General features: G+C 42.7%; 4 protein-coding genes, 1 non-coding gene and 1 pseudogene across 13 annotated transcripts; all 6 read right to left on the bottom strand.

Moving 5' to 3' along the window:
* Positions 1-14,018: 14,018 nt before the first annotated feature.
* On the bottom strand, positions 14,019-31,125 carry LOC122692866 (annotated as a pseudogene).
* An 11,962-nt stretch (positions 31,126-43,087) lies between these two features.
* LOC122689465 (zinc finger protein 345-like) lies at positions 43,088-63,422 on the bottom strand. Of its 5 annotated transcripts, none has more exons than XM_043895904.1 (6): positions 63,320-63,422; positions 62,640-62,850; positions 59,434-59,520; positions 50,925-51,051; positions 50,333-50,425; positions 43,088-45,598 (listed from the first exon to the last, which is right to left on the bottom strand). In XM_043895904.1, the coding sequence occupies exons 2-6, from the start codon at positions 62,652-62,654 to the stop codon at positions 43,194-43,196; spliced, it is 2,727 nt and encodes a 908-aa protein (XP_043751839.1). In that variant the 5' UTR covers positions 62,655-62,850; positions 63,320-63,422; the 3' UTR covers positions 43,088-43,193. The 5 variants fall into 5 exon arrangements, with proteins under 5 accessions (XP_043751839.1, XP_043751845.1, XP_043751851.1 ...); XM_043895910.1 differs by having other exon boundaries at positions 63,225-63,361; XM_043895916.1 differs by lacking the exon at positions 59,434-59,520.
* A 16,580-nt stretch (positions 63,423-80,002) lies between these two features.
* Positions 80,003-80,432, bottom strand: LOC122690325 (40S ribosomal protein S26-like; the record flags this gene model as incomplete). Its single annotated transcript, XM_043897379.1, has 1 exon — positions 80,003-80,432. A coding segment is annotated over one exon (363 nt), but the record flags the coding sequence as incomplete, so codon positions are not given.
* LOC122690193 (putative protein ZNF720) lies at positions 80,003-102,693 on the bottom strand. 5 transcript variants are annotated; one of them, XM_043897223.1, is made up of 5 exons: positions 102,252-102,320; positions 101,931-102,144; positions 83,185-83,311; positions 82,299-82,394; positions 80,003-80,689 (listed from the first exon to the last, which is right to left on the bottom strand). In XM_043897223.1, the coding sequence occupies exons 3-5, from the start codon at positions 83,300-83,302 to the stop codon at positions 80,517-80,519; spliced, it is 387 nt and encodes a 128-aa protein (XP_043753158.1). In that variant the 5' UTR covers positions 83,303-83,311; positions 101,931-102,144; positions 102,252-102,320; the 3' UTR covers positions 80,003-80,516. The 5 variants fall into 5 exon arrangements, 1 of the variants encoding a protein (XP_043753158.1); XR_006340012.1 differs by lacking the exons at positions 80,003-80,689; positions 102,252-102,320 and adding exons at positions 81,123-82,079; positions 102,613-102,693; XR_006340009.1 differs by lacking the exons at positions 80,003-80,689; positions 82,299-82,394; positions 83,185-83,311; positions 102,252-102,320 and adding exons at positions 81,123-82,079; positions 97,357-97,452; positions 98,100-98,226; positions 102,613-102,693.
* A 1,689-nt stretch (positions 102,694-104,382) lies between these two features.
* LOC122692908 lies at positions 104,383-104,489 on the bottom strand. The gene has a single exon (XR_006340722.1). It is a non-coding gene; the product is annotated as a U6 spliceosomal RNA (small nuclear RNA).
* A 7,077-nt stretch (positions 104,490-111,566) lies between these two features.
* LOC122689299 (zinc finger protein 107-like) lies at positions 111,567-131,938 on the bottom strand. Its single transcript, XM_043895593.1, is given in 5 exon segments — positions 111,567-116,233; positions 119,561-119,659; positions 120,137-120,263; positions 130,992-131,068; positions 131,304-131,938. Coding segments are annotated over 4 exon segments (3,915 nt in total). The 5' UTR covers positions 131,007-131,068; positions 131,304-131,938; the 3' UTR covers positions 111,567-112,559.
* Positions 131,939-137,663: the final 5,725 nt, after the last annotated feature.

Consider the following 137,663-nt stretch of genomic DNA (forward strand, 5'->3'; position numbering starts at 1 on the left):
AAGCCCTTTGTGTGAATGTGTGAAGATGGGTGTCTCCTCAGTGACGAAAAGTAGAACGTAATCACGTCACTAGCAGCAGCAACAACAATTAACAGAGGCGTATGGATGTGAGAGTTGGACTATAAAGAAAGCTGAGCACTGAAGAGTTGATGCTTTTGAACTGTAGTGTTGGAGAAGACTCTTAAGAGTCCCTTGGACTGCAAGGAGATGCAAGCAGTCCATTCTAAAGGAAATCAGTCTTGGCTATTCATTGGAAGGACTGATGCTGAAGCTGAAACTCCAATACTCTGGCCACCTGATGCAAAGAGCTGACTCATTGGAATAGATCCTGATGCTGGGAAAGATTGGGGGCAGGAGAAGGGGACGACGGAGGATGTGATGGTTGGATGGCATCACCGACTCGTTGGACATCGGCTTGGGTGGACTCTGGGAGTTGGTGATGGACAGGGAGGTCTGGTGTGCTGCTGTTCATGGGGTCATGAAAAGTTGGACACGACTGAGCGACTGAACTGAACTCAATCTGTATGAACAGATTCTGGCAGGAGTAACGGTATGTCGTTTCTGGGGTTATGTTATAAACGACAATGTGGGTTCCTGTCTCCCTATTTCTTTCTGGACTCACTTCCTAAGAGAAAATCCAGCTGCCCTGTTGTAAGCAAGTCTCTCGTTACAATTACTGAGGTTTCCTCCCAATGTATCATCTGAGTGATTCAGTTCAGTTCAGTCACTCAGTCATGTCTGACTCTTTGGGACCCCATGAACTGCAGCACTCCACGCCACCCTGTCCATCACCAACTCCCAGAGTTTACTTAAACCCATCTCCATTGAGTCAGTGATGCCATCCAAAGATCGCATCCTCTGTTGTCCCCTTCTGCTCCTGTCTTCAACCTTTCCCAGTATCAGGGTCTTTTCCAAAGTCACTTCTTCACATCAGGTGGCCAACGTGTTGGAGTTTCAGCTTCAGCATCAGTCCTTCCAATGAATATTCAGGACTGATTTTCCTTTAGGATGGACTGGTTGGATCTCCTTGCTGTCCAAGGGACTCTCAGAATCTTCTCCAACACCACAGTTCAAAAGCATCAATTCTTCAGTGCTCAGATTTCATTATAGTCCAACTTTCACATCCATACATGACTACTGGAAAAACCATATCTTTGACTATACAGACCTTTGTTAGCAAAGTAATATCTCTGTGTTTTAATATGCTGTCTAGGTTGGTCATAACTTTTCTTCCAAGGAATAAATGTCTTAAAATTACATGGCTACTGTCACCATCTTCAGTGATTTTGGAACCCGAAAAAATAAAATCTGTCACTGTCTCCGTTGTTTCTCATCTATTTGCGGTGAAGTGTTGGGACCAGATGCCATGATCTTAGATTTCTGAATGTTCAGTTTTAAGCCAAAATTTTAACTCTCCTCTTTCAATTTCATCAAGAGGCTCTTTAGCTCTTCTTTGCATTCTGCCCTAAAGGTTGTGTCATCTGCATATCTGAGATTATTGATATTTCTCCCAGCAACCTTGATTCCAGCTTGTGCTTCATCCAGTCCAGCATTTCTTGTGATGTCCTCTACATATGAGTTAAATAAGCAGGGTGATGCATGCTTAAGGTGGGGCAAGAGCAGCGCCAATAATAGGATCACACAAGCACTTGCTGCAGCGTGAAAGGTGACTCACAGCACGCCCCGAAGTGAGCATGTTGAGAGGAGCAGTGCTCAGTGGCTTCTCTCCCAGTGGGGGTGCACCAGTCCCGCCAGCCTCACACCGCAGATAGAAGCACAGCTAAGAAACAGATCTGGGGCTCTAGTCCACCAACAAGGGAGCATGGACTCACCACAGAGAGGGCATTGAGAACCACAGAGCAATGGGGAAGTGCCCCTCAGTATCCAGGGCAGGCTCTGATCACAGTAACACAGTCAAAGCCCAGATCAAGGGAATAAGGTCACGAATCTCTGGACCAACCTCACCCACCAAGTTGCAGACACCAGAAAGAAGACTAACTAGGTTCTTGTAGCCTTCAAAACAGAGATCACAGACAGAAAACTGGACAAAATGAGATGGCAAAGAAATAGGTTATAGAGAGTGAAGCAACGTCAAACCCTGCATGAACCACTAAATAAAGAGTAGGTAGGCAATTTAATGATTACTTCTTGCTTTAATCATCTTAAGTGGAGACACCAGATGTTTTCACAAATCCTAGGTGCCTGATAATTCTTTAATCCACTTCTTTTCACACATGTTTCTGAGAATATTCTATTAGATGTTTGAATCTAAAATTCATAAATGATAGCAACAGAAAACTAATCAGAAACTGAGAACACATAAGACAGTGTCCGAGGAAGTGGATTACAAATGAGATAAACTTTATAAAGTGCTAGTTCTTAAGAAATTATATAAGAAGATAGCCTTTTAAAAATACAGTTAAAAAACAGGGAAGTTTACTCATAGCTCTGTGGAGACCAACCTGGGACAGATATCAATAGAATGGGGAAGACTGCAGATCTCTTCAAGAAAATTGATATACCAAGGGAACTTTTTATGCAAAGATGGGCACAATAAAGGACAGAAGTGGTATGGACCTAACAGAAGTGGAAAGTATTAAGAAAAAGGGCCAAGAGTACACAGAAGAGATATACAAAAATGATCTTAATGACCAATATAACTAGGATGGTGTAATCATTCACCTAGAGACAGACATCCTGCAGTCTGAAGTCAAGTGGGCCATGGGAAGGACCACTATGAATAAAGCTAGTGGAGGTGATAGAATACCAGTTGAGCTATTTCAAGTCCTAAAAGATGATGTTGCTAAAGTGCTGCACTCAACATGCCAGCTCATTTGGAAAACAGCATTGGCCACAGGACTGGAAAAGGTCAGTTTTCATTCCAATCCCAAAGAAAGGCAATGCCAAAGAATGACCAAACTACCACACAATTGCACTCATTTCACATACTGCGAAAGTAAGATTTAATATTCTCCAAGCGTGTCTTCAACAGTATGTGAACTGAGAACTTCCAGATGTTCAAACTGGATTTGGAAAGGCAGAGGAACCAGAGGTTAAATTGTCAACATCTATTGAATCATAGAAAAAGCAACAGAGGTCCAGAAAAACATCTACTTATGCTTTATTGACTACGCCACAGCCTTTGACGGTGTTGATCAAAACAAAGTGTGGCAAATTCTTAATGAGATGGGGATACCAGACCACCTTACCCACCTCCTGAGCAATCTGTATGGAAGTCAAGAAGAAACAGTACTGGACATGGAACAATGGACTAGTTCCAAATTGGGAAAGGAATATGTCAAAACTGCCTATTGTCACCCTGTTTATCTAACTTTTATGCAGAGTACATCATGCAGGAGACCTCAGTTTGATCCCTGGGCTGGGAAGATCCCCTGGAGAAGGGAATGGCTACCCACTCCAGTATTCTGGCCTAAAGAATTCCATGGATTGTATAGTTCATAGGATCACAAACAGTTGGTCAGAACGGAGTGGCTTTTACTTCCACTTTTCATCATGTGAAATGTTGGGCTTGAAGAAGCACAAACTGGAATCAAGACTGCAGGGAGAAGCATCAAAACCTCAGATATACAGATGAACCACGCTAATGGCAGAAAGCAAAGGGGAACTGAAGAGTCTGTTGATGAAACTGAAAGAGAGGAGTGAAAAAGTTGGCTTCAAACTCAACATTCAGAAAACTAAGATCACGGCATCCAGTCCCATCGGTTCATGGCAAATAGATGGGGAAACAATCGAAACAGTGAGACTTTACTTTCTTGGGCTCCAAAATCACTGCAGATGTTGACTTCAACCATGAGAGTAAAAAACGCTTGCTCCTTGGAAGGAAAGCTATGGGCAATGTCGACAGCATAATGAAAAATAGAGACATTACTTTGCAGACAAATGTCTGTCTAGTCAAAGGTATGGTTTTTCCAGCAGTCATGTATGGATGTGAGAGTTGACCATAAAGAAAGCTGAATATCGAAAAACTGATGCTTTTGAACTGTGCTGTTGGAGAAGACTCTTGAGAGTCTCTTAGACTGCAAAGAGATCACACCACTCCATCCTAAAGGGAATCAGTCCTGAATATTCGTTGGAAGGACTGATGCTGAAGCTGAAGCACCAATACTTTGACCATCTGATGCGAAGAACTGATGCATTAGGAAACATCTTGATGCTGGGTAAGACTGAGGACAGGAGGAGAAGGGAACAAGAGGATGAGATGTTTGGATGGCATCACTGACTCGATGGACATGAGTTTGAGCAGGCTCTGGGAGTTGGTGATGGACAGGGAAGCCTGGCATGCTGTAGTCCATGGAGTCCCAAAGAGTTGGACACGACTGAGTGACTGAAATGAGCTGACTGATAGGTGTAATTGATTCTCTTTGCAGTACAGTAGTACAAAATTGTAAAACAGCTAAATTCCAAATAGAACTTTTTAAATGGATATATTTATATAATCTAGAAATTGTTATAGCTTGAATCAATTATTAATAATATGGGGGAAAATGTGCTAAACATTTATGCCAGTTTATTTTAAAATTCTATGAGGTAATTGAATATATTAAATATTTTAGCATTTTACAATTGGGGCAAATACACTTAAGATATTTAGTATAAGATCATATAAGGAAAAGAGAAACTTTGAAGTCAACCTGAGATGTGCATTCTTTCATTTTGGGGAGGTTTTGCTTTCTGCAGTGACAAAAGTACTTGAGTTTGAAATTTGATTTAGAAGGTCCTATCTCTAGTTCTCAGTGGATACGAAGTTAAAAATCAGAAAACAAAAACCTGTCCCCAGCATTCCTAAAAATTAAGCAGTTTGTCTACCACTTCACTCACATATTTTTGTCTAGAGGTAGAAAGAAACTTTAAAAGGACTGGCATACAGTTACTCAAAATTGGCACAGTTTTTCTAGGACCCCCCAAGAAATGGAAGAGCAACCAATGAATGCAGTTTGTCACAAGCCAAGAGGAGACTTTTAGTTCACACTGTGATGAAGAAAAGTAATCGCTGGAGATGAATTCATGAATGATTTAAGAGACAGAATGGGGCAGGTGATACATTTTTCTGACAGCAGTGAACACAAAACCAGGTTTTCCCAGTTGATTTCCACTGAAGATGATCTTCCAAAACCACCTGGGGAAGGATGACTTCCTCACTGCTCCTTGGACCTCTCATCTGAGTCATCATCTCCATCCATTCATACCTACCTGGGTATATGGCTGATGTCTCCATTCTCCTTATATTCCTGTGATCATTCCAATTGCTCCAGAAAGGTGACCAGGTCCAGCTTAGAGATCACAAGACCTGTTCATCAGAGAAAGGAATATTTGTGTTGTCAGAGATTCATCAGTGTCCAATCCAATATGTATTCAGTTGAGATGAGAATGCATGGGAGATTGTTAATACTGCCCAGAAAATGATTTCCCCAAATTCTTTATTCAAGTCACCTATATAACACAAACAAACACATAACATCAGATCCTGAGATATTGGTCAAGTACTACGAAGGCAAAGTAAGTGTGTAACTGTGAAATTAAGAAAAGGTGTGACTATTTAATACTACAGAGCTTATACAATTACCACTAACCTAAAATAAAATGATAGCTTACAGTGAACGGTATCAGATTCATGATCTCCAAACAAGAAGATTTAACTTCAGGACCAGGGACCAGGCATCAGGCTTGATCACTCAAGAGCTTTTGTGTAGCAGAGTTGTATTAAAGTGAAAAAGGGACAGAGAAGCTTCCGACAGAGACATCAGAAGGTTGCGGAGAGTGCCCCTCCCCTTGCTAGTCTAAGCAAGGATGCTATATACTATTAAATCAGTAATTACAATAAATCAAAACAATGTCTCAAGGTTGTAAAAATTTTACCAGACCCACTCCTACAATTTATGTTTGAGGATAACAGGATTAGAACTTAACAATAGAAAGATCCTACCAGACCCAGACCCCTTTATTGACTATGCCAAAGCCGTTGACCATGTGGATAACAACAAACTGTGGAAAATTCTTCAGGAGATGGGAACACCAGACCACCTGACCTGCCTCCTGAGAAACCTGTATGCAGGTCAAGAAGCAATAGTTAGAACCAAACATGGGTCAACAGACTGGTTCCCAATCGGGAAAGGAGTACTCAAGGCTGTATACGTCACCCTGCTTATTTAACTTATATGCACAGCACATCATGAAAAATGCTGGGCTGGATGAAGCACAAGCTGGAGTCAAGATTGCCAGGGGAAATATCCATAACCTCAGATATGCAGATGAAATCACCCTTAAGGCAGAAAGCAAAGAAGATCTAAAGACCCTCTTGATGAAACTGAAAGAGAACACCACTACAATATTGTAAAGTAATTAGCTTCTGATTAAAATAAATAAATTAAAAAAAACTACTATGTATAAAATAGATAAGTCACAAGGATATATTGTACAGCATAGAAAATTATACCCTTTATCTTGTGATAACTTTTAATGGATTATAATCTTTAAAAATACTGAATCACTATGGTATATACCAGAAACTAATGTAATATTGTACATCAACTATACTTTAATTAAGAAAAGGATTCAGGACAAAAGAAATATAAAAGGGGCTCTTTTTTTTTTTTTTTTCTTGGAAGAAGAGATCCACTCAATGTAAATCAAGGTTCTTCTTTCTAGGAAAAAAAAAAGAAAGAAAGAAAGAAAGAAACTGAAAAAGGAGAGTGGAAAAGTTGGCTTAAAACTCAACATTCAGAAAACTAAGATCATGGCATCTGGTCACATCACTTCTTGGCAAATAGACGGGGAAACAATCTAAACAGTGATAGACTATTTTTGGGGGGCTCCAAAATCACTATAGATGGTTACTGCAACCATGAAATTAAAAGACGCTTGCTCCTTGGAAGAAAAGTTATGACCAACCTAGACAGCATATTAAAAGGCAGAGACATTACTTTGCCAACAAAGATCCATCTAGTCAAACCTATGGTTTCTCCAGTAGTCATGTGTGGATGTGAGAGTTGAACTACAAAGAAAGGTGAACACGGAAGAATTGATGCTTTTGAACTGTGGTGTTGGAGAAGACTTTTGGAAGTTCCTTGGACTGTAAGGAGATCCAACCAGTCCATCCTAAATGAAATCAGTTCTGAATATTCATTGGAAGGACTGATGCTGAAGCTGAATCTCCAATACTTTGGCCAGCTGGTGTGAAGAGCTGACTCATTTGAAAAGACCTTGATGGTGGGAAAGATTGAAGGCGGGAGGAGAAGGGGACGACAGAGGATGAGATGGTTGGATGGCATCACCAACTCAATGGACATGAGTTTGAGTAAACTCTGGGAGTTGGTGATGGACAGGCAGGCCTGGTGTGCTGCAGTCCATGGGGTCACAAATAGTCAGACATGACTGAGCGACTGAACTGAACTGAATCAGACCCAGTCCCGTAATATAAATTCTAACATATCAGGATTAGTCAGGAGGTTTTCAGGAAGGATAAACTGTCTTCAAGCAGGATACACTGTTGTTGTATAATCCCTAGTACAGAGTTTTAACCGAGTTGTTTGTTGTTTAATCTTCAGTTCTGGGCTTAAAGAAAAAGTCTTGTGTCTAAGACACATAACATAAAGAAGTCATTTTAAGTGTCTAATACCAAGGAATGTAGAGGGGAAAATGGTATTTGTCCTTTTCTCCGCCTTGAGAATTCCAGACCCCTATCTCCTATTCGAGACCCCCCTCTCCCCTATCTCCTCCCCTACCCCTACCCCTTCTCCTCAGGGACCCGACTTCTTATCAACCTGCCTAGGAATTGACTCTCACAGAAGGAGGCAGAGTACATCAAGGAAGAAAAAGTTTACCAGCATAATGAATTATCCTAAAGCCTTTCTTTCTAAGTTCATACATGCCCATTTTCCCTAGGTAGGTGAGATTTCAAACTATTCTGCGAATCAGAAAATTCTCAGAAACTTCTAGAAATGATGGAACCAAAAGTCAGTAGATAAGGGATTCTGGAGGGAAGTTGTCCTCACCCACGTGGGCCAGGTTCCTACAGTTCTCTAACATCACGTCCCTGTACAATGCCTGCTGAAAATTTTCTGAAAAACTCTGGACCACTGAGTTGAGTCACTGGGCTTCCCAGCTGGCACAGTGGTAAAGAATCTGCCTGCCAATGCTGGAGATGCGGCTTCAGTCTCGGGGTGGAAAAAACCCCGGGACGAGGAAATGGCAACCCACTACAGGAATACTTGCCTGGAAAATCCCATGGACAGAAGAGAGTTGGTTCTATGGATAATGGCATTTTCAAACTCGGTTTTAAATATCTAAATTGCATCCAGGTGCTAAGTCATCACTGCATTTCCCAACGTCCCTAAAATCCCAACACCAAACCACATCCCAATGGGAGTGAGGATAGGAGTGACTCCCCATGCTGATCTCTCACAAAAAGAATAGTTTCAACAGCTGAAAGCGCTGATTCATGATGAGAATTCATCATGCTCCATAGAAAGTGAGGATGCAGACAATGGAGAAAAGGCATGGGACACAAGGAAGTAGTGTAAAGGGCTGGTCTTCACTAATATAAGAGGAAATGGGAAAAGTAAGATGATAACAAATGCCCGGGAAGACAACTTAGGAGGAGAGAGCTAAAGGCTTGCATGTTCTCATTTGGGCATTTCTGGAGGAAAAGCAGACACAGCCCCAGACCCAGGACAGGATATTGACCTGAGCAGCTGCCATTTCCTCCTTTTCTTCCTCCTGCTCTGTCTTCTCTGGGGATATTATGCTGCAAACGCACTTCTGAGTTTTGAGAAACTACCTTGGAGGGCATCCACACAGCTCTTTAACCTGCAACCACCGCTCCTACAGAGAGAAGGGCCTTGGAAAGCTGAGAAGACCGACCTCTCCTGTCCTCTGTCTCAGGAGAGGTTCAGGAACAATCAATTCCTACCTGGAGACCAGCCTGTGAACTTATTTCTTGATTGTTCTCTCCCCATAAAGCACTCCTAACACTGCTCACACAAACAATGTGAGCTGACTGACTTCCCCGGTCCAAATCCAGCTAGACCAACCCTGCGGCCTCTCCTCAGACTGACTCCGGGGCTCAGCTCTCACAGATGGGCCAGGAGTGTCGTCCTTATCCCAGGTCTCTCCTTAGAATGCCCTGGAGGACTTCCTACACACCGCACTGACACTCCCAGAGAACCAACATGGAACTCTGTTGGGAGGACATCAGTGAGGTCATTTCCTGACACTGGTTATATGATCCTGGTGGGACACCAGATGGAAACCACTTGGCTAAAGATTCTTTCTGAACCATTTCAATGAATACAAATCGCTGGTGGTCAGGGCCCCACTGCAAGAAGTTAAGAATTTGCAGGTCAACAGTGCTGCCGTGAAAGGTGTCATCAGAAAATCCCATTTTTTTTCTGATGCTTCTTCCCCCAAACCAACATTCAGGAGTCCTGAGCTCAAAGCCTCACACTCTCCACACGAAGCCCTCCCTGTAGGGTAGGATTTAGGGCAGGAATTTCTGAGAGAGGTCAAAGCTGGAATCAGGCAGAGAAAACACCAGTACTTGTGGTTCAACCTTTAGAAGTTACCCTGGGTGAAGTGCCCTGGGCTCCCTAGGTGGAGTGTGGATTGCTGAATTCAAGCCAACACAAGGACTGTGGTGAGTACTGTGAGGGTGTTGAAAGGTTGCTGCTCAACCACAAGACACCTGGATTCTTAGTCTCTTGAGGAGAAGAATTCAATCTCGAGCCAGAGATGAGGCTTCACCATTCAGAGTTTTTGTGTAATAAAGTTTTATTAAAGTATAAAAGAGATAGAGAAAGCTTCTGACATAGACATCAGAAGGGGGCAGAAAGAGTGTCCCCTCACTAGTGTTAGCAAAGGACTTGTATACTTTTAATTAGTTATTACACTGAATCACAAGAATGTCTGGATGTTGTAAAGACCTCACTGGACACACTCCCATAATTTACATTTTAAGACAACAGGATTAGCCAGATAGTTTTTTTTTCCAGAGACTGCCTTCAAGCAGGATAATTTGTTACATAATCCTAAGGAATGGGGCGGTGGGGGGGGGGGGGGGGGACACGTTTGTTTTTTCTTCCTCCTTGAGAATTCCAGACCTCTCTCCTTGGCAACCCCTGGACTTATCAACCCGCCTAGAAATTGACTCTCTCAGTGTGATTGAACAGGGGCCTGTGAAAAGACCCTGGGGTTCAGCAAGACTGCTGATCTCAAGGAAGGGGGTCATCTAGTGCAGGCGCTCACAGGACTGGCTGGTGTGAGTTCAAGGACCTGCAGGCTGCCTGCTCCCCAGACAGATGCTGAGGCAGCAACAGCATGGAGCAGTTCAGGGAAGCTCTCAACAGGACTCTGTATACTGTTTCTTATTAGAACCATCACAGGGTCCAAGTAGTTACAACATGGGAGAGGAGATACAACATAGAAATGAGGGAATATATCTGAAATTATGAGAAATTTAAAGCCAGTGAGTAAACTAATTTCCACATATGCCATCTCTCTGTGCTGCCAAATAGTTCATCGTCATCTCTTCACTACCACCTTAAATAAGGTGGGCGAGATTGCTGTTGGTGGTGGGTTAACAATTCATTCATTACAATCAACTGAAACACTAAAAGCCATTCACTTTTATTAATAACCATGTGTTAATTTCACACATAGTGGAAATAAAACCTTTTACAATCCATGGTATGATCCACGATTAAATACGGATCAAAAGTACAGACAAAGATATTCATTTTTGGATATAAAGATGTGAGATTTGTGATTTTAACAGCTTACCCAACAAGGCCTAGGAAGCACTTAGCAAGCATGATATACACTAATTCCATGCCTTTTCCAGGAAGGGCTTCTAATACATTTCTAGGTTATCACAGAAGCTGTCTTTATTTCAACATTGTCAAGTAACAATCAGGACTTGTGTTGATATTATAGAGATACATCAATATTGCAGTGAACTGTCATTGTGTTCTTACAAATCAAGGATATTACTATTGAAACCTTACAACCAACTTCTGTTTTACTTCACAACATGGAAAGATTAAATGATCACTTACATCATGGCAACTTCCAGATATTTCACATCAATGACAAACACCTGCATTTAGATGGTCATTTTCCATTTAACATCATGGTATCCTTCATCTTTTAATGGAGAATAGATAGAAATGGTTACAACACAATATAAAAAGGCTAATCTTTAATAAACCATCAAAAACCTATGTTTGCAACCACTCTAGAAAGAAGGCATGGTATGGATTATTGAGTGCTGAATTACATTCACTTCAAATAATCTCAAATCACGTCATTATTAACATGCATACATACATTGCTATGAACTGTAACTTTCTAACCATCAACCTTCATCTCACAATTCATGTTAGTATACCCACTTTCTATGTGTTTTAACTATGGAGTACTCCCTACAGTCATTCTCCTTCAGAGAAACTTCTGAAAACAAAATTGATGAAATGCCTTCTAGTATGCAATCTCTGATATTTATTTCAATTTAACTTTTGATTAAATACTTTTCTACATATTCATTACATCACTTCTATAGACTTCTTGCATAAACTCTTGTGTTTTCTGATGCATGTTTAGGGCAAAACTCTTCCATCACTTGTTCCATTACTATGGTTTCTCTCCAGTGTGTCTTCTCAGATGCTTACTGAGATAGCTACTACAACAAAAGGCTTTGCCACATTCTGTACATTTGTAATGTTTCTCTCCAGTATGAATTCGCCAATGACGAGAAAGAGTTGAATTGTGAGTCAACGCTTTGCCGCATTCTGTACATTTATAAGGTTTCTCTCCACTGTGAATTCGCTGATGTTCAGTAAGATGTGAGCGACGTTTAAACTCTTTGCTACATTCTGTACATTGGAAATGTTTCCTTCCTGTATGAATTTTCCCATGTTTATTTAGATTGGATGGCTTACTAAAGACGTTCCCACATATCTTACACTTGTTTTCTTTCTGTGGAATCCGAACAGTGTGCTGTGGAAAAAGTTCCGAAGACTGATTAGAAACCTTACAATATTCAGTACAAGTCCTCTCTTCAGTACAAGTACTCTTATCGAGAGAAAAACCTGACATCTGATCAAAGGTATTTCCATATTTATTACTTTTAGATTCCTTGTTTGAAGATTCGGGTCCCTGATGTTTCTTAAGGTTGGAGTCTCCTTCAACCTTATACCCAGTTTCATTGCCTGAATACCTTCTCAGTCCACCAGAAATGCTCTTGTAATTATTGGAGCTGGAGCTCTTACTTAAGGTCTGACTCATTTTAATACACATGCAATGTTGTGTATTAACCACATCACAATATGTATTGAACAATGACGGTTGGATTACGTCTCTTCCATTATCATCAATATTATACATCTTGGAATGCAGAGAAAATATCTGTTGGGGGAAGAATAATGACCTCCTGGTCATGGATCTCTCAAATTGTTTAGATTGTGAGTTTTCCCACTCATTGTTAAATTGTAGGTGTTCAGACATGCTTGAATGTATGTTTAGTTGAAGCCTAAGTTCAGAATTGTCTGAATGAGTATTTGCAGTAGAGATTAGATCACCTTCCAGATTTTCCATATTTCCTTTCAGAGAACATGTATGTTTCACAAAAGGATGGAAATCTTTTCTTAAATACTTACACTTCTCTGCAGATGTTGAAGACTGAAGGCAGTGTTTTTCCCAGTTTGACTCATGTTGCTGATTTCTTTTTGCAGTAATGTTAGCATTATGTATAACTGTCTGCATTTCTTTATGTCCACTTAAACACACTCTCCATCTTTCATATACTCTCGTACATTCCCAGTCTTTCATTAAATTTAAGTTTCTGAGCTGAAATGTTTGATATATTCCTAGGTTTGCTTTTGGGAATACATCTTCTAATGCTGGATTCTTTGGCATCAAATCTTGGATGTCTTGTGGAGTCATAGCTGAAAGATTGCAAATAGCAAGTAATTTTACCTGCTATTCTCAGTGAATAACTTTAAAGATTTAGAGAAAATTGATGACCATTAGCTAGTTTAAGAATAAAATGGAGACAGAAGGATCAAGATACCAGTGGTTTAGGCAGACGTGGAGGTCATCTCTGCCCAAATGAATGAGAAATGGAACAATTCTCACAGAGCCCCGCTAAGCACTAGCAGAGGCCCCTCGAAATCTAAAAAAAAACAAGAAAGATTCCTGCTGCGCCAGGTAGGATAAAAGAAAGAAGAAGGAAAAGGAAGAGGAGAGGAAGTGTGTTGGGGCCTGCAATCCTGGGGGAGATGAAAGTCAGAAGAGGTCTCCATATCTGGGGAAGCCCCTCGTCGGGGACTCAGTTTGGACAGAAGGAGAGCCTCATTCTCTGTGGGAAGAGAACACGGCAACCAGCCTGTGGCAGTAGGACAGAGAGAGACCTGCACAGGGGGGCCTGACCCCTGCCCTGCCCACCCAGCCTGAGAGGGTGTCCACCGCTGCAGACAAGGGCTGGGTGCGGGAATGTGGGTTCTGGAGAGCAGACGCAGCAGAGGACTGCAGTTGGCTGTAAGGAAACATCCTGAAGGGATGGGGTGAGTGTGGACTCTACAAGTGGGATGCTTGAGTTGGAAGCCTGAGCCACCATAAAGCAGAGTGCCATTGGTGACTGATGCCCAAAGAAGAAGCCCATTGCACCCCTTGTCCTTTGTGCCAGCTTGTCCTTGCAAGGGACTATGAAGAACTCCACCCATGTAGTCTTTTGAGCCCCCAGGCACGGCCTCCCCCATCGACCTCCTCCACAATCAGCAGACTCCTGCGCTCTGGGGCAGCTCAGGAGCAGACACCTGTGAGTTGCCCACACGCGCAGATGGAGCTGAAAGCACAGCTGAGCCCCAGGGATGAAGAAGAAAAGCTGACACCTCTCCCTGCAGCAATAGAAGCCACGGTCTCACACCCACGACCGGCTGTGTAACCTCAGCCCCTCCAGAGCATCTGAATCACCTACCAGCGCTCTCTCAGTCAAGGCAGGGGCAGCTCTAGCTGCTGTAGACTCTGTGGGCTCCCACACCAGGGGGCTGGGCCAGGACAGAGCCTGAGCTGCCCCAGAGCACCAGAGGGTCCAGCTCCACGCTGAATGCAATCCCAGGACCTGACTTCACTGAATCTATGCCAGTGACCTTGTGAAAACAACATCTGCGAGACACCAGAGCCATGTGCCATCATGCCCGTGGTTAAGGTGGGGCCAAGAGCAGTGCCAACACTACATCACATGAGAGCCTGCAGAACACATGGGAGGGGAACCAGAGCACATCCTGAGTGAACATACCCAGAGGAGTAATACTCAGAGACTTTTCTCCACGTGCGGGTGCTCCAGTCCCACCTGCCTCGCACCACAGATCACAATCACAGCTAAGATTCAGGTCTGGGGGCTCTATTCCACCACGCAGGGAGCAGGCACCACCAGAGAGAGGGCAGTAACAACCACAGAACAATGGGGAAACAGCCCTGAATATCCACAGCAGGCTCTGGTCACGGTTAACAGCAAACAAAGCCCAGATCAAGAGAGGATAAGGGCACAAACCTCTGGATCAATCTCACCCACCAAGGTGCAGACACCAGAAGGAAGGCTAACTAGGTTCCTGTAGCCTTCAAAAGAGAGACCACAAACAGAATGCTGGACAAATGAGATGGCAAAGACATAGGTGATAGGGGAAGAAACAAGATAAAAACCTCCAAGCACCACTGAATTAAGAGGTGATAGGCAATCTAATGATTACTTCCTGATTTTAGTCATCTTAAGTGGAGACACTAAACACTTTCACAAATCCTGGGTGCCTAATAATTCTTAAATCCACTTCTTGCCACACAAGTTTCTGAGAATGGTCTATTAGATGTTTCAATCTAAAAGTCATAAATGATAGTGATAAAGAGTTAATCAGAAACTGAGGACACATAAGACATTGTCAACGAAGCTGAATACAAATAAGATAAACTTAATAAAGTACTAGTTTTAAGAAATTAAATAAGAGGGACTTTAAAACTATGACTGAAAGAGGGAACTCTACTCATTGCTCTGTGGAGACGTAAATAGGAAGGAAATCAATAGAACGGTAAAAACTAGAGATCTCTTTAAGAAAATTAGAGGTACCAGGAATATTTCAAACAAAGATGGGAACAATAAAGGACAGAAACGGGTTGGACCTAAAAGCAGCAGAAGATATTAAGAAAAGTTGGCAAGAATACATGGAAGAACTATGCAAAAAAGATCTTAATGACAGAGATAACCATGATGGTGTGATCACAAACCTAGTAACAGACATCCTGGCATCCAAAGTCAAGTAGGACTTAGAAGGCATGATGACCAACAAAGCTTGTGGAGGTGATGGAACTCCAGCTGGCCTATTTCAAGTCCTAAAAGATGATAATGCTAAAGTTCTGTACTAGATAAGCCAGCAAATGTTGAAAACTCAGCAGTGGACACAGGACTGGGAAAGGTCAGTTTACATGCCAATCACAAAGAAAGACAATGCCAAGGAAGGCTCAAACTACTATATAATTTCCCTCATTTAAAAACAATAATAAAGGCTCAAATATTTTCCTAGCAAGGCTTTAACAGTACGTGAACTGAGAGCTTCCAAATATTCAAACTGGATTTAGAAATGGCAGAAGAACCAGAGATCAATTTGCCAACATCCTTTGGATCATATAAAAAGCAAGAGAGTTCTGGAAAAACAACTACATCTTTTTTGGCTACCCCACAGTCTTTGAATGTGAGGATCACAAGAAACTGTGGAAAATTCTTCAAGAGATGGGAAAACCAGACTACCATACCTGCCTCCTGAGAAATCTGTATGCATGTCAAGAAGCAACAGTGAGAACTGGACATGTGACAATGGACTGATTCCAAATTGGGAAAGGAGTACGTCAAGGCTGTACATTGTCACCCTGCTTATTCAACTTATATGCACAGTATGTCATGCAACATATCAGGTTGGAAGAAGCACTAATTGGAATCAAGATTTCAGGGAGAAATATTCATAACCTCAGATGTACAGATGACACCACCCTTATAGCAGAAAGCGAAGAGGAACTGAGGAGTCTGTTGATGAAACTGAAAGAAGACGGTGAAAAAGCTGAAAAACTCAGCCTTCACAAAACGAAGATCATGGCACCAGTCAGATCGTTTCATGGCAATCGGCAGGAGAAACAGTGAAAGCACTGACTTTATTTTCTGGGTTCCAAAGTCACTGCAGATGATGACTACAGCCATGAAAGTAAAAGACGCTTACCCCTTGGAAGGAAAACTGTGACCAAAGCAGGCAGCGTATTAAAAGCAGAAACATTACTTTGCTGACAGAGGGTCGTCTAGTCAAAGCTATGGTTTTTCCAGTAGTCATGTGTGGATGTGAGAGTTGGACCATGAAGAACGCTGAGTGCTGAAGAATTAATGCTTTTGAACTGTGGTGTTGGAGAAGACTCTTGAGAGTCTCTTGGTGTGCAATAAGAACACACCACTCCATCCTAAAGGAAATAGGTTCTGAATATTCATTGGAAGGACTGATGCTGAAGCTCTGATGCTCTGGCCACCTGATGCAAAAAACTGACTCACTGAAAAAGATCCTGATGCTGGGAAAGATTGAAGATAGTAGATTTATTTTTCAGTGTTCTACTCGTGTGACATAGGATAAATTGTTTATCAAAGAAACATGAAAAAAATTTTTTTAAAGTGTGTCTGAGCCAAGAGTTCTGAAGTGGGGCCAAAGGGCCACATTTTTAGCAAGGTTATTTGAGTTAGCAATGTTGAAAATTCTGCTTGATGAATGACGATTTTGAACCTCAATGTAATAGAATAGTAAGGTAAGAATTCATACTTAAGAATGGAACTGTAACTGTTTTACAGATTTTAACAAGTCTAATAGGATAGTAACCCTTCTCTTGGTCTAGGCTCGGGTTGGAAAAGAAATTCCAGACATGAGACAAAATGAGAGGGAAGTCAAGTTTATTAGAATGGGGGACGCTGTTAGAACAGCAGGCCAGCTCAAATGAGAACGGATGTTGAACAGGGGTCCTCAGTCCACTTTCATAGCCAGGGTACAAGGAGTGGGATAGGGGTCTTGTGGATCATTTGCTGAATGGATGAGGCACATATACTAGGTGGGGGGCAGAGTAAGAAAAATAGATTCTCCCCCCCCCCCAAGAAAAAGAAAAAGAAAAATACATTTCCTTATGGGGTAGGAGAGGAGACAGTTTATGCTGCTCAGAAGGACCTGCAATCCATCAATAGTTACAGCATGGGGCAAGAAAGTTGCTAAGGGTCTTGTTTTTCCATTCCTGCATTCCAAGACCCTCCTTGGTTTTATCTACTCTTTAGTCCGTGGGTCACCACATACCTCCCTCACTTTATTTTTAAGGCCAATTCTTTGGCCCCTGTTAATACCTTGCACATGTCTAACTATCTACCCATTGCTCTTCTCACACATTAGGGATTCCAGTTTCAAGGAGAAAGGGGCGATGACCACTCTGGCTTCTTCAGGCTGAGCAGGGGTGCCATTGGAATCTGAGTTCCCTTTTCCTAGTCTGTTAGGGTGCATTGATGGAGGGCAATGAGAGCCCATGGAATGATAAGGTGACTTGTTTCAGCATTGTCTAGGTGTTGGTCAGGAAATATTCTTGCACGACCACTTTGAAATGTGTGGTATTTTAAAAGAAACAAACTTTACAAGAAAGTTAAAGGTACATGGCCCAAAGATGAAAAGAAGTAGAAAAGTTGCTCATGGGCTAGCCAGGAGAACCAGAACTGGACATTGGTTCGTCACGTTAGTGTTTCTCTAGGTACGAGAAGAAGCAAGAATTTGGGCTCATAAAATCTTTACCTGAAAGTATCTGACTATCAGAAGGCCAGTTCTTCTGGGTTTTTCTCGGAGCTCAGAGTGCCTTCTTTCTGATCTCTACTCTGAGCTCCTTTTGGGGGCTGTTGAAGGTCGGCAACTTGAAATGGTCATGATGTCCTCTTTGTAGAGACAGCTGGCAGAGTCCAGTCCGCAGGGTCCCTTTGTAGCCACTTATTTGACCATGCTTTGGGGGCACTTCTTGGCCATTGTGTCCCACGGCACTGGGAAAGCTCATTCCCAGTTCTAGGGAAGGTTCCATTGATAGGCCACTCAATGTGCTGTTTCTAGAGCAGGCCTTGTGAGAGGCAAAATCTCTGGACCATACCTGTCTTACTAGCCTCTTGGTCCAGGAAAACATTCCCTGTTCTTGCTTCTTCCCATATCTAGTGTTACATTATTACAATCATTGATCTCATCTGGAACTGTGTATCAGAATTTTATCACAGGCTCAGTCACATGTTGAGTAACATAAGAAACAATCTGAAACAAGCAATATAGAAAATAATATAGCTATAGCTGGCAGTTATTAGGAAGGTCATAAGTAAGAATGATAAGTCAAGAACTTTCATTAGGTAGAGCCCAGTATACCCCAGGTCATCTGACTTCATTTCTTAAATGACTAAAGCCTGGTGTTAATCTCCTGGTTGTACATCATGGAGCATCTCATCTTTATCTGAAGACTGCTTCCTGAGATTAGCTTTAGAAACAAACTTAGTGTCCTTTATAATAACTTAATTGAATCTTTTAGAAATATAACATAACAAGGAACTATCTCAGAAATGAGTCTTGGTAAACACTAGACCTTAATTAAGAAAACTAGAAACTTACTTTAACAATGAAAAACTTACTATTCAGTGAAACATATTTTTTTCATTTTGAGGGCATTAACCCTGTAGCCAGGGAAGGCTTTAACCCATCAAATAAAAATGAGGTTTGTCAGGGAGCTGGGAAAAGCCAGGCAGCCATCTTGGATTTCCCATAGCCCTGATTCTTTGATTTACAGCTATTGTTCACCCATTTTTAATTCCGCGATTCAGGAGCAGACTATGGCCATGTTTTAAGGACATCAGGATAGAAAGGTCTACTTATCAGGGGTTACTTTTGTAGAAGACGAATGAGCTTTGTCTGCATGTACCATAATCTTCACATCACACCTGGGCTTGGATGATCAATACACCTACCCCAAACACCCAGCATCCATAATCCACACAATGAGTGTTCATTCTCAGAAGCAAAGAGAAACCAAGATGGGGAAGTTTCTCCATTAACTATGAGCATTTCCACACATTCCTTATTCCTTTCTTCTACAATCTTCTTTAAAGAGAGAGGAAAGAAGTATGAATTTCATAGCCTCATGATGTCAAAGAGACGTCTCCAGAAACAGTGGTATCATTACATCATTACACCAGATATCATGGTGTAAATGGATCACATGAAAGATGCACTATCACTGCCTGGGCATTCTGGAATTAACAAGGAAATTATAACTTGAGTCTAACATTTTAAAATGCTAATTTTATGCAAATTTCATGTCACCTATACTTCCCCTGTTTAGTATCCTAATAATGCATTTAACTAGTAAGTCTTAGCAATGCAAAGGACAGTATCTCCTAGTTTTCTTTTTATTTCTGAACATTTTCTGAAAAACTCTGGACCACTGAGTCGAGTCACTGGGCTTCCCAGCTGGCTCAGTGGTAAAGAACCTGCCTGCTAATGCAGGAGATGCGGCTTTAGTCTCATGGTGGAGAGAATCCCCGGGACGAGAAAATGGCAACCCACTGCAGAATTCTTGCCTGGAAAATCCCATGGACAGAAGAGAATTTGTTCTATGGATAATGGCATTTTCAAACTCAGTTTTAGATATCTAAATTGCATCCAGGTGCTAAGTCATCACTGCATTTCCCAACGTCCCTAAAATCCAAACACCAAACCACATCCCAGTGGGAGTGAGGATAGGAGTGACTCCCCATGCTGATCTCTCACAAAAAGAATAGTTTCAACAGTTCAAAGTCGCTGATTCATGTTGAGAATTCATCATGCTCCATAGAAAGTGAGGATGCAGACAACGGAGAAAAGGCTCTGGGACACAAGGAAGTAGTCTAAAGTGCAGCTCTTCGCTATAATAAGAGGAAATGGGGAAAACTAAAATGATAACAAATGCCTGGGAAGAAAAATTAAGAGCAGAGAACTAAAGGCTTGCATATTCTCATTAGGGCATTTCAGGAGGAAAAGCAGACACAGCCGGAGACCCAGGATAGGACATTTACCTGAGAAGCTGTCGTTTCCTCTTCTTCCTTCTCCTATTCTGTCTTCTCTGGGGATGTTATGCTGCAAACGCACTTCTGAGTTTTGAGAAACTACCTTGGAGGGCATCAACAGAGCTCTTTAACCTGCAACCACCACTCCTACTGAAAGGTTGTTGCTGAATCACGCAAAGACGCCGGGGTTCTTGGCCTCCGGAGGAGAAGAATTCAACCCGGGGCCAGAGACGAGGCTTGATCGCTCAGAGCTTTTGTGTAATAAAGTTTTATTAAAGTATAAAGGAGATAGAGAAAGCTTCTGACATAGACATCAGAAGGGGGCAGAAAGAGTACCCGCTTGCTAGTGTTAGCCATGGAGTTACATACTCTCCAATGAATCCAAAGAATGTCTGGAGGTTGTAAAGACATCACCAGATCTATTCCCATAATTTACATTTTAAGATAACAGGATTAGCTAGAAGGTTTAATCCAGAGACTGTCCTCAGGCAGGATTCATTATTATTATATAATCCTAAGGAATGTAGAGGGAAAAAAGTAAAAAGTTTGTCCTTTCTTCCTCCTTGAGTATTCCAGACCTCTCTCTCCTTGGGGACCCCTGGACTTCTTTTCAACCTACCTAGGAAATGACTCTCTTATATCCCACCCCACTTTCTTTTAGAATTGTGTTGCCAAGGGAACGGGGCATCGTTTCTGTTCCATAACTACTTCTGCTGTTAAGGGGTGTGGTCCCTAAATGGTTGTTGAGGCAAACTATTCTCCTAACCCTCATATTGAGGGTCTCTGATTCAGGGGCCCCAAGTAATAGTTGGAGGAGGCTGTGTCTAGGCTCCTTCCTACGAGGAAGCTTAGACAACCATTTCTAAACTAAAAGCTTTTAGACGGTTAGAAAATCCCATTATACAGTTACAGGCAAAAGAGTCATTAAACCAAGTTAAAATCAAAATGAAAAGTCAGGTTATGTCTATAGGTACATTAGTCCAGCTTAAGGTTGTTAGATGTCATCAGTTTAAGATGAGGCATCACATGTGATTGTTATTGACGGTATTTGCAGACTTGGAGAGTCTTTTCCTTGAAGTGGAGATGTCCGCCACGGGAGGCCTTCCACTGATGAAGAGGGGAGCACTCCACAGACCCAGCAGTTAGACTGATTGTGGAATTCAGAGTAGGAATGAGCCCAGGACGGGAGGACATTGTCTTGAGGATCAAACGGCAGACTCAGGATTTTTAGAGTCAGCAGAAGTAGGCTCACATAGATTATCTGGTCCATCTTTTGGCTTGTCCAGACAATCCCATTACAGAAGCAGATTGGGAAAATAGTGGGCCAGGGGTTTCAGAACACAGAGTAAGTTGCCCCAGTATCTAAAAGGAAATCGACAGATTGGCCTCCCACAGTTATTAATACCTGGGGTTCCTCAGGTGTAATTAGGAGGGGAGCTTGTGTGGGGACCCCTGGGCACCTTCAGTCCTGATTGTCTTGAGAGTCCGACCCCTGAGACCTACGCCTCTGGGGGCAGTCTCTCTTCCAGTGTGGTCCTTTGCAGACTGGACATGGAACTGGGGGCAGCTTAGATGCCTGAGGGCAATCCTGCTTGAGGTGACCCTCCTTTCCACAGCAGTAGCAACTCCATCCCTTTTCACCTGGGTCCCTCTGGGCATCTTTCTCAGGCTGTTTAAGAAGGGTTTTCATAGCCATTGAGAAGGCTTCCACCTGTTCCTTTGTCTTTTTCTGTCTTTCTTTCTTTTCCTCATAATCCCTACCATAACAGACTGTCTGAGCCAGTTGGAACAGATTATCTAAAGACTGATTTGGTCCATATGCCCGTTTTTAATAGCTTATGGCTGGTATCTAGACTGAATGAGAAATCTATCCTTTAAGATCACTTTTCCCTCTTCACTTTTGGGATCAATCTCAGTGAATCTGCTTGTCTCCGTCTATCTAGGAATTTACCAGCAGCTTCCTTCTCCTGCTGTTTTATGTCTGCCAATTTGCCATAGTTTAAAGGCTTACTTTAATGTGCTTCCTGGTGGCTCAGATGGTAAAGCGTCTGTCTGCAATGCTGAAGACCCAGGTTCAATCCCGGGGTCAGGAAGATCCCCTGGAGAAGGAAATGTCAACCCAATGCAGGACTCTTCCCTGGAAAATCCCATGGACAGAGGAGCCTGGCAGGCTACATTCCATGGGGTCGCAAAGAGACGGACACGACTAAATGACTTTACCTTAAAGGCTTAGCACACCCCTGCCTGAGTCCTTCAAGAATATATCTGACAAAATGACTCTGATCCCATCTTTAGCTGTGTTGTAGTCCCAGTCTAGTTCTGTAATTGGGACAAGGATGAGTTAGATTAATTCTAGTTCCTAGTATTGTGAGTCATCACATTATGAGACCTTCGTGATCATAACTTTGCAAAAAGGAAGCTGAGTTACAGAGGCAGAAGGAGAAGGAGGCTATGAAAAAAATCTGTAGTTTTTCCTCTTCATTGCACCCTCTTGATGCTTCTATCACTCATTGTAGAAAGCATCATCTCATGTTTGATAGGACATTCAGAGCTCCCCGTCGTTTAGGGGACTATATTGAGCTGTTAACATTTGTAACTTTATAGATTCCACTCGAGAGGTGATGAACTGGGTAATAACTTTGATAATACAAGGGCCAAAAAAAGGGCCTGAAAGGACATGAAGAGAGTACTGGTTATTGGGAGAAGGCACAATTCCCAGCTCCAGGTACTGTTCCAATTACCCCAGGAATTTGCTAGTTCCTCTCTGCTTTTCATGATTCATTCCCTTAGCTGTTGGGCCATGTCTCTGACTATTCCTAATTGGTTTACACAAAAGCAGCGTTCTTCCTTCAAGAGAAAGAGGCAGAGTCCCGCCTTCTCAGCTGTCAGTAGGTGGAGCCCTCTCCCATTCTGTAAAAACACCTCAGCCAAGAAATCTAGCTGCTCCTGTAAGGCCACTAAAGATGTGGCTGCTCTCTCAATGTTGCCTGTGTGTTGTAGCCACGCGTTCTGGGAAACAAACTCACTCAGAAGGACAACGCAGATAGTGGAGTGCAGTTTATGACACTGGCGGAGCCAAGGCAGAGTCTCCTCTTAGCCAAGGACCCCAACCAGTTTTTGTGAAAGCCTTCTATACCCTAAGTGTATAACGTTCCCTGAAACTAGTCTGAACATTGGAAAAAGAATGATACAATCAAAGTTAACCAGCAATCATATGCCTGAAGCCTAGGTAGTTAAGCCTAGGTAGTTAAGACCAATAAGCCTGTGGTCATACCCAAAAAGCGTAATAGAATGTATGATTCTATTCGGTTACACAGATAATTAGGGTATTCTTTTAGGCAAAGGAGAGCCCTGGGGCTCTTCCGGGGGCCTAGTTTTCCAGTTGATATGTCGTTTCCTTAGATACTAGACATATAGCTCAAAGTCCACAGTCCTGCCCAAGATGGAGTCCTGCTTTCAAGATAGAGCCTGTTCTGTTTCCTCCTTCATGTGAAGTCCTTGGATGGTGTATGGTAGAAGGTGATTGATGAAGCAACTCCTCCTATTCCAATACTTACCCTAGCCAAAACTTCCAAACCAACCATTTGGTTTGGCTAACCTGGATGGCTCTTTTTGACCAGGTCTGTGCTGTCAGAGGTACAGTGAGAGTCTGGTTGTTAGGGCCAATATTCATCTGGGGATCGAGGAAAGCTAAGGTGCAGATACCCATCCATTGACTGGTAGACATAAGTAAACATCTGTCCCACAAACAAAGAAAAGGCCTTGATGGGGCGGCACCATATTGTGTCTGTGGCAAGATGAGTGGGCCATTCACCTTTTACAGTTTGATTACATTCGTCCCTGGCTAAATTGCCTACAACTTCAGTTCCTCCATCATTTGTAAAGCATTCTGGAGCTTTTTGAGTTAACTCAATTGCCCTTAAGACTGGCCCTTGTAAGGGTGGATCTGTCACAGTTCCCATGGCTGTTGCAATATTTAATGGTACTGGTGTAGCTAAATACCGTGGAGCTCCTAAGGATGAGCAAAGCCAGCAATCTCTGGCCAGCTGGGGTTGGTGTCATATAGAAGGTGAGGAGTTGCGTTGAGAATCTGGTACAGATGAAGGTTTAACGGGGAGTTAACTCTATAACCTGCGTCATACTACCAACAGGCAGAGCCTGATTTTGAAGGGCAAAGTTGGTCCGTGATTTCATTTGCATGATTGTCCCTGTCCAGTAGGTTTTCCCATTTATTTGGCAGACAGACAGCTGTTCTGGGTTGTAACATCTACATGGCATTTGGGCGTAGATGGAGGAACAGGGGCGTGATGGCAAGGCCATGGTGTCAGGGTCCCGCCCGGGGTTTGGATCCTCTGGTGGGGGAAAGGTAGCAGCAGTGGGGGACACAGCTGGGAACCATTTTTGGCACCCAGGACCCTGGATATACACCACATGGTTATGAAGGCAGAAGGTGATCGGCCTATAGGATAGGCTATCTATACATTGCTCTAGCTGATGGTTGAGTAAGGGATTTTTCCAAGGGTTGACTGTAATGTTGACAGGTGCATGATGGATAAGGAACGGCTCCATCTGTTACAGCAAGGGACACCAAAAGGCTCCAAAGCAGCTGCACATAACAGGTAACTGAGCACTAGCAAAAGGTTTTCTCCGCATCTCTGAGTTGTCACAGCTATAGCAACTGAGCCTATCGTGAAGTGGGGTCAGCTATCCTGTGAGCGATTTAGATAGGAGGGAGAACCGATCATAGAAACATCTAATTAGAATGAAGCTTCCCACTGCGGTGAGTTAACAGACAGCTAACCGCAACTTCTGATCCAGTCAGAAATCCCAGTACTGGGGCGCGACTGAAGCTAATCTTATAGCAAAGAGTACAACAATAATACCAATGAGGAATAGAGGCCAAAGTTGACAATAAAAATCCATTGATATCTTGACAGCCAGATCCTCAAGCTTCCGTGAGTTGACCAGCCAGCTGCCGGAGTGTGGCTTGAACAAGGCTAAAGAATCCCCAAGCTTCTGCCGTGCGTGAATGGCACGTGACTAGTCAGCTTCTGGAGCGGCTAGAGCAGGCGCAGCATTTTTGGTGGGTGAATGCCACTGTTTTTGGAACCAGACCTTGAGGGGATTTCTGGGGTTTTCCAGGTGTCCTCATCACAGGAAGCTGCTGCCTTGTTAACTCTGGTGTGGTGGATACAAGGGATGACGCCTGTAAGTTTAAGAGCAGTAGGGGTTGCCAGGACAACTGTGAGGGCTTGTCTCCTGGCTGACATGGTTCTTTTTGCCAACCTTCAACCCATACCTCAACTCCTGGATGATTGGGATGAACCCAATTGCGCAAAGGAATGGGTGTCCTTTTGAAGGTTTCTCGGGCGATATGGTGGAAGACTTTCCCCAGGTAATGGAGGTTTTGGGATATCTCCAGATCAGCTAGTTGTTAGGGGTTTCCGTTGAGTTTTCCTATCACTGGGGGTTTTCTCCCATGTAAGATCTCAAAGGGAGAATAGCCTCAGGTCTCAGGGTGCATTGGGCTCAGAGTAAGGTTGGGGGGTAACATGTCAATCCAAGATAACTGGTCTCCTGTCAGAGTTTAGCTAATGTAGTCCTGAGGTTACAATTCATGCGTTCAACTTTCCCTGAGCTCTGAGGCCTGTACGCGATGTGAAGCTTCCATTTGAGTCCCAGTGTCCAGGATGAAGTTTGGATTATCTGAGACACAAATGCTGGCCTGTTGTCAGACCCTATGGAGAGAGGAAGCTCATATCTCGGGATCATGTCTCTTCACAGGGCCTTGGCCACTTCTCATGCCCGTTCAGGGTATGTGGGGTAGGCTTCAGCCCATCCCGAAAAGGTGTTGAAATACTTATAGCCCCTATAGGGCTTGACTTCAGTAAAGCCCACTTCTAGATCTTCAAAGGGCAGTGTCCCAATGGTCAGCACCCCTGGGTTGGGTCTTGGTCCTTGGCTGGCATTGCTCTGACCACAAGTCACACAGGTAGCACTGATCTGCACACACAGGGCTAGGCGCTTAGGAACACACTAGAAGCGGCTCAGTAAGCTCTCCAGTGCAGGTTTACCTAAAAGAGTTTTTTCATGATGTTGTTTTACCAGCTGGATTTCTGTATTGCTGGAGACAAAGAGTCTTTGATCTGGCAGCTCCAGCAGCCCTCCTTTTATTCTCCCGTCATTTAGCGTCCATTGATCTTCTTCCTTGGTATACCTTGGGGATGGAGGAAATTCTTGACAGTTCAGTTCAGTTGCTGTCATGTCCGACTCTCTGTGACCCCATGAGTCGCAACACACCAGGCCTCCCTGTCCAGCACAACTCCCAGAGTCTACTCAAGCCCATGTCCATCGAGGTGGTGATGCCATCCAACCATCTTATCCTCTGTCGTCCCCTTCTCCTCCTGCCCCCAATCCCTCCCAGCATCAGGGTCTTTTCCTACGAGTCAACTCTTCGCATGAGGTGGCCAACTTATTAGAGTTTCAGCTTCAGCATCAGTCCTTCCAGTGAACACCCAGGACTGATCTCCTTTAGGATGGACTGGTTGGATCTCCTTGCAGTTCAAGGGACTCTCAAGAGTCTTCACCAACACCATACCTTGGAGATGGAGGCAATTCTGGTGCCAAGAGGACCTTAAAGATTGACTCGGGGCTCACTGTGGGGCTGGGTTGTGTCGCCACCTCCTTGGCTGCCTGGTCTCCAACCGATTCCCATTGCTGACTGGATCAGCTCCTCACTGATGGCCTTTACAATGGATGACTGCCACTTGGGAGGGCTTCCAGACTGCTTCTAACAGCTGAAGATTTCTTTTATGTTTTTAGTCTTCCCACCCGCCACGCCCCCCACTGTCAATAGTCCCCATTCCTTATAAGTGGCTCCATGTACATGTAAAGTAGCAAAGGCATACCTTGCCTCGGTATAGATGTTGACTCCTTTCCCTTTGGCGTGCCTTAGTGCCTGGGCGAGTGCCCATAGCTCAGCCCGCAGTGCTGACCACCCTTGTGGCAAGGCCTCGGCCTTCACTATCTTGTCAGTTGTTGTTATGGCAGAGCATGCTTTGCACTGCCCGTCTTAGATAAAAGTGCTTTTGTCAGTGAACAGTTCCAGTTCTGGGTTCTAGAAGGGAATGTCCATCAGGTGAGGCCTGCTCGAGTAAATCTCATCTATGAGCTCCTCACAGTTATGTCGGGGTTCCTGCTTCTGTAGGTAAAACTAGTGGGGTTCAGTGTCCGCCCAGTCTCGAGTTGGACCCGTGAGATTTTGCAAAGCAGTTGTTGATAGTGAACCGTCTTGGAGTTGGTCAGCCACTTGTGTTCCTTGTTCATCAGGGCAGGAACAGCATGGGGAACCTTTACATTTTGTCCTAGTGTAAGCTTATCTGCTTCTCTGGCCAGAATCACAGTGGCAGCTAATCCCCGAAGGCATGGTGGTCATCCTGTGACCACTGGATCCAGCGGTTTGGACTGCTATGTTACTGGGCACTCCCATGGCCCAACTGTCTGTGTGAGATCCCCAGGGCAGTGTGATTCTTCATGTACATAGAGGGTAAAGTCCTGTGTCTTATCTGGCAGCCTTAATACTGGAGCGCTGGTCAAGAGTCTCGTTCACATTCATTTTTCTCCACCTGGCCGCTCCCCTGAGGGAGATTTAAGATTCATCTTACTATTGGCAGGTCGGTACAAACTCCCTCACAGCCTCACAGGGAGGGATCGAATCCCCAAGAGGCTGGCGCTGCCTTCCAGCCTTATGAGGTCGTCACGGAACCCCAGGGTTTGGACGCTTTCAGTCTCTGAAGGCCGTGGGCTGTGAAGCTCACTTTCACTGCATTCAATCAGCAATCATGCATACACAGTCACTCAGAGGTTATGACAATACCTCCTTTTCCTGAGTCCCTAGGTCTCCCTATCTGATGCTCCCTTCCTGGGAGCTCCAAGAAGCTGATCAGTCTCCTCTTCTACACATTGGAGTAAGACCTCCTGACTTGGGACTGGCCCTGGGGCTTTACCTGATCCTGTGGCCATTCCTGGTGAATTGGCCTGTCCCTTCAATGAGTCCGGTCAGGGCTCGGTCATCCAGAGTTGGAACACCGGTCTGAAAGAGTACCCAGAATACCATCAGGTGTCACGCCTCCTTATTCATCTCGGGGTCCTCTGCTCTGACCTGGCTGAGCCACCAGTCCAGCGGCTCAAGGGGCCAGTGTGGCTGGAATCTCGCTGGGGCCTCCAGAAATGTTGCAGAAACCAGTACTTGAGAAACCAAACACCACACTCAGAGAGTTGGATAACTCAGGTTCATTACACCGGTGGGCCCAGAGGAGTTAACACTCCAAGCTCTGAGCCTTGAACAAAGGGGTTACAGAGTTTTCGTACATGGACAGGCATGATTAAGCGGGTTTGCAGGTTTACAGGGGCTAGGGCGATTCCAAAGAGCATCCTCACGAAGGTGAGATAAGCTCCAGTTCCTAGCATTGTGAGTTTATCTTTTCCTCTTGACCATCACAGCTTTCTCTGGAAATAAAGCAGGCAAAACAGTGAACATTGGGTTAAAAATGTGTGTGCTTAGACGCTCACTCATGTCTGAGTCTTTGCGACCCTTTGGACTCTAGCCCACCAGCTCCTCTGTCCATGCGATTTTGCAGGCAAGAATACTGGAGTGGAATGCCATTTCCTCCTCCAGGGATCCTCCTGAACCAGGGATCAAGCCCAGGTCTCTTAGGCCTCCTGCATTGGCACTTAGACTCTTTAGTCCTACTGCCACCTTGGACGTCCAAAAGTATGCATGGGAATGGAGAAGTATCTGTGAAAACGATGCCTTAAATGCATATCTGATGAACAACAAAGGAAATAATGATCTGTGTTAAGTAATAAGTGACATAACTATAGGCTGAAAATAAAAAAATACACGTGGCCTGAACAATGAGTTAGGTTTTATTTTGTGGGAATGTTAGGATTGAGCCCAGGAGACAGTGGGTCAGGTGACCCCAGACAGCTGAGGAAGCAAGGCAGGAGACACTATATACAAGTTTGCAGCAAGGGGCAGGTAATCTGAATATTAAAAGTGACAATTAATGTAAGGGAAAAACACTCTCACATGAGGAGATTTAGTGTTCTTCTATGTATGGGAAGGTGCAAGCATCTGGACTTATTGAAACCATTTCTTTCATATGCATCTAGCTATGTGGGACTGATCCTTCTTCCTTGATGTTCACATCCGAATTCCAAGGGGACGAGAGAGGACCAGAGGTTTAGATAGCATCGCCATCTCAATGGACATGACTTTGAGCAAAGTCCAGACGGTGAAGGAACAGGAAGCCTGGCATGTTGCAGTCCATGGGTCTCAAAAAGTTGGACAAGACTGAGTGACTGAACAAGAAACATAGAGACAGAAGCCCATCATACCCCGACTTCTGAGTGGATGAGGGAGGTCACTGATCACTAAGTCACACCCTCTATGAAACAGTCTATTCAAGAACCAAAGTCTGAAAAAACAATGGCGGATGGCAGCCTCTCATACCAACCGCCCCCCCCACCCCCACCACCTGCCCCAGCTCCTCAGCACTTACCAAGAGGGAAATAGCTGGTGGCTTCTGAATCGCTTTTCCTCCGCCTAGGCTCAGAGATCTGCTTTTAGAAAAGGCTTCTTAAGTGTTAGAGTCAAGATGGTGTGGATGAAGAGCAACAACCTCAGATATGCAGATGATTCCACACTACCGGCAGAAAGTGAAGAGAAACTAAAGAGCCTCTTGATGAGGGTGAATGAGGTGAGTGAAAAAGCTGGCTTAAAACTCATAATTAAGAAAACTATGATGATGACATCTGGTCTTATCACTTGATAGCAAATAGAGGGAAAAAGTGGAATGAGTGACAGATTTTCTCTTCCTGGGCTTTAAAATCACTGTGAACCGTGACTGCATCCATGAAATCAAAAGATGCTTGCCTCTTGAAAGGAAAGCTATGAAAAACTTTAGTGTATTAAAAAGCAAAGACACCAATTGCTAATAAAAGTCCATCTAGTCTAACCTATGATCTTTCCAATAGTCATTTGAGATTTGGACCACAGACAAGGCAGGGCACTGAAGAACTGATGCTTTCAAATTGTGGTGCTGAAGAAGACTCTTGAGAGTATTTTATCATTGAGGAACTAGGGTAAATACACTTAACATATTTAATGTTCAGTTCAGTTCAGTCGCTCAGTTGTGTCCGACTCTTTGCGACCCCATGAATCACAGCGCGCCAGGCCTCCCTGTCCATCACAAACTCCAGGAGTTTACTCAAACTCATGCCCATCGAATCGGTTATACCATCCAGCCATCTCATCCTTGTCGTCCCCTTCTCCTCCTGCCCCCAATCCCTCCAGCATCAGGGTCTTTTCCAATGAGTCAGTTTTTCACATCAGGTGGCCAAAGTATTGGAGTTTCAGCTTCAGCATCAGTTCTTCCAATGAACACTGAGGACTGATCTCCTTGCAGTCCAAGGGACTCTCAAGAGTCTTCTCCAACACCACAGTTCAAAAGCATCAATTTTTCAGCACTCAGCTTTCTTCACAGTCCAACTCTCACATCTATACATGACCACTGAAAAAACCATAGCCTTGACCAGACGGACCTTTGTTGGCAAAGTAATGTTTCTGCTTTTTAATATGCTATCTAGGTTGGTCATAACTTTCCTTTCAAGGAGTAAGCATCTTTTAATTTCATGGCTGCAGTCACCATCTGCAGTGATTTTGGAGCCCCCCAAAAGAAAGTCTGACACTGTTTCCACTGTCTCCCCATCTATTTCCCATGAGGTGATGGGACCAGATGCCATGATCTTAGTTTTCTGAATGTTAAGCTTCAAGCCAACATTTTCACTCTCCTCTTTCACTTTCATCAAGAGGCTTTTTAGTTCCTCTTCACTTTCTGCCATAAGGGTGGTGCCATCTGCATATCTGAGGCTTTCGAGATTTTTCGCGGCTTGATTCCAGCTTGTGCTTCCTCCAGCCCAGTGTTTCTCATAATGTACTCTGCATATAAGTTAAATAAGCAGGGTGACAATATACAGCCTTGATGTACTCCTTTTCCTATTTGCAACCAGTCTGTTGTTCCATGTCCAGTTCTAACTGTTGTTTTCTGACCTGCATACAGGTTTCTCAAGAGGCAGGTCAGGTGGTCTGGTATTCCCATCTCTTTCAGAATTTTCCAGTTTATTGTGATCCACACAGTTGAAGGTTTTGGCATACTCAGTAAAGCAGAAATAGATGTTTTTCTGGAACTCTCTTGCTTTTTCGATGATCCAGTGGATGTTGGCAATTTGATCTCTGGTTCCCCTGCCTTTTGTAAAACCAGCTTGAACATCTGGAAGTCCACGGTTCACGTATTGCTGAAGCCTGGCTAGGAGAATTTTGAGCATAACTTTGCTAGCCTGTGAGATGAGTGCAATTGTGTGGTAGTTTGAGCATTCTTTGGGATTGCCTTTCTTTGGGATTGGAATGAAAACCATGTTAGTTCATCTAATAAAAAGAGAAACTTTGAAGTAAAATTCAGGTTTGCAATTGCTCATTTAAAGGAGGTGTCTTAAGCAGTGAAGAAAGAATTTGAGGAGGAAATTTATCAGATCATATGTGTAGTTTCCAAGGATTCGAAATTATAAGGTAGAAAACAAATAGTATCTGTCCGCAGTAGTCCCAGAAGTGTGGCAGTTTGTTCACAACTCCACCCACACACTTCTAACTAGAGAAAGAATCAGAAGATTTAAAAGGGCTCAATATAGTTACTCAGAAATCCACACAGTTTTTCCTGAAACCTCTTCAATGACTCAATGGAGGAGCCATCAGGTCATGCCATTTGTCCCAGGCCAAGACAAGAATCCTTGTCCTCATTGTGAATGTGAAAATTAATCACTGGAGAGAAATACATAAATGATAAAAAGCATCAAGAATGGGTCAAGAGATGACCCTCTATGACAGTGACAGAAATAAACCAAGACTAACCCAAAATCATTCCTGTTGAAGCAGATCTTCACAAACCACATGACAAAGTATTGCTTCCTCCAGGACACGTGTCCTTCTCATGCGAGTCATCTGCTCCATCCACTGCCATGGACCTGGGTGCATTGCTGTTTTGTCCACTTTACTTACAGTCCAGGAATCCTTCGCTTGATCCTGAAAGGCAATAAGGTCCAGCTTAGAGAACACAAGACGTGTTCATCAGAAAAAGGAATGTGTTGTGGTGGTGATTCATCTGTTTCCAATCCAGTATGTGTTAAGGTAAGAAGAGAAAACAAGGTAGAAAGTTGAAAGAGCAAAAAAAAAAAAAAAAAAAAGACTTCCCCAAAGACTTTATTGAAAGCACCTTTAAAATACAAATGCATAAAAGTCAGATTCTGATATTGTACTCAGGCTCTACTGAGGATAAAGCAGGTAGAGGGAATCTGATTTTAAGAGGAGGTTGCCATTATTTTATGCCAGAGAATTTATAGAATCACCACTAGACCAGAATGAAGGATATGCAGGTCATGGAGCAACAGTTAGAACCAAAGACAGCCAAATGGACTGGTTTCAAACAGGGAAGGAGGACCTCAGAGCTGTATATTATCACCCTGCTTATTTAACATCCATGCAGAGTACATCATGCAAATGCCATGCTGGATGAAGTAGAACCTGGAATCAGGATTGCCAGGAGAAATATCAACGATCTCAGATATGCACATGATACCACACTAGTGGCAGAAAGTGAAAAGGAACTAAAGAGGCTCTTAATGGGGATGAAACGGAGAGTGAAAGAAGCTGGCAGAAAACTCAACATTCAGAAAACTAAGATCATGGCATTTAGCCCCATCACTTAATGCAAATAAATGCGGAAAACAGAACCAGTGACAGACTTTAGGAGGGCTCCAAAATCACTGCGGATGGTGATTTCAGCCATGAAACTCAAAGACAGTTACTCCTTGGAAGAAAAGCTATGACCAATCTAGACAGCGTAGTCAAAAGCAGGATATCACTTTGGACACAAACGTTGATATGGTCAAAGCTATGGTTTTTCTAGTAGTCACATATGGATGTGATAGTTGGACGATAAAGGAGGCTGAGCGCCAAAGAATTGAGAGCTCGAATGGTGGTGCAGGAGAAGGCTTCTTTTCTTTTTTTTTTTTTTTTTTTGAGAAGGCTCTTTAGAGTCCTTTGTACTCAAGAAGCTGAAACAAGTCAACCACAAGGAAATCAATCAAGAATATTCATAGTAAGGACTGATTCTGAGGCTGAAGCCGCAATACTTTGGTCTCTTTGTCTGCTGAACCAACTCATTGGCAAGATTCTGATGCTGAGAAAGATTGAAAACAAAAGGAGAAGGGAGTGACACAGGGTGAGATGGTTGAATATCTTTGCTGACTCAGTGGAGATGAACTTGAGCAAATTCCAGGCATTGACGAAGGATAGGGAAGCCTGGCTTGCTGCATTCCATGGGATCCAAGAGTTCCATACAACTTAGCCACGGAATAACAAACAAGAATGAAGGCAAAAGAAGTAGTGGTACATATACACAATGGAATATTACTCAGCCATAAAGAGGACCGTATTTGAGTCAGTTCTAACGAGGTGGATGAACCTAGAGCCTGCTATATAGAGTAAAGTAAGTCAGAAAGAGAAATAGAAATATCATATACTAATGCATATATACGGAATTCAGAAAAATGGTACTGAAGAATTTACTTGCAGAACAGCACTGGAGAAACATAGATAATAGACTTATGGAAATGGGGAGGGGAGGAGAGGGTGAGCTGTATGGAGAGAGTAACATGTAAACTCACATTACCATATGTAAAAATAGAAATCCAAAGGGAAATTGCTGTGTGTCAGGAAACTGAAACAGCACAAGGAGTGGGGGGGGGGGGGCAGGGAGGGAGATTCAAAAGGGAGGGGATACATGTATATACCTATGTCTGTTTCATGTTGAGGTGTGACAGAAAACAACAAAATTCTGTAAAGCAATTATCCTTCAATTAAGAAGTAAACAAACAAACAAAGAAGAATGAAGGCAACAGATTACATCAAGGAAGAAGTAGTTTAGAATCATAATGACTCATGAAAACTGTCTTTCAAATATCACAAATACCCATTTTCCCCTAGAAAGCAAGGACCTGAAATTATTGGAAGAAGAAAAAGTCCAGGCATTCACACTCCTCTCGAGTAAAATCTATGGCCACATCCCAGAATGTCAGCTGTCCCTGAAATACAAAGGACAGATGCCGTATGGCCGAGGGAAGACTTCCACATGTGACCCAAGATGAAAACAGCAAGTTCAGAGACCTGGTTGGGATTAGTGGTTTGGCTGATATTACAGAATAACATTTTTACACAGTAATATTTTCCACCACATTTATACCCCAAGAAAAGAAGATGAGATATGATCCAGAAAACATTACAGAAACTATTGTGATCTGGAAGAGAAATTATAAAATGATCGGATCAACACTGGCATATTAAGTTTTGAGTGTCGTAAGCCTGTGATACAGGATAAATTGTCTATCAAGAACACAGGAGACATTTTTTAAAAGCATACTCTGATTCAAGAGTTTTGGAGTGGTACCAGTGCTCCACATTTTAAACAAGCTTATTTTAACTAGTAATGTGAAGAAATCTGCTCCATAAATAGCCATTTTGAGCTACATGAGCTGAAAAGAAATAAATAGTAAAGATTAATACTTAAACAATGAACTTTCAGTATTCTGCAAATTTGAGAGGTCTGATAGAATAGTACCCAGGGTAGCTACAATCCTTTGAATTATTTTGTATATATTATCTCTTTCTAACAGCTTTTATTGTTGAATGCACCACATAAATAATATAAAATCAACACCATTGCAGTTCCACCTTTTTGCAAATATTTTATCAAATATTCATTGAATGGAAGAGCTTGAATTTTGCTTCAGTTTGTGTGACCTAGAATTGAACTAATAAAACACAAATACACAGAGACAACACTAATGAAAGTTAACAGAAGTTTTAGAGGAGCTTTTGTGGTGGTCCATTGTTGGGGTCCTTTAATGGACTGGAACCTGCTGGTCCAGAGTTGACCTTAAGAAAGTGAAAGAATGAAAGAGGCTAAAATTCCTGGGTTATGCATCAGGCCTCCGCACTCCAGAGAATCAGCCAGAAAGAGAGAGAGAGAGAGAAAGAAGGACATGGGGACCCAAGTCTCTGGTGGAACAAGGGTACTTTATTGAATTCTGTCTGAGTATATATACCATATCACAAGGTAGCTTCTTCAGATGAAGATCAAAAGACCAGACTTTACAAGTTACCAAGGAAACAAGAAGCAATAGGGGCCACAAGGCCAAAACGCAATCCACATCAAAAGAGGGTGGAAAAAATCCCTTTCACCAAATGGAAAAGCTAATGAAGGAAATCCTACGCAAGCATCCCATCTCTAGGATTTCAGTCCTGGGAGTGGCTTGGAACTGGCAGTCCTGACAGGAACTGATGAGGAACAGAGGGCTCAAGAGACACAGGAAGGGGCACACAGGAATCCTGCTGTGAAACATTCCCTGACAGCCCATGACTCAGACTCTCAGCTCCCAAGGCAGGGGGATGGGTTCAATACCTGCTTAGAGAAATGGATCCCACACCCCACAGCTAAAGGTTTCAAGTGTCAACAAAATCTCCCACATGGCTCTAAGATTCTGCCTGCTACAACTAAGACACAATTGAGCCAAACAAATAAATCCATGTATTTTTCAAAAGAACTTTATATAACTTGGGAGAATACCAAAAGAAGAAAAAAAAAAAAATCAATCAAATAATTAACATTTTTTCTGCACACAGGGATACATTAAAATGAGATTATACTTACTAAGAATATTAAAGCTATTCATGTCAATAAAATCAAGATTATTTTTAAAGGGTTAATATATATACATCTACTTGTGGATGATATTCTTTGTACATTTTAGGTACATTTAGGGTGGAAACATACACAGCAGTATAAGATAAATTAGGACTCCTGGTTCTGAAGCTTTTCTTTCTTGAAAAACTGTATCATTTGTGTTGAGCTTTATCTTTCAACACAGTGGAAAACAGATTAGCACCATTATGATTGTTGTAAACATTTTGAAAAACTACAAAATGTGGTAAAAATACTGTATCTGTGATTTGAGCATGGGGTGTTCTGGAAACATCACACCTGGGCTTGGATAATCAATACGGCTACCCCAAACACCCAGCATCCATAATCCACACAATGAGTGTTCATTCTCAGAAGCAAAGAGAAACCAAGATGGGGGAGTTTCTCCATTAACTATGAGCATTTCCACACATTCCTTATTCCTTTCTTCTACAATCTTCTTTAAAGAGAGAGGAAAGAAGTATGAACTTCATAGCCTCACGATGTCAGACAGATGTCGCCAGAACCAGTGGGCATCATTGCATCATTACACCAGATGTCATGGTGTAAATGGATCACATGAAAGATGCACTATCACTGCCTGGGCATTCTGGAATTAACAAGGAAATTATAACTTGAATCTAACATTTTAAAATGTTAATTTTATGCAAATTTCATTTCACCTATACTGCCCCTGTTTAGTATCCTAATAATGCATTTAACTAGTAAGTCTTAGCAATGCAAAGGACAGTATCTTCCAGTTTTCTTTTTATTTCTGAGCATTTTCTGAAAAAGTCTGGACCACTGAGTTGAGTCACTGGGCTTCCCAGCTGGCTCAGTGGTAAAGAATCTGCCTGCCAATGCAGGAGATGCGGCTTTAGTCTCATGGTGGAGAGAATCCCCGGGACGAGAAAATGGCAACCCACTGCAGAATTCTTGCCTGGAAAATCCCATGGACAGAAGAGAATTTGTTCTATGGATAATGGCATTTTCAAACTCGGTTTTAAATATCTAAATTGCATCCAGGTGCTAAGTCATCACTGCATTTCCCAACGTCCCTAAAATCCCAATACAAAACCACATCCGAGTGGGAGTGAGGATAGGAGTGACTCCCTATGCTGATTTCTCACAAAAAGAATATTTTGATTAAAAAAAATAAATAAATAAAGAATATTTTGAACAGTTCAAAGTCGTGACTCATGATGAGAATTCATCATGCTCCTTAGAAAGCGAGGATGCAGACAAAGGAGAAAAGGCTCTGGGACACAAGAAAGTAGTCTAAAGGGAAGGTATTCGCTATAATAAGAGGAAATGGGGAAAAATAAGATGATGATAAATAAATTAGGAGCAGAGAACTATAGGTTTCCATATTCTCATTTGGGCATTTCAGGAGGAAAATCAGACACAGCTGGAGACTCAGGATAGGACGTTTACCTGAGAAGCTGCCGTTTCTTCTTCTTCCTCCTGTTCTGTCTTCTCCGGGGATGTTATGCTGCAAACGCACTTCTGAGTTTTGAGAAAATACTTTGGAGGGCATCAACAGAGCTCTTTAACCTGCAACCACCGCTCCTACTGAAAGGTTGTTGCTGAATCATGCAAAGACGCCGGGGTTTCTAGCCTCCGGAGGAGAAGAAGTCAACGCGGGGCCAGAGACGAGGCTTGATCACTCAGAGCTTTTGTGTAATAAAGTTTTATTAAACTATAAAGGAGATAGAGAAAGCTTCTGACATAGACATCAGAAGGGGGCAGAAAGAGTACCTGCTTGCTAGTGTTAGCCATGGAGTTACATACTCTCCAATGAATCCAAAGAATGTCTGGAGGTTGAAAAGACCTCACCAGATCTACTCCCATAATTTACATTTTAAGATACCAGGATTAGCCAGAAGGTTTAATCCAGAGACTGTCCTCAGTCAGGATTCATTATTATTATATAATCCTAAGGAATGTAGAGGGAAAAAAGTAAAATGTTTGTCCTTTCTTCCTCCTTGAGTATTCCAGACCGCTCTCTCCTTGGGGACCCCTAGAATCCTTATCAACCTACCTAGGAATTGACTCTCTCATTCCCCCCTTTTCTTTTAGGAGAATTGTGTTGCAAAGGGAAAGGGGTGTCATTTTCATTCCATAAATACTTCTGTTGTTAAGGGGCATGGCCCCTAAATTGTTGAGGCAACCTATTCTCCTAACCCTCATATTGAGGGTCTCTGATTCAGGGGCCCCAAGTAATAGTTGGAGGAGGCTGTGGTACTCATAGGAGCTTAAACAACCATTTCTAAACTAAAAGCTTTTAGACGGTTAGAAAATCCCATTATACAGTTACAGGCAAAAGAGTCATTAAACCAAGTTAAAATCAAAATGAAAAGTCAGGTTATGTCTATAGTTACATCAGTCCATCTTAAGGTTGTTAGATGTCATCAGTTTAAGATGAGGCATCACATTTGATTGTTTTTGACAGAACTTGCAGACTTGGAGAGTCTCTTCCTTGAAGTGGAGATGTTCACCACAGGAGGCCTTCCACTGATGAAGAGGGGAGCACTCCAGACCCAGGAGTTAAACTTACTGTGGAATTCAGCGTAGGAATGGGCCCAGGACAGGAAGGCACTATCTTGAAGATCAAACGGCAGACTCAGGATTTTTAGAGTCAGCAGAAGTAGGCTCACATAGATTATCTGGTTCATCCTTTGGCTTGTCCAGACAGTCCCATTACAGAAGCGGATTGGGAAGATAGTGGGCCAGGGGCTTCAGAAAGCACAGAGAAAGTTGCCCCAGTATCTAAAAGGAAATCGACGGATTGGCCTCCCACAGTTATTAATACCTGGGGTTCCTCAGGTGTAATTAGGAGGGGAGCTTGTGTGGGGACCCCTGGGCACCTTCAGTCCTGATTGTCTTGAGAGTCCGACCCCTGAGACCTACGCCTCTGGGGGCAGTCTCTCTTCCAGTGTGGTCCTTTGCAGACTGGACATGCAGCTGGGGCAGCATAGATGCCTGAGGGCAATCCTGCTTGAGGTGACCTTCCTTTCCACAGCAGTAGCAACTCCATCCCTTTTCACCTGGGTCCCTCTGGGCATCTTTCTCAGGCTGTTTACAAGAAGGGTTTTCATAGCCATTGAGAAGGCTTCCACCTGTTCCTTCATCTTTTTCTGTCTTTCTTTCTTTTCCTCATAATCCCTACCATAACAGACTGTCTGAGCCAGTTGGAACAGATTATCTAAAGACTGATTTGGTCCATATGCCCGTTTTTAATAGCTTATGGCTGGTATCTAGACTGAATGAGAAATCTATCCTTTAAGATCACTTTTCCCTCTTCACTTTTGGGATCAATCTCAGTGAATCTGCTTGTCTCCGTCTATCTAGGAATTTACCAGCAGCTTCCTTCTCCTGCTGTTTTATGTCTGCCAATTTGCCATAGTTTAAAGGCTTACTTTAATGTGCTTCCTGGTGGCTCAGATGGTAAAGCGTCTGTCTGCAATGCTGAAGACCCAGGTTCAATCCCGGGGTCAGGAAGATCCCCTGGAGAAGGAAATGTCAACCCAATGCAGGACTCTTCCCTGGAAAATCCCATGGACAGAGGAGCCTGGCAGGCTACATTCCATGGGGTCGCAAAGAGACGGACACGACTAAATGACTTTACCTTAAAGGCTTAGCACACCCCTGCCTGAGTCCTTCAAGAATATATCTGACAAAATGACTCTGATCCCATCTTCCTTTAACTGTGTTGTAGTCCCAGTCTGGTTCTGTAATTAGGACCACCTGATTGCCAGTGGGGAGGGCGGTTATCTCCCTCTTCCCTACTGATTCATTACCAAGCCATTCATGTCCATAAGCAACCGCTTTTCCCAAAACTTTTTTGAGTCAGAAGTCAGCATTTGTCCCAAGATATATATCATATCCTTCCAAGTAAGGTCATAAAGCAGAGTAACACCTTTAAAAGCGCTCATGTATTTTTCTGAGTCCTCTAAATAGTCTCCCAGATCCTCCTTGATTTCTTGTATTTCTTGATAAGAAAAAGGCTTATGAATTCTCATACACTGATTATTTCTCCCAGTAGGTGCTTCATGAAGGCTGTTCCTCAGTGTCTCTGGCTGCTTTGCATATAAATCCCAGGAATAGATTGGAGAAACCTGCTTTTCTTTACCTCTTTGTCTCCTGTCCTCCATCTCATCTAGCAAAGTAGGAGGACAGGAGGGAGCTGAAGGTTTCACACCCAAATCTATACCCTTAGAACATAAGTCTGGCATATTTTGCAGAGAGGAAAAGAGCAACACATATGCTACTTCTACCCACTTCCCTTGTTTTCTACAGAACCAATCTAATTGTAAAACAGGTATTATACTTAAACCTCCAGTGGGTACCATGGCCATGCAGTATCACATAGGAAGACCAGGTGTGTATTCTTTAAGCTCTGGGGGTCAAATCTATCCCAGTTTTTCAGGATACATTTCAAAGGAGTGAGGCTGCAATTGTTAGCTCCCATCTGTAAGAGAGAAAAGAAGCGAACAGCGCCATCTTTCAACCGGAGGCGTCCCTCCCTGCTCTAGATGGGGGTGTAGACAGACTTTACACCACAGCTTCCCTTCCCTGGTCGGACTTAGTCTGTCCCTTACCGACCCAGGGGCCATACTTGTCCCTCCCGGTTCTACCACCAAGACGGGATGGAGATGCACCGGGCGTAGACTTGATGTCTTCCCTGACTGACGTCCAGGTCCTCACCATTAATGCCTTGCTTGCCTCTGATGCCATCGGGGGTGCAATCAGAATAAGCTTCCGGAACACCTTCCAGGCTAAACCGCTGGGGGAAACAGTGGTCACCTGAGTGTCTGTGCATGACCCTGAGTATACTCCTGACCACAATAAAACCGATATGAACATAAAACTGAGATGTTACTTCCAAGCATCACCTCACCAGTATAAGAGCCTCCTCTGGTCCACTAAGAGCCAGAGTTACCAAAGGAGAAAAAAAAAAACCCATTGCAGTTCCAATCTGAGTGACCTTTAACCTCAGAGATGCTCTCATAGCTAGAGCTCCATCTAACTTCCAATCTTTTGATTCATATCGCGGCTAAGTGCTTCCTGACTACCAATCCAAGTGTGAGATCAAAGTCACAGTAACAACACAGATCACAAGTCCCTTGAAAATCTATGATGTGACGGATTAGGTTAGTACTTCTAATTTCCAAGGAGTTATGAAATGGCCAACGAGACCAAAAGTTTGAGCGAGAAAGGAGAGTTCAGTCCACATGCTTAGCCCATCTCTGGTCAGTCCCCGAAGGAGACGCTGGGTGCCTCTAGGCATTGGCAGGTCGGTATAAATCCCGACAGGTTTCTGCCATCAGCCCTATGAGGTCACCACAGAACCGCAGAGCAGTTCACTTGCTTCATGCAGGGCATTTCATTCATTCACGCAAGCACACCAAAGAGTTAGTCAAGTACAGCAGAAAACGTGTTTGCTAGGAGAACTAGAGCTCCAAGCACCCTTACCTTGTCCTGAAGACTCCCAGATGAGCCCCCAAGATGAGAGGTTGTTGCTGAATCATGCAAAGAGGCTGGGGCTCTTGGTCTCTGGAGAATTCAATCGGGGGCCAGAGACAAGGCTTGATTGCTCAGAGCTTTTGTGTAGTAAAGTTTTATTAAAGTATAAAGGAGATAGAGAAAGCTTCTGACATAGACATCAGAAGTGGGCAGAAAGAGTATCTGCTTCCTAGTGTTAGCAATGGAGTTACATACTCTCCAATGAATCCAAAGAATGTCTGGAGGTTGTAAAGACCTCACCAGATCTACTCCTATAATTTACATTTTAAAATAACAGGATTAGCCAGAAGGTTTAATCCAGAGACTGTCCTCAGGCAGGATACATTATTTTTTTTTCAGGATACATTATTGTTATATAATCCTAAGGAATGTAGAGGAAAGAAAAAAAGTTTGTCCTTTCTTCTTTCTTGAGAATTCCAGGCCCCTCTTTCCTTGGGGACCCCCAAGCTTCTTCTCAACCTGTCTAGGAAATGACTCTCTCACTACAGACAGAAGGACCTTGAAAAGCTGAGAAGAACGACCTCTCCTGTCCTCTGTCTCAGGAGACATTCAGGAACAATCAATTCCTACCTGAAGACCAGCCTGTGAGCTAATTTCTTGATTGTTTTCTCCCCATAGATAGCTGCTAACACTCTGCTCACACAGACGGTGTGAGCTGACTGACTTCCCCGGTCCAAATCCAGCTAGACCAACCCTGCGGCCTCTCCTGGGGCTGAAGCTGGGCCTCAGCTCTCACAAATGGACCAGGAGCCAAGTCCTTATCCCGGGCCTCCCCTTAGAATCCCCTGGAGCACATACAACACACCACACTGATGCTCCCACAGGACCAAAATAGAACTCTGTTGGGAGGGCATCAGTGAGGTCATTTCCTGACACTGGTCACATGATCCTGATGGGAAACCAGATGGAAACCACTTGGTTAAAGATTCTTTCTGAACCATTTCAATGAATACAGATCCCTGGTGGCCAAGTCCCCACTCCAAGAAGTTATGAATCTGCAGGTCTACAGTGGGGCCATGAAAGGAGTCATCAGCAAATCCCATCTTGTTCTGATGTTTCTTCCCCAAAACCAATGTTCAGGAGTCCTGAGCTCAAAGCCTCACACTCACCACACCTAAGACCTCTCTGTAGGGGAGGATTTAGGGCAGGAGTTTCTGAGAGAGGTCAAAGCTGGAATCAGCCAGAGAAACCAGGAGTACTTGTAGCTCAGGTTTTATAAGTTACCCTGAGTAAAGTGCCTCAGACTCCCTAGGCTGAGTGTGGGTTCATCCATTCAAACCATGACAAGGAAGATTCTGGTGAGCACTGTATGGATTATTTGAGTGCTGAATTACATTCACTTGAAATAATCTCAAATCATGTCATTATTAACAAGCATACATACACTGTTAAGAATTGAAACTTTCTAACCATAAACCTTCCTCTCACGATTCATGCTAATATATGCATTTTCTATGTGTTTTAACTATGGAGTACTCCCTACAGTCATTCTCCTTCAGAGAAACTTCTGAAAACAAAACTGATGAAATGCCTTCTAGTATGCAATCTCTGATATTTACTTTAACTTTTGATTAACAACCTTTCTACGTATTTGTTACATCATTTCCATAGGTTTCTTATATAAACTCTTGTGTTTTCTGATGCATGTTCAGGGCAAACCTCTTCCATCACTTGTTCCATTACTAGGGTTTCTTTCCAGTGTGTGTTCTCAGATGTTTAGTGAGATTACTACTATGACTAAAGGCTTTGCCACATTCTGTACATTTATAAGGTTTCTCTCCAGTATGAACTCGCAAATGTGTAGTAAGAATTGAGCTCCGATTAAAGGTTTTGCCACATTCTGTACATTTATACGGTCTCTCCCCAGTATGGATTCGCTGATGTTTAGTAAGATTAGAACCCTTAATGAAGGCCTTGCCACATTCTGTACATTTATAACATCTATCCCCAGTATGAATTCGGTGATGTTGAGTAAGGGCCGAATTCGTAGTAAAGGCTTTGTCACATTCTTTACATTTATAAGGTCTCTCTCCAGTATGAATTTGCTGATGTTGGGTAAGATGTGAGCAACGCATAAAGGCTTTGTTACATTCTTTACATATATAAGGCTTCTCTCCAGTATGAATTCGCTCATGTTGAGTAAGTTGCGAGCACTGAATAAAGGCTTTGTCACATTCTTTACATTTATAAGGTCTCTCTGCAGTATGAATTTCCTGATGTCGGGTAAGATGTGAGCATTCAATAAAGGCTTTGTTACATTCTTTACATTTATAAGACTTCTCTCCAGTATGAATTCGCTGATGTCGAGTAAGATGCGAGTACTGAATAAAGGTTTTGTTACATTCTTGACATTTATAAGGTCTCTCCCCAGAATGAATTCTCTGATGTTGAGCAAGATGTGAGCACTGAATAAAGGCTTTGCTACATTCTTTACATTTATAAGGTCTCTCCCCAGAATGAATTCGCTGATGTCGAGTAAGAACTGAGCAATGATGAAAGGCTTTGTTACATTCTTTACATTTATAAGGCTTCTCTCCAGTATGAATTCGTTGATGCCGAGTAAGATTTGAGCACTGAATAAATGCTTTGTTACATTCTTTACATTTATAAGGTCTCTCCCCAGAATGAATTCGCTCATGTCCAGTAAGAAGTGAGAGACGATGAAAGGCTTTGTTACATTCTTTACATTTATAAGGCTTCTCTCCAGTATGAATTCGCTGATGATAGGTTAGCTGTGAGTAACAGATAAAGGCTTTGCTACATTCTGTACATTTATAAGGTCTCTCTCCAGTATGAATTTGCTGATGATAGGTTAGATGTGAGTAACAGATAAAGGCTTTGCCACATTCTGTACATTTATAAGGTTTCTCTCCAGTGTGAATTCGCCGGTGTTCAATAAGATGTGAGTTGTAAGTAAAGGCTTTGCCACATTCTGCACATTTATAAGGTTTCTCTCCAGTGTGAATTCGCTGATGTTTAGTAAGAAGTGAGAGATGCTTAAACACTTTGTTACATTGTGTACATTGGAACGGTTTCTTTCTTGTATGAATTTTCTTATGTCTGCTTAGATGGCATGATTTACTAAACAGTTTCCCACATATCTTACACTTGTTTTCTTTCTGCGGATTCTGAACAGTCTGCGGTTGAATAAGTTCTGAAGACTGATTAGAAACCATACCATATTCAGTACAACTCCCCTCTTCATTACAAGTACTCTTATCGAGAGAAAAACCTGACATTTGATCAAAGGCATTTCTACATGTATTACTTTTAGAATCCTTGTTTGTAGATTCAGGTCCCTGATGTTTCTTAAGGTTGGCGTCTCCTTCAACCATATACCCAGGCTCATTGCCTGAATACCTTCTCAGTCCACCAGAAATACTCTTGGAATTATTGGAGCTGGAGCTCTTCCTTAAGGTCTGACTCATTTTATTGCACACGGAAAGTTGTTTTGTTCTGACCATATCACAATACGTATTGAACAATGATGGTTGGATTCCATCTCTTCCAGTATCAACAACATTATACATCTTGGAATGGAGAGATAATATCTGTTGGGGGAAGAAAAAGCCCCTGCTCATGGATCCCTCAAATTGATTAGACTGTGAGTTTTCCCACTCACTGTTAAATTGTAGGTGTTCAGACATGCTTGAATGTATGTTGAGTCGAAGCCTATGTTCAGAATTGTTTGAATGAGTATTTGCAGTAGAGACAAGATTACCTCCCAGATATTTCACGTTTCCTTTTAGAGAACATGTATGTTTCAAAAAAGGATGGAAATCTTTTCTTAAACACTTACACATCTTGGCAAATGTTGAAGAATGAAGTGGGTGTTTTTCCCAACTTGACTTAGGTTGCTCAATTCTTTTTCCAGTAATATTAGCAATCTGTGTAACTGTCTCCATTTCTTTATGTCCATATAAACATCCTCTCTGTCTTTCATATACCCATGTACATTCCCAGTCTTTTCTTAAATTTAAGTTTTTGAGGTGAAATATTTGATATATTCCTAGTTTTGCTTTTGGGAATACATCTTCTAATGCTGGATTTTTCGGCATCAAATCCTGGGTGTCTTGTGCAGACAAGGCTGAAAGATATCAAATAACAAGTTAATTCCCCTGCTATTCTCAGTGAAAATCTTTAAACATTCAGAGAAAATTGATGACTACAGCTAGTTTAAAGCTAAAATAGAGATTAAAAAATAAGATAAAATGGAAATGGAAGCATCAAGATATCAGAGGATTAGGCAGATGTGGAGACCATCTCTCTGTCCACAAAGGAATGAGAAATGGAACAATTCTCACAGAGCCCAGCTGAACACTAGCAGAGACCCCTCGAAATCTAAAGAAAAAAGAAAGATTCCTGCTGAGCCAAGTAGGACAATAGAAAGAAGAAGGAAAAGGAAGATGAGAGGAAGTGGGATGGGGCCTGCAACTTGGGGGGACATGAAACTGAGGAGCGGTCTCCACATCCAGGGAAGCCCCTCTTCGGGGACTCAGTTTGGACAGAAGGAGAGCTTCATTCTACTTGGGAAGAGAACATGGCAACCAGCGTGTGGCAGCAGGACAGAGAGAGACCTGCACACGGGGTCCTGACCCCGGCCCTGCCCACCCAGCCTGAGAGGCACGACCACCACTGCGGACAAGGGCTGGGTGCTGAAATGTGGGGTTCAGAGAGCAGATCAAGGCAGAGGATTGAGGTGGGCTGTGAGGAAACATGCTGAAGGGATGGGACTGTGGGAGGAGCTCTGCAAACGGGATGCTTGTGGTGGAAGCCTGAACCACCAGCGAGCACAGTGGCATTGGTAAGTGATGCCCAAAGAAGAAGCCCATTGCACCCCTTGTCCCTTGTCCCAGACCCTCCTCACCAAGAACCATGAAGAACTCCACCCATGTAGGTCTCTTGAGCCCCCAGCCACGGCCTCCCCCATCGACCTCTTCCACAATCAGCAGACTCCTGTGCTCTGGGGCAGCCCAGTAGAAGACACCTGTGAGTTGCCCACACGCTCAGATGGAGCTGAAAGCACAGCTGAGCCCCAGGGATGAAGAAGAAAAGCTGACACCTCTCCCTGCAGCAACAGAAGCCACGGTCTCACACCCATGACCGGCTGTGTAACCTCAGCCCCTACAGAGCATCTGAATCACCTACCAGCGCTCTCTCAGTCAAGGCAGGGGCAGCTCTAGCTGCTGTAGACTCTGTGGGCTCCCACACAAGGGGGCTGGGCCAGGACAGAGCCTGAGCTGCCCTAGAGCACCACAGCAGGTCCAGCTCCACGCTGAATGCAATCCCAGGACCTGACTTCACTGAATCTATGCCGGTGACCTTGTGAAAACAACATCTGCGAGACACCAGGCCCATGTGCCATCATGCCCGTGGTTAAGATGAGGCCAAGAGCAGTGCCAACACTACATCACATGAGGGCCTGCAGAACACATGGGAGGGGAACCAGGGCACATCCTGAGTGAACATCCCCAGAGGAGTAATACTCAGCGACTTTTCTCCATGTGCGGGTGCTCCAGTCCACCTGCCTCGCACCACAGATCACAATCACAGCTAAGATTCAGGTCTGGGGGCTCTATTCCACCACACAGGAAGCAGGCACCACCAGAGAGAGGGCAGTAACAACCACAGAACAATGGGGAAACAGCCCTGAATATCCACAGCAGGCTCTGGGCATGGTTAACAGCAATCAAAGCCCAGATCAAGAGGATGAGGGCACAAACCTCGGGACCAACCTCACCCACCAAGGTGCAGACACCACAAGGAAGACTAACTAGGTTCCTGTAGTCTTCAAAAGAGAGACCACAAACAGAACGCTAGACAAAATGAGATGGCAAAGACATAGGTTATAGGGGAAGAAACAAGATAAAAACCTCCAGGCACCACTGAATTAAGAGGTGATAGGCAATCTAATGATTACTTCCTGCTTTTAGTCATCTTAAGTCGAGACAGCAAACACTTTCACAAATTCTATGTACCTAATAATTCTTAAATCCACTTCTTGCCACACAAGTTTCTGAGAATGGTCTATTAGATGTTTCAATCTAAAAATCATAAATGATAGTGATAGAGAACTAATCAGAAACTGAGGACACATAAGACAGTGTCCAAGGAAGCTGAATACAAATAAGATAAACTTAATAAAGTACTAGTTTTAAGAAATTAAATAAGAAGAGAGACTTTAAAACTATGACTGAAACAGGGAACTCTACTCATTGCTCTGTGGAGACCTAAATGGGAAGGAAATCAATAGAACGGTAAAGACCAGCGATCTCTTTAAGAAAATTAGAGGCACCAGGAATATTTCAAGCAAAGATGGGAACAGTAAAGGACAGAAACCGGATGGACCTAAAAGCAGCAGAAGATATTAAGAGAAGTTTGCAAGAATACATGGAAGAACTATACAAAAAAGATCTTAATGACTGAGATAACCACGATGGTGTGATCACTCACCTAGTAACAGACATCCTGGCGTCCAAAGTCAAGTCAGCCTTACAAGGCATGACTACCAACAAAGCCAGTGCAGGTGATGGAACTCCAGCTGAGTTATTTCAAATCCTAAAAGAGGATAGTGCTAAAGTTCTGCACTAGATAAGCCAGAAAATTTTGAAAACTCAGCAGTGGCCTCAGGATGGGAAAAGGTCAGTTTTCATTCCAATCACAAAGAAAGGCAATGCCAAAGAACGCTCCAACTGCTACACAATTTCTCTCATTTCAAACAATAGCAAAGGCTCAAAATTCTCCAAGCGAGCCTTTAACAGTATGTGAACCGAGAGCTTCCAGATGTTCAAGCTCGATTTAGAAACGGCAGAGGAACCAGAAATCAAATTGCCAACATCCCTTGGATCACATAAAAAGCAAGAGAGTTCTGGAAAAACAACCACATCCGCTGTATTGACTACACCACAGGCTTTGATTATGTGGCTCACAAGAAACTGTGGAAAATTCTTAAAGAGATGGGAACACCAGACTACCTTGCCTGCCTCCTGAGAAATCTGTATGCATGTCAAGAAGCAACAGTGAGAACTGGACATGTGACAACGGACGGATTCCAAATTGGGAAAGGAGTTCGTCAGGGCTGTATATTGTCACCCTGCTTATTTATCTTATATGTACAGCACATCATGCAACATACCAGGTTGGATGAAGCACAAATTGGAATCAAGATTTCAGGGAGAAATATCCATAATCTCAGATGTACAGATGACACCACCCTTATAGCAGAAAGTGAAGAGGAACTGAGGAGTCTCTTGATGAAACTGAAAGAAGAGAGTGCAAAAGCTGGCTTCAAACACAGCCTTCAAAAAACGAAGATCATGGTACCAGTCATACCCTTTCATGCAAACAGTGGGAGAAACAATGGAAACAGTGACAGACTTTATTTTTTTGGGTTCCAAAATCACTGCAGATTGTGACTACAGTCATGAAAGTAAAAGATGCTTGCTCCTTGGAAGAAAAGCTATGACCAACCTAGGGAGCATATTAAAAAGCAGAAACATTACTTTGCTGAAAAAGGTCCATGTTGTCAAAGCTATGGTTTTTCTAGTAGTCATGTATGGATGTGAGAGTTGGACCATGAAGAAATCTGAGTGCAGAAGAATTGATGCTGTTGAACTGTGTTGTTGGAGAAGACTCGTGAGAGTCCCTTGGATTGCAAGAAGATCACACCACTCCATCCTAAAGGAAATCAGTCCTGGATATTCATTGGAACGACATGGTGAAGCTGAAGCTCCGATACTTTGGCCACCTGATGCGAAGAACTGACCCACTGAGAAAGACCCTGATGCTGGGAAAGACTGAAGATGAGAGGAGAAGGGGACAATAGAGGATGATATAGTTGGAGGGCATCACTGACTCGATGGCCTGGAGTTTGAGCAGGCTCTGGGAGTTGGTGACGGACAGGGAAGCCTGGCTTGCTGCAGACCATGGATCGCAGACTCAGACTCGACTGAGTGACGGAACTGAACTAACTGATATGTATAATTGATTCTCTTTGCTGTATAGGACCACACAAGTGGAAAACAGCTATATTCCATTTAGAACTTTTAATAAAGATTTCTTTATATAACCTAAAAATTGTCATAGTTTGAATCAACCATTAATAGTATAGTGGAACATGTGCTAAGAGTTTATGTCAATTTATTTGAAAATTCTAGGAGGTAACAATATATAATAAAGTATTTTAGCAAGTTATAATTGGATCAAATACACTAAAGATATTTAATATGAGATCATAAAAGTAAAAGAGAAACTTTGAAGTCAACCTGAGATGTGCATTCTTTCATTTTCACGAGGTTTTGCTTTCTGCAGTGACAAATTACTTGAACTTGAAATTTACTTAGAAGGTCCTATGTGTCGCTCTCAGTGGATAGGAAATTATAAACCAGAGGACAAAAACCCATGCCCAGTATTCCTAGAAGTTTGGCAGTTTGTCTACCACTCCACTCACACATTTCTGTCTAGAGGTAGAGGAAAACTTGAAAAGGACTGTCATATAGTTACTCAGAAATGGGCAGAGTTTTCCTAGGGCCCCCAAGAAATTAAAGAGCAACGAATGAACGCAGTTTGTCACAAGCCAAGAGGAGACTTTTAGTTCACACTGTGATGGAGAAAAGTAATCACTGGAGATAAATTCATGAATGATTTAAGAGACAAAATGGGGCAGGTGATACATTTCTATGACAGTAGCAGACACAAACCCAGGTTTTCAAAAACCATTTCCATTGAAGCAAATCTCCCAAAGCCATGTGACGAAGGATGAGTTCCTCGTTGCTCCTTGGACCAGCCACCTGAGTCTTCATCTCCATCCATTCATACCTACCTGGGTAACTGGTTGTTGTCTCCATTCTCCTTATATTCCTGGGATCCTTCAATTGCTCCAGAAAGGTGACCAGGTCCAGCTTAGAGACAAGCCCTGTTGATTAGAGAAAGAAAAATTTGTGTTGTTAGAGATTCATCAGTATTGAATCCAATATGTATTCAGGTGAAACGAGAACGCATTTTGTTCTAGAAAACGATATCCGGAAATACTTTATTCAAAGCCGCCATACAATACTAACAAACACCTAACAATCAGATCCTGAGATTCCAGTCAAGTAGTACTAAGGCAAATGTAAGTAGTATCGATGTGAAATTAAGAGAGGGTGCAACTATTTAATGCCACAGAACTTACACAATTACCACTAACCTAGAATGAAGGAGGGAGAGTACCTCAAGGAAGAAAAACATCACCAGCATAACGAATCATCATGAATCATCACTTTTCTTCCTAAATTCACAAATACCCATTTTCCCCTAGAAAGCAGAGATCTGCAACTACTTTGGGAAGCAGAAAATGTCAGAAAACATTCTTGGAATGACAGAACAAAAACCCAGTGGGTGGATAAGGGATTCTGGAAGGCAGTTATCCTCACCCAAGGAGGCCAGGTTCCCGTAATTCTCTAACAACACGTCCCTGTACAATTCCCGCTGACCGAGGTCCAGGCATTCCCACTCCTCTTGAGTGAAGTCTATGGCCACATCCTGGAACGTCAGCTGTTCCTGAAATACAAAGTACAGATGCCATGTGGCCGTGGGAAGTCTTCCTAATGTGACCCAAGGTGAAAGCAGCAAGTTCAGAGACCTGGTCGTGAAGCAGTGGCTTGGCTGGTATTACAAAATATATTTTTTACACAGTAATCCTTTCTACCCAACTTCTAATGTGAAGAAGAGGATGAGTTATGATCCACAAGCCATTAGAGAAAGTATTCTCATCTAGAAGAGAAATTATAAAATCATCAGGGCAACATTAGCATATTTATTTTTCAGTGTTCTACTCGTGTGACATAGGATAAATTGTTTACCAAAGAAACAGGAAAAAAATTTTTTAAGTGTATTCTGAAACAGGAGTTCTGAAGTGGGGCCAAAGTGCCACATTTTTAGCAAGCTTATTTGAGTTAGTAATGTTGAAAATTCTGCTCGATGAATGATGATTTTGAACCTCAATGAAAGAATAGTAAGGCAAGAATTCATACTTAAGTTGGAACTTTAATTGTTTTACAGATTTTAGTAGCTCGAGTAGGATAGTAAATTAAAAAGATGCTTAGTCCTTGCAAGGAAAGTTATGACCAACTTAGATAACATATTAAAAAGCAGAGACATTACTTTGCCAACAAACGTCCATCTAGTCAAGGCTAGGGTTTTTCCAGTGGTCATGTATGGATGTGAGAGTTGGACTGTGAAGAAAGCTGAGCACTGAAGAATTATTGCATTGGAACTGTGGTGTTGGAGAAGAGTCTTGAGAGTCACTTGGACTGTAAGGAGATCCAACCAGTCCATCCTAAAGGAGATCAGTCCTGGGTGTTCATTGGAAGGACTGATGCTGAAGCTGAAACTGCAATACTGTGGCCACCTCATGCCAAGAGTTGACTCATTGGAAAAGACCCTGATGCTGGGAGGGACTAGGGGCAGGAGGAGAAGGGGATGACAGAGGATGAGATGGCTGGATGACATCACCGACTCAATGGACATGAGTTTGAGTAAGCTCCGGGAGTTGGTCATGGACAGGGAGGCCTGGGGTGCTGCGATCATGGGGTCACAGAGAGTCGGACACACCTGAGCGACTGGACTGAACTGAAATGAACTGAATAGGATAGTGACCTTTCTTGTGGTCTGGGCTCGGGTTGGAAAAGAATTTCCAGACATGAGACAAAATGAGAAGGAAATAAAGTTTATTAGAATGGGGGATGCTGTTAGAACAGCAGGCCAGCTCAAATGAGAACGGATACTGATCAGGGGTCCTCAGTCCACTTTCATAGCCAGGGTACAAGGAGTAGGATACGACGGGTCTTGTGGGTCATTTGCTGAATGGATGAGGCACATATACTAGGTGGGGGGCAGAATAAGAAAAATACATTCTCCATATGGGGTAGGAGGGGAGACCGTTTATGCTGCTCAGGAGCACCTGAAATCCATCAATAGCTACAACATGGGGGAGGGTAAATGGTAAGGGGTCTTGTTTTTCCATTCCTGCATTCCAAGACCCTCCTTGGTTTTATCTACTCTTTTGTCTCTGGGTCGCCACATACCTCCCTCTCTTTATTTTTAGGGCCAATTCTTTGGCCCTTGTTGATACCCTGTTCATGTCTAACTATCTACCCATTTCCCTTCTCACACATTTGGGATTACAGTTTCAAAGGAAAAGGGGCGATGACTGCTCGGGCTTTCTCAGGCTGAGCGGGGTGTCATGGGAATCTGAGTTCCCTTTGCCTACTCTGTCAGGGTGCATTTATGGAGGGCGATGAGAGTCCATGGAATGATAAGGTGACTTGTTTCCGCATTGCCTAGGTGTTGGTCTGGGAATATTCTTGCACGACCACCTGGACATTTGTGGTATTTTAGAAGAAACAAACTTTACAAGAAAGTTAAAGGTACATGACCCAAAGATGAGAAGAAGTAGAAAAGCTGCTCATGGGCAGCCAGGAGAACCAGGACTGGACATTGGTTCGTGACGTTAGTGTTTCTCTAGGTACAAGAAGAAGCAAGAATTTGGGCTCACAAAATCTTTACCTGAAAGTATCTATCAGAAGGCCAGTTCTTCTGGGTTTTTCAGGGAGCTCAGAGAGCCTTCTTTCTGATCTCTACTCTGAACTCCTTTTGGGGGCTGTTGAAAGTCAGGAGCTTGCAGTGGTCATGATGTCATCTTTGTCGAGACAGCTGGCAGAGTCCAGTCAGCAGGGTCCCTTTGTAGCCACATATTTGACCATGCTCTGGGGGCATTTCTTGGTCATTGTGTCCCGCGGCACTGGGAAGGCTCATTCCTAGGTCTAGGGAAGGTTCCATTGATAGGCCACTCAGTGTGCTGTTTCTAGAGCAGGCCTTGTGAGTAGCAAAAGTCTTTGGATCATACCTGTCTTACTAGCCTCTTGGTCCCAGAAAATACTCCCTTTTATTGCTTCTTCCCATATCTAGAGTTACATTATTACAACAATTAATAGCATATGGAACTGCATATCAACATTTTATCATAGGCTCAGTCACAGATTTAGTAACCTAAGAAACAATCTTCTGAAACAAGCAACATAGCAAATAATAGAGGTATAGCTATCAGTTAGTAGTCAGGTCATAAGTAAGAATGGTAAGTCAAGAACTTTCATTAGGTAGAGCAGTATACCCCAGGTCATCTGACTTCATTTCTTAAATGACTATAGCCAGGTGTTAATCTCCTGGTTGTATATCATGGAGCATCTAATCTTTATCTGAAGACTGCTTACTGAGATTAGCTTTATAAACAAACTTATAGTGTCCTTTTTAATCACTTAATCAAATCTTTTAGAAATATAACATAACAAGGATCTCAGAAGTGAGTCTTAGTAAACACTAGACTTTAATTAACAAAACTAGAAACTTAGTTGAACAATGAACAAAACTTAATATTCAGTGAAAAGTTTTTTCCTTATGAGGGCATTAACCCTGTAGCCAGGGAAGGCTTTAACCCATCAAATAAAAATGAGGTCTGTCAGGGAGCTGGGAAAAGCCAGGCAGCCATCTTGGATTTCCCACAGCACTGACTCTTTCATTTACATCTATTGTTCACCCATTTTTAATTCCCCAATTCAGGAGCAGACTATGGCCATGTTTTTCGGACATCAGGATGGCAAAAGTCTAACCATGAGGGGTTATTTTTTTACAAGAAAAATGAGCTTTGTCTACATGTACCATAATCTTAAGTAATGCTTATTTACTTTACCAAAGTAACAAAAGATTTTTAAAATGAATATAAATCACTTAAAGGCAAAGAAATTCATAATGTCTTCTTGAAAGCTGCATTCTAAGAAAACTCTGTTCTATTAGCATAGAGAGTAGACTAAATTCCAGTGTGGTACCAGCTTACCAGATAGCAAACAAAACTTGTTCATCGGTTAACCTTAGAAAAATCTTTTCCATAAATCATGAAGTAGCAGTATTCTTACAAAGGCATCAGAGTGAAACCACAGAAGGCATGTTTAAATCTGATTAAACTGCAATTGACAAGGTAGCTTGGTCATTGCTATGACTTGTAACACTTGTAACACAGGATAACTAGAATTATAGTTGACCACATTTTATTAGGGCATATCAGATCTATATGAACTCCACATAATTTTAGGATATCTATATTAGTAACATCCACCATATCGTATAATCTGAGAAGATTTATCACACCTTCAACAGTACTTCCCATGTAATTTACCATGTCCAATGAACCCAGGTAGTTTAATAACTCCCTTGGATGTCTCAGGGGCCCTCTGAAGCATTCCAAAGTCAGCAAGAAGTCAGGTTATTTAGGAAGTTTTGTTGACAAATATCAAAAGGGGTTATAACACTCAGTCAAATAAAATCATATAGATCACTCGGAAACATTATATTCACTTAGCCAAAGTAACAAAGAAGATTTCAAAGGTAAACACAGAACAGATCACTTCAGAGGTAAAGAAACTTAAAATCCATCATCAAAGGCAGCCCAACATCTCAAGAAAACTTGTATTTATGAACAAAACTCTTCCCTTGGGGTCCACTTTCCATGAAACCTTCTTATCACTTCTGTACCCATTACTTTGTTCTCCCACCCTGAAACAGCCACCTGTAAGTCAGACCTACTTCCTTGTCCCTTCATAAAATGTAATTTCATTCCTCATACTTTCTTTACTGAAAATATACATCCTACTTTCCCTAAGCAAGCAAGAACTTGAGCATTCTGTACACTGGTGAACATAAATACCAGTGATAATTTCTAAAAAAAAAAATTCTAGAGAACATCTCAGGATGACTCAAGCATTATTCATGAATAGTTCAAAATCTCTAGTTTCTCTGTAAGAGGAAGTTAGTCCTTAGTAATGAATGTTTCAGAATCTTCTTTTATTTGGAAATGACTTAGCTATTCAATAAATTTCCATCACTTAGTTTAGCACAGCCTTAGAAATTTAGGTTACCACAATCTAGAGAATGTTTTAGACAGACATTTCTAAAGTATAATTATTCTTAAGAGTTTCTCTGAAAGCTCATATCTCTTTTACATTTTCTTTGAAGTTTTTTTTTTTTCCTCTCCTAGAGGTACTTTACTGGTTGACAAACTTGTAACAGATATAAAAATATAACAACATTTAACTTATAATAAACCTAGGGACAATTAAAATACTGTGCTTAAGGAGTCTTAGACATATCTACATTAGATTAGCAAACAAACATTAATACTCCATATTTAATATTGAATATTTCCCAGTTCACGTGAATCTGAAATTCATTTAGGTTAATTTCTCTTGTAGTTAGAACTGTGTGATTTGTAAGCTCTTACTTAACTTTAGGCCAATTAAATTAGAACTCATTTACAACTAGGCAATATTATGAAAGAAAAAAAAAAAAAAAAGCGCACACTGAGACATACATAAATCCAGACAGACAGACAGACAGAGACCTCATAGTTTCCTGCCTGAGAGTTAAAGCATCTCTTTGACCCTTTTTTGTTTGTTTGTCTGTTTGGCCTGATGTTCTGATTTGTCCAAGGCTGAGTGAGGTCTCAGGCAAAGTGGGCAGTGTATTTCAAGGACTAGGAAAGGGTTAACTTCAAGCTTTTCCCTAGGCAGGCCTTTTAACAAGCTAACTGGTTTTAAATGCATATGCAAAAAGAAAGGGATTTGCAGTTTCCGAGGGAAAGAAAATTTCATTTTAACCCGTTTTCTCCAGAGTCTAAAGAATATCAGGGTCATCCTGTGTCAAAAAGCCATTATTTGTTTCTGTAGTCTTAGTTTTATAGCTAAAATATAGACCAAATAATGCTGAAATTGACTCTGATATCAGGGGCATTTCAGCTGATAAAAATTTTGGACTGTCCCTCTGGTGGGAACTGAGGTCTTTGTCCCATGTGGAGAATCTGAAGGGTTAAGGGAATTTGCAGGAGTGGGGGAAGCTTGGTCCTTCCCAGCCCTGAGAAACAAGAGTAGTCAGAAGGGAATTCTTTAGGATGTTCAGCAGTGGGGGAGGGGAAGCTTGGTTCCCTCTCCACCTGACAGATAAGCGTCCTTAGAAGGGGATTCTTTAGAATGATAGGACAGTTTTTGATCCTGCAGGCTTTTGAATATAGGAGAAAGACCTGGACCAAAGGGAACCTCAGAATCCTTTCCTAGAGATCATGTGGATATGAAGGATTGAGTAAGGGTCATCTAGGAAATCTGAGGGAGAGAGACAGAGGGGACAGGAGACAGGGAGGCAACAGAACGCAAGGAAATTCTGAGTCCTTTCCCTTCCTTTGGTAAAACCTGGTGTGCCATTCAGAGGCCATTTCTGGGGGGTCCCCCGTTTGTGTAGGAGCCAGGCCTTTTGGAGGGTCAACATTTCCCAGTTTCTGAGAATGGAGCCAAGGGTTGAGTATGAGAGAGCCTCCTGGGATGAGAGAGAACCCACTCTTAGCCAACCTACCACAGAATGGGCGAACTGAGTCACTGGCTGACAGTCTCTCCATGCGACTGACGCACAAAATGGCCGAGCGGCCCAGCAGTCGCATCCAACAGTGAGATGAGACCTGTGAGAACCCTGCAGCGAAGCCACCAGGTGACACGGGCAGAGAAAGACAGAGATTCCCGGGAGCAACCAGGTGACTCACCGTTTGGTGATTCCCTGAAACGTGGATGGCACTCTTGGGATGGCTCAGAGGCAACACCCAGGCTCCTGTAAACCAATCCAGACCAGAAGGGAAAGAAGTGAAAGTGACAGGGAAGAAGGCTGAGGAATCCGCCTTGCAATATATCCAGGAGGCGGTGGCCCGGGGACAATGGTCTCTGTTTTGCTTCAACCACTATGTGCCTGACATGGGAGACGGAAGTTGTCTTCCTGGGGGCGGATGCCCTTGTGGCCTGATCCGTTCTGTGTCCCCCCTATCCTCACATGGAGTCTTTCTGAGGCAGGCGCCCTGATGGCTTTTATGTGTCTGACCTGCGCCCACACAATATTGGTTCGCATAGTCCTCACTTGCAAAAAAGACAAAGGAGAGACCCTCACCCATTCAAGCGGCAGCCACTTTGGGTGCAGTGGGCAGTGAGGCCTTTACAACACACCAGAGGGTAACCCTGGCCAGAGTTCCTCAGTTGCTGCCACAGCACTTGCTGTTGGCAGCGGGTCCCTATGAGGAAGGAGAAGCGAGGAGGCGGGGAAGAGACTAAGTCCCCAAACAAGCCACCAAAAATGTCATGGTCTGGGTGCGAGTTGGAAAAGAATTTCCAGACATGAGACAATAAGGGTCTGGTTTTTTAGTTTCTGCATTCTAAGACCCTCCTTGGTTTTATCTGTTCTTCACTCGTTGGGTAATCACAACCTTGGCAGAAAGAATCATTTTAAATATTTAGTATATACTCTATATATCTTTCTGATGGTTTTTATCAGAGTCTTGAAAGGACAAGAGAAATAACTAAAAATCAGTAAAGTTGCTCTTGTACCTTTTGGCACATATTTTAACAAACAGCCACTAAGACCTTAAACTTTATTTCAGTTTATGAACTTTAGACTTTAGCTAATAAAACACTGACAGATTCACAGAGACAACACTAAGAAAAGTTGATAGAAGTTTCTGTAACTATAAAGAATACTGAAGACAGAAAAGGTTTAGTCACTCAGTCATGTCTCATTCTCTGTGACCCCATGGACTTTAACTGGCCAGATTCCTCTGTCCAAGAAATCCCTAAGCAGGAATACTGGAATGGGTAGTCATTCCCTTCCCCAAAAGTTCTTCAAAAAACAAAGCAAAAAGAAAAGAAGAAGAAGAAAAAATTGATCAAGTCATGTTAATGTTTTCATACATACAGTCCAGTTCAGTTGCTCAGTCGTATCCAACTCTTAGCGATCCCATGGCTCAGAGCACGCCAGGCCTCCCTGTCCATCACCCACTCTAGGAGCCTACTCAAACTCATCTCCACTGAGTACAGACATACACTCAAATGGGGCTATATGCTCATTAGGAGGAAGAGAGAAAATTTTTCATGTCACTAAACTCAGGTAATTTTGAATGGATTAAAATGTACATAATGTGAGAGGATGATATTCTTTATTTGCACTAAACTGTATTTTAATTTTAATACAGTTGAGCATAGATTAGGACTAATTAGGTTCTTGTAAACATTTTGGAAAATACAAAACTGTGATGAGACTCTCTGATGTGAGCATGGAGTGTACTGGAAAAGATCAGACCTGGGCTTGGGATGAAAACCCCCACTCCAAAAACCCAGCATCTCTGCTCAACACACCTGAGTGTTCATCTTCCAAAGCAGAAAGAAAGTAAGAAGACATGGAGTTATGCCATTAGTTGTGAGAGTTTAGGCACATCCCTCACTTATTCTTTCCAAGACACTTGTTCAAGTCAAATGGAAAAACAAATTCATAGCATGGGAATCTCACATAAATACCTAAAGCAGTGAATATGAGTCATGAGATAAGAAGTACATGGAGGAATGCATTATCACTTCATGGGTATTTTGGCACTATATGGAAACTGTGACCTGAATCTATCATTAAAAAATGTTAGTTCAGGAACTCTGTGATGATCCAGTGACTAAGACCCTGAGCTCCCAATGCACAGAGCTCTGGTTCTTTCCCTGATCAGCAAACTAGATCCCACATGCTGTAGCTAAGAGTTTACATGTCACAACCAAAGAAACCGAAAATTACAAGGATGACTGAAGATCCTACCTGCCACAAGACCCAGTGCAGCCAAATAAATATTTTAAAAATGTGTTGTAAGCAAATTTCACTTCATATATGACTTCCCTGATCTGTAGCCTAACGTTGCAGTCCTTTCATGGCCCAGAACCTGCTGGTCCGGAGTCGACAATAAGAAAGCAAAAGACAGAAAGAGGCTGATATTCCCTGGTTTACGCAGAGAACCTATAAAGCCCTTGACACAGGGCTTGTACCACTCACGAAGGCACAGGGCATCCTCTCGAGGAAGTCTTGAAAGCCCCGGTGAGAAAGTGAGCTCGGCAGGTTTCCACGTTCCAGAGAATTAGCCTGAGAGGGAGAGAGAGAGAGTGAGAGAGAGACAGAGAGCGAGAGAAAGAAAGAAAGACACAGGGACTCAAGTTCTGATGGAACCAAGGGTGCTTTAATGATCTTTGTGTGAGCATATATAGGCTGTTAAGGAATTTCTTTGACAATAATGAAGATCAGAAAACCAAACATATAGTAACCATTACCAAGGAAACAAGGAATTAACATTGGTCATAAGGTCAGGAGAAAACCCGTATCTCAAGAGGGATGGTCCTGACTAGGCAGATTTACTGAAGGGAAAGAGTTTACTGAAAGAAATCCATGCATGCGATTCATCTCATGATCTCAGTCCTGGGAACAGGACTGAACTGGTGTTAGAGTATAATATGACTTTAACACAGCAATATTTTCTATCGTAATCCTAAGCCAAAAAAAGGTGAGAAATGACCCACAAACCATTTCAGAAACTATTCTGATCTGGAAAAGAAATGATAAAATAATAAGCACAACATTGGCATATTTATTTTTGAGTGTTGTATCTGTATGACACAGGATGAACTGTCTGTCAAGGAAACAGGGAATATTTTTAAAAAGCATACTCTGACCCAAGAGTTCTTGAGTGGGACAAATGTGCCATTTCTTTTAGCAAGCTTAACTTTTTTCTTAGTATTGTTAACAAGCTTCTTTTTACTAGTGGTATTCAAAATTCTGCTCCATGAATGACCATTTTGAATAGTAACCAAATACAATAGTCAGGTAAGCATTCATGCTTACTTTTGAACTTCAAGTGCTTTACACATTTTACAGTTCAAATATGACAGCATCCTCAGTAGCAACAATCATTTTAACTATTTAGGATATACTGTATATCTTTCTGAGAGTTTTGACAGAGTCTTCCAATTATGTTGCTGTTCCACCTTTTTGCAAATATGTAGCAAACATTCCTTAAACAGCTTAAATTTACTTCACTTTATGTACTCTAAACTTTAATAATACACACACGAATACATAGGGACAACTCTAAAGAAAGTTCATAGAAGTTTCTCTAACTGTAAAGAATACAAGAAAAATAACTGATCAAATCATATGAACATTTCCATGCATACATATATAAAAATGGAACTATACATTCATTTCACTAAAATGAAACAATTGAAGGCCATGGAAAATATGTAAGAACAGTTTTCAAAGGTTAGAATCAATACAAATATTCATGAACTGATGATGGCTTTTAAATAAGCCCTAGGTTTCTGCCTGCACACACAGATGCACACATAAACACACTTAAGGTAAAAGCAACCTTCCATAAGTAACAGATCTTTTGGAAGAAACATTTTTAATCCACCTTTCTTAAAAAAAGAAAAAAAAAAACTCATGTATTTTAGAATTTATGGTAAAACAAGCATTTACAAATTCTGCATGAATGTGTGCTAAGTCACATGAATCACGTCTAACACTTTGCGACCCCATGGACTGTAGCCATCCAGACTCCTCTGTCCATGGGATTTCCCAGGCAAGAATACTGGAGGGGGTTGCCATTTCCTCCTCCAGGGGACCTTCCTAACCTGGGGATCAAACCCAGTTCTCCTGCATTGGCAGGCAGATTCTTTACCACTGAGTCACCTGGGTTCACTGAAAACAATTTTTTCTCTTTAGTAAGAATGATCAAAAACAAAATATGAGAAATAGCCTACATTTTATTAGCAAATATACCATGACACCTATGTAGAACACATTTCCAGACCTATGTGAAGAAACTGTAAACCTTTACTGAAGCACATAAAGTCTGAAAACCACAAGTTTTACTTGGAAGATGTGGTGACATAAAGACTTCAGTGACTCCAAATTCAGAACAATTCAAACTCAAAACAAACATGGATATTTCAAGTATAAGTCTCAGCTGTATCTAGGAGAGCCAACATAGTTTTGAATTTAAAAATGAAAAAAACATAAATAGAGGGAAATTACAGATTTCTGTAATTACAATCTGTAAATCTGTAATTCTGCCAAATTACAGATGAAGTTATAACTGTATAGACTAGTAAAACTTCAAAATAAATGAAGCAAAATTGTTACAATGTAGCCAAAGAAGCTCACCTAAAGAGAGACTTAGACATTATTTTGAACAATAAAATAGAAGGTAAACACAACAAAATATTTTTTAATATTCCAACAGGTGAGGTATTCCAAAGCAACAACAAAAATCAGAGGGGGAAAAAAAAGTCAAAGGGCATAAAGGAAAGATTTAGCTTTCAGCGTTGTGTAATAAAGAATTTAGGGGCTTGCTTGATGGTCCACTGGTGAGAACTCTCCCTGTCAATGCAGAGGACATGGGTCCCATCCCTGGTCAGGGAAGATCCCACAAGCCTCAGAGCAACTAAGCTAGTGTGCCACAACTGCTGAAGCCCACACCCTCCAGAGCCTGCCAGGGATTAATACAACGACTGAACCCGTGCCTTAGAGCCAGAGCTCCACAACAAGATAGTAGCCCCTCCTAATCACAACAGAGAAAGCCCAAGACCATCAGCAAAATCCCAGTATAGCCAAAACTAAATAAATACGAAAACGAAACAACAACAAAAAAAGAATTTGACAGGCTTTGGTCCCCAGGTTCTGGAAGTTTGTTAACTACTCTTGGAATTTAAGTTTTTTGTTTTGTTTTTTTTTTTCTCTCGGAATTTCCTTAGTGACTTAAGTAGCTTTATTACTCTCCGTGGGCCCTGATAATTTATGCTAACAACATGACCTACGGTCGGCCCCTAGTTTAATAATGAGATGACTCAGGTTGTGAGGCTGGGCATTTCACAAAGGCCAACGAAGTGACTAGAGGTCTGGGGCTTTGAGCCAAGTGGGCTGATTAGCCCAACCTCTAAGGAGGGGAGAAGGCTGGAGATGTTATCAATCCCACCTGTGTAGCTAAAGCCCAATAAAAACTCGGGACTTAAAAGCTTGAGTGAGCTTCTCTGCCCGGCAATACTGTCTTCTGTCACACCGATATGCCAGGAGGGCAATGGGTCCCTTGGGATGATGACTATAGGTAGGTTCAAACAAACCCGTTCAGAAGTCAAGGAGCTTATCAAGTCCAAAGAAACAGCATTTCAGGAAAGAGAGACAGAACAAACACGGACTGTGCCTCTTACCTGGGAACGAGTCATTTCTGACACTTTGCTTTCCTTCTCTGGTCTTCCTTCTCAGGTAAGATCAGTCTTGGGAAGTGACCCGAGTGTTGAAAATAGGCTGTTCAATACTTAGAAAACCACAGCGAGCTCCCTGTAACACAGCCCCACACAGAGGGAGGATCTCAACAGGTACAAATCACAATCCTCTACGGCCACTGGCACAGCAGGGATTCTGGAACACAGAAGCAAACGAGGTGTTTTTAGTTCTTTTTTTCAGAACTCGCGGCCCTTCCTGTGAAAATCACGCGTTGTAGGCTGACCCTCCCCTTCAAACCTTAGGCGAGACCCTGACCAAACGCCATACAGAATAGAGCCTCCTTCACCTCTTCGTGGATCAGGGACCTCGGGGTTGGGCAATGCAGGACTTTTAAGCAGCGGTCTCTGCAAGTTAGAAAGGCAGAACTGCCAGAGAAGGACATGGACCCTAGAACGATGTTAACAGGAAGCGGACGTGGGCCCCAGGGACCCGGCAGCTAAGCTAACGGACCTCAGACCTTCTCACCGCGATGCGAGGACACACTGGGGACGGGAAAATGGGGGCGGTACCTTGAACGTCCACAGAGACCCCCGAAACCCACGTGTGAAGGACAACAAGCCGTGGGACTACGACATCCGGGTTTTAAACTAACAAACAAACTCACCAGAACTCTCTGTCGCTCATTTAAACGCAACTCCGGGTCTGCAGGATACTGCGCACGCGCGGGCGGAAAATCCGGTACAGAGGAGGGTGAGTGCGCTACGCCGCGGCCAACTAGAGGCGACGTAAAGGGGGGTGGGAAGAGGCCGGAAGCGCAGGTACGTAGGGGCGGGGCCAGTGGGGGCGGAGTCTTGCCTCCCCTCACCCCCGCCCCAGTCCGTTTTGGGTCTGTTGGTCATTTCTGTCCAGCTATGCTTCTTTTCTCTGCCTTTTGATGCCTTTAAATCTCTTTGACTTCCTCTGGAGCAGAGCTGCTTCCTGCCTGTTCTAAGTTAGTGTTTCACACAACTTAAGGGAAAGAGAAGAATTTTGAGAGCTGCCTCTATGGGAAGCCGAGATGTTTTCAGCAAGTTGAAAAACGGGGAAAATTCAAGAGCCCTTTGTGTGAGTGTGTGAACATGGGTGTCTCCTCAGTGACGAAAAGTAGAATGTCATCACTCGGATGATCCTTTGGGAGAAAGCCTCACTAATTGTAACCAGAGACCTGCTTAAAACAGAGCAGCTGGCTTTTTTCTTAGGAAGTGATTCCGGAAAGAAAGAGGGAGACCGGAATCCACGTTGTCCTTTATGAGGTAACTACCGAAATGGCATACGGTTACTCCTGCCAGAATCTGTTGATACTCAGATTGCCTCTGTTAATTGTTGCTGCTGCTGCTGCTGAAGCAACCAATTGCCCTGCTTCTTCCAGGACTGAACCAGTTTCCAAGAAGCAGGACTTTTTGTGCTAAAACCGGGCACGAAACTAGGCAAATGGGGTCTCTGGATCACATCCACTGCTCTGCACTTAGCTTCCCAAACACCCTCCCCCACTGTTGGCTTTCTTTCCTAACCTCCTCCTCTTCACCCAGTCCTTGAAAGGATAATCTGGAGAAGAGCTAACACAAGACAGGAAAAACAGTAAGAGGCCCACAGACAATTGTATCCCAAGAGAGTGTACCTTTCTCTTTAAATGTGAGTTTAGCAACTTCCCTGGTAGTCCAGTGGTTAAGACGCTGTGCTTCCACTGCAGGTTATGTGGCTTCAATCTCTGGTGCGGGAGTTAAGATTTCAGAGTTGAAGATTTAATCATTTCTTACACAGAAAGCATTAATCATTACAATATAGAGGAAAATGTATGTCACGTTAATAAATTATTTATTTTAAAAAATGTGTTTAGGAGCTTCCCTGGCAGTCCAATGGTTAAGACCCCACCTTCCGATGCAGAATTGCTGTTCCTTCCCTAACCGGGGAACTAAGGTCCCACATGCTTTGGGTGTGAACAAAAACGAAAAGAAAATATGTTTCTTAAGTATCTGTGAATGGGGACAAATTCTAAGTAGAGGATATTGATACTGATTTTCATGATAAAAGTATCAGTAGGTCAAATTTCACAGTTCCCTGCTGGAACCTCTGGTTCTGAATATGACTTTGGTCACTAAGAGCTGGGAGAATATTCCCTAGGCAGTTGGCGCTAAGGTGTACCTACTATTGCAGACTACAGTGGAAATTATGCGGGAATTTCTATAAGACATTGAACCCTAACTGTATAAACAGAGGGTATTTGCTCAAGATACTTTGTGAGAAGTTCTATGACATTTCAGACAATGAAGTATGAAAATTTCACGTTTGTAAAATGACAGATGGAGAAATTCTTGAAAATCCCTCTCAGGTAAGTTGACTCCATTTCTCTACTCATAATCTAAATGGAGGCACAGTTCAGTGGTCTCAAGAATAGGAAATAACTCGGTTTTGGTAGAAACACTTCTCATGGATACAAACTATACAAGCAGACACATGAAATTCCCTTCCTTTGTTAGACCTCAGTATTTCCTACTGCTTCCATGTGAGTCCCTGTCTGTCTCCAGGGACCAAAGGGAATAGAGCCTTCTTCAAACGTTTCAATAGTCCCTTTGGAGGTGATTGGTACAAACTTCTAATTGTTGTTTTATCATTAGCAACTGAGCAATAAAGGTTTTCGCAAACAATTTGAGTTCCCCAAGCCTGTCTCACATGGCAGCTACAGGTGTAAAGATAATTGCAGTTCTGAGGGGACGTGAGGTACAGAATCACAAACCCATATCTAGGGGTCTGTCTGCCTCCCTCCCTGTCACAGGAGCAGCTTGCTGTGACCAGCACCCTGAACCCAGTATCCGGGCAATTCAAGGACATCAAGTGAGTGTTTTCTGTTTCAGCCTGAGGGCAAGAATTTGCAAGAAACAGGTGCTTCGGAGAGTCTGGGTGGGTGACAATACAGGAAAATGGAAGTCTTCTGGGTCAAAGTAATCCAGTGCCAAAGCAACACTGGGAAGATGAATAATTCAAAAATTAGATGGAGCTATTAAAGAGATTGGGTGCTACAAAATGTCAGTTCCCAATGCCTCCTACTGTATCTTAGTGTAATTCTTTTTGAAAAATATTTATTTGGCTGTCCTGGATCTTACTTGTGGCATATGGAATCTAGTTCCCTGACCAGGGATCAAACCTAGGCACCTTCCACGAATCCCCCCCGCCCCCCACCCCCCCACCGCCACCCTCACCCTCACCAAAGCTAGCATTGAGAGCGAGGTGTCTTAGTCACTGGACCACCAAGGAAATCACAGTGTAATTTTTGTGACAGTGATTGTTATTGTAGAATCGAAATGATATGAAACCTGATGTTTGATGTAACTAATGACTGGAGTTGCAGAGATATATGTGAAATCATGGAATACCTTACAGAAATCATACATTTTTAGGGTTACTATATGTGTGCCTACAGCACCTCCATGATTAATAAAAATAAATCTATAGGAATGATGTTTTATAGAAACAGTGTATACAGTTGACAATTGTGTGCTTAGTCCATCAGTCGTGCCTGACTCTTTGCAACGCCATGGACCATAGGCAGCCAGGCTCATCTATCCATGGAAATCTCCAGGGAAGAATAGTGGAGTGGGTAGCCATTTCCTTCTCCAGGGGATCTTTCCGACCAAGGGATCGAACCCTGGTCTCCTGCATTGTAGGCAGCTTCTCTACCATCTGAGCTACCAGGAAGCGGTAGAAATACCTTCTCTAACTCTGGAATTTGTAAAGTGCCTAACAAAGGCATTGTTTTCTACATCCATAGTTGGCTGATTTGGGTCAGACCATTTTCCAAAAGTAACTTCAGAAATGGGTTTCAGATGAAAGCTATCGGGCATAAAAGCATAGTGTGTCATAGTCTCTGATTTGAAAATATTCTCAAAATTTATAGCTGTATAACTTCATTTTACAAAATAAAAATCACTTTTTAAATGTCATTTTCTTTAAATGTGATATATTAATGTTTCAGAAATCTTGACTTCCACTAAATACTTTTAATGTCACATTAATTAACAGATCAGTTTTTTATTTGGAATTAGTCGTGTTTATTTTGTATGTCACACCAGTTTATCACACATTGTTGCTTCTAAGTATCATAGTTTAGGTTATAGTCTTCCATGACTGGTAGATGTTTTTTCAATTCCTGTCAAAAAAACAATTAGTATTTCTGTCACCAAGCAAGTAAAGAGCTTAGAGTGCATTTGAAAAACAATATTTGTCAAATTTTTTTTAATATTTTAAAATTTTATTTTTTAATTGAAGGATAATTAATTTACAGAATTTTATTCTGTCAAACCTCAACATGAATTAGCCATAGGTATACATATATCCCCTCCCTCTTGAACATTCCTCCCATCTCCCTCCCATTGCACCCCTGTAAGTTGATACAGAGCCCCTGTTTAAGTTTCCTGAGACATTCAGCAAATTCCCTTTGGCTACCTATTTTACCTGTGGTAATGTAAGTTTCCATGTTACTCTCTCCATACATCTCACCCTCTCCTCCCCCTCCCCATGTCCATAAGTCTATTCTCTATGTCTGTTTCTCCATTGCTGCCCTGCAAATAAATTCTTTCATACCATCTTCCTAGATTCCGTATATATGTGTTAATACATGGTATTTATATTTCTCTTTCTGACATACTTGACTCTGTATAATTTATATAGTTCTTAATTTGTATACAAATTATATATACTTATACATATGAATTTATATGTTTATTTAATTATATAGCTTTTAAGAAAAAATGAAATTTGTCATAGAAATGTGAAAGTGGCTCAGTCAAGTCTGACACTTTGCAACCCCATGGACGATACAGTCAATGGAATTCTCCAGGCCAGAATACTGAAGGCGGTACCCTTTCCCTTCTCCAACGGATTTTCCCAAGCCAGGAATCTAACTGGGGTCTCCTGCATTGCAGGCAGATTCTCCATCAACTGAGCTGTCACAGAAGCCCTGCCCTAGAGCAGGCCTCTAAATTAGACTACAACCGGGGCGTCCCTGGTGGTTCAGACAGTAAAGAATCTACCTGAGATGCAGGAGACCCATATTCACTCCCTGGCTCAGGAAGATCCCCTGGAGTAGGAAGTGGCAACCCACTTCAGTATTCTTGCCTGGAGAATTCCATGGACAGACGAACCTGGTGGGCTACAGTCCATGGAGTCACAAAGAGTTGGACATGACTGGACATGACTGAATATGACTGAATGGGCAATACTTTCTACTTCTTTCAGTTTATCTACATTTTATTAGATATGTAAAATTTATCCATACTCCCTATTGACATAATAGTAACTATTTGAAGATAAACAGAAACTTATTACCCAGATAATATGTTTAGAAATGCTATCAAACTTAAAATTAAATAAGAAGGCATGGAAACATATATGTATACACATATCTTTTATTTTAAAACATAACTACTTTTGTAAAATACATTAATATCATTGTGATTAAATACAATTATTTTATAAATCAAGTAAAGTTCACAATAAAGGACAGAAACGGTATGGACCTAACAGAAGCAGAAGATATTAAAAAGAGGTGGCAAGAATACACAGAGGAACTATACAAAAAGGATCTTAATGACCCAGATATCCATGATGGTGTGATCACTCACCTACAGCCAGACATCCTGGAGTGCAATGTCAAGTGAGTCTTACAAAGCATCACTTACAAAGCTAGAGGGAGGTGATGGAATTCTAGCTGAGCTATTTCAACTCCTAAAAGATAATGCTGCACTCAATGTGCCAGCAAATTTGGAAAACTCAGCCCTGGCCACAGGACTGGAAAAATACCAGTTTTTATTCCAATCTCAAAGAAAGGCAATGCCAAAGAATGCTCAAACTGAAGCACAGTTGTTGCACTCATCTCACAAGCTAGCAAAGTAGTGCTCATAATTCCCCTAGCCAGGCTTCAATAGTATGTGAACCAAGAACTTCCATGTGTTCAAGCTGGATTTAGAAAAGGCAAAGGAACCAAAGATCACATTGCCAACATCCCTTGGATCATAGAAAGCGAAAGTTCCAGAAAAACATCTACTTTTGCTTCATTGACTACGTTAAAGCATTTGTGTGGATCACAAGAAACTGTGGAAAATTCTTCAAGAGATGGGAAAGCCAGACCACCTTATCTGTCTCCTGAAAAATCAGTATGCAGGTCAAGAAGCAACAGTTAGAGCTGGAGATGGAACAACAGACTGGTTCCACATTTCAAAAGGAGCACATCAAAGCTGTATATTCTCACATTGCTTATTTAACTTAAATGTAGAGTACATCATGCAAAATGCTCGGCTGGATGAAGCAGAAACCGCAATCAAGATTGCTAGGAGAAATATCAGTAACCTCAAATATGCAAATGACACAACCCTAGGGCAGAAAGTGAAGAGGAATTAAAGAGTCTCTTGATGAAAATGAAAAAGGAGAGTGAAAAAGGTGGCTTCAAACTCAACATTCAATAAATGAACATCATGACTTCATGGTAAATAGATGGAGAAACAATGGAAACAGTGACAGACTTTACTTTCTTGGGCTCTAAAATCACTATAGATATTGACTGCAGTCATGAAATTAAAAGGTGCTTGTTCCTTGGAAGAAAAGCAATAACCAACCTAGAGAGCATATTAAAAATAGGAGTCATTACTTTACTAACAAAGGTGTGTACAGTCAGAGCTATGGTCTTTCCAGTAGTCATGTATGGATGTGAGTTAGATCATAAAGAAAACTGAGCACTGAAGAATTGATGCTTTTCAACTGTGGTGTTGGAGAAGACTCTCAAGAGTCTCTTGGACTGCAAGGAGGTCATAACAGTCAATCCTAAAGGAAATCAGTCCTGAATATTCATTGAAAAGACTGATACTGAAGCTGAAGCTCCAATACTTTTGGCCACCTGATGCAAAGAACTGACTTATTGGAAAAGACCCTGATGCTGGGAAAGATTGAAGGGAGGAGGGGAAGGGGACAAGAGAGGATGAGATAGTTGGATGGCATCACTGACTCTATGGATCTCGAGTTTGAGCAAACTCTGGGAGTTGGTGATGGACAGGGAATCCTGGCGTGCTGCAGTCCATGGGGTTGCAAAGAGTTGGTCACAACTGAGCAAGTGAGCTGAACTGAACTAAGTTCTAATTTCCACCTTTTTTTATATAAAAAGGCTTTGATTTTTTACAAATAAGTAACCTGTATTAGCCTCATTGTTACTTATGGTTCAATGAAAATACTCATCCTGGCAAGAATTTTGATGTATATAAAGGTATATTATAGGCATGACTTTTACTTTCATAATTTCATGTTATGTATGTTTTACCAAGATTGTTTAAAACTTTGATTCACTTGGTATATACAAGACTTGGTATGGGAAGACAGTCGTCATTATTCTAACTCATTTGTTGAAAAAAAAATCATCTTTTCATTGCTGCTGGTAAGTCACTTCAGTCGTGTCAGACTCTGTGCGACCCCATAGACAGCAGCCCACCAGGCTCTGCCGTCGCTGGGATTCTCCAGGCAAGAACACTGGAGTGGGTTGCCATTTCCTTCTCCAGTGCATGAAAGTGAAAAGTGAAAATGAAGTCACTCAGTCGTGTCCGACTCCTAGCAACCAGATGGACTGTAGCCTACCAGGCTCCTCTGTCCATGGGATTTTCCAGGCAAGAGTACTGGAGTGGGTTGCCATTGCCTTCTCCGCTGCTTTGTAATGCAGTATTTATCCTCCTTCCCACCATTATACCGAAATTATCAATTCACATCCACCTATTTCTACTTTATTATCAAACTTTCATTTATTGTAACTAAATGATATGCTTTAATATTGTTTCCAGAATTTTTCTACTCTTACCTTATCTTTACCCTGTGTGAACTTAAAAATCATCTTGTGCAGTTTAAAATATAATCATGGTATCTTTACTGATATTACACTCATTTGTTCCTTACCCAGGGATCGAACACTGATCTCCTGCTTGGCAGGTGGAATCTTTACCACTGAACCACCAGGGCATGCCTTTTAAATCCTCACTGATATTCCTTTAAGTTTCTTCACTGTTACACATTCAAATATCGGACACTTGTTTTACAGGAAGAAATATAAATAATTCTTTTTCAGTGGGATCTAAGGTAAATGAAGAATACTTAAGAGTATCAATTCCAGTTGATATGGTACAGAATTCTGCCTCATCTTCTCATGCAGGATTCTCTGGCTCAGAGGAAGATGATCAGTTCCTGGGATTTGACAGAATGGCCCCTGAGAATTTGGCAATAGGAGTGATCTTTTTATCACACACTATGGCAGGGATTATGGGGAGTTTCTGTCTTGTTTACCATTTTCTCTCCCTTTATTTCTCAGGAGGCAAATGTCGGTCCACAGATTGGATTCTCAAGCACGTGACTCTAGTCAACCTCTTAGTTGTTCATTTGAAAGGAATTCCTGAAACACTGGCAGCTTTGGGGTTGAAACATTTCATCCATGAAATTTGGATGCACACTTGCTTTCTATGTTCAAAGAGTCAGCAGAGATGTGTCCATTGGCACCATCTTCCTCTTGAGTGTCTTTCAGATGATCATCATTCCCAGTGATTCCAGGTGGGCAGAGCTTAACAGAAAAGCTCCCAGATATGTGGGCACCTTCAGTGTCCTCTGCTGGATCTTCAGCATGATTCTCAGTATGTTGGTTCCACTTTATATGACTGCCAAGTGGAACAACACAATTAACACAAAGAATACAGATCATGGCTACTGTTATTTGTGGCGTGCTACCCCAAGGTCCAACTCTAACATGGAGATCCAACCAGTCCATCCTAAAGGAGATCCAATCCTGGGTGTTCGTTGGAAGGACTGATGCTGAAGCTGAAACTCCAGTACTTTGGCCACCTCATACGAAGAGTTGACTCATTGGAAAAGACCCTGATGCTGGGAGGGGTTGAGGGCAGGAGGAGAAGGGGACGACAGAGGCTGAGATGGCTGGATGCCATCACCGACTCAATGGGTATGAGTTTGAGTAAACTCTGGGAGTTGGTGATGGACAGGGAGGCCTGGCGTGCTGTGGTTCATGGGGTCGCAAAGAGTTGGACACGACTGAGCGACTGAACTGACTGAACTGACCCCAAGGTCACAGATGCGAAACCTTGCACCAAGAACACAGAAGCAGAGCTCAGAATCATGGACACTTTCAAAGCTGACTGAGCCCCTTTGTAACCTTTTCAAAAGCCCACTGATAGTCACTACCAAGCTTGCTGACTCCCAGTTGGGCAAAGATGCCCACTCCAGTAAGCACCCTATAGTGCCCCAACCAATCACCTAACATCAACCATCCAGCAGGAATTTTGCTTTGAGGCTGTAAAAATTGGGTATTAACCCATGGAAACTGTCGACATCCCCTGGGCTGTCCAGATGTGGGCTCACTGCACTCATAGTGCCTGCTTTGCCTCTGCTCTTTGTTTTTAATAAACTCACTCCTTTCTGAAATGCCATGTCTGGAAATTCTTTTCCAACCTGCACTCAGACTGCCTCAACACCTATGGCTTATTGACAGTGTTGTACAGCAGAAACTAACACAGCACTCTAACAATCTAGAATGGTGGGATGGGGAGGGACATGGGAGGGAGGCTCAGAAAGGAGGGGACACGGGTGTACCTATGGCTGACTCCTGTTGGTGTCTGACAGAAAACAACAAAATTCTATAAAGCAATTATCCTTCAATTGAAAATTTTTAAAAAGATTAAAAACTCAAAAACAAAAAATATATACATTTCAAAAGAAAAAAAAAAATCTATTTTACAAAAAAACTGTAAAACAATTGCCCAGTGGATACGAATCTGCCAGCAAGTGCAGGGGACATGGGTTTGAACCCTGGCCCAGGAATATTCCACATGCTGCAGGGCAACTTAGCCTGTGAGCCACGACTACTGAGCCTGTGTGCTGCAACTACTGACACCTAGAGCCATGCTTCACAAAAAAAGCCCCTGCAGTGAGAAGCCCATGCACCACAACTAGAGGAAGCCTGCACACAGCAACAGACAAAAAATTTAAAATTTTTAAAAACATCAGAGACAAAAATAACTCAGTCAAAAATTGGGCCAAGACCTCATATCGCCAAAGAAAACATTTAGATGGGCAAGAGGCAAATGAAAGATACTCAGCATCACTAATTATCAAGAAATGGAAAACAAAACTACAATGAGGTATCACCTCATTCCAGTCAGAATAACCATTATCAAAATGCCCACTAATGATATAATAAAGGCTGAAGAGGCTATGGAAATCAGGGAACCTCCTACATGACTGAAGGGAAAGGAAGCTGATGCAGCCACTAGGGAGGACAGTGTGGAAGTTCCTTAACAAATGTAACCTCCTGACATGTAAGGAAATAAATTCCATGAAAAGTAGACAAAAACAGATTAGTTGACAAATCTGTAAATTCTTGGTAAATCATCTGCAATGCTGAAATTATCACTTTTGATCTATCATTCCCAAATTCTTTAAATAAATATGCACTAATACACCTATACTCGCACATTCTATGTTAGTTTTCTCACTGCTAATGTATGTACCTTCAGATATTTATATATTGCATTCAATGTATGTCAAAGGCCTGAGAAAACAGTTCCTTTAAGCCTAGGCAAGAGACATGTGCTGAGAATTTTACTTGGGTAAAATTTTATGAATCTTAGTTTAGAATTTTGCAATCATGTTTTTTAATTATTCTTCCTGTGACTTTGTTAAATTTACATTTGCTAAAATGATCCCATGGAAAGTCTTAGTTCAACAGAAGAAGAAAGGAAAATTGAAGCCAGTGAGTTTATGAGTGAATTCACAGCAAGCCTTGAGGGACCCTGTGGGAGGTCAAGGCTAGAACCAGGCCAGACAGTGCCAGTACATGGGGCTCAGGCTTATAAGTGACCCTGGGTGAAGTGCTCTGGGCTCCGCAGACTGCGGGTGAATTGGTCCCTTCAGACCAAGAGGAGTAGGATTGTGGTGAGCTCTGTGAGGGGGTCATTGAAGGGGGGCCTCTGAAGTAGAACCTGGGGTTGAGCAAGACTGCTGATCACAGTCTTAACACTTCATTCATTACAATCAATTGAAACACTAGAAACCATTCACTTTTATGAATAACCATGTATTAATTTCACACAAGGTTGAAATTAAACATTTTACAATCCACAGCATGATCCATGATTAAATCAGATTAAAAGTACAGAGAAAGATACTCATTTTTCTGATAAAAGGATGTGAGGATCATTATTTTCATGACTTACGAAACAAAGCCTAGGAAACACTTAGTAAACAAGAAATACACTAATTACATGCCTTTTCTGGAAAGGATTTCTAATACATTTCTAGGTTATCACAGAAGCTGTCTTTATTTCAACATTGTCAAGTAATATACATCACTTATGTTTATATTATAAATATACATCAATATTGTAGTGAACTGTGATTGTGTTTTTACAATTCAAATGATGTAACTATTGAAAATTTAGAACCAGCTTTTGAAGAAGTTCCCTGGTGGTCCAGCGGCTAAGACTCTGCATTCCCAATGCAGGGGGTCTGGATTCAATCCCTGGTCAGGGAACGAGAACCCACATGTTGCAAATAAGATCTGATGTAGCCAAATAAATAAATAAATATTTTAAAAAAAGAGCCAACTTCTGTCTTACTTTAATACATGGAAAGATTTCATCATCACTTACATTATGACAACCTCCCAGGATATTTCATATCAATGACAAACACCTCCATTTATAGGTTCGTTGTACATTTTACATTATGGTATTGATGAAAGAGGAGAGTAAAAAAGTTGTCTTAAAGCTCAACATTCAGAAAACTAAGATCATGGCATCTGGTCCCATCACTTCATGGGAAATAGATGGAGAAACAGTGGAAACAGTGTCAGACTTTATTTTGGGGGGCTCCCAAATCACTGCAGATAGTGACTGCAGCCATGAAATTAAAAGATGCTTACTCCTTGGAAGGAAAGTTATGACCAACCTAGATAGCATATTAAAAAGCAGAGACATTATTTTGCCAACAAAGGTCCATCTAGTCAAGGCTATGGGTTTTTTCAGTGATCATGTATGGATGTGAGAGTTGGACTGTAAAGAAAGCTGAATGCAGAAAAATTGATGCTTTGGAACTGCGGTGTTGGAGAAGACTCTTGAGAGTCCCTTGGACTGCAAGGAGATCCAACCAGTCCATCCTAAAGGAGATCCAATCCTGGGTGTTCATTGGAAGGACTGATGCTGAAGCTGAAACTCCAATACTTTGGCCACCTCATGTGAAGTGTTGACTCATTGGAAAAGACCCGGATGCTGGGAGGGATTGGGGGCAGGAGGAGAAGGGGACGACAGAGGATGAGATGGCTGGATGGCATCACCGACTCGATGGACATGAGTTTGGGTAAACTCCGGGAGTTGGTGATGGACAGGGAAGCCTGGCGTGCTGCGATTCATGGGGTCGCAAAGAGTTGGACACGACTGAGCGACTGAACTGAACTGAACTGATCCTTCATGTTCTAATGGAGAACAGATAGAAATGGTTGCAACACAACATAAAAAGGCTAATCTTTGAAGCATAAAGCGTCAAAAACTTGTTTTCATTCACACTAGAAACAAAACATAGTATGGATTATCTGAGCATTTAATTACGTTCATTTTGCTTTTCAACTAATCTCAAATCAAGTCATTGTAAACAAAGATACATTGCTAATAAGTGTAGCATTCTAACCTTCAACCTTCATCTCACGATGCTGGCTAATATATCCGTTTTCTATGTTTTTTAACTATGGATTGCTCTCTACAGTATTTCTCCTAGAGAAAATTTAGAAAAGAGGATTGATGAAATACTTTCTAGTATGCAGTCTCTGATATTTATTTCAATTTGATTTTTGATTAAATACTTTTCTATGTATTTGTTACAACATTTCCATAGGTTTCTTGTATAAACTCTTGTTTTCTGATGTATGTTCAGGGCAAAAGTCTTCCACCACTTGTTCCATCACTCTCCAGCGTGTGTTCTGAGATGTTTAGTGAGATGACCACTAAGACTAAAGGCTTTGCCACATTCTATACATTTATAAGGTTTCTCTCCAGTATGAACTCGCAAATGTGTAGTAAGAACTGAGTTCCGATTAAAGGCTTTGCCACATTCAGTGCATTTATACAGTCTCTCGCCAGTATGGATTTGCTGATGTTTAGTAAGACAATAACTGTTAATGAAGGCCTTGCTGCATTCTGTACATTTATAACGTCTGCCCCCCATAGGAATTCGGTGATGTTGAGTAAGATTTGAACTTTTAACAAAGGTTTTGCCACATTCTTTACATTTGTATGGTTTCTCCCCAGTATGGATTCGATGATGTGCAGCTAAAGTTGAACTCTGAATAAAGGTTTGGCCACATTCTGTACAATGATAAGGTCTCTCCCCAGTATGAATTCACTGATATCGAGTAAGATGTGAGCAACGGATAAAGGCTTTGTCACATTCTTTACATTTATAAGGTTCCTCTCCAGTATGCATTTGCTGATGTTGAGTAAGAGTTGAGTTCTGATGAAAGGCTTTGCCACATTCTGTACACTTATAAGGTCTCTCCCCAGTATGAATTTGCTCCTGTTGGGTAAGATGTGAGCAACAGATAAAGGCTTTGCCACATTCTGTACATGTATAAGGCTTCTCTCCAGTATGAATTCGCTGATGTTGAGTAAGATGTGAGCGACAGATAAATGCTTTGCTACATTCTGTACATTTGAGAGGTGTCCTTCCTGTATGAATTTTCCTATGTCTACTTAGATCAGATGAGTTGCTAAAGACTTTCCCACATATCTTAGAGTTGTTTTCTTTCTGTGAATTCTGAATAGTCTGCTGTTGAACAAATTCTGAAGACTGATTAGAAATTTTACCATCTTCACTACAATTGTAAGTCTTCTCTCCAGTATGAGTGCTCTTATATAAAGAGCTGACAGCTGATAAAAGATATTTCTACATTTATTACTTTTTGAATCCTTGTTTGAAGATTCAAGTCCCTGATGTTTCATAAGGTTTGAGTCTCCTTCAACCTTATACCCTCTCACTCCATCATAAATACTCTTGCAATGATTGGGGCTGAAGCTCTTACTTAAGGGTTGACTCATTTTATTACATATGGAAAGTTCTTCCACATCAACCATATCATGGGATGTATTGAACAATGATGGTTGGATTACATCTCTTCCATTATCATCATTATACATTTTGGCATGGGGAGAAAATATCTGTTGGTGGAAGAATTATGACCCCCTGCTCACGGATCCCTCAAATTGATTATATTGTGAGTTTTCCCCCTCATTTTTAAATTTCCCGTGTTCAGAGACGCTTGAATGTTTGTTTAATCTATGGCTATATTGAGTATTGTTTGAATGAGTGTTTGTAGTAGAGACTAGATTACCTTCCGGGCTTTCCACATTTCCTTTCAGAGAACACGTATGTTTCAAAAAATGCTGGAAATATTTTCTTAAAAACTTACAGTTGTCATCAGATGTTGAAGACTGAAGTAGGTGTTTTCCCCAATTTGACTTGCACTGCTCATTTCTTTTTGCAGTAATGTTTGCCTTAAGTGTAACTGTCTCAGTTTCTTTATGTCCATATAAACATCCTCTCTGTCTTTCATATGCCCTTGTATGTTCCTAGTCATTCGTTAAACGTAAATTTCTGAGGTGAAATCTTTCATATTTTCCTAGGTTTGCTTTTGGGAATACATCTTCTAAGCCTGGATTCTTTAGCATCAAATCCTGGGTATCTTGAGGAGACAAAGCTGAAAGATACCAAATAACAAGTTATTTTACCTAGTATTCTCAGTGAATATCCTTAAAGATTTAAAGAAAAGTGATGAATTCTTCGCTTATTTAAAAATTCAATAGAGACAGAAGGATCAAGATGCCAGAAGATCAGGCAGAGATAGTTCATCTCTCTCCACAAACACAATAAGAATACATCAGAAATGAAAGAATTTTCACAGAGCCCCGGGTGAACACAAGCAGAGGGCCTTGGACAATGAAAAGGTCAAGAAAGATTCCTGCTTTGACAGATAGGGCAAGAGAAAGAAGAAGGAAAAGGAACAGGACAGGAAGTGGAGCAGGACCTGGAACCTGGGGGGATCTGAAGAGAGGTCAGGTCTCCACATCCAGGCAAGGCCCTCACTGGGGGAGCCCAGCTGGGACAGAAGGGGAGCCTCATCCTCTGTGGGAAGAGAACACGGCAGCAGTCAGAGGCAGCAGGACAGAGGAGACCTGCACACGGGGTATGGCCCCAGCCCTGCCCACCCAGCCTGAGAGGGTGTCCACCACTGCAGACAAGGGCTGGGTGCTGGAATGGGGGGTCTGGAGAGCAGACCCAGGCAGAGGACTGCTCTGGGCTGTGAGGAGACATCCTGCAGGGAAGGCAGGGAGGGAGGAACTCTATAAATGGGGATGTTGTGGCGGAGGCCTGAACCACCATACAGCATAGCGCCATTGCTGAGTGATGACCAAAGAAGAACCCCACCGCAGCCTCTCTCCCCCTGTGCTGGCCCCTCCTCCCTGGCAGTAGGGAGGACCACCACCCGGTGGGCTCTATTGAGGCCCAGCCACGGCCTCCCCCATGCCCCTCCTCCACCGTCAGCAGACCCCTGTGCCCTGGGGCAGCCTCTGGAGCAGACACCTGTGGGTGGGCCACATGCTCAGATGGAGCTGAAAGCACAGCTGAGCCCCAGGGCTAAGGAAGAAAAGCTGAAGTCTCTCCTCACAGCTGCACAAACAATGCTTTTACAGTACAACCGGCTTTGTCAGCTCAGCCCCTGCAGAGCATCTGAAGGACAAGGGGGACGCCCCCAGTCACAGCAGGTGTGGCTTTAGCAACTGTAGACTTCGTGGGCTCGGACATGAGAGGAGAGGGCCAGGCCAGAGTCTGAGCTGCCCCCACAGCACCACAGCGGGTCCAGCTCCATGATAAATGCGATCCTGGGCCCTGATTTCAGTGGGTCTATGCTGGTGACCTGGTAAAAACAACATCTGAGAGACCCCAGGGCTGTGTGCCGGCAAACCCATGGTTAAGGGGGGGTCAAGATCAATGCCAACACAGGGTCACATGAGATTCACACAATGTGCAAAAGGTGATGCACAGAGCACTCCCCAAGGGGAACATCCCCAGAGCAGCAATCCTCAGGGGCTTCTCTCCCTGGGGGTGTGCTCCAATCCCACCTGCCTCCACCACAGATCAGAATCACAGCAAACAACCAGATCTGGGGGCTCTGTTCCACCAACCAGGGATCAGACCCCACCACAGACAGGGCAGTGATAGCCACAGAGCAAAGGCAAACTCCCCTCAGTATCCAGGGCAGGCTCAGGTCACAATAACAGCAATCACAGTACCTATCAAGGGGATAAGAACACAAGCCTGTGGATCAACCTCACATTACAGGGGACAGACACCAGAAGGAAAAACTAGGATTCTGCAGCTTTCATAACACAGAACACAAACATAGAAAACTGCACAAAATGATCATACAAAGAAATATGCTGTAGAGGAAAGAACAAGATAAAAGCCTACAGGAACCAATAAATGAAGAGGAGATATTAGTCAGTATAATGATTAACTTTCCCCTTCAATTCAGTTTAGTTGCTCAGTCATGTCCAACTCTTTGTGACCCCGTGGACTGCAGCACCCCAGACTTCCCTGTCCATCACCAACTCCCGGACCTTGCTCAAACTCATGTTCATTGAGTTGGTGATGCCATCCAGCCATATCATCCTCTGTCGTCCCCTTCTCCTCCTGCCTTCAGTCTCTCCCAGCATTAGGGATTTTTCCAATGAGTCACTTCTTTGCATCAGGTGACCAAAGTATTGGAGCTTCAGCTTAAGCATCAGTCCTTCCAATGAATATTCAGGACTGATGTCCTTTGGCATTGACTGGTTGGATCTCCTTGCAGTCCAAGGGACTCTCAAGAGTCTTCTCCAACAACACAATTTAAAAGCATCAATTCTTTGGTGCTCAGCTTTTTTTATGGCCCAACTCTTACATCCATACAGGACTACTGAAAAATAGTGTAGCTTAACTATATGGACATTTGTCAGTAATGTCTCTGCTTTTTAATACACTGTCTAGGTTTGTCAAAGTGTTCCTTCCAAGGAGCTAGCCTCTTTTAATTTCATGACTGCAGTCACCACTTGCAGTGATTCTGGAGCCCAGGGAAAGAAACTCTCTCACTGATTCCATTGTTTTGCCATCTGTTTGCCATGAAAAGATGTGATCAGAGGCCACGATCTTACTTTTTTGAATGGTGCGCTTTAAGCCAGCTTTTTTTTAATATATATATAATTTCCATTTTATTGTCTTTTCAGAGAAACCAATATTTCTTCAGTCTTTAAGGACTTGGATCCTTACACGGGCTTTGGTGGAGGACATGGGGCAGCACCCGCAGGTCTAAATCGGGGTGGAGGTGTTCGGTCCTTCCGGGCTTCCCGAGAGCGATTCCTAACTACCTTGCTGTGAATGGCACAACTCACACAGTAATGTAGTTTCACATACAGCTTGGGAAGCACATAGGCGTCGAAAACACTCGCTTCAGAAATGTCCCTGACGGCTGCGGCTTCTATGATGTTCCGAATGACGAACTTCTTAATGGCCTTATCCTTGGGCACGCATCGGGCACAGTTGGTGCAGCAAATAGGCTGCACGTGGCCGCGGCCCTTTTTGGCACGACCGTTGTTCCTTCTTTTCTTGGTCCTCTTCCCATTCTTCCACCGCGGTCCAGGCTTTCAACCCTCCCCGCAATCTCAGGATCGGCTCCTCTCAGTCTCCACCCGGCCCGTGCTATTCCCCACGCGTTAGCACTCACCATCTTGGAAGCGCGGAGACCTTAAGCCAGCTTTTTCACTCTCCTCTTTCACCTTCATTAACAGGCTCTTTAGTTCCTCTTCACTTTCTGCCATAATGGCGGTGTCATCTGCATATCTAAGCTTATTGATATTTTTCCTGGCAATCTTGATTTCAGCTTGTGCTGGCAACAAACATTTTGACAAACAGTAAGTGTCTAATATTCCTTTAATCCCCTTCTTCCCACCTCTGTTCTTATTTAAGCATATTCTATTGGATATTTGAATGTAAAAATCATAAATGATATTGACATACAATGAATCAAAAGGTGAGGACATATAGGATAAATTCAGGGAGGGTGATAACACACAAGATAACCTTAATAATGCAGTAGTGCTTAAGAAATGGGACTTTAAAAATATGATGAGAGGGACTTCCCTGGTGGCCCAGTGGCTAAGACTCCACACTGCCAATGCAGGGGGCCTGGATTCGATACCTGGTCAGGGAACAGGATCCCACATGCCACAACTAAAGATCCCACGTGCGGCAACCAAGACTCAGTGCAGCCAAATAAATAAAATAAATATTTAAAAAAAAAAAAATATGATGAGAAAAAAAAAAAATATGGTGAGAACCTAGGGAAGTCTATCAATGCTGTGTGGAGTCCTAACTGCAAGGAAATCTAAAAGAGAGTCACTATATATACATACGACTGATTCTCTTTGATGTACAGCAGGACAACATTGTAAAACAGTTATAGTCCAATGAGAACTTTTTAAAAAGATGTCTTCATATAATCTAAAAATCTTCAGAGTGAGAAACAACAATTAAAAATATGCTGGAGAATCTTCTAGGATCTCATGAGAATTTATTTAAAAACTCTTTGAGTTAATTGAATATATTAAAGTATTTTAGCATTGAAGAATTAGGACAAATGCACTTAAGATATTTAACATGAGTTCATATAAAGAAAAGTGAAACTTGGAAGTAACCCAGAGATTTGCATTGTCCCATTTTAGGGAAAAGAAAGTGAAAGTGTTAGTCCCTCAGTCACATCCAAATTTTTGTGACCTCATGGACTGCAGACTTCCAGACTCCTCTCTCCATGAAATTTCCCACGGAAGAATACTGGAGTGAGTTGCCATTCCCTTCTCCAGGGGATCTTCCCAGTGCAGGGGTTAAAGCCAGGTCTCCTGCAATTCAGGCAGATTCTTTATCTCTGAGCCACCAGGGAAGCCCATTTTAGAGAGGTTTTGCTTTATACGCCAAAGAAGTGACCTCAGTCTAAAATCTGTCAAGTTATATCTGTAGCTTCCAGTGTTATAGGAATTATAAATCATAAAAACAAAAATCTGTCCCCAGTACTCCTAGAACCTTTGCAGTTTGTGTATAACCACACACTTCTGTCTAGAGGTAGAAACAAACTTTAAAAGCAGCATCAAAAAAAATAAATAAATAAAAGGAGCATCATAGTTACTCAGAAATGTGCACAGTTTTATCAGGGCTCCCAAGAAATGAAACAGCAGCCAATTCATGCAAGTTGTCACAATCCAAGAACAGGATTTTAGCTCTCACTGTGAAAGAGAAAGGTAATCAACACAGAAAAATTCATGATGGTTTAAGAGAGAGAATGGGGCAGGTGACAGCTGTCTATGACATCAACAGAAATAAATCCCGACTTCTCCATGATTTCCAATGAAGCAGACCTTCCCAAACCACACGACAAAGAATGACCTCCTCACTGATACTTGGACCTCTCACCTGAGCCATCGGCTCCATCCATTCACACTTACCTGGGTATACGGCCACTGTCTTCATTCTCCTTATACTCCTGGGCTCCTTCATTTGCTCCAGAAAAGTGACAAGGTCCAGCTTAGAGCCCACAAGACCTGTTCATCACAGAAAGGAATATTGGTTTTGCCAGAGATTCATCACTTTCCAATCTAGTATGTATCTAGGTGAGGAGAGAATGCATGATAGAATGTTAAGATAGCCTAGAAAATGATTTCCTCAAATACTTTATTGAAAACACCTATAGAACACTAGGGAGGAGGAAATGGCAACCCACTCCAGTATTCTTGTCAGGAGAATCCCATGGACAGAGGAACCTGGTAGGCTAAAGTCCATGGGGTCGCGGAGAGTCGGACACGACTGAGCGACTTCACTTTCAATTTTCACTTTCATGCACTGGAGAAGGAAATGGCAACCCACTCCAGTGTTCTTTCCTGGAGAATCCCAGGGACGGGGGGGCCTGGTGGGCTGCTATCTACGGGGTCGCACAAAGTCAGTCACGCCTGAAACGACTTAGCAGCAGCAGCAGCATACAATACTCACTACATAAAAATCAAATTCTGAGATTCTGGTCATGTGCTACAAGACAAAAGTAAGTAGTGGAAATTTGATTTGAAGAGGAAAGTAGCACCATTTTATACCATGGAACGTACAGAATTAGCACAAACTTAGAGGAAGCAGGCAGATAACATCAAGGAAGAAAGAAATTAGAATCATAATAAATCATCATGAAGTCTTCTTTCTAAACTCACAAATTCCCATTTTCCCATTGAAATCAGGGATCTGAAATGCTATTATAAGAAGTAGAAGATTCCAAGAGACATTCTAGAAATGCAGGAAGCAAAACCCTGACAGTAGATAAAGGATTCTGAAAGAAGTGATCCTCACCCAAAGTGGCCAAGTTCCTATAGTTCTCTAACATCACATCCCTGTACAATGCCCTTTGACCGAGGTCCAGGCATTCCCACTCCTCTTCAGTGAAATCTATGGTCACATCCTGGAACATCAGCTATCCCTGAAATACAAAGCACATATGCCATGTGACTGTGAGAAGACTTCCTAATGTGCCCAAAGACGACAACAGCAAGTTCACACAGAACTGGTTTCGATACAGGAGAGGGTCTGGTGTTATACTATACTATGACTTTTACACAGTAATAATTTCACCATATTTCGAACCCAAGAAGAAATAAGCTATGGCCCACAAATTCAGAAACTATTCTGATCTGGAAGAAAAATCTTAAAATAATCAGATCAGCAAAGGCATATTTATTTTTGAGTGTTGTATTTGTATAACACAGAATGAATTGCCTATCACGGAAACAGGTAATATTTTTAAAAAGCATACTCTGATCCAAGAGTTCTTGAGTGGGACAAATGTGCCATTTATTTTAACAACCTTATTTTTTTTCCCTAGTATTTTTAACAAGCTTCTTTTAACTAGCAATCTTGAAAATTTTGCTTCATGAATGACCATTTTGAACAGTAAGGAAGTACAATACTAAGGTAAGCATTCATACTTACTTTTGAACTTCAAGTGTTTTAACAAATTTTACAGATCTAATAGGATAACATCCTCAGCAGCAATGATCATTTTAACTATTTAGGATATAATATATATCTTTCTGAGAGTTTTTACAGAGTCTTGGATGTGCAACAGAAATAATTTAAAAGCAATAATGTTGCCCCAACTTTCTGCAAATATTTAGCAAACATTCCTTAAATAGCTTAAATTTACTTCACTTTATGTATTCTAGACTTTAGTGAATAAAACACAAACAAATACACAGGGACAACTCTAATGAAAGTTCATAGAAGTTTCTCTAATTGTGAAGAATACAAAAAACAAGAAAAATAATCAAATCATATGAACATTTTCATGCATATATGTATGAAAATGGAACTATATATTCATTTCATAAAATGAGACAATCTAAGGCCATGGAAAATATGTAAGTACAATTTTCAATGGTTAGAATAAATAAAAATATTCATGAAATGATGATGTCTTTAATATGTACCCTAGGTTTTGCTTGTATACACACATGCACATAAACACACATAAGTTAAAAGCAGTCTTCTGTAAATAACACATCTTCTGGAAGAAACATTTTTAATCTACCTTTTTTTAAAATCATGTGTATTTTAGCATGTATGGTAAAACAACTATTTCGAATTGTGCATGAATGTGTTTTAAGGCACATCAATCATGTCCAACTCTTTTTGACCCCATGGGCTGTAGCCATCCAGGTTTCTCCATCCATGGGAGTTCCCAGGCAAGAATACTGGAGTGGGTTGCCATTTCCTTCTCCAGGGGACCTTCCCAAACCAGGGATCAAATCCAGGTCTCCTGCAATGACAGGCAGATTCTTTACTGCTGAGCCAACTGGGTACACTGAAAAGATTTTTTTCCTCTTTAGCAACAGGAATTAAAAACACAATATGAGAAACAGTCTACATTTTATTAGCAAATATACCATGACACCTATTTAGAACACATTTCCAGACCTACGTGAAGAAACTGTAAATCTTTACTGAGAAACATAAAGTCTGAAAATCACATGTTTTACTTGGAAAATGTAGTGACATAAAGACTTCACTGACTGCAAATTCAAAACAATTGAAACTCAAAACAAACATGGATATTTCAAATGTAAGTCTCAGCTGTATCTAGGAGAGCTAACATAATTTTGAATATAAAAACCTAAAAAGCCTAAATAGAAGGAGCCTGCCAAATTACAGATGAAGCTATCACTATATCGACTAGTTGAAATTTTAAGCTAAATGAAGCAAACTAGCTACAAGGTAGCCAAAGAAGCTCACCTAAAGAGAGATTTGGACATGATTTTGAACAATAAAAGAGTAGAATGAAACGCAACATAATATTTTGTAGTCATGCAACAGGTGAGGTATTCCAAAGGAACATCAAAAATCAGAGGCGGAGAAAATATCACAGGGCATAAAGGAAAGATTAAGGTTTCAGCGTTGTGTAATAAAGAATTTAGGGGCTTGCTTGATGGTCCAGTGGTGAGAAATCTGCCTGTCAATGCAGGGGACATGGGTTCCATCCCTGGTCAGGGAAGATCCCACAAGCCTCAGAGCAACTAAGCTAGTGTGTCACAACTGCTGAAGCCCACACCCTCCAGAGCCTGGCAGGGATTAATACAATGACTGAACCCATGCCTTAGAGCCAGAGCTCCACAACAAGATAGTGGTCCCTCCTAATCACAACAGAGAAAGCCCAAGACCATCAGCAACATCCCAGCATAGCCAAAACTAAATATTAAAATTTAAAAAGAAAAACAGAATTTAGCAGGCTTTGGTTCACAGGTTCTGGAAATTTGCTTTTACTCTTGGAATCTAAGTTTTTTCACTCTTGGAATTTCCTTAGTGACTGCAGTGACTTTATTACTCTGTAGGCCCTGATAATTTACGCTAACAAGATGACTTATGTGGGCCCCTAGTTTAATAATGGGATGACTCAGGTTGTGAGGCTGGGCATTTCACAAAGACCAACAAAGTGACTAGAGGTCTGGGGATTTGAGCCAAGTGGGCTGATTAGCCCAACCTCTAACCACGGCCAACGAGAGGTGTCCTAAGGTGGAGGGTCGGATGAGGCCAGAAGTGCAGGTACATAATGGTGGGGCCAGAATGGCTGCTATCCAAGAGTCTACAAGAAATAAATGCTGGAGAGGGTGTGGAGAAAAGGGAACCCTCTTACACTGTTGGTGGGAATGCAAACTAGTACAGCCGCTATGGAGAACAGTGTGGAGATTCCTTAAAAAAACTGGAAATAGAACTGCCATATGACCCAGCAATCCCATGGTTGGGCATACACACTGAGGAAACCAGATTGGAAAGAGACACGTGTACCCCCATGTTCATCGCAGCACTGTTTATAATAGCCAGGACACGGGAGCAACCTAGATGTCTATCAGCAGACGAATGGATAAGAAAGCTGTGGTACATATACACCATGGAATATTACTCAGCCATTAAAAAGAATTCATTTGAATCAACTCTAATGAGGTGGATGAAACTGGAACCTATTATACAGAGCGAAGTAAGCCAGAAGGAAAAACACCAATAGAGTATACTAATGCATATATATGGAATTTACAAAGATGGTAATGATAACCCTGTATGTGAGACACATATGTATAGAGACACATATGTATAGAACAAAAGAGACACAGATGTATAGAACAGTCTTTTGGACTCTGTGGGAGAGGGCGAGGGTGGGATGATTTGGGAGAATGACACTGAAACTTGTATATTATCATATGTGAAACGAATCGCCAGTCCAGGTTCGATGCAAGATACAGGGTGCTTGGGGCTGGTGCACTGGGATGACCCAAAGGGATGGAATGGGGAGGGAGGTAGGAGTGGGGTTCAGGATGGGGAACACATATACATCCATGGCTGATTCATATCAATGTATGGCAAAACCAATACAATATTGTAAAGTAATTAGCCTCCAATTAAAATAAATAAATTTAAAAAAATAGAGCTTTTGTGAGCAGAGTTTTATTAAAGTGAAAAAGGGACAGAGAAGTTTCTGACATAGACATCAGAAGGAGGGCAGAGAGTGTCCCTCTTGCTAGTCTAAGCAAGGGAGCTATATACTTTTTTAATCAGTCATTACAATAAATCAAAAGAATATCTCAAGGTTGTAAAAATTTTACCAGACCCACTCCCACAATTTACATTTGAGGATAACAGGATTAGAACTTAACCAGACCCAGACCCCTTTATTGACTATGCCAAAGCCTTTGACCATGTGGATCACAACAAACTGTGGAAAATTATTCAGGAGATGGGAACACCAGACCACCTGACCTGCCTCCTGAGAAACCTGTATGCAGGTCAAGAAGCAACATTTAGAACTAGACATGGGTCAACAGACTGGTTCCAAATCGGGAAAGGAGTACTCAAGGCTGTATACTGTCACCCTGCTTATTTAACTTATATACACAGTACATCATGAAAAATGCTGGGCTGGATGAAGCACAAGCTGGAGTCAAGATTGCCAGGAGAGATATCCATAACCTCAGATATGCAGATGACACCACCCTTATGGCAGAAAGTGAAGAAGAACTAAAGACCCTCTTGATGAAACTGAAAGAGGAAACCACTACAATATTGTAAAGTAATTAGATTTCAATTAAAATAAATAAATTTTTAAAAAAACTACTATGTATAAAATAGATAAGTAACAAGGATATATTGTATAGTGAAGGGAATTATACCCATTATCTTGTGATAATTTTAATGGAGTATAATCTGTAAAAATACTGAATCACTATGGTATATACCTGAAACTAATGTAATATTGTACATCAACTATACTTCAATTAAGAAAATAATGCAGAACAAAATAAATATAAGAGATGCTTTTTTTTTTTTTCCTTGGAAGAGCTCAACTCAATGTAAATAAAGGTTCTTCTTTCCAGAAAAAAGAAAGAAAGAAACTGAAAGAGTAGAGTGAAAAAGTTGGTTTAAAACTCAACATTCAGAAAACTAAGACCATGTCATCTGGTCCCATCACTTCTTGACAAACAGAAGGGGAAACAATCTAAACAGTTATAGGCTTTATTTTGGGGGGGGGGGGGCTCCAAAATCACTGCAGATGGCAATTGCAGCCATGAAATTAAAAGACGCTTACTCCTTGGAAGGAAAGTTATGACCAACCTACACAGCATATTAAAAAGCAGAGACATTACATTGCAAACAAAGGTCCATCTAGTCAAGACTATGGTTTTTCCAGTGGTCATGTATGGATGTGAGAGTTGGGCTATGAAGAAAGCTGAGCGCCGAAAAATTGATGTTTCTGACTGTGGTGTTGGAGAAGACTCTTGAGAGTCCCTTGGACTGCAAGATCCAACCAGTCCATCCTAAAGGAGATCAGTCCTGGGTGTTCATTGGAAGGACTGATGCTGAAGCTGAAACTCGAATATTTTGGCCACCTCATGTGAAGAGTTGACTCATTGGAAAAGACCCTGATGCTGGGAGGGATTGGGGGCAGGAGGAGAAGGGGACGACAGAGGATGAGATGATTGGATGGCATCACCGACTCAATGGACATGAGTTTGAGTAAACTCCAGGAGTTGGTGATGGACAGGAGGCCTGGCGTCCTGCGGTCCATGGGGTCACAAATAGTCAGACAGGACTGAGTGACTGAACAGAACCAGACCCACTCCCATAATATAAATTCAAAGATATAAGGATTAGTCAGAACGTTTCCAGGAAGGAGAAACTGTCCTCAAGCAAGATATATTGTTGTTATATAATCCCTAGTATAGAGTTTAAACCTGGTTGTTTGTTGTTTAATCATCAGTTCTGGGCTTAAAGAAAAAGTCATGTGTCTAAAACAGACACATAAGACCAAGGAATGTAGAGGAAAAAAAGTTGTTTATTCTTTCCTCCTCCTTGAGAATTCCAGACCCCTATCTCCTCTTCGAGGGTCCCAGACCCTCCCCTCCTCCTCGGGGACCCTAGAGGGGTCCTGACTAGGAATTGACTCTCACAGAGGGAGGCAGAGTACATCAAAGAAGGAAATGGTTACTAGCATCATCAACAATCCTGGAGCCTTTCTTTCTAAACTCATACATATCCATTTCCCCTAGAAAGGAAAGATTTCAAACTATTGTAGGAAGCAGAAAACTCCAAAAACATTCTAGAAATGATGGAACCAAAACCGAGTGGGTAGATAAGGGATTCTGGAATGAAGTTGTCCTCACCCAAGTAGGCCAGGTTCCTACAGTTCTCTAACATCACGTCCCTGTACAATGTCCGTTGAAAACTTTCTGAAAAACTCTGGACCACTGAGTCGAGTCACTGGGCTTCCCAGCTGGCACAGTGGTAAAGAATCTGCCTGCCAATGCCGTAGATGCAGCTTCAGTCTCGGGGTGGAGAGAATCCCCAGGACGAGGAAATGGCAACCCACTGCAGAATTCTTACCTGGAAAATTCCATGGACAGAAGAGAATTGGTTCTATTATAATGGCATTTTTAAACTCATTTTTAAATATCTAAATTGCATCCAGGTGCTAAGTTGTCACTGCATTTCCCAACGTCGCTAAAATCCCAACACCAAACCACATCCCAGTGGAAGTGAGAATAGGAGTGACTCTCCATGCTGATCTCTCACAAAAAGAATAGTTTCAACAGTTGAAAAGTCGCTGATTCATGTTGAGAATTCATCATGCTCCATAGAAAGCGAGGATGCAGACAATGGAGAAAAGGCTCTGGGACACAAGGAAGTAGTCTAAAGGGCAGGTCTTCGCTATTATAAGAGGAAATGGGGAAAATAAGATGATAACAAATGCCTGGGAAGACAAATTAGGAGCACAGAACTAAAGACTTGCATATTCTCATTCCTGGCATTTCAGGAAGAAAATCAGACACAGCCCAAGACCCAGGACAGGATATTGACCTGAGAAGCTGCCATTTCCTCCTCTTCTTCCTCCTGTTCTGTCTTCTCTGAGGATGTTACACGGCAAACACACTTCTGAGTTTTGAGAAAATACCTTGGAGGGCATCAACAGAGCTCTTTAACCTGCAACCACCGCTCCTACAGACAGAAGGGCCTTGGAAAGCTGAGAAGAACGACCTCTCCTGTCTGTCTCAGGAGAGGTTCAGGAACAATCATTTCCTACCTGGAGACCAGCCTGTGAACTAATTTCTTGATTGTTATCTCCACATAGAGAGCTCCTAACACTCTGCTCACACAGATGATGTAAGCTGACTGACTTCCCTGGTTGAAGTCCAACTAGACCAACCCTGAGGCCTCTCCTCAGACTGATGCCGGGCCTCAGCTCTCACAAACGGACCAGGAGCCACGTCCTTAACCCGGCCTCTTCTTAGAATCCCCTGGAGCACGTCCTACACATCACACTTATGCTCCCACAGGACCAAAATAGAACTCTGTTGGGAGGGCATCAGTGAGGTCATTTCCTGACACTGGTCACATGATCCTGATGGGAAACCAGATGGAAACCACTTGGCTAAAGATTCTTTCTGAACCATTTCAATGAATACAAATCCCTGGTGCCCAGGTCCCCACTCCAAGAAGTTATGAATCTGCAGGTCTACAGTGGGGCCATGAAAGGAGTCATCAGCAAATCACATTTTTTCTGATGTTTCTTCCCCCAAACCAACATTCAGGAGTCCTGAGCTCACACTCACCTCACCTAAGACCTCTCTGTAAGGGAGGATTTAGGGCAGGAATTTCTGAGAGAGATCATAGCTAGAATCAGGCAGAGAAAACAGGAGTATTTGCAGTTCAGCTTTTATAATTTACCCTGAGTGAAGTGCCTCAGGCTCCCTAGGCTGAGTGTGGATTAATCTATACAAACCAAGACAAAGGTTCTAGTGAGCACTGGTGTTGAATTGCTGCTGCTCAACCACAAGACGCCTGGATTCTTGGCCTTCTTAGAATTGAATCTGGGGCCAGAGATGAGGCTTGATCACTCAGAGCTTTTGTGTAATAAAGTTTTATTAAAGTATAAAAGAGATAGAGAAAGCTTCTGACATAGACCTCAGAAGGGGCAGAAAGAGTGCCCCCTCACTAGTGTTAGCAAAGGAGTTATATACTTTTAATTAGCTATTACAGTGAGTCAAAACAATGTCTGGAGGTTGTAAAGACCTCACTAGACCCACACCCATAATTTACATTTTAAGACAACAGGATTAGCCAGAAAGTCTTTTTCCAGAGTCTTTCCTCAAGCAGGATAATTTGTTACATAATCCTAAGTAATGTAGAGGGGAAAAAAAAAAAAAAAAAGTTTGTTCTTTCTTCCTCCTTGAGAATTCCAGATCCCTTCTCCTTGGGGAACCCTGGACTTTTGAACCTGCCTAGAAATTGAATTCCTCAGTGTGATTCAAGGGGGACCTGTGCAGTAGACCCTGGGGTTCAGCAAGACTGCTGGTCTCAAGGAAGGGGGTCATCTAGTGCAGGTGCTCACAGGGCTGGCTGGTGTGAGTTCAAGGACCTGCAGGGTGCCTGCTCCCCAAACAGATGCTTAGGAAGCAACAGCATCGAGCAGTTTAGGGAAACTGTCAACAATACTCTGCATAATCTTTATATTAGAACCATCACAGTGTCCAAGTAGTTACAAAATGGGAGAGGAGATACAACATAGAAATGATGGAATATATCTGAAGTTATGAGAAATTTAAAGCCAGTGAGTAAACTAACTTCCACATATACCATCTCTCTCTGCTACCAAATAGTTCACTGTGGTCTCTTCACTACAACCTTAAATAAGGTGGGCAAGGTTCCTGTTGGTGGTGGGTTAACAATTCATTCATTATAATCAACCAAAACACTAAAAGCCACTCACTTTTATTAATAACCATGTATTAATTTCACATAGTTTAAATAAAACCTTTTACAATCCACGATATGATCCATAAGTAAATATAGATCCAAAGTACAGAAAAAGATATTCATTTTTGGATATAATGATGTGAGATTTGTGATTTTTACAGCTTACCAAACAAAGCCTAGGAAGCACTTAGCAAGCATGGGATACACTAATTCCATGCCTTTTCCGGGAAGGGTTTCTAATACATTTCTAGGTTATCACTGTCTTTATGTCAAAATTGTCAATAATCATGACCAGTGTTGATATTATAAAGATACATCAATATTGCAGTGAACTATCATTGTGTTCTTCTTACAAATCAAGGATATACCTATTGAAAACTTACAACCAACTTCTGTCTTACTTTACAACATGGAAAGGTCATTGTCCATTTTACATTATGGTATCCTTCATCTTCTAATGAAGGATAGATAGAAATGGTTGCAACACAATATAAAAAGGCTAATCTTTAATAAACCGTCAAAAAACCTCAGTTTGCAAACACACTAGAAACAAAGCATAGTATGCATTACTTGAGTGCTGAGTCACATTCACTTCAAATACTCTCAGTTCACGTCATTACGAACAAGCATACATACATTGCTAAGAATTGGAACATTCTAACCATCAACGTTCATCTCACGATTCATGCTAATATATCCATTTTCTATGTGTTTAACTATGGAGTACTCCTTACAGCCATTCTCCTGCAGAGAAACTTCAGAAAAACGGATTGATGAAATGCCTTCTAGTATGCAATCCCTGACATTTATTTTGATTTAACTTTTGATTAAATACCTTTCTACATATTTGGTACATCATCTCCAAAGATTTCTCGTAGAAACTCTTGTGTTTTCTGATGCATGTTTAGGGCAAACCTCTTCCATCACTTATTCCATTACTAGGGTTTCTCTCCAGTGTCTTCTCAGATGTTTAGTGAGATGACCACTCTGACTAAAGGCTTTGCCACATTCTGTACATTTATAAGGTCTCTCTCCAGTATGAATTCGCTGATGTTTAGTAAACATTGCAACCAAAGGTTTTGCCACATTCAGTACATTTATAAGGTCTCTCGCCAGTATGCACTCGCTGATGTTGAATAAGAAGTGAGAGATGATGAAAGGCTTTGTTACAGTCTTTACATTTATGAGGTCTCTCTTCAGTATGGATTCGCCGATGTTGAGTAAGCATTGAGTTGTAAGCAAAGGCTTTGCCACATTCAGTACATGAATATGGTCTCTCTCCAGCATGCATTCGCTGATGTTCAGTAAGACTAGAACGCTTAATAAAAGCCTTGCCACATTCTGTACATTGATAGCATCTATCCCCAGTATGAATTCGGTGATGCTGAGAAAGGTCCGAACTCGTAATAAAGGCTTTGCCACATTCTTTATATTTGTATGGTTTCTCCCCAGTATGGATTTGATGATGTACAACTTTGAATGACAAATAAAGGTTTGGCTACACTCTGCACAATGATAATTTTTCTCTCCAGTATGAATTTGCTGATGTTGTGTAAAAAGTGAGCAACGCATAAAGGCTTTGCCACATTCTTTACATTTATAAGGCTTCTCTCCAGTATGAATTTGCTGATGTTGGGTAGGATGTGAGCAGTGGATAAAGGCTTTGTAACATTCTTTACATTTATAAGGTCTCTCCCCAGAATGAATCCGCTGATGTCCGGTAAGAAGTGAGCGATGATGAAAGGCTTTGTTACATTCTTTACATTTATAAGGCTGCTCTCCAGTATGAATTCGCTGATGTTCTGTTTGTTGTGAGTAACAGATAAAGGCTTTGCTATATTCTGTACATTTATAATGTTTCTCTCCAGTATGAATTTGTTGATGTTGAATAACACTTGAATTGTAAGTAAAGGCTTTGCCACATTCTGTACACTTATAAGGTTTCTCTCCAGTGTGACTTTGCTGATGTTGAGTAAGAACTGAGTGACAGTTAAATGCTTTGCTACATTCTGTACATTTGAAAGGTTTCCTTCCTATATGAATTTTCCTATGTTTACTTAGATTGGATGGCTTACTAAAGGCTTTCCCACATATCTTATACTTGTTTTCTTTCTGTGGATTCTGAACAGTTTGCTGTTGAAAAAGTTCTGAAGACTGATTAGAAACCTTACCATATTCAGTACAAGTCCTCTCTTCAGTGCAAGTACTCTTATCGAAAGAAAAACCTGACATTTGATAAATGGTATTTCCATATTTATTACTCTTAGATTCCTTTTTTGAAGATTCGGGTCCCTGATGTTTCATAAGGTTTGAGTCTCCTTCAACCGTATACCCAGGTTCATTGTCTGAATACCTTCTCAGTCCACCAGAAATACTTTTGTAATTATTGGAGCTGGAGCTCTTACTTAAGGTCTGACTCATTTTATTAGACATACAACGTTGTTGTGTATCAACCACATCACAATATGTATTGAACAATGACAGTTGCATTACATCTCTTCCATTATCATCAACATTATACATCTTGGAATGCAGAGAAAATATTTGTTGGGGGAAGAATAATGACCTCCTGGTCATGGATCCCTCAAATTGATTAGATTGTGAGTTTTCCCACTCATTGTTAAATTGTAGGTGTTCAGACATGATTGAATGTATGTTTAGTTGAAGCCTATGTTCAGAATTGTCTGAATGAGTATTTGCGGTAGAGACTAGATTACCTTTCAGATTTTCCACGTTTCCTTTCAGAGAACATGTATGTTTCAAAAAAGGATGGAAATCTCTTCTTAAACACTTATACGTCTCGGCAGATGTTGAAGACTGAAGTTGGTCTTTTTCCCAATTTGACTCACGTTGTTCATTTCTTCTTGCAGTAATGTTAGCATTATGTGTAACTGTCTCCATTTCTTTATAGCCATATAAACATCCTCTCTGTCTTTCATATACACCCGTATATTACCAGTCTTTCATTACATTTAAGTTTCTGAGGTGAAATGTTTGATATATTCCTAGGTTTCCTTTTGGGAATACATCTTCTAAAGCTGGATTCTTCGGTATTAAATCCTGGGTATCTTGTGGAGACATAGCTGAAAGATATCAAATAACAAGTAATTTTCTGTGCTATTCTCAGTAAATATCTTTAAAGTTTTAGAGAAAATTGATGATCATAGCTAGTTTAAAAATAAAATAGAGACAGAAGCATCAAGATGCCAGAGGATTAGGCAGATGTGGAGACCATCTCTCTCTCCACAAATGAATGAGAAATGGAACACTTCTCACAGAGCCCAGCTGAACACTAGCAGAGGCCCTTGGAAGTCTAAAAGGACAAGAAAGATTACTTCTGAGGCAGGTAGGACAAAAGAAAGAGGAAGGAAGAGGAAGAGGAGAGGAAGTGGGATGGGGCCTGCAACCCTGCAGGGAGATGAAAGTGAGAAGAGGTCTCCACATGTGGGGAAGCCCCTCGTTGGGCACTCAGTTTGGACAGGAGAGCCTCATTCTCTGTGGAAGAGAACATGGCAACCCGCGTGTGGCAGCAGGACAGAGAGAGACCTGCACACGGGGTCCTGACCCCTGCCCTGCCCACCCAGCCTGAGAGGCAGGTCCACCACTGCAGACAAGGGCTGGGTGCTGGAATGTGGGGTTCGGACAGCAGACCCGAGCAGAGGATTGAGGTTGGCTGTGAGGAAACATCCTGAAGGGCTGGGACTGTGGGAGGAGCTCTGAAAACGGGATGCTTGTGGTGGAAGCCTGAACCACTATAGAGACAGTGTCATTGTTGAGTGATGCCCAGAGAAGAAGCCCATTGCATCCCTTGTCCCTTGTGCCGGCCCCTCCTCACCAAGGACTATGAAGAACTCCACCCATGTAGTCTTTGAGCCCCCAGCCACAGCCTCGCCCATCAGCCTCCTCCACAATCAGCAGACTCCTGTGCTCTGGGGCAGCTCAGGAGCAGACACCTGTGAGTTGCCCACACGCGAAGATGGACCTGAAAGCACAGCTGAGCCCCAGGGATGAAGAAGAAAAGCTGACACCTCTCCCTGCAGCAACAGAAGCCACGGTCTCACACCCACGGCCGGCTGTGTAACCTCAGCCCCTACAGAGCATCTGAATCACCTACCAGCGCTCTCTCAGTCAAGGCAGGGGCAGCTCTAGCTGCTGTAGACTCTGTGGGCTCCCACACAAGGGGGCTGGGCCAGGACAGAGCCTGAGCTGCCCCAGAGCACCACAGCAGGTCCAGCTCCACGCTGAATGCAATCCCAGGACCTGACTTCACTGAATCTATGCCGGTGACCTTGTGAAAACAACATCTGTGAACATCTAGGGCCATGTGCCATCATGCCCGTGGTTAAGATGGGGCCAAGAGCAGTGCCTACACTACATCACATAAGAGCCTGCAGAACGCATGGGAGGGGAACCAGAGCACACCCTGAGTGAACATCCCCAGAGGAGTAATACTCAGCGACTTTTCTCCACGTGCGGGTGCTCCAGTCCCACCTGCCTCGCAACACAGATCAGAATCACAGCTAGAACTCAGATCGGGGGGCTCTATTCCACCACGCAGGGAGCAGGCACCACCAGAGAGAGGGCAGTAACAACCACGGAACAATGGGGAAACAGCCCTGAATATCCACAGCAGGCTCTGGTCATGGTTAACAGCAATCAAAGCCCAGATCAAGAGGATGAGGGCACAAACCTCTGGACCAACCTTACCCACCAAGGTGCAGACACAAGAAGGAAGACTGACTAGGTTCCTGTAGCCTTCAAAACAGAGACCACAGACAGAAAGCTAGGCAAAATGAGATGACAAACAAATAGGTTATAGAGGAACAAGCAAGAAAAAAATCTCCAAGGACCACTAAATGAAGAAAAGTTAGGCAATCTAATGTTTCTTGTTGCTTTTAGTCATCTGAAGTAGAGACACCAAATATTTTCATAAATCCTAGGTGCCTAATCGACTTCTTGCCACACACACTTCTGAGAATGTTCTATTAGATCTTTCAATCTAAAACTCATAAATGATAGTGACAGAGAACTAATCAGAAACTGAGGACACATAAGACAATGTCCAAGGAAGCTGAAACAAATAAGATAAACTTAATAAAGTACTAGTTTTAAGAAATTACGGGATGGACCTAAATGAAGCAGAAGATATTAAGAGAAGTTGGCAAGAATACATGGAAGAACTATACAAAAAAGATCTTAATGACTGAGATAACCACGATGGTCTGATCACTCACCTAGTAACAGATATCCTGGTTGCCAAAGTTAAGTCAGCCTTAGAAGGCATGACTACCAACAAAGCTAGTGGAGGTGCAAGCTAGTGGAGGTGATGGAACTCCAGCTGAGCTATTCCATGTCCTACCACACACCTCTGTCTAGAGGTAGAAACAAACTTTAAAAGGAGCATCATAGTTACTCTGAAATGTGCAGATTTATTAGGGCTCCCAAGAAATGAAATAGCAACCAATTCATGCAAGTTGTCACAATCCAAGAAGAGCATTTTAGTTCTCACTGTGAATGAGAAAGGTAATCAACAGAGAAAAATTCATGATTGTTTAACAGAGAGTATGGGGCAGGTGACAGCTGTCTATGACACCAACAGAAATAAATCCAGACTTCTCCAAAATGATTTCCAATGAAGCAGACCTTCTCAAACCACACGACAAAGAATGACCTCCTCACTGATACTTGGACCTCTCACCTGAGCCATCGGCTCCATCCACTCACACATACCTGGGTATACGGCCACTGTCTTCATTCTCCTTATACTCCTGGGCTCCTTCATTTGCTCCAGAAAAGCGACAAGGTCCAGCTTAGAGCCCACAAGACCTGTTCATCAGAGAAAGGAATATTTGTTTTGCCAGAGCTTCATTACTTTCCAATCTAGTATGTGTCCAGGTGAGGAGAGAATGAATGATAGAAAGTTAAGACAGCCTAGAAAATGATTTCCTCAAATACTTTTTGAAAGCACCTATAGAACACTAGGGAGGAGGAAATGGCAACCCACTCCAGTGTTCTTTCCTGGAGAATCCCAGGGACGGGGGAGCCTGGTGGGCTGCCATCTATGGGGTTGCACAGAGTCAGTCACGACTGAAGTGACTTAGCGGCAGCAGTAGCATACAACACTCACTACATAAAAATCAAATTCTGAGATTCTGATCACATACTACAAGGCAAAAGTAAGTAGTGGAAATTTGATTTGAAGAGGAAGGTAGCACCATTTTATACCACAGAACTTACAGAATTAACACTAACTTAGAGAAAGCAGGCAGATTATATCAAGGAACAAATAAATTAGAATCATAATAAATCATCATGAAGTCTTCCTTCTAAACTCACAAATTACCATTTTCCCTTAGAAATCAAGAAATCTGAAATGCTATTATAAGAAGTAGAAGATTCCAAGAAACATTCTAGAAATGCAGGAAGCAAATCCCTGACAGGAGATAAGGGATTCTGAAAGAAGTGATCCTCACCCAAAGTGGCCAAGTTCCTATAGTTCTCTAACATCACATCCCTGTACAATGCCCCTTGACGGAGGTCTAGGCATTCCCACTCCTCTTCAGTGAAACCTATGGTCACATCCTGGAACATCAGCTTTCCCTGAAATACAAAATACATATGACATGTGACTGTGAGAAGACTTCCTAATGTGTCCAAAGACAACAACAGCAAGTTCACACAGGACTGGTTTTGATACAGGAGAGGATCTGGTGTTATACTATACTATGACTTTTTTCTTTTTTTAAATAAAGTTTTATTTTTCAAAATGTACAGCTGGTGGGACCTGTTCATGCATCTTCACCAGCAGCTGGGGCATCTCCACCCTTGGTGTTTCTGGTGTAAATCACTTGAGCTCTGTGCTTTGAAACCAGTTTAATAAGTCCTTTACTAAGGAGTTTCTGAAGGGCTGTTGTGGCCAGGGAACCACGAATCTTCAGTCTCTCAGAGATGACAGCTGGAGTTATAAGCTTATAGTTGGGAACTTCTCTACAGAGTTTGTCATATGTTGCTTTGTCAAACAAGACTAGGTTATTGAGTTTGTCCCGAACTTTGCCTTTGGACCACTTCTTCTTTTTGGCCTTGCCCCCTGATTTGTTCACTGGATCTTTGTCTTTCTTGGCCGACTTTCCGGCATCTTTCTTCTTCTTGTCTTCCTTGGGCGGCATAGAGGAGGCCGGAGAGCAACTTTGACCACTGCCGCCTCGCTAAGATGTCGGACAAAAAAGTATACTATACTATGACTTTTACACAGTAATATTTTCACCATATTTCTAACCCAAGAAGAAATGACCTATGTCCCACAAATCATTTCAGAAACTATTCTGATCTGGAAGAGAAATCTTAAAATAATCAGATCAACAATGGCATATTTATTTCTGAGTGTTGTATTCGTATAACACAGGATGAATTGCCTATCAAGGAAACAGGTAATTTTTTTTTTTTTTTAAGGGTCATTTATTTATTTATTTTTGGTGGTTCTGGGTCTCTGTTGCTGTGAGCGGGCTTTCTCTAGTTGTGGCTGGGGGTGGGAGGGGGGCGACTCTCCAGCTGTGATGCTTGGCCTTCTCACTGCCGTGGTCTCTCCTGTCACAAAGCCTGGGCCCTCGGGCACATGGCCTTAGTAGTCGCGGCTCCCGGCTCCAGAGCACAGGCTCCGTAGTTATGGCACGTGGGCTTAGTTGCTCTGCAGCATGTGGGATCTTCCTGGACCAGAGATTGAACCCATGTCCCCAGCATTGGCACACAATTCTTCACCACTGAGCCACCAGGGAAGCCCAATTTTTAAAAAGTATACACTGATTCAAGAGTTCTTGAGTGGGACAAATGTGCCATTTATTTTAACAACCTCATTTTTTTTCTTAGTATTTTTAACAAGCTTCTTTTAACTAGCAATCTTGAAAATTTTGCTTCATGAATGACCATTTTGAACAGTAAGGAAGTACAATACTAAGGTAAGCATTCATACGTATTTTTGAACTTCAGGTGTTTTACAAATTTTATAGATCTAATAGGATAGCATCCTCAGCAGCAATATCATTCTAACTATTTAGGATATACTACATATCTTTAGAGTTTTTACAAAGTCTTGGATGTGCAACAGAAATAATTTAAAATCAATAATGTTGTTGCCCCACCTTTTTGCAAAAATATTTAGCAAACATTCCTTAAATAGCTTAAATTTACTTCACTTTATGTATTCTAGACTTTGATGAATAAAACAGACCAATACAGAGGGACAAATCTAATGAAAGTTCATAGAAGTTTCTCTAATTGTGAAGAATACAAAAACAAGAAAAATAATCGATCAAATCATATGAACATTTTCATGCATATATGTATGAAAATGGAACTATATAATCATTTCATAAGATGAAACAATCTAAGGCCACGGAAAATATGTAAGTACAATTTTCATAGGTTAGAATAAATAAAAATATTCATAAAAAAATATTCATGAAATGATGATGTCTTTAATATGTACCCTAGGTTTCTACTTGCACACACACATGCACATAAACACACATAAGGTAAAAGCAATCTTCTGTGAATAACCCATCTTTTGGAAGAAACATTTTTAATCTACCTTCATTTTAAACTCATGTGTATTTTAGCATTTATGGTAAAACAACTATTTCTAATTGTGCATGAATGTGTTCTAAGTCACATAAATCATGTCCAACTTTTTGTGACCCCATGGACTGTAGCCATCCAGACTTCTCTGTCCATGGGATTTCCCAGGCAAGAATACTGGAGTGGGTTATCACTTCCTTCTCCAGGGGACCTTCCCAACCCAGGGATCAAATCCAGGTCTCCTGCAATGGCAGGCAGATTCTTTACTGCTGAGCCAACTGGGTACACTGAAAACAATTTTTCCTCTTTAGTAACAGGAATTAAAAACACAATATGAGAAACAGTCTACATTTTATTAGCAAATACACCATGACACCTATTTAGAACACATTTCCAGACCTATGTGAAGAAACTGTAAATCTTTACTGAGGCACATCAAGTCTGAAAATCACATGTTTTACTTGGAAGATGTAGTGACATAAAGACTTCACTGACTGCAAATTCAAAACAATTGAAACTCAAAACAAACATGGATATTTCAAATATAAGTCTCAGCTGTATCTAGGAGAGCTAACATAATTTTGAATATAAAAAACAAAAAAGCCTAAATAGAGGGAACCTGCCAAATTACAGATGAAGCTATCACTGTATAGACTAGTTGAAATTTTAAATGAAGCAAAATAGTTACAAGGTAGCCAAAGATCACCTAAAGAGAGACTTGGACATGATTTTGAACAATAAAAGAGTAGGATGAAACGCAGCATAATATTTTGTAATCATGCAACAGGTGAGGTATTCCAAAGCAACATCAAAAATCAGAGAGGGGAAAAAATCAAAGGGAATAAAGGGAACATTAAGGTTTCAATGTTGTGTAATAAAGAATTTAGGGACTTGCCTGATGCTCCTGTGGTGAGAAATCTGCCTGTCAATGCAGGGGACACGGGTTCCATCCCTGGTCAGGGAAGAGCCCACAAGCCTCAGAGTAACTAAGCTAGTGGGCCACAACTACTGAAGCCCACATCCTCCAGAGCCTGCCAGTTATTAATACAACGACTGAACCCGTGCCTTAGAGCCAGAGCTCCACAACAAGATCGTAGCCCCTCCTAATCACAACAGAGAAAGCCGAAGACCATCAGTAAAATCCCAGTATAGCCAAAACTAAATAGATACTAAAATTTAAAAAAAAAAAAAAGAGAGAGAGAGAATCTGGCAGGCTTTGGTCCCCAGGTTCTGGAAGTTTGTTAACTACTCTTGGAATTTAAGTTTTTTCTCTCTTGAAATTTCCTTAGTGACTGCAGTGGCCTTATTAGTCTCCGGGGGCCCTGATAATTTATACTAACAACATGACCTACGGTCGGCCCCTAGTTTAATAATGAGATGACTCAGGTTGTGAGGCTGGGCATTTCACAAAGGCCAAGGAAGTGACTACAGGTCTGGGGCTTTGAGCCAGGTGGGCTTATTAGCCCAACCTCTAAGAAGGGGAGAAAACTGGAGATGTTATCAACCACGTCTATGTGGCTAGACCCCAATAAAAACTCGGGACTTAAAAGCTTGAGTGAGCTTCTTTGGCTGACTGTAGTATTTTCTGTCACAATCATGTGCCAGGAGGTCAATGGGTCCCTTGGGATGATGACTATGGGTCAGTTCAAACAAATCGTTAAGAAGCTTATCAAGTCCAAAGAAACAGCATTTCAGGAAAGAGAGACAGAACAAACACGGACTGTGCCTCTTACCTGGGAAGAGTCATTTCTGACTCTTTGCTTTCTTTCTCCTCTGGTCTTCCTTCTCAGGTAGATCAGGCTTGGGAAGTGACCCCTGAATGTTGAAAATAGGCTGTTCAATACTTAGAAAACCACAGCGAGCTCCCTGTAACACAGCCCCACACAGAGGGAGGATCTCAACAGGTACAAATCACAATCCTCTACGGCCACTGACACAGCAGGGATTCTGGAACACAGAATCAAACGAGGTGTTTTTAGTTTTATTCTTTTCTTCAGATCTCGAGGCCCTTCCTGTGAAAACCACGCGTTCTAGGCTGACCCTTCCCTTCAAACCTTAGGAGAGACCCTGACCAAACTCCATACAGACTAGAGCCTCCTTCACCTCTTCGTGGATCAGGGACCTAGGGGTTGGGCAATGCAGGACTTTAAGCAGCGGTCTCTGCAAGTTAGAAGGCAGAACTGCCAGAGAAGGACATGGGCTCTAGAACGATGTTAACAGGAAGTGGACTTCGGCCCCAGGGACCCGGCAGCTAAGCTAACGGACCTCAGACCTTCTCACCGCGATACGAGGACACACTGGGGACGGGAAAATGGGGGCGGTACCTAGAACGTCCACAGAGATCCCCGAAACCCACGTGTGAAGGACAACAGGCCGTGGGACTACAACATCCGGGTTTTAAACAAACAAACTCACAAAAACTGTCGCTCATTTAAACTCAATTCCGTCTTGCCGGATACTGCGCACGCGCGGGCGGAAAATCCGGTACAGAGGTGGGTGAATGCGCTATGCCGCGGCCAGATAGGCGACGTCAGGAGAGAGGGTGGGACGAGGCCGGAAGCGCATGTACGTAGGGGCGGGGCCAGTGGGGGCGGAGCCTTGCCTCCCACCCCCGCCCCTGTCGATTTTGGGTCTGTTGGTCCTTCTGTCCAGCTGTGCTTCCTTTCTCTCCCTTTTGATGCCTTTAAATCTCTTTGACTTCCTCTGGAGCAGAGCTGCTTCCTGCCTGTTCTAAGTTAGTGTTTCACACAACTTAAGGCAAAAGAGAAGAATTTTGAGAGCTGCCTCTATGGGAAGCCGAGATATTTTCAGCAAGTTGAAAAACAGGGAAAATTCAAAAGCCCTTTATGTGAGTGTGTGAACATGGGTGTCTCCTCAGTGACGAAAAGTAGACTGTAATCACTCATATGATCCGTTGGGAGGGAGCCTCACTAATTGTAACCAGAGACCTGCTTACAACAGGGCAGCTGGCTTTTCTCTTAGGAAGTGAGTCCAGAAAGAAATAGGGAGACCGGAATCCACGTTGTTGTTTATAACGTAACCACAGAAATGGCATATGGTTACTCCTGCCAGAATCTGTTGATACTCAGATTGCCTCTGTTAATTGTTGTTGCTGCTGCTGCTGCTGCTGCTGAAGCAACCAATTGCCCTGCTTCTTCCAGGGCTGAACCAGTTTCCAAGAAGCAGGACTTTTTGTGCTAAAACTGGGCACGAAACTAGGCAAATGGGGTGTGTGGATCACATCCACTGCTTGCACTTAGCTTCCCAAACACCCTCCCCCACTGTTGGCTTTCTTTCCTAACCACCTCTTCATCCAGTCCTTGAAAGGATAATCTGGAGAAGAGGTAAAACAAGGCAAGAAAAACAGTGAGAGGCCCACAGACAATTGTATCCCAAGAGAGTGTACCTTTCTCTTTAAATGTGAGATTAGCAACTTCCCTGGTAGTCCAGTAGTTAAGACGCTGTGCTTCCACTGCAGGTTACGTGGGTTCAATCCCTGGTGGCGGAGCTAAGATCTCAGAGTTGAAGATTTAATCATTTCTTACACAGAAAGCATTAATCATTACAATATAAAGGAAAATGTATGTCAAGTTGATAAATTACTTATTAAAGAAAATGTGTTTAGGAGCTTCCCTGGCAGTTCAATGGTTCAGACACCACCTTCTGATGCAGAATTGCCATTCCTTCCCTAACTGGGGAACTAAGGTCCCACATGCTTTGCGGTGTGAACAAAAATGAAAAGAAAATATGTTTCTTTTTTTTCTTTTTTTTTTTTCATTTATTTTTATTAGTTGGAGGCTAATTACTTTACAATATTGTAGTGGTTTTTGCCATACATTGACATGAATCAGCCAGGGACTTACATGTGTTCCCCATCCCTATCCCCCCTCCCACCTCCCTCTCCATCCCATCCCTCTGGGTCTTCCCAGTGCACCAGCCCTGAGCACTTGTCTCATGCATCCAACCTGGGCTGGTGATCTGTTTCACCCTTGATAGTATACTTGTTTCAATGCTGTTCTCTCAGAACATCCCACCCTCGCCTTCTCCCACAGAGTCCAAAAGACTGTTCTATACATCTGTGTCTCTTTTTCTGTTCTGCATATAGAGTTATCGTTACCATCTTTTTAAATTCCATATATATGCTTTAGTATACTGTATTGGTCTTTATCTTTCTGGCTGACTTCAAAAAATATGGAATGCTTCATGAATTTGCGAGTCATCCTTGCACATGGGCCATGCTAATCTTCTCTGTATTGTTCCAATTTTAGTATATGTGCTGCCAAAGCAAGCACAGAAATATGTTTCTCAAGTATCTATGGGTGGGGACTGCTGGGAGCCAGGACACAAGATCCCACCCATGACAAGGTCATGAGGAGAAAACCTGACAAGCAAGGCAGACCAGGATTCCAGGGATTTTGAAAAGCTGCCCCCGGCGCTCACCTTATAGATGATAGCTGTCTTTCTGATGCTTGCTTTAATAGACTACTCTCTAATTTCTGTGACACAGGCAGAAGGCCTTTCCCGATCTCTTTCCAAATAAGAATCAACTTAGAACTTTAATCAGTATGTCTCCTGGGTGGTGGTAACTTAAGAGATTATCCAGGATGAAAGGAGTGTTTCAATTTAAACTCCTTTGCTAGCATTCTAGTTTGTTTAGCAAATGCATCCATTCCCTTGGTACTAATATGCATGACTGCTCATAATACCCTAATCATAAATAGCATAAAGAACCTGATCATATAAAGGCCCTAATAGACATAGAGTCCTTCAGGGAGTGAGGAAGCCCTATTAGAAAACACAAGAAAAATTATTCTAAAAGTGGCTATTGGGTTAACATTTGCTTGCTGTGTTTTTGCTCTTAATGTGCTAAGGTTATGCAGTGGAAACCATTGTTAATATAGTTAAAGGTCTAGAAAAATAAGAGCTTAGCCCTAGTGTGGTAACAATGAGACGGTTGTTAACTGTTAGCCAGGAGTGCTAGGCAGAGGCTACCTCACCGAAGCCGCAGAGTCTGTATGGGGTAAACCTCTTAGATAAATTCAACTGACAACTTCTGCAAAAGAATTGACCTTTGTGTTAACAAGGTTATATTTCTACTATGTTGTGACATACTGTACTGTTGCCCTATGAGACTACAACATTTCTGTTGAGGTCACCACAGAAACAGAAAATAGGTTTACATTCACCTGACTCGCAAAACATGACAATAGGCCCCAAGGCCAGAAGATAATGTACAAGACCGTCATAAACAAAGAAATATGCAGAAAACACCCTGGTTTCATGAAGGACAAGTTGATGTAATGTTAAACTATCTTCCCCTTAGAAATGTACTACCTTAGGGTATAAAAGCTACGGTAAAAAATAAAGCATTGCCAGAGAGAGAGATAGAGAGAAGACACGTGAGACCAGCCTTGATAGGGCCAAGTCTGTCTTTTACTTTTTGACAACCGGTTTTATATCCTCTCACAGAATGTTTTCAAGGTGCAAGATGCTTACTCATGATTACACAGGATTAGTATTACATCATTTTGTTTTTTAGGAAAAGCAGGATGTTTTTTGCTTTCTAATTCTATAGTAATTCTTAGCACATGATCTTCTGGCCTTGGGGCTATTAACATTTTATGCAGGTCAGATGAATGTAAACCTATTTTCCCTTTTTATGGTGACCTTAACTGAAAGGTAACAGTCTCATAGGGAAATAGTACAGAGTAGAATGATATTCTTGTTAAAACAAAAATTAATCCTTCTGCAAAAGTTGTCAGTTGCGTTTATCTAAGAAGTTTACCCCATACTGACTCTGCGACTTTGGTGAGGCAGCTTCTGCCTAGCACTCCTGGCTGACAATTAACAACCATTTCATTGTTACCACACTAGGGCTAAGTCCTTATTTCTCTAGATCTTAAACTATATTAACAATGGTTTCTATAACACAACCTTAGCACATTAAAAGCAAAAACACAGCAAACAAAACACAGCAAGCAAATCTCAACCCAATAACCACCTATAGAATAATTTTTCTTATGTTTTCTAATAGAACTCCTTTACCCCTTAAAAAGGCTCTATGTCTATTAGGGCTTTTATATAATCAGGTTCTTTATGCTATTTTATGATTAGGATATTATAAGCAATCATGCATATTAGTACCAAGGGCATAAATGCGTTTGGCTAACAAACTACCAGTAAAGGAGTTTAAATTAAAACACTCCTTTCACCCTGAATAATCTTATAAAATACCACCATCTGGGAAACTTATTGATTAAAGTTCTAAATTGATTCTTATTTGGGAAGAGATCGGGAAAGGCCTTCTGCCTGTGTCACAGAAATTAGGGAGTAGTCCATTGAGGCAGGCATCAGAAAGACAGATATCATCTTTAAGGTGAGTGCTGGGGGCAGCTTTTTGAAACCCCTGAAAACCTGATCCGCCTTGCCCGTCAGGTTTTCTCCCTTATGGCCTTGTCATGGGTAGGGTCTCGTGTGTTGGCTCCCGGCAGTTTCCTACTGAAAACATCCATAGTTGGCTGATTTGGGTCAGACCATTTTCCAAAAGTAACTTCAGAAATGGGTTTCAGATGGCAGCTATCAGGCATAAAAGCATAGTGTGTCATATTCTCTAATTTGAAAATACTCTCAAAATTTATAGTTGTATAATTTCATTTTGTAAATATGTCATTTTCTTTAAATGTGATGTTTCAGAAATCTTGACTTCCACTTAATACTTTTAATGTCACATTAAATAACAGGTCAGTTTATGATTTGGGATTAGTGATGCTTATTTTGTATGTCACACCAGTTTATCACACACTATTGTCTCTAAGTATCATAGTTTAGGTTATAGTCTTCCATGACTGGTAGATGTTTTTTCAATTCCTGTCAAAAAAAAACAATTAGTATTTCTGTCACCAAGCAAGTAAAGAGCTTAGAGTGCATTTGGAAAACAATATTTGTCAAAAAAAATTTAATATTTAAAAATTTTATTTTTTAATTGAATGATAATTGATTTACAGAATTTTATTCTGTCAAACCTCAACATGAATCAGCCATAGGTATACATATATCCCCTCCCTCTTGAACATTCCTCCCATCTCCCTCCCATTGCACCCCTGTAAGTTGATACAGAGCCCCTGTTTGAGTTTCCTGAGACATTCAGCAAATTCCCTTTGGCTACCTATTTTACCTGTGGTAACGTAAGTTTCCATGTTACTCTCTCCATAAATCTCACCCTCTCCTCCCCCTCCCCATGTCCATAAGTCTATTCTCTATGTCTGTTTCTCCATTGCTGCCCTGCAAATAAATTCTTTCATACCATCTTCTTAGATTCATCAAGCGGGGTCAGGTATACTGTAAGCGATTTAGATACTAGGGAGAATCGATCATAAGAAACATCTAATTAGAATGAGGCTTCCCACTATGGTGAGATAACAGACAGCTAAGCGCAGCTTCTGACCCAAATCCCAGTTCTGGGGTGTGGCTGAAGCTGGTCCTATAGTGAGGAGCACAGCAATAATACCAATCAGGGATAGGGGCCAGGGTTGACAATAAGCATCCACTGGTATCTTGATAGCCAGATCATCAAGCTTCCACCGTGCTTTGAGCAGCCAGCTGCCAGAATGCGGCTGGAGCAAGGCTGAAGAATTCTGAAGCTTCTGCCATGCGTGGTCTAGTCAGCTTTCAGAGCGACTAGAGCAGGGTGCAGCGTCTTTTGTGGGTGAGAGCCATTGTTTTTGGAACCAGACCTTGACGGAGTTTCTGGGGTCCATAACTGGTTTCCACGTATCCTCATCACAGGAAGCTGCTGCCTTCTTGACCCTGGTGTGGTGGATCCAAGGGATGATGCCTGTAACTTTAACAGCAGTAGGGGTTGCCAGGACAATCTTGTGAGGGCCTGTCCCAACTGGCTAACATGGTTCTTTTTTCCAATCTTTAACCCATACCTCATCTCCTGGCTGATAGGCATGAACTCAATTGCCCAAAAGAATGGGTGTCCTTTCTAAGGTTTCTCAGGCGATATGGTGGAAGACTTTTCCCAGGTCTCCAGGTCAGCTAGTTATTGGGGGTTCCCCTTGAGTTTTCCTATCACTGGGGGTTTTCTCCCATATAAGGTCTCAAAGGGAGAATAGCCTGAGGACTCAGGGTGCATCGGGCTTGGAGTAAGGCTGGGGGGTAACATGTTGACCCAAGATAACTGGTCTGACAGTTTAGCTAATGTAGTCCTGAGGGTAAAATTCATGCCTTCAACTTTCCCTGAGCTTTGAGGCCTATAAGCAGTGTGAAGCTTCCATTTGATTCCCAGTGTCCAGGATGAAGTTTGGATTATCTGAGACACAAATGCTGGCCTGTTGTCAGACCCTATGGAGAGAGGCAGCTCATATCTCAGGATCATGTCTCTTCACAGAGCCTTGGCCACTTCTCGTGCCCGTTCAGTGCATGTGGGGTAGGTTTCAGCCCATCCCGAGTAGGTGTAGACTACCACAAGGAAATACTTATAGCCCCTATAGGGCTTGACTTCAGTAAAGTCCACGTCTAGACCTTCAAAGGGCCATGTTCCAATGGTCAGCACCCCTGGGTTGGGTCTTGGTCCTTGGCTGACGTTGTTCTGAGCACACGTCACAGAACTAGCACTGATCTGCACACACAGGGCTGGGAGCTTAGGAATGAAATAGAAGTGGCTCAGGTAGCTCACCAGCACAGGTTTTCTTTAAGGAGTTTTCTCAGGATGTTGTTTTACCAGCTGGATTTCTATATTGCTGGACACAAAAAGTCTTTGATCTGGGAGCTTCCACCAGCCCTCTTCTTTTATTCTTCCCTCATTTAGAGCCCATTGATCTTCTTTCTTGGTATACCTTGGGGACGGAGGCAATTCTGCTGCCAAGAGGACCTTAAAGATTGACCCGAGGTCCACTGTGGTGCTCGGTGTGGCAACAGTGATAGACTTAACTTTTGGAGCTCCAAAATCACAGCAGATGGTGACTGCAGCCATGAAATTAAAAGAGGCTTGCTTCTTGGAAGAAAAGTTATGACCAACCTAGACAGCTTGTTGAAAAGCACAGATACTACTTTGCTAACAAAGGTCCGTCTAGTCAAAGCTATGTTTTTCCAGTACTCATGTATGGATGTGAGAGTTGGACTATAAAGAAAGATGAGTGGTGAAGAATTGATGTTTTTGAACTTTTGTGTTAGAGAAAACTCTTGAGAGTCCGTTGGACAGCAAGGAGATCCAACCAGTCCATCCTAAAGGAAATCAGTCCCGAATATTCATTGAAAGTAATCATGCTGAAGGTCCAATACTTTGGCCACCTGATGTGAAGAACTAACTCATCAGAAAAGACCCTAATGCTGGGAAAGATTGAAGGCAGGAGAAGAAGGGGACAATAGAGGGTGAGATGGCTGGATGGCATCACCCACTCAATGGACATGAGTGTGAGTAAACTCTGGGAGTTGGTCATGGACAGGAAGGCCTGGCGTGCTGCAGTCCATGGGGTCGCAAAGAGTCATACACGACTGAGTGACTGAACTGAACTCTGTTCTAAAGAACTGAATTACATCAAAATGTTAAGTCATCACTGCATTTCCCAACTTCCCTAAAATCCCAACACGAAACTACATGCCAATGGGAGTTAGGACAGGAATGACTCCCCTTGTTGGCTCTCACACAGAGAATATTCTCAACAGTTGAAAGTCACTAATTCATGTTGAAAATTCATCATGCTCCATAGAAAGTTAGGATGCAGACAATGGAGAAAAGGCTCTGGGACACAAGAAGTAGTCTAAAGGGCAGGTCTTCACTATTATAAGAAGAAAAGGAAGAAAATAAGATGATAACAAACACCCCAGATATAAAAATTAGGAGCAGAGAGCTAAAGGCTTGCAGTTTCTCATTCTAGGCATTTCAGGAGGAAAAGCAGACACAGTCCCAGACACAGGACAGGACGTTTACCTGAGAAGCTGCCATTTCCTCATCTTCTTCCTCCTGCTCTGTCTTCTCTGGGGATGTTATGCTGCAAATGAACATCTGAGTTTTGAGAAAATACCTTTGAGAGCATCAACACAGCTCTTTAACCTGCAACCACTGCACTTATAGACAGGACTTTGAAAAGCTGAGAAGGAAAGCTGTCCTCTCTCTCAAGAGAGATTCAGAAACAATGACGTCCTACTTGGAGACCAGCCTGTGAACTTATTTCTTGATTGTTCTCTTCTCAGAGAGAACTCCTAACCTTCTGCTCAAACAGATGACGTGAGCTGACTGACTTCCCCTGTCCAAATCCAGCTAGATCAACCGCACGGACTGAAGCCGGGCCTCAGCTCTTACAAATGAGACAGCCACATCCAGGAGCCACATCCTTAACCCCGGCCTCCCCTTAGAATCCCCTGAAGCACTTCCTACAAAGCACACTGATGCTCCCACAGGACCAAGAGAACTCTGTGGGGAGGGCACTGAGAAGGTCATTGCTGAACATTGGTCACGTGATCCTGATGGACACCACTTGGCTAAAGATTCTTTCTGAACCATTTTAGTGAATAGAAACCCCTGGAATTCAGGTCCCCACTCTAAGAAGGTATGAATCTGCAGGTCTACAGTGGGGCCATGAAATGAGTCTTTACCAAGTTCCCTGTTTTTTCTGATGTTTCTTCCCCCAAACCCACGTTCAGGAGTCCTGAGGTCGAGTCCTCACACTTACCACACCTGAGACCTCTCTGTAAGGGAGGATTTAAGGGGGGATTTTTGAGAGATGTCAAAGCTAGAATCAGTCAGAGAAAGTACTTGGGGTTCAGCCTTTGTACATGACCCTGGGTGAAGTGCTCTGGGCTCCCCAGGCTGAGTGTGGATTTCTCCATTCAAACCAAGATAAGCAGGATTCTGGTGAGCTTTGTGAGGGTGTCATTGAAGGGGGCCTGTGGAGTAGAACCTGGGGTTCAGTAAGACTGCTGATCTCGAGGAAGGTGGCCTTCTAGTGCAGGTGCTCACAGGACTGGCTGGTGTGAGTTCAAGGACCTGTAGGCTGCCTCCTTCCCAGACAGATGCTAAGGCAGCAAAATCAAGGAGCAGCTCAGGGAAACTGTCATCAAAACTCTGTATTGTATACAACAATACTCTGTATAATTCTTCCTTTTAGAATCATCACAGTGTCTGAGTAGCTACAAAATGGGAGAGGAGATACAACATAGAAATAATGGAAAATATATGAAGGTATGAAACGTTTAAAGCCAGCAAGTGAACTAATTTCCACATGTGCCATCTCTCTGTGCTACCAAATACTTTTTTTATGGTCTCTTCACGACACCCTTAAATAAGGTGGGAGAGGTTAATGGTGGTGATAGGTTAAACACTTCATTCATTACAGTCAACTGAAACACTAAAAACCATTCACTTTTATTATTAACCATGTATTAATTTCACACATAGTTGAAATAAAACCTTTTACAAATTACATACAGATGAGAAGTACAAAGAAAGATATTCATTTTTCTCATATAATGATGTAAAGATTGTGATTTTTGTTGCTTATAAAACAAAACCTAGGAAACACTTAGTAAACGTGATATACACTAATCACATGCCTTTTCCAGGAAAGGTTTCTAATACATTTCTAGGTTATCACAGAAGCTGTCTTTATTTCAACATTGTCAAGTACTGTTCATGACTTGTGTTGATATTATAAAGATACATCAATATTGCAGTGAACTGTCATTGTGTTCTTCTTACAAATCAAGTGATATAACTATTGAAAATTTAGAATCAACTTCTGTCTTACCTTAATACATGGAAAGATTCCCTGATCACTTACATCATGGCAACTCCAGGGATATTTCACATCAATGACAAACACCCCCATTTAGATGGTCATTGTCCATTTTACATTATGGTATCCATCTTCTAATGGAGAATAATAGATAGAAATGGTTTCAACACAATATAAAAAGGCTAATCTTTGAAGTATAAACTCAAAAACCTATGTTTTCATTCACACTAGAAATGAAAAACATTATGCATTATTTGAGCATTGAATTACATTCATTTTGGTTTTCAAATAATCTCAAAATCATGTGATTATAAGCAAGGATACATTGGTAATAATTGTAACTTTTGAATCATCAACCTTCATCTCATGATCCATGCTAATATATCCATTTTCTATGTGTTTTAACTATGGATTGCTCTCTACAGTAATTCTCCTTTATAGAAACTTCAGAAAAGAGGATTGATGAAATGCTTTCTAGTATGCAGTCTGATATTTATTTAGATTTGATTTTTTTATTAGATACCTTTCTACATATTTGTGACATCCTTTCCATAGGTTTCTTGTATAAACTTGTGTTTTCTGATGCATGTTTAGGGCAAACCTCTCCCATCACTTGTTCCATTACTAGGGTTTCTCTCCAGTGTGTGTTCTCAGATGTTTAGTAAGCCAACCACTATGACTAAAGGCTTTGCAACATTCTGTACATTTATAAGGCTTCTTTCCAGTATGAACTCATAAATGTGTAGTAAGAATTGAGTTTCGATTAAAGGCTTTGCCACATTCTGTACATTTATACAGTCTCTCCCCAGTATGGATTCGCTGATGTTTAATAAGAGTAGAACTGTTAATAAAGGCCTTGCCACACCCTGTACATTTATAGCGTTTGTACCCCATATGAATTCAATGATGTTTAGTAAGATCTGAACTCGTAAAAAAGGCTTTGCCTCATTCTGTACATTTGTATGGTTTCTCCCCAGTATGGAATCGGCGATGTTCAGTTAAAATTGAACTCCGAATAAAGGTTTGGCCACATTCTGTACAACAATAAGGTCTCTCCCCAGTATGAATTCGCTGATGTTGAGTAAGATTTGAACATCGGATAAAGGCTTTGCCACAATCTTTACATTTATAAGGCTTCTCTCCAGTATGAATTCGCTGATGTCGAGTAAGACTTGAGTTCCGATTAAAGGCTTTGCCACATTCTGTACATTTATATGGTCTCTCCCCAGTATGGATTTGCTGATGTTTAGTAAGATATGAACTTGTAATAAAGGTTTTGCCACATTCTTTACATTTGTGTGGTTCCTCCCCAGTATGGATTCAATGATGTTCAGTTAAAGTTGAACTCCGAATAAAGGTTTGGCCACGTTCTGTAAAATGATTAGGTTTCTCTCCAGTATGAATTTGCTGATGTCGAGAAAGATGTGAGCATCGGATAAAGGCTTTGTCACAGTCTTTACATTTATAAGGTTTCTCTCCAGTATGAATTCGCTGATGTTGAGAAAGATGTGAGCATCGGATAAAGGCTTTGTCACAGTCTTTACATTTATAAGGTTTCTCTCCAGTATGAATTCGCTGATGTCGAGAAAGATGTGAGCATAGGATAAAGGCTTTGTCACAGTCTTTACATTTATAAGGTTTCTCTCCACTATGAATTCGCTGATGTTGAGTAAGACTTGAACATCGGATAAAGGCTTTGCCACAATCTTTACATTTATAAGGCTTCTCTCCAGTATGAATTCGCTGATGTTGAGTAAGACTTGAGTTCCGATTAAAGGCTTTGCCACATTCTGTACATTTATATGGTCTCTCCCCAGTATGGATTTGCTGATGTTTAGTAAGATATGAACTTGTAATAAAGGTTTTGCCACATTCTTTACATTTGTGTGGTTCCTCCCCAGCATGGATTCGATGATGTTCAGTTAAAGTTGAACTCCAAATAAAGATTTGGCCACGTTCTGTAAAATGATTAGGTCTCTCCCTAGTGTGAATTTGCTGATGTCGAGTAAGTTGTGAGCATTGGATAAAGGCTTTGTCACAGTCTTTACATTTATAAGGTTTCTCTCCAGTATGAATTTGCTGATGTCGAGAAAGATGTGAGTATCGGATAAAGGCTTTGTCACAGTCTTTACATTTATAAGGTTTCTCTCCAGTATGAATTCGCTGATGTTGAGAAAGATGTGAGCATCGGGTAAAGGCTTTGTCACAGTCTTTACATTTATAAGGTTTCTCTCCAGTATGAATTCGCTGATGTCGAGAAAGATGTGAGCATAGGATAAAGGCTTTGTCACAGTCTTTACATTTATAAGGTTTCTCTCCACTATGAATTCGCTGATGTTGAGTAAGACTTGAACATCGGATAAAGGCTTTGCCACAATCTTTACATTTATAAGGCTTCTCTCCAGTATGAATTCGCTGATGTTGAGTAAGACTTGAGTTCCGATTAAAGGCTTTGCCACATTCTGTACATTTATATGGTCTCTCCCCAGTATGGATTTGCTGATGTTCAGTTAAAGTTGAACTCCAAATAAAGATTTGGCCACGTTCTGTAAAATGATTAGGTCTCTCCCTAGTGTGAATTTGCTGATGTCGAGTAAGTTGTGAGCATCGGATAAAGGCTTTGTCACAGTCTTTACATTTATAAGGTTTCTCTCCAGTATGAGTTCGCTGATGTTGAGAAAGATGTGAGCATCGGATAAAGGCTTTGTCACAGTCTTTACATTTATAAGGCTTCTCTCCAGTATGAATTCGCTGATGTCGAGAAAGATGTGAGCATCGGAGAAAGGCTTTGTCACAGTCTTTACATTTATAAGGTTTCTCTCCACTATGAATTCGCTGATGTTGAATAAGATATGAACATCGGATAAAGGCTTTGCCACAATCTTTACATTTATAAGGTTTCTCTCCACTATGAATTTGCTGATGTCGAGTAAGTTGTGAGCATAGGATAAAGGCTTTGTCACAGTCTTTACATTTATAAGGTTTCTCTCCACTATGAATTCGCTGATGTTGAGTAAGTTGTGAGCATCGGATAAAGGCTTTGCCACAATCTTTACATTTATAAGGCTTCTCTCCAGTATGAATTCGCTGATGTTGAGTAAGATGTGAGTTGTGATTAAAGGTTTTGCGACATTCTGTACATTTATAAGGTTTCTCTCCAGTATGAATTCGTTGATGTTGAGTAAGAAGTGGGTGATGGATAAACGCTTCGCTACGTTCTGTACATTTGGAAGATTTCCTTTCTGTATGGATTTTCCTATGTTTATTTAGATTGGATGACTTACTAAAGACTTCCCCACATTTATTATACTTTTTTTCTTTCTGTGGACTCTGAATAGTCTGCTCTTGAATAAGTTCTGAAGACTGATTAAAATTTTTACCATATTCACTACAGTTATAAGTCTTCATTCCAGTATGAGTACTCTTACATAGAGGGAGACCTGGTATCTGATAAAAGGTATTTCTACATTTATTACTTTTAGAATCCTTCTCTGAAGATTCAGGTCCCTGATGTTTCATAAGGTCTGAGTCTTGTTCAACTTTATACCCAGTTTCATTGCCTGAATACCCTCTCACTCCATCATAAATACTCTTGTAATTATTGGGGCTGGAGCACTCACTTAAGGCCTGACTCATTTCATTACACATGGAAAGTTGTTCTGTATTAACCATATCATGATATGTATTGAACATTGATGGTTGGATTATATCTCTTCCATTATTATCAACATTATACATCTTGGAATGGAGAAAAAATATCTGTTGGGGGAAGAATAATGACCCCCTGCTCACGGATCCCTCAAATTGATTATATTGTGAGTCTTCCCCCTCATTGTTAAATTTCTGGTGCTCAGACATGCTTGAATGTTTGTTTAATCTAAGTCTATATTGAGAATTTTTTGAACAAGTATTTGCAATAGAGACTAGATTACCTTCCAAATTTTCCACGTTTCCTTTCAGAGAACATGCATGTTTCAAAAAATGATGTAAATCTTTTCTTAAAATCTTATACTTCTTGGCAGATGTTGAAGACTGAAATTGGTATTTTTCCCAATTTGACTCATGTTGCTCATATGTTTCTGCAGTAATGTTCATATTATGTGTAGCTGTCTCAATTTCTTTATGTGCATATAAACATCCTCTCTGTCTTTCACATGCCCTTGTATATTCCCAGTTTTTCATTAAATGTAAGTTTCTGAGGTGAAATCTTTCATATATTTGTAGGTTTGCTTTTGGGAAGAAATCTTCTAACCCTGGATTTTTTGGCATCAAATTCTGGGTATCTTGTGGAGACATAGCTGAAAGACATCAAATAATAAGTAATTTTACCTACTATTCTCAGTGAACATCCTTAAAGATTTAGAGAAAATTGATGAACCCTTCACTTGTTTAGAAATTAAAAGCATATATGTAATAGAGCAATATCAATGGCAAAGGATATAATAAAAATAAAATAGAGATGGAAGGATCAAGATGCCAGAAGACTAGGCAGACATGGAGTTCATCTCTCTCCACAATCACATCAAGGATGCCTCAGAAATGGAACAATATGCACAAAGTCCAGATGAACAGTAGCAGAGGCCCTTGGAAATCGAAAAGAACAAGAATGGGAACAAGAACAATTTCTGCTTTGTCAAGTAGGACAAGAGAAAGCAAGGGAAAGAAACAGGAAAGAAGTGGGATGGGACCTCCAACTCGGGCGGGAACCAGGAGAGAGGAGAGGTCTCCATATCTGGGGAAGCTCCTCACTGGGGGGGGAGCCCAGTTGGGACAGACAGAAGAGGAGCCTCATTTTCTGTGGGAAGAGAACACTGCAAGAGTCAGAGGCAGCAGGATAGAAGAGTAAGACCTCTACACAGGGTCCTGCCCCCTGCCCTGCCCACCCAGCCTGAGAGGGTGTCCACCACTGCAGACAAGGGCTGGGTGCTGGAATGCGGGGTTTGGAGAGCAGACCCAGGCAGAGGACTGCTGTGGGCTGTGAGGAGACATCCTGGGGGGACGGGAGGGAGAGAGGAAGTCTACACAAGGGAATGCATGTGGAGGAAGCCTGAACCACCATAGAACAGAGCACCATTACTGGGTGATGCCCAAAGAAGAAGCCCATTGCAGCCTCTCTTCTCCTGTGCTGGCCCCTGCTCACCAGGCACTAGGAAGGGCTCCCACTGAGGTGGGCTCTATTGAGCCCCCAGCCACTATCTTCTACCATGTATTTCCTCCACATATCAGACTCCTGTGCTCTGGGACAGCCTTAGGAACAGCCATGTGTAGTGGGCCAATTGTACACATGGAGGGAAAGCACAGCTGAACCCCAGGGTAAGGAAAAAAAGCTGAAATCTCTTGTATCAGCTACACAAACCATTTGCTTTTATACCCACAAATGGCTTTGTAACTTCAGCCCGTACAGAGCATCTGAATGGACAACCAGGGCTCCCCCAGTCACGGCAGGTGTAGCTTTAGCAGCCGTAGCCTTTATACAGGTACACTAGGAGGCAGGGCCAGGCCAGAGTCTGAGCTGCCCCCATTGCACCACAGCGGGTCCAGTTCCATGATGAATGCAATTCTGGGATCTGAATTCAGGGGATCTATGCTGGTGACCTTGTGAAAATAATATCTGAGAGGCACCAGGGCCATGTGCCATCACGCCCATGGTTAAGGTGGGGCCAAGCACAGTGCCAACCAGGGTCACATGAGAGCTCGCACAAGGCATGAAGGTGACGCACAGAACACTCCCTGAGGGGAACATCCCCAGAGCAGCAATCCTCAGGGGCTTCTCTCCCGGGGGTGTGCTCCAATCCCACCTGCCTCCACAGAGATCAGAATCACCGAAACAGATCCAGGGGCTCTGTTCCACCAACCAGGGAGCAGACCCCACCACAGACAGGGCAGTGACAACCACAGAGCAAAGGGGAAGTTCCCCTCAATATCCAGCGCAGGCTCTGGTCACAATAACAGCAAACAAAATCCCCTTCAAGGGGATAGGGCACAAGTCTCTTGACCAACCTCACCCCCAGGGGATACACACCAGATCAAGAGCAACAAGGATCCTGCAGCCTGCAGAACGGAAACCACGAACATAGAAAATGTGACAAAATGAGAGGACAAAGAAGTATGGTGTAGAGGAAGGAGCAAGATAAAAAGCTACAAGAACCACTAAATGAAGAGGAGAGAGGCAATCTAATGATTAGTTTTTGCTTTAAGTCATATTAAATGGAGACACCAAACATTTTCAGACATACTAGATTCCTTCAATTCTTTAGGCCACTTCTTACCACATGTATTTTTATTTGAGTATGTTTTATTAGATGTTTCTATCTAAAAATAAATGATATTGATGTAGATCTAATCAGAAAGTGATGACATGAAGGACATGGCAACCTATTCCAGTATCTTGCCTGGAGAATCCCATGGACAGCGGAGCCTGTCAACATGCAGTCCATGGGGTTGCAAAGAGTTGCACATGACTGAGTGACTAACACTTTCATTTCTGGTTCTTGGTCCTGGATCTCTGGCATTCTGGACTAATTATGTTCTCAGTTGTCACCAAATGTAATACACGTACAGTAAATAGTCTCTTTTGCTGTCTTAGTTGAAGAAAAAAAAAGTGATGACATACAGGACAAAGTTTGGGGGAGCTGATAAGAAACAGGGTAAACTTAATAAAGTAGTAGTTCTTAAGAAATTAAATAAGAAATGAATCTTTAAAAATATGGTTGGAACTCTATTCAGTGGTCTGTGGAGATCTAACTGGGAAAGAAATCTAAAAAAGAGTGGAGATATATATATATATATAATGTATATATATGTAATTATCTTTGCTGTATAGCAGCACAACATTGTAGAACAGCTATACCCCAATAAGACTATTTTAAAAAGATTTCTTTATATAATCTACAAATTATAATAGTTTGCAACAACCATTAAAAATATGGTAGAAAATGTCCTTATGCCAAGTTATTTGAAAATTCTTTCAGTTAATTGAACATATTAAATTATTTCAGCATTGAGGAATTGTGGCAAATACACTTAACATATTTAACATGAGTTCATATAAAGAAAAGAGACTTTGAAGTAAGCCTGAGATTTGCATTCTTTCATTTTAGGGAGGTTTTGCTTCATGCAGTGAAATTATTTGAGTTTAAATTTTATAAGGTCATATTTGTAGCTTTCAGTATTTTAGAAATTATAAGTCATAAGCAAAATCTGTACCCAATATTCCTAGAATTTTGGCAGTGTGTCTACAACTCCATTCACACAATTTTGTCTCAAAGAGGAGAAACAAACTTTCAAAGGAGTGTCATAGAGTTATTCAGAAATGTGCAGAGATTTCCTATGACCCCTAAGAAATCAAGCAGCTGTCAATTCATGCAGGTTGTCACAGACCAAGAAGAGAAGTTTAGTTCTCACTGTGAATGAGAAAACTAATCACTGGAGATGAATTTAGGAATGATTCAACAGACAGAATGGGGCAGGTGATATCCGTCTATCACAGCAACATAAATAAACCCATAATTCTCCAAATCATTTCCACTGAAGCAGATCTTCCCAAACCTCATGACAAAGGATGATTTCCTCACTGATCCTTGGACCTCTCACCTGAGTCATCGGCCCCATGTATTCACACATACCTGTGTATATGGCTGTTCTCTCGACTCTCCTTATATTCCTGGGATCCTTCATTTGCTCCAGAAAGGTGACCAGGTCTGGCTTAGAGACCACAAAACCTGCTTATCAGAAAAAGAAATATTTGTTTTGCTAGAAGATTCATCAGTTTCCAATATAATACATATTGGTGAGAAGAGAAGGTGTGCTTAATACAGCCTAGAGAATGATTTCCCCAAATACTTTACTGAAAGCAGCTTTACAACACTAACAAATACATAAAGAACAGATCCTGAGATTCTGGTCAAGTACTACTAAGGCAAAAGTAAGTAGTGGACATGTGATTTGAAGAGGAGGGTACTACTATTTAATACTATGAAACTTATACAATTACCATTAAGCTAGAATGAAGGAGGCAGACTACATCAAGGAAGCAAAAGGTTACAATCATATTGAATCATCATAAAGCCTTTTTTCTAAACTCCATTTTCCCCTAGAAAGCAGGGATCTGAAACTATTGTGGAAAGAAGATTTCAGAAGACATTTTAGAAATGACGGAACCAAAACCCAGATAAGGGATTCTGGAAGGCAGCTGTCCTCACCCAAGGAGGCCAGGTTCCTGTAGTTCTCTAACATCACATCCCTGTACAATTCCCGCTGACCGAGGTCCAGGCATTCCCACTCCTCTTGGGTGAAGTCTATGGCCACATCCTGGAATGTCAGCTGTCCCTGAAATACAAAGTACAGATGCCATGGGGCCATGGGAAGACTTCCTTATGTGACCCAAGATGAAAACACCAGGTTTGGAGCACTGGTTTCTAGGAGAGTGGCTGGTATAACACAATAATGCAATTTTTACACAGGAATATTTTCTACCATATTTCCAAACCCAAGAAAAGAGAATGAGATATGATCCACAAAACATTTCAGAAACTATTCTGATCTGGAAGAGAAATCATAAAATAATTAGATCAACATTGGAAGATTTATTTTTGAGTGTTGCACTCGTGTGACCCAGGATAAATTGTTTATCAAAGAAACAAGAAAGCAGATTTTTTTAAAAAGCAGATTCTGATCCAAGAGTTCGGGGGGTGGGGTGGGGGGGAAGCAATGTGCCAGATTTTAACGAGCTTATTTTCACTAGTTATGTTGAAAGTTTTACTCCATGAATGACCATTTTGAACAGCAATGAAGTAGAATAGTAAGGGAAGAATCCATACTTGACTTTGAACTTTAAGTGTTTTACAGATTTTTCCAGGTCTAATAGGATGGTAGGCTGAACAGCAACAATTTAGTATATACCATATATCTCATATATCTTTCTAGCATCTTTTACAGAGTCTTGAAGGTACAACAAAAGTCATTTAAAGTCAGTAATATTGCGGTTCCACCTTTTTGCAATATTTAACAGACATCTGTTAAATGGCAGAGCTTAAATCATGTATGTACTCTAGACTTTAACTAATAAAACACAGTCAAAAACACAAGGACAACTCTAATGAAAATTTATAGAAGTTTCTCTAATTGTGAAGAATGTAAAAAACAAGAAAAGTAATTGATCAAATTATATTAACATGTCCATGCATACAGACATGTTCTAAAATGTGACTATATACTTATTAAGAGTAAGAGAGAAAACTTTTCATGTCAATAAAATCAGGATAATTTTTAACTTATTAACAGTATACCTATCTATGAGGATGATATTCTTTTTATTTTTGTAAATACATGAGAGTACAGATATACACAATGATATAAAATAAAAAAGAGCTCTGGTTCTGAATTTTTTAATTTACTGAAAATCTGTATCATTTGCACAGTTTTATTTGAACATGGATTAGCACTAATATGATTCTTATAAACATTTTGGAAAGTACAAAAATATGATGAGACTATGTTTGTGATGTGAAGGTTGGCGTGTACTGGAAACAATCAGACCTGGACTTGAGTGACAAAAACCCCCGCTCCCAAAACCCAGCCTCTCAAACACAAGAGTGTTCATTTTCCAAAGCAAAGAGAAACTAAGAGCATATGGATTTTCTTCATTAACTGTGGTAGTTTAGGCACATTCCTCAATTCTTTGTTCTAAGACCCTTGTTAAAGCCTGTCAAGTACAAATTGGCACTTATCAAGAGCATTTACCAGCAACTGAACAACAACAACAAGGGTATTTGCCATCTGTCTGTGTGGATTCCCTGGTGGCTCAGAGGGTAAAGAGTCTGCATACAATGTGGGAGACCTGAGTTTGATCCCTGGGTTGGGCAGATCCCCTGGAGAAGAAAGTGGCAACCCACTCCAGTATTCTTGCCTGGAAAATCCCATGGACGGAGGGGGAGCCTGGTAGGCCACAGTCCATAGGATCTCAAAGAGTTAACACAACTGAGCACTTCACTTTTACTTTCTTTTTGTGCTGCTTCAGCTGACAGTCCCAATACTCTGTGCTCCAGAAAACTAGTGCAACAAGTCTTCAGAGAGTTAGATATTTTCAGGAACTGATCCCTTGCTTCTCCTCTTATCTAGAAAAGCAGTAAAAGCATTAAATCCCTTCATGCAGACAGCAGCTCCTGGTGACTAGCAGAAAATCTTTTGTAAAATGCGTGCTTGATTGAACTGAACTCCTCCTTCAGCACAATCTTCTATATTGACCTTTCCCCACTGCCTCTTTGGAGTGGTCTCTCAGAGCTATTTCTGAGAGATAGCGGCACTTCTCATTTTGTCCCAAATAAAACTTAACTCGCAACTCTCACATTGTGCGTCTTTGGTGGACAAGACAGGAAACGCTATGAACTTCATAGTGTGGGAATCTCACAGCAGCACCTGAACCAGTGAACCTCTGAGGTCACGGGGTAAGAAGTACATGGAAGAATGCATTATAATTGCCCGGTATTTTGACAAAATTATGGAAACCATGATCTGAATCTATCATGAAAAAATGTCAGTTTTAAGCAAATTTCACTTCATATATACCTTCCCTGATCTGTAGCCTAATAGTACATTTAATTAGTATGTCTTTCTTATCAATATACAGGATGGTCTCTGAAGGAGTCTTTTGGGCCTAGAAAAGAGAACAACAGTCTCAAAGGCCCCTTGCTGAATCATCTAACTTCGGAGAAAACAAAGCATAACTTTAGTTCCATCCTGATGCTCCAGGCCAGCTGCATCTATCTGGGACTTATCACCCCCTGTCCGGAAACCTACCACCCCCTACACCCGCCCAAAAGACTTATCACCCCCTGCCCAACTACAAGTGTCATCTCAACAAAAGAATACTCAAAATATCCCGCCTGATTGATGTTTCCCTTATCGCTTCCACAAACCTCCCTATAAGTATGAAGCCTCCCTGATCCTTTTCGGCGCCTGGTCATTAGGCCGACTGTCGCCCCTCCTTGCCTGAATAAAGGTAACCTACTTCTGTTGAGGTGTCTTTCCTTTTTTTGGTGCCGAAACCCGGGAGGGGGCGAGGCACTCGTCTCACTCTCTCTCACTCTCCCTCCCTCTCACTGTTTTCCCCTTTTCCCCGAAGTCTGGGAGCGCAAACATCCTCCGAGCTCACTTCTCTGCCAGGGCTCTTAAGTTCCCCTCGGGGACGCCTAGTGCCTTCCTAAGCGGAGCAAGTCTTGTGCTAAGGCTTTATTGATGATTTGCGTACCCCCAGGCCTCGGCTTTTCCCCCTTTTCTCTCTCTCTCTGACGACCTCCAGAATAGGGACCTCTTGCCATTCGACCGCTCTACATGCAACGCTCCACTCAAGCCGGCCCCTAGATTAAGGTAAGATCCGATCCGGACGGAGTTCTAGAGGCGCCCTAGAATTCAGTTCTCTCCGGGTCCCAGGGACCCCCGGCCCAGGGCCACTCTGTGGGCGACGGTGGGGGACGCTCCACCTCGACACAGAGCTCTCATCTCATAACTCCTATTGCGACTGCGGGTGACGACTCGAGTTCCCAATAGGAGCCTCTGCTTGCCTTTCAATTATGGGGTCTGGCCAATCTGTCCCAAAAGATTCCCCTCTGGCCTGTGTTCTCAAAAATCTCAAACCACTCTCCCTCACTGAACTCAAAGCTAACCGCTTAAGGCAACTCTGTACACAGATTTGGCCTCAATATCAATTAGACAATCAAGACCGCTGGCCTGAGGTCCGCACATTTGACTTTAACATTCTCCAAAATCTCACTGACTTCCTTAAACGGAATGGCAAGTGGTCGGAGATCCCCTATGCCCAAGCCTTTTGGGGCCCCCCTCCCTATGCCAGGCCTGCTCCACCCACGAGGTCCTTCTATGCACCTTGCCTCCCAAGCAAAAGGGCTCTTCTTCCTCAACTAACCGCAGACCGCAACCTTCTGCACCCCCAGAGTTCGACCCCGTGGACGAGCCCCCTCCCTACCCGCCACCCCGCCGCCCCTCTCCTTCCCCTTCATCCAACTCACCTACTGGCCCCGAAACCTCTCCTCACCCCCCCTCAGCCCCGCTACCTCATCTCCCCGACTCCCCCTCCCCCTTCCTTCCCCCCCTGCCACACGGCCACGTACCCAGCACATGTTTCCCCTGAGAGAGCTGGCAGGACCAGAGGACCCCACCCGAGTCCATGTGCCATTTTCATTGTCAGATATGAGCCAGATAGAAGAAAAGTTAGGATCATTTTCTGAAAATCCTACCAGATACAGAAAAGAATTTCTGAGACTCTCCCAGGCCTATAACCTCACATAGAGTGAGGTATATTATATCCTAAATGCCACTCTCACCCCAGATGAAAAAGACCGTATCTGGCAAGCGGCAAAAGCCCATGCTGATCATTTACATAACCAAGACCGGGACAGCCCAGTTGCTGATGAGGCGGTGCCTCAGTTAGATCCCCACTGGACTTACCAGCCCGGGTGACCCAGGTATCAGGAGACTCAATCATATGATGACCTGCATTCTAGAAGGAATGCAGAAAAATACTCATATCCATGTCAATTATGATAGAGTCAGGGAAGTCACCCAAGGGGCAGACGAAAATCCAGCCTTATTCTTGGCACGCCTCACAGAGGTAGTCCAAAAGTATACCAACCTAGATATCACTACCCCTGCTGGGTTACTGTACCTTCATGTTCAGTTCATCAGCCAATCTGCCCCTGACATCAGACGCAAGCTTCGCCAACTAGAAAAGGGCCCTGAGACCCCCCAGAGAGACCTTCTAGAAGTAGCCTTCAAGGTGTTCAATAATAGAGAGGAGGAGGCTAAGAGAGAAAAAGAACGTGAGAGAAAAGCTAAATATGCTCTTTTGGCAGTAGCCAAAGAAAGAGATCAGCCTGGCCCAAGTCATCCCAGAACGGGTCTTAAGATTCCCCCCGGACCCTGCTTCCGATGCAACCAGTCAGGACACTGGGCAAAGGCATGCCCAAACCCGTGGCCCCCCACAAAAGCATGCCCAACCTGTGGCCAATGGGGACACTGGAAGATGGACTGTCCCCGGGAGTGCCCTGGCACCCCTGGGGAGGTCCCCACCTCCCAGACCTGGAGAGTGGAATGTCCACAGGGATGCCCTGGCGCATCTGAGGAGATCCCCACTTCTCCCTGGAACCCCAGTCCAACTCTACAAGAATTGTTTCAATGATGGGGCCCAGGTTCCAGCTCCCCGGCCCGTGTCCTGAACACGAGCTCGGAACTTAGGGTAGACGGGGTAGTGGCTGGAAAAAAGACCTCTTTTATAATAGACACTGGAGCCACTTTCTCTCTCTTAACTTCCTACTCTGGCCCAACTCAAGACTCAGAAATCACAATCAAGGGGGTCTCTGGAGTTCCCCTAAGGCCAAAAATCAGCCCTCCATTACTCTGTCAATTTGGAAAATCAACCCTTATACACTCATTCCTCATAATGCCTCAGTGCCCAATGGCACTTCTAGGGAGAGATTTGTTATCCAAATTGGGGGTCTTTATTACCATACCCCCCCTCGATACAGTCTCTATATTCTGCATGCAAATGGCACCTGGACAGTCCCTATCCCTCACCCCTGACCTTCCCTTGGATCTACCTGCCTTAGACCCAAGTCTGGGACACTGATCACCCATCAATAGCCAAACATCATCCCCCAGTCCACACTATCCTAAAAGACCCCTCAACTATAATCACCCAACAACAGTATTCTCTCACCCCAGAGGCCCACAGGGGACTTAAGCCTATCATAGACCGTCTTCTTCAAGCCTCTATCCTAATTCCTACCCATTCACCACACAACACCCCTATTCTGGCAGTAAGAAAGGGACCAAACTCTTGGAGACTGGTCCAGGACCTGAGAAAAATCAATAAGGCTATTATGCCGACATTCCCAGTAGTCCCTAACCCTTACACCCTTCTGTCTACCATACCCCCGACTGCAACCCACTTCACAGTATTAGATCTCAAAGACGCTTTTTTCACCATCCCCTTCCACCCCCTTTCCCAACCTCTTTTCGCCTTCACCTGGCAAGACCCCGAGACTCACATTTCCCAACAGCTAACATGGACAGTTCTCCCCCAGGGGTTTAGAGACAGTCCCCACTTTTTTGGACAGGCTTTACAAAAGGACCTACAGACTCTCAACCTAGCCCCGAGTCATCTCCTCCAATACGTAGATGACCTCCTCCTTTGTAGCTCAACCCGAAAACTCTGCCTCCAACATACTGCCAAACTCCTTGGGGCCCTGGGATCCTGGGGTTATCGGGTATCCCAATCTAAGGCCCAAATAGTCCAGACAAAAGTCACCTACCTGGGACTTTCCATATCCCATCAACAAATAACTATTTCCCCAGATAGAATCCAGGCCTTAATTAACTGTCCACTTCCAAAAACAAAAAGGGAACTCCTGTCTATCCTCGGCCTCCTAAATTTTTTCCATATCTGGATCCCCAACTTCTCCCTCATTGCAAAGCCGCTCTATGAGGCAACTAAAGGATGTCTAGATGAGCCCCTCTTTAATCGTTCCTCGCTGGCCAATCCTCTTTGCCAACTCACCCAGAGCCTCCTCCAAGTGCCAACTCTCCACCTGCCAGATCACACCAGACCATTCTTTCTCTTTGCACATTCCAACCAAGCACAGGCCCTGGGGCTTCTATGTCAGCGGGCTGGAGACACCTAGGCTCCCATAGCCTATCAAAACAGCTGGACATGGTGACCAAGGGATGGCCTCCCTGCATACAGGCCATGGCTGCTATCGCAGCCCTCGTACCCGAAGCAAATAAACTCTCTAGACATGCCCCTTTAACAGTCTGTTCTCCACACACCTTCCGAGACTTGCTGTCACATCGGGCTTTCCTCTCCCTTCCCCCTTGCAGGGTTCAGGTCCTACATGCCTTTCTCCTCGACCCTCAGCTCTCATTCTCCCCCTGCTCTCCCCTTAACCCCGCCAGCTTATTACCCACGTCCTCTACAACAGACTCCCTCTTACATAGCTGCAGCCTAAGAGTAGATCTTACCCAAAACCCCTTCCAACATGTAACAGATCAGCCCATCCTAGACCCAGACACCCCACACTGGTTCGTTGATGGCAGCTCTCAAAAATCCCCACCGTTTGCAGCAGGATATGCCATCATCCAGGGGGACTTTCGTCACAATCATAAAACCCAGACAATTGAAGCTTCACCGCTGCCACCTCACACCACCTCCCAACAGGCAGAACTGATAGCTCTCAGAGCTTTAACTCTGGCTGAAAATCTAAGGGTTAACATCCACACAGACTCCAAATATGCCTATAACATACTTCACTCAAACATCCTAATATGGAGAGAAAGAGGTTTCCTAACCCAAAAGGGATCCCCTATTATTAATTCAGACCTGATTCACAAACTTCTAGAGGCAGCACTCTTACCAAACAAAGTCGCAGTCCTCCACTGTAGGGGACATCAAAAGGGAAGTCTCATATCAGCCTACAACAATGCTGCAGACCAGAAGGCAAAAGAGATAGCCCTGTCCCATCCTTCCCTCCAGTCCCCTGTCATCTTATCTTTGACTCCACCCGACCCTCCCACCACCAGAGAAATCCTCTCTTATCTACACTCACTTTTTCATCCCTCATCCAAGACACTCCAACAGTTCCTCGTAACCACTTCCCCATATCCAATGCTGACCAACAATATTTAGATAACCTTACCCGCTCCTGTCAAACATGTCAACGTACTAACCCCAATTCCAACCTTAAACCGACATCCTTTCCAACCCATCAAATGCCAGGCAGCCTCCCAGCACAGGATTGGCAGATAGACTTTACTCATATGCACCGGGTCCGGAGAGTCAGATACCTACTAGTCCTTGTGGACACATTTTTGGGATGTGTAGAAGCATTTCCCACTACAAACAAAAGAGCCCACACAGTGGCCCAAATCCTCCTCACAGAAATTATCCCCAGGTTTGGGCTGCCTTCATCCCTACAGTCTGATAATGGCCCAGAATTTACATCCAAGGTCACCCAACAACTTGTCCAATTCTTACAGATACCCTGGAAATTTCACATTCCATACCGTCCCCAGTCCTCAGGAAAGGTAGAAAGGATGAATAGAATAATCAAAGAAACCCTTACCAAATTAACCCTCGAGGTACATCTGGGTTGGACTAAACTTTTACCAATTGTTCTCCTCAGAATACGGGCTTTGCCCAGAAAGCCCCTGGGGCTGAGCCCCTTTGAGGTGATGTGTGGAAGGCCCACGCTCCCTCCTGGACCCCCCCCCCCCCCCCGAACCTCCTCCCATACCAAGCTTCCTACACTCCCCTCTGCTGGCGCAACTCCGCAATGCCCTCTGGAGATACGTCAACCACAATCTGCCTGCCCCTGACCCCCAAGCCTCCCTGCCCCCTATACAAATTGGGGACATGGTCTATCTGTCTGATAATCCCCAGGGTGACCTAACCCCAAAGTGGCAGGGACCATTCAAAGTCATCCTCCTTACCCCAACTGCAGCTAAACTCGAAAAGGTCACCTCCTGGGTACACCTCTCTCGTCTAAAACGGGTCACCTCTAATCCTGCGCTGCCCTCCTTAAATGACACCTATCAGGTCTCCCTCACAGGACCCACCTCCTTAAAATTCACCTGGCGACAACCCCTGTCAACCATCGGAGGGGACACTGAATGACCTGGACTCTCTTCAACCTACAACTGTTCCTGACCCAACTACTACAAGACCTCTGGATCAGCGCCCCAACAGGAACCTCCTTCAAAGACCTGACTACACTGGTGTCTCAACTGTGGCTCCAGGGAACCTTCTACAACCTGACTCCAGACAAAATCGATTTCTTTACTCTCATTCTCTACATCATTCTACATCCTAATGAGCACTGTTCCTCCTCAGATTCAAACAACCACCAACTTGGGGCCTTCTGCCCCTCGCCCTGACTGGCCTCTCTCTGTCTCTCTAACCATAACTGCACTCCTAATCTTAATCCTTGCTATAGGCCTAGTAACTGGCTCCCCTCAAGACTGGCCACCTATCCTTCGTCTTTCCGTGGGTATCGCCTACGTTGCTGGCTGTGTTCTGCTCCTAGGGCGCTATTTCCTCTGCACTGCCTAACTAACAGCCCATGACTCCTCTGCTCCTTATCCTTGCTGCACTCCCCAGCCTTCTGGCCACTCCCTGCCCCTGCTCAGACATTTATTCCTACGTACATTCCTCATGTTATAATACAGCTCCAAAACCATGCACCATGAACCTCGGGGGCGGGAAGTCCAAATCCCTACTCACTGTCAAAATACAAAAGAGAGGGAGTTTCATGAGTACCTGCCATAAGCCAAATGGAAGAAACATATGTTTTTATCCCATTACCCACTGGGGGTACTCAAAGAGGAAGAGATAGAACAAATAGTTTACCCCCAAGGGGAACTTTCCCACAGAAAAAGACGAGCTGTCATAGCCCCCCTCCTGATTGGGACTGGCATAGCAGCAGCCCTAGGCACCGGGATTGGAGGCATCTCGACCTCTGCCCATTTCTATTACAAGCTGTCCCAAGAACTTAATGAAGACATGGAGCAGGTAGTAGAGTCCTTCGTTTCAATCTAAAAACAAATTAACTCATTAGCTTCTGTGGCCCTACAAAATAGGCGAGCCCTGGACCTTCTCACTGCTGAAAAGGGAGGGACCTGCCTTTTCCTGGGAGAGAACTGCTGCTATTTTGTTAATGAAACGAGCATAGTCCAGGGCCGAGTCAAAGAACTTAGAGACAGAATTGAATGCCGCAGGAAAGAGTTACAAAACCTTTACATTCCCCAAAACCTGTTCCAACAGATACTCCCTTGGTTGCTCCCTTTCCTGGGGCCATTGGTACTTATCATTCTATTCCTCTTCTTTGGACCCTGTCTCTTTAATCTCTTTCAAAGGTTTCTCCAAGAACGGATCCGGGCCATCTCCCGAGATCAGGTCAAGACCATTCTTCTTCTCGAGAGCCTCACCTCAAGCTCAGAAAAAGGAGACTGTGGGCCCTAGGACGATCCTCCATTCCAGACCCAAAACCGTCACCCCTATCCAGCAGGAAGTAGCCAGAAAGATTCAGCGCCCTTTTTCCCTTTTTTTTTTTTTTATGATTTCAGGGTCTGGAATGAAGGAGTCTTTGGGGCCTAGAAAAGAGAACAACAGTCTCAAAGGCCCCTTGCTGAATCATCTAACTTCCGAGAAAACAAAGCATAACTTTAGTTCCATCCTGATGCTCCAGGCCAGTTGCATCTATCTGGGACCTTCCACCCCCTACACCCGCCCAGAAGACTTATCACCCCCTGCCCAACTACAAGTGTCATCTCAACAAAAGAATACTCAAAATATCCCGCCTGATTGACGTTTCCCTTATCGCTTCCACAAACCTCCCTATAAGTATGAAGCCTCCCTGATCCCTTTCGGCGCTCAGCCTGGTCATTAGGCCGACTGTCGCCCCTCCTTGCCTGAATAAAGGTAACCTACTTCTGTTGAGGTCGTCTTTCCTTTTCTGCCTCGCCGGAACTGTACCTTACAGTCTCCTCCTGTTTTTATTTCTGAAAATTTTCTGAAAAATTCTGGACCACTGAGTTCCAAGGGCATTTTCTTACTCCTGCTCTAAAGAGCTGAATTGCATCCACATGTAGACTCATCACAGCATTTTTCCTACCTCCCTAGGGTCCCAACACCAAATCACATCCTAGTGAGAATCTCGGATACCAGTGCCTCCCCATGTTGATCTCTCATAAAGGGAATATATTCAACACTGACCATCACTAATTCATGTTGAAAATTCATCATGCTCTATAGAAAGCCAAGATAGAAACAATGGAGAGCAAACTCTGGGTCATAGGGAAAAGCAGTCTAAACAGCCCGTCTTCACTATTTTATAAAAAATATTTTTATAAAAAAAGGAAAAAGTAAGAAGATGATAACAAACCGCTCAAGCAGAAAAATTAGAAGCAGAGAATAAAGGTTTGCAGGTTCTCAGTCCAGGCATTGCTGGAGGAAAAGCAGACACAGCCCCAGACCCAGGATGGGACATTTACCTGTGAAGCTGCCATTTCGTCTTCTTCCTCCTGCTCTGCCTCTTCTTTGGGGATGTTTTTGCCAAAATCTTGACTCTCTGTGCACCAATGCCAAACAGAAGTACAGAGACAGAGTTATGGAGGAGAAATAAAGTGGCTGCGTTACTTTACCAGGCAAAGGGGGAACACAGTAGGCTAGTGGTTTAAGAACTGAACCCCCTCCCTGGTGAGTAGGAGAGTCATATAGTCAGGCAGGAGTAGGTGATGAGGATCAAGGCAGAAACAGTCTTGTATTTATTCTCGGCAAAGTTTCAAAAGGGTGGAGTTACTGACTAGATTAGGGCGTGTGAAGGGTCTTCGGTGATCTGGTCTTCAAATCCTGTCAAGCCTCTTCTCCTTTGATCTTGCCTCAGGTGGTTTCATTACCTCCTCTGATTAGCAACTCTTTCAAACTAAGAGAAGGTCCTGGGGGCTGGAGTTTTGCCTATAAGAAACTGGGAACAAAAAGGCCTCCAGGACTAGAAGTCTTACAGGCCCCCATTAGGCATCAGATTTATGTTGCAAACTCCCCATCCACTTGTTGAGAAAATACCTTCAAAGGCAGCAACTCAGCTCTGCAACCTGCAACTGATGCAGTAAAAAAAAAAAAGAAGGAAACGTTTTCTTGCTTCTCTCACCCTTTTCTGGGCTCTTTCTTCACTTTTTCTGTTCCTGACCCATAGTTGATAATCAAGACTAACCGGATATGCTAATCACATCCTGTATTTGATGCTCACCTTTCAGGCATTCTCTTTGTAGAACACCCCCGCTAGTTCTCCTTTCTTTTTGCATTACAGAGAGCAGTTTTTTCGTTCAGACTCTCAGTCAAATCTGACTCTTTGCAACTCCATGGACTGCAACATTCCAGGCTTCCCTGTCCTTCACTATCTCCGGGAGTTTGTTCAAACTCACCGTCCATCTGTTAGGGGAAGCACACTGATTGAAACCGCCCACCCTGGCCAGGCACCATAGTAACCATTTGCATGAGTTGTTTTATGGCAGGAGATCCTGATAAGGAATACGGAACTAATAGGCCACCACCAGCCGGAAGAGTTTGGGAAAGATTGAGCGGAGACACTACCTGTCCGTCCACTTCCCAGAATCCCTCTTGCTAGCATCCATCTTGGCTGAGCGATGCGTGCGCCACCAGGAAAGACTCTGAATTAGAATGATTGGCCAAAGACCACCCGGAGACTAATCCCATCACCATAAAACCCAAGACTGCGAGCCACGCGGCAGAGCAGTTCTCCTGGGTTCCCTCACCCTCCTGCTCTCCACCCGGGTGCCCTTTCCCAATAAAATCTCTTGCTTTGTCAGCATGTGTCTCCTCGGACAATTCATTTCCGAGTGTTAGACAAGAGCCCAGTTTCGGGCCCTGGAAGGGGTCCCCCTTCCTGCAACACATCGAGTCGGTGATGCCATCCAACCATGTCATCCTCTGTCATCCCTTCTCCTCCCACCTTCAGTCTTCCAGCGTCAGGGTCTTTTCCAATGAGTCAGCTCTTCCAATAAATACCCAGGGTTGATTTCCTTTACGATTGACTGGTTTGATCTCTCTGCAGTCCAAGTGACTCTCAAGAGTCTTCTCCAGCACCACAGTTTGAAAGCATCAGTTCTTCAGTGCCCAGCCTTCTTTATGCTTCAACTCTCAACATAAATACTGGAAAAACCATAGCTTTGACTAGACGGACCTTTGTTAGGAAAGGGATGTCTGCCCACTTAACTGTGAAAAAGATTTTTGCTGGTGACATTAAAGAAGACACTGGAGGACATCACCTAAGAAATGATTTTGAACAGCATGAGAAAGCTGAAGTGAGTGAAATCATGACTGACTGAGTCAGTGGCAAAACAAGAGGCTTTGCTTTCATAACCTTTGATGACCATGACTCCATAGACAAGACAAGACTCCATAGACAAGGTTCAGAAATAACACACTGTGAATGGCCACAACTGTGCGGTAAGGAGAGCCCTGTCTAAGCAAGCGTGGGCTAGTATGTCATCCAGCCAAAGAGGTTGAAGTGGTTCTGGGAACGTGGAGGTGGCTTTGGTGGGAATTACAACGTCGGTCGTGGAGGAAACTTGGGCGGTCGAGGTGGCTTTGGTGGCAGCTGTGGTGGTGGGTACGGTGGCAGTGGGGGTGGCTATGATGATGGATTTGGTAATGATGGAAGCAGTTTTGGAGGCAGTGGAAGCTACAGTGATTTTGGTAATGACAACAATCGATCTTCAAATTTTGGACCCATGGACGGAGGAAATCTTGGAGGCCCTTATGGTGGTGGAGGCCAATACTTTGCCAAATCCCGAAGCCAAGGTAGTTAAGGTACTTCCAGCAGCTGCAGCAGATATAGCAGTGGCAGGAGGTTTTAAATACTGTCAGGAGACAAAGCTTAGCAGGAAAGGAGATTCAGAGTAGTGACAGGGAAGCTACAGATAACAACAGATTTGTGAATTCAGCCAAAGACAATGGTGGTGAAGAAGGAATTCATAGGGCCTGGACTCCATCTCAGGCCTGTTCATGCTGACCATGCTCGGCCGCCTCTCCAATGGACTCTGAACTCTGTGTTTAGTGCCTATGGAAACGACAACAGAAGGATAAGACCCCTTCCGGACAGGGGAACCTTGAAGATTGTGTCCAGGTTACTCATCACCTAAGAGAACACATACACTAATCACCACTGCCTCCAGACAGGCCACAAATTTTCTGTACCTGTCGGAGTGTAATCTCGGGCTTATTGATTATTGGCTAATTGTTTAACTGTCTGAGCACATGGCACATGAATGATGGGGTTATTGGGATTGTATTTGCCCTTTTTTAGTTTATGTAAGCCTCAAGGAACCTGGGGTGGTGGGTTCAGACACGTACACATAGGGTATAAAAGATTTTCACAAATGCTGTTCGGGGTCCTTGGCTAAGAGGAGACTCTGCCTTGGGCCCGCTGGTGTAATAAACTACACTCCAGTATCTGCATTGTCCTTCTGAGTGAGTTTGTTACCCAGAAGGCGTGGCTACATTTGGTACATTGGCCAGGAAACTCCTCACTTTGAAGAGATAAGTCCCATTTGGGACTACTCCGAGGCCTTGCAGCTTGAATCTTCTAGAGAGGGGAAGGCGCCTCGCCCCTCTGGAAGGATTCTGCTTCTCAACGCCCAGACCTTTCACGTTAGCAGGTAGTGGACGGCAGCAGGGGAACTGAGCGCTCAGGTGAGGAGGAACCCACCCGGCAGGGTGGAAGAGGGGGCCTGATCACCCCCCTGGGAGGGACTAGAAGGGTCACAGACCCACCGGAGCCTGGAATAAGCAGGCAGCAGTGATTGCTTGATACACAGGTTGATGACCGTGCTAGGGCTTAGGAAGGGAATTTGCGAAGGTCATTTAGGAGGTGTGTCCACGCCGTCTCAGGGAAAATTATTACCAGCGATCGCCAGGGGATTTTTAGGATAGGAAACTGGTCTTTGTATGTCTGTATTCTGCCCTCACCCAGGAGGTGTCCCATCTGCTGTGAAATTCTTGACCCACTCGGAAATGTCAAGCTAGAAGGAAGGGGGATACATAAGTGAGTATGAATTGGCTTTTCTGGAGATGGCCTGGGACATGTGATATTTAACCCATCTGTGTTTTCATGCACACCTGATCAAACCCACCAAGGCAGAATGGACTTTAAGGGAGAAACAGTCTTGGACCATGTGGTGTTCTGGTTCGGCTGTGCTGACTGGCAGGTGAAGACACACCAATCCCCCTTCTCCCTCTGGGATCTGGCAGGTAAGGCTCTTCTCACCCCAATTAGGAAGGAGGCAGAATGGCAATTTAAGTGTCACTGAGTGGAAATATCAGAAGTACATAGGGTACTGAGAACTTTGTAGACAGAAAGAAAAGGAAAAGTAGAAGAAGGTCCAAGAAGGTAAGCAAGATGGGGGGAAGTGAATCTAAGGCAACTGTATTGACTGCATGATTAAAAATGTAAAGAAGGGATTAGGAGGAGATTATGGGGTGAAGATGAAGCCTAACAGCCTCCACATACTCTGTGAGGTCGAATGGCCCCCTGTGGGAGCAGGATGGCCACCAGAGAACACCATGAACTTAAAAATAGTGGAAGCAATCTATACAGTAGTGACAGGACAGCCAGGACACCTGGATCAATCTCCATCTATTGGATCAATCTCCATCTATTGGATCAATCTCCATGGCTAGGGTTAGCTTGAGACCCTCCTACTTGGACAAGGTTCTGTATCCAGAAGGAAAAGGGAAAAATATTAATGGTACAAAAATTGACTGATGATAAAAAAGGAAATTCTACAGGATTTGGACGGGGATGAGCTGACCCCTCCCCCATGCTGGATATTGACGCGCCTGCTTCACCAGGGCCGGAGGCCTCCTTAAAAGCCCGATCCTGGGCGGATGAAGTTCCTGCAGCAGCCGCTGCTCTGCCGCCAGCTCTCCCGGAGGTCCTAGAGCCGCCGTTTGGGCAGGCTCCGATCCCGGTGACAGAAGCCTCTGGCCAACACTTCCAGGATCCGGCTCCACCTTAACCGCCCAAGCTATACCTGCCTCTCCCAGTGAGGACTGACAAGAAGGGGAGGGAGACGTTGGAATTAAGCAGAGACTGTGCTCTGCCAGAGATCCGGAGGGAACGAAAGAGAACAGTCAAGAGATTTACAGTTCCAGCTGCAGCTCTGGGAAAGTCTATCTCGGGCCCTCTGGAAAACCTCATCTGCCCCAGGGACAGGACAGTCCTTCAACCGGTCCAAACGGAGGCCCCTGGCCCTGTTAGAGCCAAACCAGTGTGCCAAACCAGCGTGCCCAGTGCCGAGGTTTTGGCCACTGGAAGAATGAATGCCCTAAGGCAAGGAAGGAAGAGGAAGCTCCCACAGTTGTGGGGCTTGCTGACTTGGAAACTAAATAGGGCTGCCAGGGCTCAGAGATATCAGGTCCCCGAGAGCCCATGGTAACCTTAAAAGTGGGGGACCAAAACATTGACTTCATGGTGGATACAGGAGCAGAACTGTCGGTAGTAAGAATACCTGTGGCACCTCTGTCCAAAAAGACTACCGCTGTAACTGGGGTATCGGGAGAAGAGATGATTAAATCGTTTTGCCAGCCCAGAAAATGTCAGATGGGGGGGGCGGGGGCGGGTGCACCAAGTGATCCATGAATTCCTCTACATTCCTGAGTGCCCAGTACCCCTGTTGGGAAGAGACTTGCTCTCCAAACTAGGAGCACAAGTGACTTTCTCCCCTGAGGAGAGGCCCACCTTCCGGATGGACTCTATGACTTATTTGTTCTCTCTCTCATCTCCAAGATGAGTGGAGGTTGCATGAGCTGGAGGAAGGACTGGGTGGGCTGGAAGAGCATGAAAGAGCTAACTCAATTATTCCCTGAGGTCTGGGTGGAAGACAACCCCCTCTCCCCCCAGGCTGGCTAAACATCACGCCCCAGTGATAATAGAACTCAAACCAGGCACCATCCCAGTTAGAAAGTGCCAGTACCCGCTATGGATAGAGGCCTGAGCTGGCATACTGCCCCACATCAATAGATTGAAACAAGAAGGCATTCTAGTAGAGTGCCAGTCGGCTTGGAATACGCTGATCCTGCCAGTCAAAAAGGGAAGGAGGACAGGACCATAGGCCTGTACAAGATCTCAAGCTAGTCAACCAGGCTACTGTGACTTTACACCCCACTGTTCTAAACCGCTACACCTTACTTAGCCTCCTCCCGCTGAGGACTAAAGTTTATACTCGCCTAGATCTCAAGGATACCTTCTTCTGCATACGCCTCGTCCCAGCATCACAGCCCATCTTTGCCTTTCAATGGGAAGATCCAGTCGGGGTCACCAAACAACAGCTCATCTGGACTCCCCCACAAGGGTTTAAGAGCTCCCCAGCCATCTTTGGGGAAGCCTTGGCTTCTGACCTGAACTTATTCCATCCGGAAGAGGATGGATGTTGGCTCCTACAATCCATGGATGATTTGCTGCTGGCTGCCGAGAAAAATGCTGGGAAGGGACAAATGCACTGCTCCAGCTGCTGATGGAAGCAGGTTACCGGGTGTCGAAGAGGAAGGCACAAATTTACAAAGAGGAGGTAAGGTATCTGGGGGTTGTTTTAAAGAAGGGCTCAAGGTTCCAGACGCTAATTGGGTCCTATATGCTGACGGCACTAGCCTGATAAAACAAGGGCAACGGCTGTCAGGTTAGCCAAAGTGGAAGGAGCCATCAAGACTGAAAAGGAAAAAACAAAAAAGACTGAAAAGGGATGGTGGGAATTGCCAAGTGGCAAATTATTGGTACCATAGGAGCTGGCACACACTCTGGTAAGCCAGACACACCAAGCGACCCACCTAGGCCATGCTGCCTGCTCACAGGTTAATGCTGCCTCTCGGGTATTCAGACAAAATCCTCCGGGTATTCAGCTGAAAGGCACGCTGCCCTTTGAACACCTGGGAGTGGACTTCACTGAAATGAAACCTCACCGACACTACCGTTACCTGCTGGTCATGGTATGTACATTCTTGGGATGGATAGAAGCTTTTCCTACCTGGACTGAAAGAGCACCAGAGGTAGCCCGGTGCCTGCTTAGGGAAATAGTTCCCAAATTTGGACTTCCTACCAACATTGGTTCAGGCAGTGGCCCAGCTTTTGTAGCTGATTTAGCACAACA

The sequence above is a fragment of the Cervus elaphus genome, chromosome 4 (genome assembly GCF_910594005.1).
Source record: "Cervus elaphus chromosome 4, mCerEla1.1, whole genome shotgun sequence".
Lineage (NCBI taxonomy): Eukaryota > Metazoa > Chordata > Mammalia > Artiodactyla > Cervidae > Cervus > Cervus elaphus.

Excerpts from the sequence above, each read along its gene's own strand:
- LOC122690193 (XM_043897223.1), bottom strand. The coding sequence starts at position 83,302 with ATGTTCCAGGATGTGACCATAGATTTCACTGAAGAGGAGTGGGAATGC. Across the intron at positions 82,395-83,184 it reads TAGGAACTTGGCCACTTTGG|GTCTTGTGGGCTCTAAGCTG; the intron begins GTGAGGATCACT and ends TGTGATGAACAG. Across the intron at positions 80,690-82,298 it reads GACAGTGGCCGTATACCCAG|CACAAGCTGAAATCAAGATT; the intron begins GTAAGTGTGAAT and ends GTTTGTTGCCAG.
- LOC122689465 (XM_043895904.1), bottom strand. Across the intron at positions 51,052-59,433 it reads AGAGGATGCCCTGTGCCTTC|GAACAGCTGACGTTCCAGGA; the intron begins GTGAGTGGTACA and ends TTTGTATTTCAG. Across the intron at positions 45,599-50,332 it reads GACAACAACCAGTTACCCAG|CCTTGTCTGCACAAGACACC; the intron begins GTAGGTATGAAT and ends GATATCTTTCAG.